Source organism: Vulpes lagopus, chromosome 13 (genome assembly GCF_018345385.1).
Source record: "Vulpes lagopus strain Blue_001 chromosome 13, ASM1834538v1, whole genome shotgun sequence".
In the NCBI taxonomy this organism is placed as follows: Eukaryota; Metazoa; Chordata; class Mammalia; order Carnivora; family Canidae; genus Vulpes; species Vulpes lagopus.
Genome location: NC_054836.1, coordinates 43,250,306 through 43,384,426, shown reverse-complemented (window position 1 = coordinate 43,384,426; position 134,121 = coordinate 43,250,306). Strand labels below are relative to the sequence as shown.

At 51.3% G+C, this 134,121-nt stretch overlaps 1 protein-coding gene across 5 annotated transcripts; it reads right to left on the bottom strand.

The window, feature by feature from the left end:
* Nucleotides 1–15,082: 15,082 nt before the first annotated feature.
* Nucleotides 15,083–120,392, bottom strand: MINDY4 (MINDY lysine 48 deubiquitinase 4). Of its 5 annotated transcripts, none has more exons than XR_005983578.1 (19): nucleotides 119,722–119,979; nucleotides 112,959–113,078; nucleotides 109,031–109,266; nucleotides 105,678–105,924; nucleotides 101,586–102,004; nucleotides 75,285–75,343; nucleotides 69,783–69,889; nucleotides 67,228–67,344; nucleotides 65,915–66,003; nucleotides 56,344–56,445; nucleotides 54,670–54,733; nucleotides 53,487–53,552; nucleotides 48,176–48,243; nucleotides 35,144–35,207; nucleotides 31,803–31,964; nucleotides 25,406–25,586; nucleotides 24,806–24,878; nucleotides 24,010–24,139; nucleotides 15,083–15,513 (listed from the first exon to the last, which is right to left on the bottom strand). XR_005983578.1 is itself a non-coding variant. In XM_041728088.1 (19 exons), exons 3-19 carry the CDS (start codon nucleotides 113,052–113,054, stop codon nucleotides 15,465–15,467), a joined length of 2,199 nt encoding a protein of 732 aa, XP_041584022.1. In that variant the 5' UTR covers nucleotides 113,055–113,078; nucleotides 114,188–114,310; nucleotides 119,722–119,854; the 3' UTR covers nucleotides 15,083–15,464. The 5 variants fall into 5 exon arrangements, 2 of the variants coding, with proteins under 2 accessions (XP_041584022.1, XP_041584021.1); XM_041728088.1 differs by lacking the exon at nucleotides 24,010–24,139 and adding an exon at nucleotides 114,188–114,310 and having other exon boundaries at nucleotides 119,722–119,854; XM_041728087.1 differs by lacking the exon at nucleotides 24,010–24,139 and having other exon boundaries at nucleotides 119,722–119,945.
* Nucleotides 120,393–134,121: the final 13,729 nt, after the last annotated feature.

Below are 134,121 nucleotides of genomic sequence, written 5' to 3'. Positions count from 1 at the left end.
AAGCTTGGGCTCTGAGGCAGGGTGCGACCTCCTCCCAGCTCCTCCTCCGCTGTGGCCGGACTCTGGTGAGCTCCGTGTCCCTCCCACGGGCAGCGGCCTGGGCCCAGCCACCAGATCCGCGGGCCTGAGCCAGGCTAAATAAGAGGGGCCCGCCCCCACCCACCCCCCAGCTCCGAGCCCGGGGCGGGGCCCGAAGCCGCTGGGGCCGGGCACTGTCTGGCCCTCCTGGAGCAGCCGTCTCGGAAAGCGTTTTTCCAGATGTGCCTTATTCCCGACGTGCCCGGCGAGACCCACTTTCCAGTCGGAGCTGGTTGTTCCCAGGACAGTCTGGGCTCTAGCCCCGCCAGGATCCAGTGGGAGAACCTCAGGCTTCGTCCAGAGATGGGTGCACAGATCCTCAGACGCACGCTAAGGAGTGGGACCTCGGGCTGTGTGGGGAGAAGGCACCCACGGGCGTGGCCGCGGCCGCCAGTCTCTTCGCCAGAAACTTCTGTGGGGCACAGGACAGAGGGCCGAGGGGAATGGACCCTCCCTACGGGGCAGGGCAGGGATTTCCCACCCCCAGGCCAGGTCGTGGGAAACAATGACTCCATCCCCTCCGGGAGGCCCACCAGGAAGATGGAGTTCGAGGCGGAAGGGCCTTCTGATAGCAGTCTGGCCAAGACCTTGCAGTCTCCACCAGCTCACCAGCGGGCTGCATGAATCTTCCAGAATCGCTCAGGCTTTCCTGAACGGAGGCAGAGCGCGCTAACGGAGGGTGGGAAGACAGGACAAGGTCCTGGGGAGGGGGTGAGAAATAGCAGAATGCCTTATCCCAGCAATGCCCCTCAACTGGGTGCTCAGTGCATCCCTCCCCTGCCCTTGATCTAGGACCTTCCAGCCCTGGCTCTTGGCTGCACAGATGGGGCCTGCTCCCCCGCCCCCGCCACCACCACCACTGCCAGGGAGCCACGGGCCAGGGAGGCATGGGCCAGGGCCAGGACTTGGTACTAGTGTGGAGCCACCCTTCCCCGGGGCCTCGGCCAGCCCCCCACCCCTGAGCCCAGGGCAGCAAAGGAAGGATCCAGGTCCAGAGCTCAGAGACCAAAAAGAGGACAGCATGTTCCCCACCCTCCTCAGCCCAGTCCCAAAGGCTCTGCGCTCACCACCACCCCTTCCCAACTCCAGACGAAGGCCCTGGTCCCTGTGCCGCCAGGCTTGCTGTTCCTGGATATTCGCCTGTACACGCTTCCTCCTGCCGGGCACCTTCCCTCCTGCCCCTTCCCAGCTGCCCGGCCTCCCCCGACCTCCTCCACGGTAACTGTGGAGGTTAAGGCCATGCACCCTAGCCTCCGCCCCACTTCTCGTCCCCACCTGTCCCCTGATGGCCCCAAGTGGGTGAGGCCAGGCTGGAGCACAGGGCTGGGGTCATCCCTCTCCCTGCCCACCGAGGCCTGAGCAGAGCCAAGCTCTGGGCCCAGTGTGCTGGGGGATGATCCAGAGGGCATCCGGTTCCCCCGAGAGACCAGCACCCACCTCTCAAAGCCCGTGAATTCCTCCCTGTCTGACAGAGGATTCCTGCCCATTTAGGTGTCACACGATCCCCCTTAAATCAAAACCGGATTTAGCAGGGCCACCAGAACCCACCAGGCAAAACAATTTAGGAGCTTTCTAAGCTACTTCTTTCGCCGCCTTCCCTGAGCTGCACTGTGGTTCGTTGTGCGTGTGTGTTGGGGCAGGGGGAGCAGCGATGTCAAGCCTATTTCTGGAAAGTGGAATTTCCTATGTTTTACCAATTCTCCAGCAACAGCCCCTGCTTGATGCTGCAGAGGAGGAGCCAGAGAGACAAGATGGGGACTGTTGCCCTCAGCCCTGCGAGGGTCAATGAGCATTTGACACACCACGTCCAGAGATGGGAGCAGGGATCTGAGAATGGGCTGGGCTCTCAGGCCTGAATGAGGGTGCCTTGAGGACACAGGGCTGCCCCCTGTCCCACCCCCAACTCTGCTTGGACTGGAGGAGAGAAGAGAGAATGAAGTCATGGTTTCCCTAGCCCTGCCCTGCGGGCGAAGAGGCCCTGCTGGGCCAGGAGGGCGGCATCCCTCGTTTCCAGAAAATGCTGGTGGTGGTGTTTTTGCCAGGCTGGACAAAGGCTCTGCCTAGAGCCATCCCTGGCAGTGTGGGTCCCCGGAAGGGAAGTCCTCATCATGTGTAGAAGTGACTTCAGAGCATTTCCTGTCCCTGGGCACACACGCACCCTCTCCCCTGGCCTGGCTCCCACTGCAGCTGCCACCCCACTCTTCCAGGCCCCTACCTTCTTGCCTGCATCCTCAAAAATCTCCTGTCTGCGCCTTCTTAGATTATAAAGCATCGAGATTGGGAAAAGAGGCTCTGATTATCATTGGCTCTGATGCTTTCATTTTACACACGGGAAACTGAGGCTCAGAGAGGCGAGATGACATGCCCAGGGTCGTTCTGTGGGTGGCGGAGCCAGGACTGGAGTCGAGGTCTCCTAACTGCTGCCTAGGCCGGGTCTGCTAGCCACACCCAGCCTCTTCCTCCTCTCTTCTCTGCTTGGTGAGAGGCCATGTCCTCCCTGGACTCCAGCAAGGACTCAGAAAAGTGCCTTCCTGGAGCAAGAAGCCAGAGACCCCCCGGCAGCCAGAAAGGATCCATGAGGGGGCCGACCTTCTAAGCCCCCACCCCCCGGACCTGACGTTTCTGTCTCCCAGCAGGGCCCAAGCCAGTGTAAAGGCATGTCAACCCCCCACCAATGCTGTGGTCCCCAAAGTGTCTACCCCCGCGGCTCTTTGAGGTCTGCTCAACTTTTGAGATTTCCCATGCTACCCTGCCCCTGTCCCACCCCACCCCTCACCTATAGCTGGTGTCCGTAGAGGGAGTGTCCAGGTGCTCCCAGCAGGTGCAGCAGGGACTACGCTCTGTCTCCTGCTCCGGCCCCTCTCCTGGGTGCCTCCATGCCGTCTGGCCCCCCGGCCTCACTGCCCTCCTGTGGGTCCTGCAGCCACCACCACCGCTCTCTACTGCGTCTTCCTCAGCTGGGTCTCTTTCCCGAAAACCGCCACGGCTGCTGGATCCTGCCCCAGCTGCCCCTTGGTCCCATCGTTCGTGTTGGGTTGCCCTCACCTCCTCTGGGTCCTGCTGCTGGGACAAGCTGGGTGCTTCACTGGGCCCAAGCCTCACTGGTTTCTTTGGCTTTTCTCAAAGCCCATCTGGGTTCCTCGAGTGGGAACAGGTGCCGGCCCAGATGCAGCCTCATGCTCCATGCTGGGCCCTACAGCAGGACTGCTTCAATGCCAGCGGGTACCACAACTTTAGAGAAATTGTTCCTCTGCGCTAGTAGCTCTGCTCACAGCTCACCACCAGGATTAATATGTTCATCTTTATATCAACACAGTCGTAAAATTCAGCTCTTCATATTTTTTATGGAGGGAGAGGCCCATGAAATTAAAAGAGCTCAGGGTCCATAAAAGTCATAATGTGGCCCTGACGACCGACATAGCCACTCCCCACCACCACCACTGTGGCTAGACAGCAGGGCACAGGGCAGGGACAGAGATGAGCATGCCCCAGCTAAGCTCAGACTGACCTCTCCAGGAAGTAAAGCATATTCCTGGGCTGAGCTGTGTCCCCAGCCCTCTCCTCCATGATGAATCTTCCATCTCACTTGCCTTCCCCTGCCAAGTCACACCCAGCCAGGGTGCCACCACATAGACTCAGCTGTCCCCTGACAGTGAATGGGCTTTCATGCTCACCTGTATGCACACACATACACAGCGTGTGCTTGAACACACGTGTACATACCCCCAGGCAGTGCACATATGCACCCCAGCATATGCATCTGTTACCTAACACATGCTATGCACACACATGTAGACACGTGCAAACATGTGTGCATACTCAGACATATGCAAGTGCACGCATATCCTCACATGCATCTAAATAGAGACTCACGCGGTGGCCAAGCAGCCCTGCACCTCCTCTGCTGTATACACTGTGGCTTCTGTTGCCTATACCCTGAACTCCAGGGACTCTGCACAGTCTCTTTGGCCCCTTTGAGTGCTCATGGCTATTGCGACCTGTGCTGCTCATAATCCTGGGCCTCCCTCATCTCATCTCCTTTCTCCTTTTCGGGGAGCTGACTTTAAATGGTGGAGAGGAGGAGGCATTGGGCAAGAGGAATGCAGTGCTGGGCGCTTCTGTAACTGCATGGCTCCAAGGTTCCTCTCTTGGGAATATGCTAAATGTGTCCTAGTCTCTTCATTCCCAGCCAGGAGCCCCCACCCTGGGTGGGGACAGGGACTGGATCTGACCCAGCTCTCTGCTCAGAGCCAGGTGGTGGACAGGCTCAGTGTGCAGAGCAGCTCAGCAAAGTTTTCAAAGGTGAACAGAGCAAGCTGCCTGCCAGCCCACCAGACAGGGTCAGGAGGGGTGTTCCGGGCCCCCCTGGAGTGGGGATGGGCTGGTTCACCTCTGGGACCACCCTCTTTCACTCTGGACTTCCTAGGATGCCATGATGCTGTGGGCTGGGGCTGGCAGGGGTGAGTCTAGGAAGGTGGGAGGTACCCACCCTTATCCCCATCCACTGGAGACCCCTCCCTCTGTGGTCCGCTCTGGGGATTCTATTCATGTGAAGCCAACATTCCTGGAGCCCACAGGGCCAGCAAGATCATCTCACACAGGCAGATCGCTGTCTTGCCTAATGAGAAAATGATGACATGGCCCCCTGCTCCGGGCCCCTGCACCCAGCCAGGCTCTGGCTCCCCAGCCCCCAGCACCACCAGTTTCACCCCAATGCACACACACCTCCTGCTTTGTGCTGTTTTCTGTAGGTGTGTCCACTGGTCAACTCACAGGGCTGTGCCACCCCGCTAGGGCCCTCTTGTCACAAAGGGTTGGGTACCTCTGAACACTCAGAGTGTTAGACCATTAGGATAGGAGGTCCTTTGGGTCATTAAGACAAAAGTAAACTGAGGCCATGGGCTGAAGTGGTTTCCCCCATGTTGGGCACAGTGACCGTCCTGCCCCATCAGCAGAGCAGCAGCCAGTAGGGCAAAAACGGTGGACCAGAAAGGGCTTGCAGCATGAGGGAGGCAGACTGCCTGCCACACACACCCTGCTTCATCCCTGCACACCTCCTCCTCCAGGCCAACCTCACTGGGGACTCTGAAGAGCCAGGGTCTGAGAATTTGGGGATACAGTGTCTAGAATTCAGGAAGCCCAGGTCCTGTTATGGTGATCCTGTCCCTGCCCAGGCCAGGCTCAGGCCTAAAAGAGGATAAATATACAGTGTTGGCAGCAGCCAAGGGGTGAGTAGGAAGCCTCCCCCCAAGCACTCCATGTTCAGGATTCAGAAGCCAGCTGGGAAAGAGATCTGGGTTAGCTGCCTGCCTGCATCTTCCACTCATCCCTACCTTGCCAGTCTAAGAGCAAGTGGACAGAGGAGGAGACCCAGGCCATGGGTTCCCTAGTGGTTGGGGGGCCAGATTCACAAATATAAGGCAGAGAGAAAAGCCGAGGTAGTTATGAGCTGGAGGTAGGGGAATGATAGGTGAGGGTGGGAGAAATCACTAGAAGCCTCTCTAAAGGAAGCAGGACTTTGAATCATGGCATTTCAGGATCTGAAGGGATCTCAAAGGCTGCCTAAAATGGCACATCATCAGACCCAGGATGCTCCTTGATATCATTCCTTCCAGAGGGCTATGATCCTCTACATGGGTACTTACCCCACGAGGACAGCTCATGGGAATGGTTAGAGAGTTGCTTATGCACGGACACAAGGCCCCATTTTCTGGGGGTTGCCACTTCTCAGGAAGGCCAACCCCAGGACTCTCAGGCCCTCTGCGCTCTTCATCCTGGCAGTGGGAGGCGGGTTGGGGGGAAAGGGGTCAGGGCTGGGCACAATCATACCAACAGAATCCCATTACCCCAGGAGTGGCCAAGAGCCCAACTTTAAGATGATCACCTTGGTCCACAAGGGAGCAGATACCTGGCTCGTGAAGGGTCCCCTCTCCTGGGCACTTGCCTCATCCCTATATAGACAACAACCTAAGAGGGCTCCCATCCCACACCCCTCAGTGACCTACCCTGCCAGAGAGCAGAACTGAGGGTCAAAATCAAAGCCAGGGATGGTTTGATGGAGTGAGGTCAGGCTTGGGCAGGGCTGCTGCTGAGGTCAATGTCTTTGGTGGAGAAGTCAGTGTAGGAAAGGGGAGAATCATTCTTGGTCTTACTGCACATACCTTTTATAGCTGTTCTAAAAGCATTTGAGGATTCCATCAGCGCTTCTCCCACTGTAATGTGAACACGAATCCCCTGGAGGTCTTATTAAAATGCAGCTTCTGATTCAGTAAGGTCTGGGTAGCGCCCAAGATTTTGCATATCTAACAAGCTCCCAGTTGCTACCAAGGCTCACTGGTCTTAGGACTTTGAGCAGCAAAGGTCGGAATTATGAAACAAAACGCTAGTCTAGTTAAAACAAAAAACACCGGGAAGGGGGAAGCTTCTTACGAGACCAGAAAGAGATTGCAACTGAGCATCACGTTCCACCTGAGCTTCCTGGAAGCCATGGCAAGAAAGGAAGACATGTTTGCCAACGGTTACTCTGTGGTAACAGAGGCAGCTGCCTCTGGTCGGGAGGACGTCTTTCCCCTGATTCTGGCTGCCCAGGGAACTGATGGAGCAGCCCCTATTAGGAGGAGCAGGCCTAATGTTTCAGGGGGGTATTTGGGTCTCCCTGTGAGAAGGGCTGAGCCATGGCACCCACCGCAGTGGGGAGCATCCCTGATGGAGAGCGTCACAGTGTGGATCACACAACGCCCCGGGTGCCTCGCCTGGGGCAGTGCCATGGTCAATGCCCGTAGGAGACCGTCCTTCCACACTCGCTGCCTCAGACCCGAGCTGGGGTCTGAGAGTGGTTCCTGACAACACAGAGGGCTTGCAGGCGGCCCGTGGGTGTTCAGGGGAGGGCCGCCGAGACCTAGGCCTGAGCCTCAGGAAGGGGTGAGGTGGATTTGTGGGCAGCGGAAGAGCCCCACCTCTTTCCAGTAATCAGGAAAGTCTTCCTAGAGGAGGGGACATGGCAGACAGATTTGTTTATGTAAAGGAAGGGAGGTGCTTTGGGAAGAGGAAAGACCAGGGAGAAGGAGGGATGGATGGGTGGGCTTCCAGCCACGGCGGGGGCGGGGGGGAGGGCCCCTCACTGCCCCGCTCTCTGGGGCTGACTCCGACCCCCACGGGGGGTGCTGGGACAGGGATGTGGTGCGCTCCTTGAGCCTGGCCAGGCCTCTGAGCCTGAATCTCAGCTTTCCCTCCAGGCTGGTGCAGAGGAGGCACCTGGGCCCTGCCTGCCTCCGCCCTCAGGGCGCTCCTCGCCCAGACCCGTGCTGGTGGGAGCTGGGGCCGAACGAGGAGCTGGCATGACTAGGCCACCGCACACGACTGTGGGCACAGCCATGGATGGGACACAGGAGAGGACAGACTTGCTCAGCCTTGTGCCACATGGCTGTAAGCGGTGTGTCCCCAGGAAAGGATAACCCCAAGTCATCTCGGCCTACAAGGGTGTCCAGGGAGAGTGCAGCTGGGTCACACGGGGCTAGGTTCTCGGCTTCCCCAGCTCACCCCTTCCCAGGGTGACCGAGGACACACCCCTCTCCTCCCAGCCTCCTTTGTGATGAAAGGGACGACGTGCACAACCCCAATGACTTTCCAGAAAAGGAAATGGAAAGTCTTTAGACAAATAAACCCAAGGTGTGTCTGTGTTAGTGGGAAAGAAGGAAAAGAGCGCTTGGCATTTTCTGTGGTTGCTAAAGCCATAGGGGCTGGGGGATGACAGGAGATGGGGTTTGGGGAGACCCTGAGGCTGGCTGCCCACTCCCACCTTGGCTGGCCAGCCTTCCGCTGGGAAGGGCTAGACAAGGGGTCTGACTCATCCTTCTCTCTGGGATGCTCACAGGGAGGCGTCTGAATCGAAGGGAAGACCAGGCTCCCATAATAGGTTGTAGGTATGGAAACCCGGGTACTCACAGGCATTCCTGAAGGCCCTGAAGTCTCAGGCCTGGGCTGGTGACTGGATAAGCAATCAGGGAAGACAGAGGACAAGGAGCTCCAGGAAGTCTCTCACTCCTCCGCCCTGTGTTGGGGCCTCCCAGGAGGCAGGGGAGCAAGTGAGAACCTGACACCTGCCATCCGTTAGCCTGGAGGCCCTGGGCAAGTGCCTTGGCTCCCAGAGACTCAGTTTCCCCATCTGGGAGGGGGAGGTTGGAGGGAGGAGCCTGTCAGGTGCCGCACACAGTGTCTGACACTGGTGCCCTCGTCTGGGTCTTGGGTGTGGTCGCCGCTATGTAGAGCCACCTCATCCAGTCACTTCATTTTACAAAAAAGTGGGACTGAAGCCCAGAGTAGAAAGGGAGGGCCCCACGGGGTGACCGGAGAGGAAAGCACATATCCAGTTAGCCCAGGAGCTGCTGAGGGCCCAGCAAGGGGAAAGGAGAGGAGGCACTACCATCTGGGGTGGGGGGGAGGGTTTGTGGTCAGGGAAGAGGTACCGACCCCTGGGGGTGCAGCTGGCCTCACTCACGGTGTTCCATGTGGTCACACTTCTTGCGTCTCAGTGAGTTAGACCCACCGCAGGTCCTGCGTCTTCCCATCCATCTCCCAGGAGAAGAGCCAACATCTGCTGGGCACACACTGGGTACCAAGCTCTGTTGCAAGCACTGTGCATGGACCCCCCCACACCAACCTTAAAAGGTACGGGCTATGATTATTCTTTTTATAGGGAGGAAAGCTGAGGCTCGGAGAGGTTTTGTTTTATTGTTTGGTCACTTAACTCAGGTGACACAACCCAGAAGCTGAAGCTAAGATCTAAACCTGGACTGTCAAAGCCCCGGTTGGAATTCATAAGCACTCTGGCAGGCTGCATGGTCCCCCGTCTTACGGTGCACACCGCCTGGCAGGTGCAGCAAGGATCCCCCAAACCCAGGGATAGCACAGGTTCAGGAGAGCCAGGGCCCCCACAACAGCACATGTGGAAGAAGCATGAGTCTTGGACCAGGGTCCCGGGAGCTCTCTGTGAGAGATTCCTGGTCTTCGGGAGACGAGCAGTTCCCATAATGCCCACTAACATCCCAAAAGGCCAAGCTAGGGGGCTCAGGCTCTGTGAATGGAGGTGGGACCCTCCCCACAGCCACCGAGAACCCAGGAGCCATCCTGTCATCCTGCCAGCCTGGCCGTCGTCCATAGGCACTTGGAGGTGGCCAGGCCCAAGGGAGGCTGCTGGGCCCGTCCAGCTGGCCCAAGGTCACCAATGGCTGCGAAAACAATGGGCAGTGGGTCCAGCCGAAGCCGGGTCCAGAACAAAGGCCCGGGTACTTCCTCGCATTGAGGCCCCCTCCTTCATGGTTTGCCAAGACGGGAGACGGAGGAAGCCTTCATCAGGAGGTTGGGATGTTTTGCAAAGACTGTTCCCGGGAGAACTGCAGCTGCCACTGCCCTCAGGGGAGCACGCACTGGGAACGGCTGCTCCCGGCCAGGCCTGCCTGCCGGGAAGCAGGGGAGAGAGGCGCCCTCCAAGCCCGCGGGTGCCCCCACCTTGCTCCCTAGACTGAATCACTGAAGTGCAAGGTGTCTCCGGCCGCAGCTCCTCCCCGGGGCCCTGGCTTGGAGGGAGGTCAGCATCTGCCTTCTGAGCTGCCCTGCACGCTGCTGAAGCAAAGTCCTCTAAAGCAGCGTGGGGCCACCTCTGCCCTGCTCTAGGAACCCCCACAGCTGCCCAGCACGCAGAGGGCGGCCTGAGCTCCTCAGCCTGACATGCAAGCCCTTCAGCTCTAATCTTCCTTAACGTCCTCCCACCTGGAAGGGCCCAGCCCCTTCCTCCTGGCAGCTGTGCACCTGCCCATCCGGCCTGGGGTACTTCTGCCCCTCCTCCTCTCCAACCCTCCCTCAGGGTCCAGCTTCAATCCTCTCCCTCTAGGAAGCCTCCCTGAGTGCTCTAGCCCCTACAAATTCCCCTCGTCTGAGCCCTGTGCCCTCAATAAAATCCAAGAAGGATCTGAGCCCAGGAGTTTGGAGAGCACCAAGGCAGAGATCAACTGAGAGTAGAACAATCCTTCCTTAGAGTAAAGTTCCCATACACACCGCGGTTTGTTTATATAATTGTCCTGACATAATTACTAATAGCACCCTCCCAGGTTCGGGCCCCGTGCTGGAGCAAGGGAGGGGTGAGGCAGAGGGGGCAGGGCCCAGGGTTGGCACTGACAGCCCGGGGCTCCAGTGCCCTGGGAGTACTCACAGTGGACACCACTGGACACAGTGGACACAGCAGGACACAAGGAAGTGGGTGCTTATCATGGAGATGGGCTCCATTCCACAGGGAGGCAGGACTTTGCTGAACCTCACAGATGTCAGGGGGCCTTAAAACAGAAAATGCCAGATAAGCACCCAGAATTGCCCTTATCAAGGGACACAGGAAAGGCGCCAGGTTTAATCTCAAAACCACACCTGGAATCAACGGTTTAGAGACTTCGAGCAGTGCCTTCCCACCCCAGCACCCTGTGACTGGGGCTTTATGCCTAAGGGTGGGGTGGGGGAGGGGTTTCTTCAAAGATGGAGAATGAACTTTGGGCCCTCAATCAGCCCCTCTGTCACAGCCCAGATCCCAGTTGGTGGTTGGCACCCAGCTACAGGTTTCTCCCATTACCCTACATGTGCACGCGTATGAGTGCCCGTGCATCCCCCCCATCCCCACCACCTCACCTCTATAGTGCCCAGTTTCCTTGTCTCTGGGTCTGGGGCTCATTGTCTTCCCTCCTTTCCTCCCTTCCCTCCTGTACCTGTCCCATCCTGAGGGCACTCAGACGACAGGGCCTGCACTTTCAGCTAGGTAATCCCTGAGGGCTTATAGAGGAGGGCCCTTGGTCTAGGGTAGATCTGGCAGATGGTCATGGGGAACCAGAGGGCAGGGACCCAGGGGCAGCAAAGAACACGAGCAAAGTCTTCAGGCAGTGAGGGAAGCAGTGCTATGGTTTGGGGTGGGTGGAGTAAGCAGCTGGAGGAGGGAGCGAGGTGGGGAAGCAGAATGGCAGACAGGTTGGCATCACCCCCACCCCCTTAGACCTCCCATCAGATGTATTCCCTTCAGCCCAAAAGCCATCCAGTGGTCTGGTCTCTGGGAGACCCTTCCATGAATGACAAACATCCTATCTGGGCCTCAGTTTACAGAGGGCCTTCAATGATTTCCTAGGGAACAGGACATAGGATAGACCTCCCTGGGGAATGCCGACAGGGCAGTGGGATGAAGCACTATGGTCCCGAGATGGCAGGAAGGGCCAACAGTGAGCTGCTGTGACCATCGAGCCCCTGGCCAGTGTGGGGCTCTGATTCTTCTCTTGTGAGAGCAGGTCTGCTGGAGCGACATCCCTGAGCAGCGTGCAGGCGCTGGCAACGTGCCCCCCTGACCCATGGGCAGCCTGCCTGCCCCCTCTCCCGCCCACCTGCCAACCCGCCCCTCGTCCTGCATTAAGCAATCTCTATTATCGCAAATGCCTGACATTTTTCCCTGGTAATTACAGCTCCCGCAGCCCCATGAGGATTAGGGCATGATTAGGGAGTAGGGAGGACTCTGGCAGATGGAGAGAAATACCTGCAAATAGACTTGGCACCCTGACTGCCTCCTGCAAGTTCAGGCTCCCGGAAGAGCTCGGTGGCCGGTGAGGATCGTCCACGGGGCCTTGGAAAGCAAAGGCATCTGCATCTGTCACTTCCATCATCTCCTGGACTCCTCCCTCATACTGTCTTTCCTGGGAGCAGCACAGCAGCCCCTCGATGTGCCCCTCATCTCTGCCCCCCGCCCTCCCTGGCCAGGGAGAGAGATCTGAAGTAGAGCTCTGAGTAGACCTTGTCTCTTGGGAACACATCCCAGCCCCGGGCCTGCCATATGAGACTTCCCACTCTCTGCCTCCCCCCCTAACCCTCTGGGACTCCTGCTTTTGGATCACTCCTGATGAGACCCACAGACCCCGCAGACTTTCATGGTCTCTTGGCTCTCATCATCTCACCATGTCACCTGGAATAATCTTTCATTCAATTCTCCACTTGTCCAAACCGTACCCATTCATCAAGGCCTAGGTAAGATGCTACCACCACTGAAGAGCCTCGCCAACCCCACCAGAAATATTGAGATCAAACACCTGGCAAGTCCATACACCTCACTGTGCATTGACTCACATTGTCCTCAATACAGCCCTGTGGGATTGGTGATTTTACAGAGGAGGAAACTGAGGCCTGGAGAGCTTAGGTCAGGTGCTCATAGTCACACAGGCAGGCAGCAGTGGAGGCAAGACTGAACTCAGGCCTCTGGTCCTGATGCTGCTTCTTCCCCAGACATTGCTTCGTTATGGGGACCATCTGCGTTTTCACACTGTCACCCCCACAAAATCACAAGCTCTAGAATAGAACTTTCTCAAACTTTAACCTGATTCACCTGATGGTTTTGTTCAAATGTAGGTTCAGATTCAGGGGGGATGGGTGGAACCTGAGATACTGCATTTCTAAGAGGTTCTCAGGTGCTGCTGATGCTCCTGGTCCAAGGACCACACATGGAGTCGCAAGGCTAGAGTCTACAGTACAGCAGACAAATCCTCCTCCTGCCATTGTTGGCTGAGCAGAGCCAACGGCCTGTGGCAGCCTAAGACTGGTCCTTCACATCCCGGGCCTCCCAGGAGGCTGGGCCCACTGCTCCCCCTCTGCCACTACTGGTGCTCAGGATGGGCTAGGCCCCTGGCCCTAACTTCCCTTCTGCTCAGAAATAAGCAGTGGGATGGGGTCTGGATGCACCCTTGCCTTAGGATATCCTCCAAGACCACCCCCAAGCCTTGGCCAGGCTCTGACCGCCTGCCCCCTCCCCGCCCCCACCACTACCCAGGGAATCCTTACAGTTCTTCTGGAAACTGCTCTTCTTACCTGTGCTGCTGTCACGAAGAACCTACAGAGTCAGTAGTACAGATGGCTCGGCTGACATTAGCCCAGCACGTCATCTGGCCATGGAAGAAGGTGAAGAAAGCCCTGGGCTGGCCGTGGAAGAGGCCAGTAACTAGTAAGGAATTCTGGAGAGAGGTGTCAGTGTGCTGGGATCCCTTTCCCTGGCCATGGTGTGCAGAGGTCTGCATCTCCTCTCCTAAGTCCAAGTGGGGGAGCCCTCAAGGAAGCTGCTTAAGAGCTTGCCACGTGTGCCAACAGCAGTGTGGGATGTCCCTGATTCCCACCTGAGGACAGCAGACGCTGCTGTCCCCGACAGGGGGTGGAGCAGACAGGCAGGCTGAGGTGGGAAAGGTCTGACCTCCAGAACCGGGGAGGCAAGGATGTGCGGGTGCTTGGCCTGGTTCAACGGTGCAGAAGACTCAGATCTTCTTAAAAGGGGAAGGAGGAGGCTTCCCCAGAGGCCGGGTGGGAGCAGGTAATGGGAGCTGCCAGGGCGGCAGCCGCAGCATGAATCATCTGCCTCGGGAGAGGTCCCTAGCGGCTGGGGCTGCTCCCCAGAGACCGCTCTCACTGCTCGCACAGCCGGAAGGGCAGTGGGATCCACCGGCTTGTTCCTCCCGGGACCAAGAATTCACACCTCCCTGAGGTCTGCTTGTCCACTAACCTGGCAGGTGAGTGAGCACGGATGGGGTGGCCGCACCCAGGACGGTCCCTGGGAAGCCACTCAACTCTAGGACTCTTAATTTTTTCTGAGGAATTCAGGAGGGCGTTAGGCCGAGTCAGTAGACCTAGACCCTCTCCCCGGAACATCACACATACATACACGAACGCAAAGATTTTAGTATAATTTGGGAGGGAGGCTATGGACTCACTGAAGCCCACCCACACTCTCCCCAGAAAACCACGCACCTCAGGAGGAGAACACCCACATGCAAGGAGGCACGGGCCTCTATTGAATTCTTGCAGACCTGGTGGCAGTCCTGTGGGTCTACTCTAGCTCCCGGATCTGGGAGAAGGTGGTGCTGGGGCTTTGCTCATCCTTCATTCCAGGAAACCCCAGGCACAGGGTGTCAAACCGTGCATGTACCTGCGTCTTGGCTTCTAGAAAGATGTTTTCATAGTTTGTCGGAACTGGGTTTTTCAAGCAACGCTGGGAATATTTTGATTTCTCCAGCCCTGCCAACGGGACCCTGGTCAGGAGGTTAAGTGAGTTTCATTGAAAAAGACACACTTTTCCTTCCCAGGCTGATAAACAAGCCTGCTGCAGGGAAACTGACTTCCTCCACCGGTGCTCAGCTGGAGCAGCCTGTCTCTGGCCAAGGAAAACAAATGCATAAACATTTTGGGGACATATAGGAAGCATTTCTGCTGGACGCCTGCTGTGAATAGCCACTGGAGTTTACACAGCAAACCCCAGTGGGGCCTCTGCACAGCATGGACAAAGAACGCCCTGCCCTCTCACTTCCCTCCCGGCTCCTCCCTGCTTCTCCCAAAAGACCCACAATGAGATACTACAACAACCCGGCCACTACTCGTGCCCAGTCCGTGAGAGTGCAAAACAGGCCTGGAGTTGTCACCACCAACGTCCTGGCACTGTAGAGGGAACACAGTCCCTCAGCTGCTTGCATCCTGAGCATGGGGAGAGCACACAGAGGCTGGGGACCAGCTGCCATCCAGCGTCTACCACTCTCCCGGGCCTCTCCCTGGGCCAGGACAGACATGGGAGGAGCTCACACCCTGGTCCTTCCATGCAAACACCCACTGCTGCAGGGCCCACCCAGAGCTACGGCCTAGGTGCTGGCCAGGTCCAACAGGCGCAAGCACTGACGCTGCTGAGTTACTCCTGGTCAGCATGGCTTACAGAGCCTGGTGCCTTAGACCTGGGGCTGATCAAGAAAAGACAGGCTAGACCAGAAGCCCAGCCAGGGAAACTACTGGACCAGAGGGCATCTCCTGCCTGCAGAGCCCCTCTTTAGGTGATGTCTTAGCCCACAGGTCTCCGGGGCTCTGGGGCTCCTCCATCAACACTGTTCCTACCCCAGCCGCAAAACACAAAGACCTCATGCATCCTTTGCCACAACAGAATGAATGAGTCTCTCTGTACTCGGCATGGTTTTGACTCTTGCTTTATAGAAAGACAATTGCCAGAAATAACGAGCCCAGGGTGCCCGGGCTGATCATATCACAGGCTTGACGAGGGGACAGGTGGCCCAGCAGGGAACAAGGGAGGGATGCAGACAAAATGCACAGAGGCGGTCAATCCTTGGCAGTCATGGCTCAGCTGGGAGGGAGCCGTGTAGCAGCACTGTGGGCCCTCATCACAGTCCTGGGGGCCCTTCATGGAAGGGGCAGGGAGGTGCTGGATGCTTCTGCAGCACCGCTGGCCCAGACGGGGGTGACACTCTTCTGAGAGACTTGTCCCTGAGGCTTGGGGCTCAGCTGTCACCCCCAGTGATGAGTGGCAGAGCCATAGGCTTACCCAACGGGAAGGGTCACAGGATGGGCTCTGAGCCGTTCCAGTTCACCGACGCCCCCTTCCACCTAGAAGCAGAGTAGCAGATAAAGGGTTAGAGCTGCAGAAACCCACAGAGGAGCCATCTCTTGCCCTCACTCTCCTGAAGTTCCTGTCGTAAGGGCTGTGAGGATTTCTGGGTCCAACCCCCCTACCTTGCCTCTCCACACTCACGCACAAGCTTACACACCAGGCCCTTGAGAAACAAATACACCTAGAACTCCAGAGAGCCACGGAGTAGACAAGAGTGGCAGGTCATTCATTCATTCATGCCCCAAGTGTTTATCGAGCACCTCCTCTGTGCCTTGCACCGCAGGGCCCTCAGCTCATGGGAGTGATCCACAAGCATGTGGATCCAGCCGCCCTCCAGGGGTGCCTAATGGTAGTACTTTAAAGCATGTGGGAAAGACCTAAATAGGGAGAATCCTGGAGTGTTCCAGGTGCTGGAGCCTAGAAAAGGAGGGAGAGAGGTGCAGCACATTAAGACCTGAGAGCCCCCTAAGGATTCTGGGCTTTGCTCTAAGAGTTAAGGGAAGCCAGCAAAGGGCTGGGAGCAGCTCAGTAAAACACAGATTTGCATTTTTGCAAATTATGAAGTCTTACGAGACAGAGAGTATCATTTAACTGTAGTCCAGGGCTAGATACAATTTAACATTAGTTCAATTCCAAAATAAAAGTTATTGGAAGTGAGACCATGAAATGACCCAACACTTATTTTTTTTTAAATTTTTATTCATTCATTTATTTTTTGAGTGGTGAGGAGGAGCAGAGGGAGAGAGGGAGAGAGAGAGAGAGAGAGAACGAGAATCCTAAGGCAGGCTCCATGCCCAGGGCTCAATCTCACAACTTCCAAATCATGATCTGAGCCTAAATCAAGAGTCAGACACCTAATGGCCTAACGGACCGAGCCACCCAGGCACCCCCCACCCCTGCCCCGCCAACACCTAATTTTCATACATGGCACACTAGTTTTCTAAAGCAACTCAGAGGAATCACATTTCTAGTGGGTGGAATATTCCTGCAAGAGCTGGCACTGGGTATCTAATACATATACATACATCCTGAGATTATAGGGACTAGGAAGCAGATGTTGCATACCTCAACAGCAGGGCGAGGGTGCAGAGTCTGAAACTGGGCTCTAGAAATGCTTTGCACAGAGTGGGGCTTGGGGAAGGAGCAGACTTTTTCAAAACCTGAAGCTTCTCTTCCGACGGAAGTAAAAAATCTTAACAGCCAACAAAGGAAGGAAAAAAATGGAAGCTTTCCTCGTTTTCGCCGTGCATCTGCACTGGAAAGTCCAGTCTGCCTGAGATGGGAACCACGACAGGTGAGCGAGCAGGGTCTCCCTGAGGAAGACTGCTGCACTTTCCCAACTGAATGCTCGGAAGCACTGCGAGGTTTCAGCGCTGGTTGGTTGTAAACCCAACCTTCTCCACCTCCACCAATAGCCCAGACTCCCTCGGAACTTCTTTGTCCTTCCTCAGGCTCCTGCTCTTTGGTCTTACTTCGTGTCCTTGCCTCCGTTGCTGCATCACCGTCTCCAGCTTTTAGGTTGAGAGGGACAGCCTTCCAGAGGCAACGGGACTCACACTTACTCTGCTCTTACCAAAGTACTTTCCTCTTGATTGCAGGCAACTCCTTGGTGTCTGTAAAGACTGTATTTTCCTCTGTTGAATATTTTGCACACCTTATACCTACCAGCCCATTCCTTTTCAGTTGAGCAAAAGGATTTCTTGTCATTCGGAGAAAAATAATCTTCGTGGTAATTGTGTGTCCTGCTCCCCCTGGAAAGGTTTGGTTGTGGGAGATATTTGCATGTCGTCTGTTTTGGAACAATATTACTATTCCCTGGTTCTCCTAGCTCCACCCAGCTAGGGTGTGAGGATCGACGGGATGTAAGAATGTGGTGTCTAGACACAAGATGCAGCCCTGTCCCGTGCTGTACACACCAGTCGACGTCCCAAGACATTTTTATCCAGTCTATATATTAACACTGAATTGCATCTTTTCATTAAAAAGCTCAGCATAAAAAATAAAATAAAATAAAAAAATAAAAAGCTCAGCATAAAAGGCTGAAATGGGTGGATGATGGAAGAAAATCTGCCAAGCCATGACTGTTACACTGTTTTAGGAAACTAGTCCTTCAAAACTAGCTCTGCGTGCTCTTCAGTGTCATTAATAAAGTCCTGTGATGCCAAGAGAGTCCACTTGGACTTTTTCAAGGCGTTGTATGGCTTTTTGACAGCCAACCCTTTTTTTCCTGTGTGAAAGGCTGGGAGATACCTTTCACACCTGAATCATTTGACCCCTGGGATCCTTCTGGTCACAGATGCTTAGAAGCAGGTCTGGATATGCAAAAAAGCTTGCATACATTCCTCAGTCTTTTCTCCAGATTAACTGGTGGAAGAACTATCTTAGCAAGACACATTCCAAACGTAACCTGTGACGAGACACATAACCCTCTGCTCATCCACTGACCCTGCCTCTCCTTCATTTTCAACCATGTCATGTGAATCAAAATGGTTAGCACCACTTGTTTCCCTGGCTGGGCGGGGCGAGGAGGGTGATTAGGTGATTCTGTGGTGTATGGGAGCTTTCGACTATTTCCTGAGCTGCTATGTGTCAGCGCTGGGGCAGATCCAGAGGGATCCATTAGGTGCTCTGGGGCTGAGCCACTTTGATAGACTCCATCAGCGTCAAAGCATCTGTCACTGCTTGAAGAAGAGGCACTGGCACTGTATCTGGAGACTACTTGACATGGCTGGGGGAAGTCAGACCACTCCTCAGTGGTCAAGTGCCTGCTGCCTGCGCTGTTTGGTGCTGGGCCTGATGATGTCGTCGGGTAGCCCCTATGGGTCCAGTCAGTAGGGAAGATGGATGCAGCTCTTACTTGCATACTGAGTAGGGTCTGTGGGGTGAGACAGGCTGGGAGGGCACTGTGCTGATCACAGGTTCCGAGGGACCAGGGTGACCTATTGCACCAAGTGGGTTAATAGGAGTTTAGCAGTACACAGCAATGTGACCCGGGGCTTAACTGATACTACCATATAACTTGAGATTTTCAACTTTGCTTCTCTGTTCATCATCTTTGCAATTTTGATGCATATCACTAAAAAGCTTTAATTGTCTATTAAGATTTATAGGTAAGCATCAGCCTCTGTAAGTTTCTTACCAAAGTCTTAGACACTAGGGATATATCCTGAATCCAGACCTCCCAGAAAGCAATAGAAAGGAGGCATGGAGGGGAGCAACATTCTGCCCATAGCATAGCTCCAGGCAGGAATCGGGGGCCCAGATTGTGAAGGGAAGAACACTATTGCCCAGACACAAGTGGTTTCTTGCCCCAGTTGTGGCAAGAATGGGCATGGGGGGGAGGGGCAGTGGAGTCGGAAGTACACCAGACCTCTTGTATCACTGTAAGATCTACACTTAGCCTGGTCCCCCAAACCCTTCCCTCATTCCTCTCCATCCCTCCCAGACTTCACCCTCCCCACTCTGATAGGCACCAAGACGTTCCTTCTAGGAGCTCCCAATCTTCAAACATCTCAGATCCTGGCAACACAGGGTTTGGCTTCCGTGCAGGGGTGAGTCATATTTGTCTCCTACTAGACATCTATGCCATACCAACCGTCACTGAGTCTTACGAAGCTAAGCATAACCCCCTGCCAACTGTGGGAGGGTTATGCTTAGTTTTGAGGCTTTTTATGGGTAACTAAAGCACCTCATCCCAGCCAACAGGTGCAAGGTGAAGAGAATATTAGAAGCACCAGAGAGAAGCAGTTTACAATTGATAGAAGACCAAAGCAGAGATGTTTTTAAAATGGCAAGGGCTGAGACTCAAGGCTGCTGTGTTTGTGTGGGGATGGATGGTTCCCCGGTGGGAAAGCCCACGGTCAATTACAAGGACAGTAAACAGAGCTCTGGGTATGCAATTAGGGGCTGGCAGAGGGAGGGGAGGGATGAAAGGAGACCCGCAGACAGTGCAGCAGCAGAATTAAAGCTCACTCATCCAGGAAGCTGAGCGTGAGAGTTTCCAGCAGGCTTTCTCAACCCCGGACGACTACACTGTGGGCTAGGTTGGGGGCTGTCTTGTGCACCGTGGGATATTTGGCACCCTCCTCCTCAGCCGCGATACCCCCAAAGGTCTCCCAACATTGCCAAGTATTCCCCAGGGCACAAAATCACCTGGTTGAACACCACTGGCTTAGAGGTCGAGCTCAGGGAAGATGCTTTGGTGGCTGGAGCTCAGGGAGGCTGGGCACCACAGAGAGGGCCCACCTCAGGGCCACGAAGGAGGCCCTTCCCTCCCCAGCACCGCAAACTGCAGCCGAGCAGCAGTAACCTGCCTCCGCAGACTTTCAGCACTGATGAACCTAGCCTACCTAGTGGGGGGAGAAAATGCCTAGTGGAGCCCGTATCAGCAAGGAGAAGAGCACAGGCCTGGTTTTAAGGCCCCCAGAGCCAACAAGTAGGAATACACCACACAACTCCTCTTATCCACTATGAATTTCCAGACAAGTATCCAGTGCACTAGCTTCCCTTCCTCAGCTCCAGCCCCTGGGAGCCAGAACACTCTGGAGTGAGCCCCATAGGCTGTCCCTCCCCTGCGGGCCTTGGCCTGTGCTGTGCCCTCCACTGGGAACAACAGAACAACCCTCCCTCATCCCGACCCCCAGTTTTTCTGGATCAGATCCAGAGTGTGCTCTGACCTCCAAGCAGCCTGGGGATCCTTTCTCAGCACCGTTATCACCGTGGGGGTCTCCCTCTTCCACTAGACTGTGAGCCCCTCAAGGACAGAGCTGGTGTCACTCGCCTCTGTCCCCTCCGAAGACCTCTGAGAACCAAAACATGGGCTCCCTGGGGTGCTGCTAGATAAGCACACTGCTCCACAGCAGCTGCTCCTCCTGGAGCCCCAGTGGCCTGGAGGGGAAGCCCATCTTCGTTCACATGGCACTCCCTTGCCTTTGACCCACGCAGTCACAAAGCCCTGCCCTCGGCCCTTGCCCTCTCCTGTCCCTTGCTCTCTGCCTCCTCCTGATTGTTCCTCCCCACCCCCAGCCCCACGTGAGCCCCTGTGGTCTTCACAGGAAAGGGAATGCTCCTGCCTCTCTTTTTTCAACCTCCCACCAGCTCAGAGAAGGGATCTTTCTACCTAATCAACAGATGAGGAAACTGAGGTTTGCAGCAGGACCAAGGCTTCTGGAGGTCATACAACGTGACAGCAGCAGAGCCAGGACTCCACAGAGATTTCCAGATTCCTGATCTGTATACTTCCCTCGCATCATGGTGTTGAGTGTTCTGGGAACCCAATGGGCAAGTGTGTGCAGGGGTTGCAAGGCAGGGTATCAGGAGAGGGCAGCTTGGGCCATGGGAGGACCAAGGGAACCCTCCTTTGGTGGGTGAGAGGCACTGTGAAGAGATACCTGGGCAAGAAGGGTGTCAGCACAGGCCCCCCCACGGGCGGACATACAGCCTAGTGACCTGCGCACTCAGCTCCAGCCCCTGGAAGGCACCGTTCCCAGCTGAAATTATATTTTCAATTTCTTCTCTGAGTCTCCAAACAGAAACATCTGTGGCCTAGCCCCAGGCCCTGGTTATGAGTTCTTTCCTCTTTCCTCTGGACCACTGACAACTGTTTCATTTTCTCCCACTCTGGCTAGGCTGGAAGCTCGAGAGGTCACTGTGTGTCTTGTTTGGAAATGACCATAAATGAGTCTGTTTTTGCTGAGATGGTTAGAGAGCAGCGGGAACTGGGAGGTGGGGTGGGGGACAGACCCCACATTCCTGACACAAGTGTAGGTAATGGGAGACTTGCTGAGGCCCAGACGTGAGTCACACTTGAGAGCAGAGGCGGCACGGGACCTGGGATCATTTGACTTAGGATGCTCTTGCCCAAAGGCAAAACCAACAATCTGGTCTTGTGTAATGTCACTGTGACAACAAAGCCAGGTGGCGGGAAATCACACAGCCCGCTGGGTGACCTTCCACTGGGCTGGGACAGCGCAGGTCTATGCTCCAGGACCTGTGCTGCGTGTGGCTCAAGGTATGGCCTGGGGCACAGAGTGACCTCTATCTGTGAAAGGAAGGGTCCTATCAGGCAGCGTCTAAGGGCCTTCCCGTGGATCTCAGCAGGCTGCCAGACAGCCAGGTGTGTGGTGTGCTCCATACTGGGTCAGGGTGAGCATCAGAGGTCCTTAGGAGGTAACAGAGCTAGGTTTAAGGGTAGGCAGCACATCTCTCCCTGGATTAGGACAGACTTGATCATGAACTTGACTTCTATTCAATTGTGAACTCTCTTGAGAGCAAGAACTCAGTCTTATCTGGCTGTTTCTTCCAGCCCAGGGGTTCTATGAGGTTGAAGTGATGGGCCCACCGGTCTGGTCCAGCCCGTGGTTATGACCTGAGATGTGGCCTGAGTTCAGGTCATGGCACTACATGCACCCCTCATTCATGTCAGGGTGGGGACCTCCTACGGGCAGTGGGGCTCATCCCCAAGACGTACGGCCTTTTCTCCCCAGGGTCTTCACTGACCTTGAAGGCTACTTTCCCAAGTTTCTCCCTTTGAGCTGTTCGAGAATCTGGGATGAAAACAAAACGCAAAGCCTTTGTAATCCAACCCCTCAGAATAGGATTCCAGGAGACTGGGCCTGCTGTTTCCCATTACAGTGGTATGTTATCTGATGGGTACTGGCGGGAGAGGGGGGAAGCAGCATTCCCAATAGTCAGTCACCCACTCAGCTTTTCTGAGAATAATTCTGGGAAAAATCTCACCGCATTCACTGCCCAGGTGGACCCACCATGGTGGGGCAGGTGGCAGAGGCAATAGAAGAGGCAGGCAGCTGGTTTCAGGAAACTCCTAGCAGAGGATGGATACCATACCTGGGGGATGGAGGGAAATGGGGTGGGGCAGCCCACAGACCCAAGAAGGAAAGGCCCCTGGCCCAGTGTACTATAGCAGGCCAGAGGCTAGAGGCTCAGCACTTCACCTGACATCTGACTCACAAGGCAGCCAGAGCGGGCCGGAGGGGTAGCCATGGCCCTCACCAGGCACCACAAGTTCAGAGCATGGTGCTGGGAACTCCCCAGATATGCGAATTTTCAGGCCCCACCTAGATCTCCTGAACCAGAACCCCTGGGGGTAGGATCCATCTGTGTGTGTTTTACCACAGCCTCCAGGGATGCTTGCTAAAGCTTGAGGACCTCACTCTACCCAAGGGCTACAGATGGATGGATACCACAGAGGGATACACGTGTCAGAGTATCGATCCCCACACCCAGCAGGAGGCTGGTGGAGTCTGGGCCAACAGAGGCCCCAGGCCAGTCGTCCCTCACCCTGTGTGCTGCACAAATGTGATTTTCTATCTGTAACACGGGGCTGGGAAGCATGGCTAGAGCCTTGCCTGACCCCCACGGTGAGCAGGAACAGAGAAGGGCAGGGCAGGGACTCAGCGTGGACCACACGGCCCAGGCCGTCAGCTCGCTCCTGGCTGTAGGCAGTGACCCCAGTTTCCCCCATCACGTCACAACACACAGCCACAGCTGGGAAGGGCGGGGCCCTGAGAGAAGGGGACAGAAGAGGAAGAGGCGCTTGGGGCCCAAGCTCACACTCAGATGACTCCGGACTGAGCTCCCTGACAGACCAGAGCCCTGAGTCATTGTCAAGCATTGGACAGTTAGGGCTGAGCCCAGAAAGTCCAACTCACTGGCTGAGTCCTGCAGTGGAACCGTCCTTGGGCAAAGAGGAATTATTCCAGATGGGGCCGTTGGAGAAGCGCTGGGTGGCGGTCTCCTCAGATGGAGGCCTCCAGGGTCGGGGAGGTGGGCGGAGCCTGTGCCCAGGGTGTGGTCCACAGCCCCGCTTGGGAGGCCCACCTGCAGGAAGGATGCCCTGTGGCCTCCCACCCTGGCCTGCGAAGGGTGCCAAGGCCAGTGTCACCTCTTTTTTCCAATGCTGCCCTTCTCTCATCACCTGGAATGAGTGGCCCTTTGTACATGAAAGGAAAGCGACCTGCATGGGCCTTTAATCCTCCCGACGAAAGAAAAGCCAGCACATGACCCCACAAGAATGCTTTGTCCCTGGCTTGGTGGGCGGGTAGGCGGACAGACGAACAGATGGACGATGGGGCATAATGAGGATGTCCCAACGTCTCCTGCATCCCTACCTGGTGTCGCCACTGTGACCGTGGCTCCAGTCAAGGGCTCACTAGCCTACGGGTGGGCAGCACCCCGAGGCTGCAGGCGAACCTCCGATGGTCAGAGCCCCAGGGCCCAGCATCGTCCCTGTCCTCCACCCCAAGCCGATCTCTTCAGAGTCGGGGACACAAGGTTCTGCCTAAGGCCACGAGGCCTGGGCGGTTCACACAGGACCAATGAGAGCTGTTTACAAAGCACCAGCAGTATACCCAGCGCTCTTCAGAACCCTGGGCTTGGCTCTCCCAGCTGACAGTGTGACAGACAGATAGGTGAAGTCTAACAGCTCATGGCCAGAAAGCAGAAAGGACCGGAAGTCTAGAAGCCTTACTTACCACATGGGAGTCATAGTGCTTCCCCAGGAGGAGGCACTGGGATGCACACCTGCTCCTGCCACTGTGGCTCCTGGAGGCTCCTGAGTCCTCCAGTCATAACCCAATGGCTCTGTGAAGGGCCTGCCTGAGGCTGGTGGGGAAAGGAGCCAGAGCTACAACCCCAGAGCCCTCCAGAGTACTGTTCCCCGCCCTGGGACCTGGTCAGTGGGCTCCTGAGTGAGGTGACCCCAACTCACCCCAAGCCTGAGCTGGATTAGAGGAGTCAAGGGCCCCCATCCCTGTGTCTGCTCGGGGTTCAGAGGGCCCAACCCACACCACAGGATGACTGGGGCCTCTCCCCCCTGATGCAGAGGGCACGCCATCTCAGAGCTACGCCCTGGGGGCCATAGGCCCTCTCATCTCCCTGTCCTGTTCAGACACTGCCCCCTGCCCCTCCCCCACCTGTACCCCTACCTGTCCTTCCTGACTGGGCCTCACTGCCATGAGCAAGGAGGGACCCCAAGAGGCACCTACTCACACCACCATGCGTATCATAGGGCAATCTCAGGAGCTGTCTGAAGACACGTCGCCTCACAGATCACATGCCTCTCCACTTAGGCCACAGAGACCACAGAATGCTACATACAAACAGGCCCCGAGCCCCGCGTCTTTCCCTTCTGCGGAGGTCCTGCCTCACTACGGACTGGTAGTTGGGGCAATCCAGAAACACGTCCTCCTCCCCGCAGGTCTGACGACTTCCAACCACCACACCTCCCAGCCACTCAGGTGAGCTTCCCGAGCCAGAGACCTGACTCACCTGGTTCTGATGCAGAGCTCAAGGGGCGGGATGAGGTCATTGTCTTTGTCCTCAGGGACGGTCTGGGTGGTGTCTGTGGGCCAGGAGAGAGAGGCATCAGCCCGGGGCCTGAGCTTCCTTTAAGGTCGGCACCCATGACCCAGCTCCCAGCACCTGCCCCACTTCTCATCATGGCTGGACCCATCCTTGCTCCTGCCCATTGGTTCTCTCCTGGACCACAGCACTCCTCATGGCCTCCCGCCTCCACTCCACTCGCCTGCTCCCCGTCAGCCACTAGAAGAGTTCTTTCTAAAAACACATCTGATCCCACCACTTTCTTGCTCCAAAACCTTCCATGGCTCCTCAGTGCCTGCCCAAGAAAACCCAAACTTGTCAGCACGGTATTCCATACTCTGCTACCACAGAGTAGGTCTCAACTTCTCCTTACACCTGTAAGGCCATCAGTTTCTCAAGGCCCCGCTCTGGCTCCTCCTGTAGGAGGAGCACAACACACAGTCTCTGATCCCCCCAGTCCAGACACAGGTCTGCGGGTCTGCGCTCTTCTGTGACTGCCCAGAGGATGCGTGAGAGCCAAGAACACAGGCCAGGGGGGCGGCGCACCAACGGTCAGCCGGATCTGCTCCTGCTGGTTGGCCAGACCATCGTAGTAGTACAGGTCGAAGAGCCTCTCGGCCCTCCAGTCTCGCAGGAGCTCGAGCTGCAGGCTGAAGAGGACGCTGAAGTGGCTCTCACTGCACACCACCCAGATGGGGAACCTCGGCGTCTTCAGGAAGCAGCCCACCTGGGAGAGGGAAAGGGAGAGGGAGCAGATACAGAGGCCTGTGTTAGCCTCAGGGAAAGGGCCCGAGCATCCTCCATCTAACCCAGGGTTGGGCTGGGGTCTCTCTGGGTCTCTCCGAGAGACCTGCTGGGGATCACGGCTCTTGAGCCATGCTGAGAGCCCCTTGCACTGCTTGCAGACACGGACTCATCTCCCAGAGCCATCCCCACCACTCTCAAGGCATTTCCCTCACACACGGTAATTGCCTTAAGGTGCCCCAGCCTGAAAGCCGGGCATCCCCACTGCTTCTTCTCCCACACCTAGCTGGCTCACAGTGCTGCCCATCTTGCCTCCAGAAGCTCCCCTGCAGCCAGCCGCTCCTCCCCAAACAATGACCTCCTGATTGTTCCACACCCCCACCCCGCAGCTGCACCAGCCTCTTACCAGCCCTCAAGCATGCCAGCATGGCAGGCCCCTGTGCCTGTGCATCCACTGTCCACCACCTAGAGCACTGCGTGGAGGAGACACCTCTCCTCCCCTTCGGTCCTGCATCACCCAAATGACCCAAACAGGGAGCACAAATCACCTCCCTCTGGCTCTCGGGTGGGGGGTTACTAGGAAGTAGGTACTAGGAAGCAGGTACTAGGTACCAGGTACCAACCTGCAGTGCATTACTGCCTCACCCGGCTGCGCCAGCCTGCCCCCTGCACACTGGACTATGCCCTTAGCACCGAACGCTGGGGTTATAAGTCAACATAAGCAAATGTTTGACAAATGCAGGTCCTCATGCATGACGTGGAACTCGAACTAGATAGGACTTTACCTTGAAGAGAGGTGGGTTTGGAGCCATGGGGAAAAGGGAGAGAGGGCCTCTGGGTGAGCAGTCTTTGGTGGGGGGGTTTCCAGGAAAGAATGTCCAGAGACATCCAGGGACTAGCAGGGTATTAGGGAAAGAGCACAGGGGATGGAGAGGATAAGAAGCTGGGACTTTCTGATGACTCTCTGAGAAAGCTCCTCAAGGAGGACTTCTTCCATGGCAGAGGAGTGTTTGTGGAAGGCAGATGGCATGGAGCATGCCCTAGGACCCTCAGTGCTGCTGCTGTTCAGGGTAGAGGAGTGACAGGAACCCTCTGCGAAGTCCAGCTCAGGGGCCTGGCACGCTCTACCCCTTGGGCCAGCCATCCCTCTATGTGCTCTCTCCCTGTCACCTGTGCCTCCCTGGGGCGGCACCTCTCCCAACCCTAGGCCCTGGTTTAGTCAGCTCTGTGCATGCCATGGGCCAGGCTGATTCTGGCCTAATCCCCACCAGCCCCAGGGAGATGTTTGCATGCTCAGGTATTTACAGCCACAGCCTGCGGATTAAGGAAAGAATGGGAATTATTTTTCCAGTGGGGAGAAGGGCATACTTTCTCTGGCCTGTCACAGAAGAGTGGCCGAGCAGTCTTCCTGGGGCCCCTCGGAGCCCTCCTGGGAGCAGACTCTGTGCTGGGGTGTCTCAGACAGGGGGGCTGTGCTCAGAAGGCCCTGAACCAGGTCCCTGGTAAAAGACTTGCCCATAAACAGCTGCCTCCTCCAGAGGGCCAAGCATCCTGCCCCGCCCCCACCTGGCCAGTAGGGCCCTCACCCCAGCCCCTTGTGACATTAAAACGTGACTACAGAGCTCTCTTGGTGGATGTGGGGGAATTAGATGCCTTAGAGACGGGGCTGGACGTGCCTAAACCCTACTGCAAACTTGGCTCCTGTTCCAGGCTCAAAAGAGGCTTTTCTGGCGAGGGCCTCACCTCGAACAGTGAGCCTTCTTGGGGACCCAGGGCTCGTTTGCTGCAAGGAAAAGAGCTGTGCAACCTGCCAGGGGGCAGGCGTCTACATAATCAGCCACCCTGAATTTTCCAACAGAGGGACAAAAGGGCAGCTTGCCATTTATTTATTCAATGGTCAAAAGATTACAGGCAAAAAAAAGCTGCCCAGAGACTTTATAAATGAGTTTTCTCATTCAGGAGCCCCCTCCAAGTGGATGACATTTTCCAAAGATGAAATTCGCTTCCTCTGGGTTTGGAGGTAGCTGGCTGAAGGCCCTGGGGTGAGGAGGGAAGGTGGGGGGCACACTTCCTTCGGTACAGTCTCAGGCTTGCTCCTGGCAGAGGTGCATACGGCACCATTAGGAATCACATGTAAAGGGGGATTCTTTTTTTTTTTTCTTTTAAAGATTTTACTTATTCATTCATGAAAGACACACACACATAGAGAGGCAGAGACATAGGCAGAGGGAGAAGCAAGCTCCATGCAGGGTGCCTGACATGGGACTCGATCCCCAGACTTCAGGATCACACCCTGAGCCAAAGGCTCAACCGCGGAGCCACCCAGGCATCCCAAAGGGGGATTCTTAAATCCCTTTGCAGAGGTGAGGTGAGTGACGGCCCCACACCCAGCTGTGGACCGCCAACTTAGAGGCCCTAATTTGAAAAAATCAATGTTTGGTTGCTGGCAGTCACAGTCACCACCTGTCATCTCCAAGGGTAACTGTCATTCACTGTCATGACTTACGCTTCGGTCCCAGGCACTGTGCTCGACCATGGGGGTACAGCAAAGGAGGAAACAAGGCCAGTCTTGTCCTCAGGGGGGCTCACCAGATTCATGGGAATGACAGAGAGTAAACAAATAGTCATACAGAGACGTTTGCACTGCACTGCCCTGAATCTACGGTGCAAGCAGAGTCACCTTAATTGTTTGTTTCACTAAGAAAGAAAGCTGGCCATCAAAGTCTGACACGCCCTCGACTGCAAGAGTGCCTCCAAATCTCAGAAACACTCAAAAGTGTGCAAAGTTTGCATCTCAAAAGCAATGAAACGGGACACTTGGAATGAGGAGGCGGCCTAGGAAGGAAAGCATGATGGTTCCATGATGGAGAAGGACAAAGTGGCAGGGGACCATGAGAGTGGACCCCTCTTTAGATGGCTGATTAGGTCAGGAGAGGCTTCCCTTGAGAAGTGACAGTTAAGTCAAAAGATGAAGGGATGAAACAACAGGGACAGCGCTCGTGGGGCCTTGCAGATTGTGCTAAGTTCAGGGTTTCGGTCTCTGCATTAGTTAGCTGGGGCCGCCATGACAAAGTCCCACAGACCCGGTGGCTCAAACAACAGAAATTTGTTTCCTCGCAGTCCTGGAGGCTGGAAGTTCCAGATCCAGGGGTGGGCAGGACTGGTTTCTCCTGAGGCCTCTCTGCTTGGCTTGCAGATGACCGTCTCCACTGTGTGTGTCTGTGTCCTAATCCCCTCCTCTTGTAAGGACGCTAGTCAACTGGATTCAGGGTCACGCAGATGACCTCATTTTAACATAATAACTTCTTCAAGGCCCTGCGTCCAAATACAGTCACATTCTGAGGTACTGGGTGTTGGTGCTTCAATATGTGAATCTGTGAGGGGATACCATTCAGACCCCAATGGCCTCAGAGGTTGGCAAAACCACCGACAGGAGGGAAGCAAACAATGATGTGATTCAGTCTACTCTTTTAAAGACCACACTGGCTTCAGTGAAGGACCAGAAGGGGGTGGAGACAGAGGCCAGAGGCGTCACAGGTGTCCAGACCAGCACCTGGTGGCTTGGACCGTGGCAGAAATGGACAAACTGGAGAAAGGACTCCGGGTAAGAGTCACGTGACCTCCTGGTGGTTCAGGCATGCTCCTGGGTTTGAAAAAGTTGGTGCTATTTGCAGAGCGGGTGGGAAACGGGAGGAGGACGCTGCTGGCAGAGCTCTTCCTGCCAGGTTTAGTCTCTGCTCAGGTCCCTTCACGGGGACAGCAAGGAATGTGCCCTGCAGGGCATGGGAGAAAGGCTGCAGTTAAACACCTGGTCCCACGCTGTCCTTTCCTGGACTGCCAGTCCCCGCCTCACCCCCCACCACAATCACCTTGAGTCAGCGGGGGTTGGCCTTCCAATTGCAACCCCCTATGTGAGCTCTGTGGTGGCAACAGTGAGGTGCAATTCAGGTGGGCAAGACCGGCCCCCAGGGGTCATGGAGAGCCAGTGGAGGTCCAGGACGGACAGCCAGGCTGGGGCGGGAGGCTGGCTAGTTCAGCAGGAGTGCGTTTCTCGGCCCAGAGGCTCCTCTGCTTCCCCAGCAGGCACATCCGGAGTGCGGGTCATCTCATACGCTCACTGATGGGCAGGCCCTCCCTTACCCCCAGCGCACACACACTCAGTGAGGGCCCCAGAATCAGGCTCCCAGCTAGAGCCTGTAGTGAGAAGCCCCGGACAGGCTGAACAGCAGGCAGGCCCACTTCTGCCTTCTGTGAGAGAGAGTCTAAGCCTTACAAGAATAGCCCCACTGTGGATGCCAATCCCCCGAGCTGTCCCAAGTACCAGATCTTCCCCACGGCCACACTGGTGCTGCCCAGCAGAGGGGGACCAGGTCTGAGCGTGGATGCCAAACCTCCTGGATTCCTCCCACACCCAACACGGCCAACCATGTAGAACCAGAGGAATTCAGTGACAGAAGGGATGGCAGGTGGTGTCAACGGAGAGGACAGGCTTTGTCTATGCTGCCAGACCTCTACCTTCTCCTTCAGAGGCCCAGTCCTCAGTGAGCTCTGGGGAAGAGGGTCGGCCTGAGGGTCCTTCCTTAGAGAGCTTGCAGCCCCAAGGCAGAGGAGCAAACATCCTCTTGCTGCAGAAAGATACAAGCCGCAGTCTTCGGTCAAGCATATAACAGCAAAGGGGGATCTGTGTGGAGTCAAGAATTTGGAAACTTGCAGGGCCTGAACTTCTTCAATCAGCATTTTATTCCAAGGGAAGGACGACCCCCAACTGATGTTCCCATCAATTACCCTCCACAGACCGAAGGAAAATAGTTTACTTTTTGACCAACGCCCTCAACACAGAATGAAACCAGGGCTCCTGGTAAGCCTGGGGATTCCACGAGCCTGGCCAAGGTTACCTCTCTCAGCCCATGGAATTTTGGGCTGAATGTTTTCAGAGCCCACCCAGGGCTGGATGCTCAGGGGCCCCGGTGCTTCTCCTGGGCCACGTGGCCACATTCCTGGGCTCCCTCCTGACACCAGTAAATCAGGGAGGGAACCACTATCCTTCTTTTCTCCCTAAGGCTGTGGAGACCATGAGTTGGCTTTCTGTCCTTGGGGGTAGGATCTGGGGACGCCGGCGCACCACATGTTCCATTAGCAACAGGACAGCACACCTGAACTTGTGACATGAGAGAAGGGCACCATGAAACCAACCAGAAAACAATGTCTTCTCTGAAGATACAAAAACCGAGACTCACAGAAGGTCTAGCAGCAAGCTAGGACAGGGGCCAGTGCCAACCTCGTAGAGACATGCAGCCACCCTACCCTGCCCAGCTTCACAGAGGCCTAGCCCTTTCCAAGACCCTGGCTGCAGGGACAGAGGAGAGAAAGGGACCCGTACACCAGCAAACAGTGTACGGGCCTGTTAGGGGTTGAACTGGGCCCTCAAAAAGATATGTGGAGATCCTAGCCCCCAGAATGTGACCTTACTTGGAATTAGAGTTGTTGTAGGTGTAACTAGTTAAGAGGAGGTTAGTGGAGGAGAGCAAGCCCTTAGCTCCACGTGACCAATGTCCTTATAAGGAAAGGAGAAGGCACATGGGGAGAAGATGGCTGTGGGATGACAGATGGGAGAGATTGGACTGGTGGACCCACCAGCCAAAGAATGATGCCAAGGATCGCCAGAGAACAGCAGCAGTTGGAAGGGATGAGAGTGGATTCTCCCAATGGGTTTCAGTGGGGACACAGACTTGCTGACATCTTGATTTTAGACTTCAGCTGTGCGAACTTCTGCTCCAGGACAAATCTCTATTGTTTTAAGCACCCAGTTTGTGGTGCTTTATTGTGGCGGACCTAGGAAGCTCTGACAAGGCCTGAAACTTTCGATCCCATCCTTAGAGAAGACCCCATTCCCCTGCCTCCAGCCAGCACACACATACACCCTGCCTCTGCTCGGACCCCCAGTCACACTGTAAATCCCTAGGAGTCCCTTTGAAACCACCTTTCCCAGAACACGGTTTGGGCTGGCTTTGGGCACGAATTACATGCCAGTACTCAATGGCAGTGAGGTTAGACTTCTTCCCAAACCTTCTGTGATTGAGAATGGACCAAATTCTGCCCAGCTCTGGGAACCTGAGTTGAACTTCCTTTCCCCCGCCTTCCTTCTCACTGTCCCAGGGAGCGGCGCCCCTCCATCTCCGGAGACTTGAGCTCCCAGTACCTGGCACACATTGTAGTGCTCAAAGAGAGATAAGAATCCAATGTCGCTGCGTGCAGCAATGCCTTTGAGTAGCGTGATGTTCCCGTTCCCAGAATCCAGCTCAACCACGTCGTTGAAAACATTGGACACAGCTTTCCCGGTCAGGAGCAGATTGACAAGTTCCTGTAGATGAAAGAAAGGGGAAAGGCTTGTTCAGGGTTGATCGGGAACAAGAAAAAAAAAAAAAAGGTGAAAAAGGAAGGAAAGCAAGGAGGGAGAGAGACCAAAATCACAGGGGGCTGGGCCTTCGGGTTCCCACCAGCCCGCAGGGAAAGCTGCCAGCGGTTCCCAGCCAAGCGACCCTCGGAACTCATCGTGATCTTTACTTCATGGGCGTTCACTGGATGACAGGTGTGCACAGGCCCCTATCCCGAGCCCTGGGTGGCAGCAGGAAAGTGGGGGTGTCCTGCTGGAGGGAAAGAATGGCTCCCAATCTCGGGCATCCGGGTCTAGGGCAGGGATCAGGTGCATCCCTGTGCGGCTGAAACACAATGTAGGATGTGACTGGGACTATAAAAAATGTGTGCTCGGAGCACTCCGGGGCCAGGCGGGCACGGGACCACATGGCTGAGTCAGAGCCACTTTGTAGAGAAGCCACATTTGGGTGGGTCTTGAAGGATGGCATTTTTTTTTTCATAAACTTTTGTATTTTGAAATAATTTTAGACTCAGAAGAATTTGTAAAAATAGTACCGAGTTCCTGTGCACCCTTCACCCAGCTTCCCCCAACGATAACATCTTACACAACCAGCACTGGTTATCAACACCAGGAAGCAGACAATGGGGCAAACACCAAGAATGCAACTCTAGGCCTTATTTGGATTTCATAGGCGATGCGGGGTCTTTGAGCAGGAAGGGAGAGTGGAAGCCTGCAGAGGCAGACAGGTGGAGGTGGCGGGGAGCCCTGGTCTGGGTTCTAGATCTGCCCCTGCCCTCGTTGGCCGAGCGCCATCACGCACTCGTTGGCCATGTGACTTGTGCTGCACAGCCAAGAGGCCAACAAGCCCGCTGACCCCGGAACCAGGAGACCAGTGACCTGTGGAGCCCTGTTCCTCTGGTGGTCTCCTTCAGCCAGAGCCTTCTGCATCAAGGTGGCAGGAGAGGATTTACCAAGCTACACAGCTAGTTAGTAACAGAGCTGGACTTCCACCCACATTTTCAGGCTCCCTGCCTGGTGTCCTTCCCTCACCCCTCATGTGTTACCCTCAGGGTAGCCCCTGGCCAAGGAAGGTCCCAGATGAATGGTGGCCACTATGAGCCTGCCGCACAGCTGAGGAAGGATCTGAGTGAGCCCAGCCTTGGCACTTGGGCGGGTGGGACCCTCTGTCAGGCCCATCCTGTCAGGACTGGTGTGCGTGGAAGGCCAGCAGGCAGCAGTCGCCCCCACGTTATGTGGGAATAGCCGTGATAGCCCTTTCCCAGCATAAACTCTGGAGGGAAGAGTTCACAGAAGTGTTTTCCCCTGAATTGTAACAGCCATGCCCCAGTTAATAAATCCCTCCGTCAACACCAAGACCCCTGCCCCGGTGACAGTAAAAGAGGCCCCCTCTGATGGCCACGGAGGGAACCCCATTGGAGGGAGATAGCGAAAGGGCCCCATTGTGTCCTTACAGAGGAAATGAGAAAGAATTTGGAGGAAATGTCTGCTCTGAGATACTGCACCTCAGGGGCAGTGGCCCCGCTAAGAAAGGCGCGGCGTTTTTCAGATGGGTTCGAGTTTTCCCATGTGGTTCTCAGGGGAAGAAAAAGGTTCTTGCTCCCCATCTGTCTCAAACCCTCCTCAGCACAAGGAAGCCCACTTGAAATGGGGAAGGCAGGGGAAATAGGCTGCTCCCTGCCCCAAGACTCAAAATCACGCCGTGGCAGAGCATACTGGTCATGGAGACCCTTGCTATCCAAAGTGTGGTCCATGGACCAGCAGCATCCCCTCTGGGAAGCCTGGGAGAAATTCAGAACTTCAGGCTCCAGGCCAGACCCACTGAATCTGAGCCTGCTCTTCCACAGGACTCCCAGGGGATTCATGTGCATGCACGTCAAAGTTCAAGAAGCAATGCTTTATGGGCACCTGGGTGGCTCAGCGGTTGAGCATATGCCTTCAGCTCAGGGTGTGATCCAGGTCCTGGGATGGAGTCCTGCGTTAGGCTCCCTGTGAGGAGCCTGCATCTCCCTCTGCCTGTGTCTCTACCTCTCTCTGTGTGTCTCTCATGAATAAATAAATAAAATCTTAAAAAAAAAAAAAAGCAGCAGCAGCAATGGTTTAGTCCATGCTCTTTGGTCTACAAAAGAAGGAACTGGGGCTTAGGGAGAGGAAGAAGATCAGCCCAGCTCATTCATGTGTGAAACAGTGAACATGGCTCAGAACCAGCCCAAGATTCCGGTCCAGCATCTTTTACACACCCCCTTGGCTGTCCACGCCTGCTTATACGTCTCTTTTTGCCTGCTGAGGGAGAAGCTCCCACCAAGAAGACAGGCCCCCCAGAGAGGGCATGAGGCCATCCCAGGTAGATAGGAAGGCAGCTGCTCACCCTGAGGACTTCCTCTAGGAAGGTGGGCATCAGCCAACTCAGCAGCCCCCTCAGCTTCCCGGCATAAACCTCAGACCCCGAGCTGGCCCCTGCCTGGTACCTGGCTATGTTGGCAGAGCAGACACAAGTAAGCCAGGACCCTCAGGACAACTGGGTCCTCGGTTGCGCCCAACAGACTCCACAACTCTGCCTAGCCTGTCTGTGCTATACGTGCTGCTCCGTGTGCATCAAGGGTCAGACATAACTATGGCCTGGTGGCCGTTCTGGTGGCCTGGCCATGCAGAGAAAGGCACAGATGGAAGCCAGGTGCAGCATCTGGTGCCTCATCCTAATGCTCCCTGATAGGATCAGGAGCAGATCTCCTCCCTGGTATCATTGGCTGTCTGGTGGGAGGATCGATGACGTGTGTAAGCGTTCCCCCTGCCCCATGAGACCCCTCAAGGTCTCTCGTGAGGCTGCAAAGGTGAGGGTCATTGCCAATATGGTGCCCTGTGCAAACATAAAAGGTGCCACGGGGCTCTGACTGGGGCTCTGGGCTGTGAGGCGCCTGGCTCTGTCCTTTGCATACCCTGCAGTGCCAAGCACACAGATGAGGCACAGCAAGTTCTCCAGAAGTGGAAGCTGAACTGAGTGGCCTTTCAGGGTCTCCTTGACAGTGAAGTCCAGCAGAGGCTGGCACGTGAAAGCTGCTTGGAGAAGGATGGCAGGGGCCAAGCAAGAAGGCAGGAGGAAGGAAAAGAAGTGCCCTGCTGCCCAGCGCCCCACTGCACTCCCTGACCTGGGTGCAGTATCCATGTGCTCCAATCAGGTGGCTGGTGGGGACATCAAAGTCTTGGCGGACACTAGAAAACACAGAAGAGGTGGTATTAGCATACCTCTGCCTGACTCAGGCCTCCTGGGCAAACCTCACTGGGGGACCAGGGGCTCCCTCGGGTTCCAGGCTGAGGCCCAGAATTCTGGATCTGGGGGCAACTCAGGGCTCTGCAGCGCATGCTCACTCTGCTCTGGGCAATGGACTCCATCTGGCTTCACCGGGGCCACCACCAACATGCAGAAGAGTGATGCAAGCATGACACAGCAGAGAGGCCCCTGAATTTGGGATCCAGCATCCCAAACTGCCATTTACCAAAGTGGGAACTGGAACTGGGACAGCCCCTTCCATCTCCCGGCCTCAGTCTGTGAGCCCGCTCAGTGGGATTGATGGTCTCTAACACCTGCTAGAATCCTAATACAACAGCTGCCACCACCTGGGCATGGGCCTCATACCAGGCCCTCTACATGCATAATTCCCCAAATGCCAAGAGGAAACCAAAGCTCAGAGAAGTACTGACTTGCCCAGGGCACTGGGTGTATGGGCTATGGAGCTGGTGGGGGACCCAGCAGCCAGCCTTAAGGCCTGTGCTCTCCTGACCCCAGGTCACTACAATGGCTCTACCATCAGAAGGGGGCCCCCCAAAAGACATGTGGTGAAAAGCCCCTTTGCCAAAACACATCCCTCACACCAGAAAAAAAACGATTTCTTAGGGCAGTATGGAGCTGGGGACCACATGTCATTGTCGGCAGGGCTCTGTCATATGTGAGGCCAGCACCAGGAGGCAGCCCCACCCATCTCAAAGCTCTCCCACCATCTAGAAAGCCCAGGCCTAGGACACAATTGCTTTTACCTACCCCCACGTAAATCCTTCGGGAGACCAAGTGTTAATTGTTGACCAGAACCGTGGACAGTTGGACAGGAAAGAGCCACCATCTATGGAACGTGCCTGGAGGATGCCAATTACAGCCCTGCCCCCAGCGAAGTAGGATCACTATATTTTATAGACATGGAGAGACGCAGAAGGGCATCGCTGGAGGTGACGGCACGCTGCCAGCCCAGCGCTGTGCCCGTGGCCCGGCCTGCCCCCTCCAGCCCCACCCCAAAGAGACCACAGACAGACAGCCCAGAGGAAAGGGCTCAGCAATCACAATGTTTGTTTTCTCTTTTAGTGGAAGAGAAGAGAAGCCTGGTCTCAATTTTATGCTTTAAATCTAAGATCTGCCATAAGTCCACAAACCTAAAACACCCTGGTCCTGTATCCTTCCCAAACGAGTTTAGAAACTCAAGCTCCATGACCTTTGCTGGAGAAATGCTTTCTTGTGGTTTTTAATAACCGTGGCCAAATGGGGATGGTTTGCGGTCCACACGGCAAGATGGGCCGGGTTGGCACTGCAGGGACCCGGCGGAGAAGTACAGAGGCCTGAGGGTCCTGGGAAGGGCCTGGGAGGCTCACCCATCAGAGAAGCCCAGCAGGCCGGGGAAGGAGCCGGCTGGGGCGCCAAATGGCCAAAGGCAGCGCTCGACTGGCGCTCGTTCAGGCAGAAGAATTGATGGAAACGTTCTGCGCAGCATATATGGGCATCTTCTAAAGGGAAGAAAATAACCTCAAAGGAGCCCTGGGTGGACTGATAATCATCACTGGCTCCGAGCCAGCCCAAAGCTTTCAGAAGCGGTCCGATCTTCATCATCTCACAGCCTCGTGCTCACCCAGCGGGTTTGAGAGCCTGCGTCAGCTGAGAGCGGAGAGACAGGCAGAAAGGACAATGGGAGGAAATGGTAATTGCATCCTTAGGTGCAAACACGATGGGAAATTCAGGAGTGAGCGCTGAGCTTGAAAGGGAGGAACGTCTGCATTTCACATTAGGGCACTCGCAAGACGCCAGGGAGCAGCTTACGGCTTAAGAGATTTACAACTTTGGCAAATCTAGATGCCCAACCTCCCTCTAGGGGAATTCCCTGGAGAGCTGAGTGTGAGGAGTCCTTGAGCAAAGGAAAAACTGGGCTCTGCTCTGCCCAGAGAGAGGGCAGTTCAAAGGGCAGGGCCGTCACCAAGCTGGTGTTCCAGCCCCAGCCAGCCGTGTGGCAGCCAATCTCTCCTCTCCAGGCCTCAGTCTCTCCTCTTGTGACATAAGGCCCTTGCACAAGATGAGTGGTGTTGGGCACCTGGGTGGCTCAATGGTTGAGTATGTGCCTTTGGCTCACGGCAGCATCCCGGGGTCCTGGAATCAAGTTCCACAGGCTCCCTGCTTATCCCTCTGCCTAGGTCTTTGCCTCTTTCTCTGTCTCACATGAATAAATAAATAAAATCTTAAAAAAAAAAAAAAAGATGAATGGTGTTATGGGCTGAGCTGTGTTCCCCCAAATTCCTATGTTGAAGCACCGACCCCAGTACCTCAGGATGTGGCTGTATTCAGAGACAGGGCCTTTAAAGGAGTGATTTAAGATCCCCGAGCCCATCAGGGTGGGCCGGAGTCCAATATGCCTGGGTCCCTGCAAGAACAGGATACCAGAGATACGAGCTCACAGGAGGAAGACCATGTGAGGACACAGAAGCAGGCAGCCACCTCCCAGGCCCAGGAGAGAGGCTGCAGAGGAAACCAACCCTGCTGATGCCTCGATCTTGGACTGCCGGCCCCCAGAATTGTGAGTTTCTGTTGTTTCAGCCACCGAGGCTGTGGTGCTTTGTTATGGCAACCCTAGCAAATTAACACGAGCAGCGTCTGATGTCTGTTTAGACTTAGAGCTCTTTCTTCGAATGTCATCTCCTAGGCAGACACCAAACATATAAGACATAAAGGCAGAGCTGCTCTGGCTGAGGGGTCCCCTCCTTCTCCCTCCTCCAACACCTGTAGCCTCTTGGGGGATCCCCCAGGTCTCCAAGGTCATGCAGCCTCCTGGGAGCAAGTGCTGAATCAGAGGAGGGGTTGCCTGGGCTCTGAGGTCCCCATACTTGCTGGGCTTCTGAGCCACAAGCTGTGATGAACCCTTCCCTGGGATCAATGCCATTCCATCCAATGAGCAGGCTCTGCCTTCCACAGTCCACTTGGGGGACCGGACAACGCTGGGCTCTAAAAAATTCTGCACAGCCCAGGGCCAGCTACTGGGCTAGGTGACAGGAGCCAGGAGGAGCCACAGCCTGATGACACCAGTACCCCACCGAGGCTCTTGGCACTGGAGACCCCTCAGGGAGCAGGAGCTGACCTGGATTTTCATTCCAAGAAGCATAGGGTAGGAGGAGCCTGAATGGATCCACCCAGGGCAGGGACCCTTATGAGGAGGGGCTTGGCCCTGGCTGCCCTGCTACTAACCTCCTCAGCATCCTGAGAGCAAATGGCCAGAACCTGGACCCACGGTTGGAGTGACAGTTCGCCACAGAAGTATCCAGAGGAAGAGGAACAGAGAGCTCTGCCCAGGATGCCAGCAAGGGCTGCTTCTCCCAGCTGTGCCCCCAGCGAGAGCTCCCAGAGACCAGGCACTGTACCAAGACACAGAACAAAGAGGACACTGGGGCTGGCACAGCCCTCAGGGCTCAGCAGTTTGCAGATGGAAAGATGGGTGCCTCGTGAAGGAACACAAGCGGCCCAGGGCTAGTGACAGGTGCCAGCCCGGACTCAGCTACCCAAAGCGGGGCTAGAGCTCCACGGACTCCCTCCAGTCACTCCTCACACGTCTTAGAGGGGCAGCTTTTGAGCTGAGCCACTGAGCAGCTTACAATGCTTGCGCCTTAGAATCTGCAGAACCTACGAGCTCGCTTTCAAACACATCCTCTCCTAAAGCCCCATGAGGCCCGAAGAACAAGAACCACCTAGGGGGATAGTGAGGCCTGGCCAGGAGAAGGGACCTGTGGTCTTGTGATCACACAGCCAGCCAGCAGGCAGGACTGTGTCCCCACACAGAGTCCACTGTGGCCTGAACCATGTCGTGCTCAGCCTGGCTGGCCAACTCCAGGCAGCTCCGAGAGCCTCGAAGCCCCACTCCTGGTCCCACCCGCGCTGGCGGGGGCACGGCTTGTCCCTTCACACTAAAGCCTCCCCAACATGCATCTGAACATGTGAATCTGGGCATCTTGTGCAGAAGTTTCTCAATAAGAAGGAAGTATATGTCTCCATGTCCCAGAGACACGGTTCCTGCCTACAGTCAAAGCCACTCACCTAAAATCAATGTCCGCGAGGTGGAGTCAGTGGCCAGCTCGGCCTCAGACTGGCCGTGTAACCTCAGGCAAGTCCCTGCCTCTCTCTCAGACTGTGTCTTCACTTATAAAAGCAGAGGACTAGAGCGAGGGGTCTCGGGGGACCTTCTGGGATGTGAACAAGTGTGCCTGGTTCGTGACTCTGATGTTGAAAATATCATGCCTAAAATAGGTGGTAATTAACCCAGGAGAATCCGGCCAGCCACCTCCCTTCCACCTGACCCCAGAGCACCGGGCCTCAGGAGCACCACCACACCCTGCTCTGGCTGGTCCTCCCTACCGCCCCCTCCCCTGAGAATCCTATTGATTTGTGAGGACAAACCAATAGTGAGAAGGGCAGCTTGGAACAACTACGAGAACCTGGGCTCCGAAGTCAGGGGGCCCTGGATTCGAATCCAGCCACTTACCAGCTCTCCCCCTTCTGAGCCTGCCTCCCCCTGCAGCAGGGGTGGGATGATGCCTCCCTTTACTATAGACTGCTGTGAGAGTGAGGTGAACTATATAAAGCATCTGGCATTTGGTAAATGTCACTTCCTTTTTCCTACGATAACAACAATAACAACAACTAAAAACACAATGACGGAGAGGTCACGATTCCCGCAACCTCAAACTACTCGTGTGGCAGCCAAGAACCCAGAATAAATGGAGGTCTGCGAGCAGTTGAAAGTAACTATGAATATCTAAAAAGGATTTGGGTAGAGCGGATATTGACTGTTTTCCCAGGAAGGCCTGCAGGGAGTGGACGATGAGTCAGGACACCTGGGTGGCAGGCCCCCACTGCCACCTGCACTTTGGGACCTTCTGCAAACAAACTGCTTTCCATCTCTGGGCCTTTGGCGGGTCACTCCCTGATGGGGATAATGATATGCACCTCAAAGATCTGTTGCAGTAAGGGCCCTGGCCACTCAAGGACCTCACAAACAGCACAGGGCTCCACAGGTTGGAGGGGCTGGCTGTTACTTCTGCTCCCCAGGCAGGGGCCAGGACAGGAAGGGGCTGGGTGTGGACCTGAGGGATGGGGCACAGTGCATGGATGGAGAGAAACGAGTGGGCCTGGAAGAAGGAAGGGAAAGTAGAAGTGTCCAAGGCCTTCCCGAGCTGTCCCCCTCCTCACCACCCACAAGACCCCGCCACCCTGAGTGCTGGCACCTTCCTTCTCAACCAGACCTTGTGCAATGGTTCCCTGCAAACCCCCATCACAGGCCTTTGCCTGCTTTGTTCTTGCGGCCTGCCAAAACCCTTCCCACATATCCCCTCAGAGCCCAGCCGAAAGTCGCCTCTTCCATAAAGCTACTCCCTCACCGCAGGACAGATGTGCCCCACTCTCTCCTGAGCCAGCCCTCTTCCTTAGAGCACCTGCCAATGCTTTTCCTGTGCCTGCCTCATCCCTCTAGGCAGCAAGGACTTTGAGGGCCAGGGTTATGTTGGGTTCATCTGGCCCCCTGGCACCCAGAATTGGACTCTAACTCGGCAGATGCACAGCAAAGGGGCCCTAAATCATGTAAGCCTGGCCCACACCCATCCGAGGAGAAGCTATAAGGAAGGCCCTCATGGAGCAGCCTCCAGAAGCTGAATCCCAGGAGGTGTGCGGAGGCAGGCGGAAGGAAGCATCCCACCCAAGCAACTGAGGTCGGCCTGGAACAGAAGATCCTTCCAAAATAATTCATTGCCTCTCCCTCCTCCCAAGGCCCATCCTCTGTATCTGGACACCCAAGCCCTCCGAGGAACACGGAGGAATGGCTCATGGGTAGGAACGCTAGATGCACTGAGAGTCAGGAGCCTCTCCTAGCTCTGCCGCTCACCCCAGGGTGCTCTGGGCTTAGTCGCCCTCATCTGCCACAGGGGCTCAATGTTCCCGGGCAGACCTACTGCCCTCAACCACACCCCGCTGCCACTCACCAGCCGGGACTTGCCACCTCAGCAGCCTGGGGCCGGGCCTGCTTTGGCCCAGGCCATGCCGGCAGAAATTAAATGGAGAAGGAAGCTGGTGGACAGGCATCTGGTTTGGGATGGGCCTACTTAGGGGTCTTGTTTCCCACCTCTCCTTCTAAGTTGGCAGACACAGCAGGGCAGTGCCTGTCATTCCTCCCCTAGCCCAGGAAGGGCAGGCAGGCATTGAGTCTTAGACTGGAGGCCAGGACACTCAGGCATGGTGTCAACTTGCCACCAACCTGCCCTAATTTCTTAGAGCCTTGGTCCCTTCATCTGTAAAATGGAATAATGGCCCCGGGTCTTTGAGCTGCTCCTTGGGTTGCTACATGCCTTCAAACCCCAGAGTGGCACTGAGGACCCTCCCTGTCTCCTCCACCTGCGGTGAGGCTGGGTCTCCAGCCCCTGCCTCCCAAGGGGTAGGAGGCCCCCACAGGGTCCCCAGAGGGAGCCGCTGAGAGATCTCCAGGACACAGCTCTGGCCCACTGTGGAGGGGACACGGGAGCAGGTGGCCAGAGAGAGGGTCTCCTGTTTCCAGTGACAGAGGTACCTGCAAGCCCTTTGGTACCCGTCACCTTGGTCTCCTCAGACACATTTGCTGAAAGCGCTCACAGGCATGGCCGCCGCCCCAATCTGAATCAAGGTTACAGAGGACTTGGAGGTCACTGAGGAAGTTCCTCTCCTCCTGTTTCCCAGCTATACTCAAAAGATGTTGGCAGGTTAGGCAGGAAAGGCCTGTAGGCCCCCTGTCCTGTCTCTCCTGTTGCATGTGGGAGGCCCAGGTGAGAGAGGCCAAAGGCTTTGTTCAAGGAGCACAAAGCGGCTACTGTGTGGGGCCGGGGTGCCTGGGCTGGGTGCTTCTGTGTGCACCGTGTTATTCTGGGCTGGAGGAGTCCAGGCAGGCGTGCAGGAGGATGGAGGAGGAAGCTGGGGGGTATCCCACCTCCCCCACCCCTGTCACAACAGCATAGCTGGGACCACCAAGAACAGCCTCCTGCTCAAATCCTTATGCCACAAGCCCCTGGCCCAGCCCACGACTGAAGGATCTGGAAGCTTTGTCATTGCTTTTCTTCGTTTCCAACGGGAGCCTGTGGGGGCCTCGATTAAGGTCCAGATCTGACCCACCCCCAAAGTCACATCTACTCTCCTGTTCCTGGACGCCTCCCAAACTCCCAGTTCCTGATGAGACAGCCGTCCCTTTCCCAGGCAGCGTGTGCCCCTCTGTGGGTCCTGCCTGCCTTCTGGGCCCTCCGTGTCCACACGCCCCATGATGGATACAGCCCAGACCTGTGCACCATGAGGTGTCAGGAATGTGTCGTGGCTGCCAGCAGGCCGAGGAGCGCTGGGGAAAGGGTTTCCACGGGGCACCTGGGTGGCTCATCTGGTTAAGCGTCGCCTGTCTCAGCTTGGGTCTTGATCTCAGGGTCCTGGGATGGAGCCCCGTGTCAGGCTCCGTGCTCAGCGGGGAGTGTGCTTCTCCCTCCCCTTCTCCCTCTGCCTCTCCCCCTGCTTAGGCTCTCTCTCTTTCTGAATAAATAAATACAATCTTTAAAAAGGTGGGGGGCTTCCTCTCCACGGGGCTCACTGGAGCCTACCACGCAGCAGGGCCCCCCTGGGAACACAGCTGAGACAGAGGAAAGAAGCATGACGGGACAGAAGGAGGGACACCATGTCCCAAGGACGCTGTCTGATTCCTGGATCCAGCCACTCCTAAAGCTGTGGGCTTTTGATATGAATCAATTAATAGTGCTGTTTTCTGCTTACGTTGGCTAAGAATCAAGTTTCTGCCACTTGCCTTTGCGTTACCAACACTCATGGTTGGCTTTCATTTCAGGGCTATTTCCACAAAGAAATAAACTGTGCTGTTGTTCTTCCTCTCCTGGAGAAAGTTAGAGAGAGCCACAAAGCCACCATGGTGTGGGTACTGCCCTTCACCCTCAGTGCCTGGCTTGGTCTGTTCAAAAATGACCAGCAGATGACAAACTACTACCCATTTTGGACTTTCAAGATTGCCTCTGAATGGCCCCAAGTTGCCCCTGCAATGAATGCCACGGGTCTGAGGCATGAAAAGGGTCTCTTCCCAAACTGTCCCCCCTCTACCACCACCTAGGCCTAAGCCACCCCATGGGCATCTCCGGAGCCCTCCCTTGTGCCAGGACCTGGCTCACTGCTCACTCCCTGGGGCCGGAGCACCCTTGCACTGCATTGTGCAGGTCTGGCTCTGAGCTGGCCTGACCCCAGGGCCCCGAGCATCTTTGGGACTTGTGACAACATGCTGGGGAAAGTTCTAGGCCACACAGTTCAAAAGGCAGTGGTGCTAGGTAAGCATCAAAGCCTGTATGAGATTTACTGTAAGCAACTCAAGATCTTAGGAAGGAAAATAGATGGCTGGAAATCAAGCGGATAAAAATAAAACCTTCACAAGGCTTTGCAGTCGGCCCCAGTAAACAAAACTCAAAGGCCAGCTTCAGTACGGTTATTTCGGCCTCTGAGGGTAAAGTGGCCAGGCTGTGCCAGGCTGCATCCGCATCTGCCCTTGGTGCCCTCACCCTGGCTCCCCCCAGAGCTGGGAACAACCACTGGACAGAAGGCACTGACTTGGGTGCAAGGCCTGCCCCTGGGCCTCGGGGCCCCTGCTAGAGAGGGAGGGACGGCCATGCCCTCAGTCACACACACAATCACACAATCAAGTCACCTTCACACTATCTCGAACATAACCACCAACACCCACATCAACTCACACCCAGCCCCACAACCTCACGGGAGCCCTCATGCACGCTCACGCCGCCACAAGTGCACACGTACTCGCTGTACTTGTAGAGCACTGGAGGCTTGTTCCCAGCCCCCCACTCTGTTTCTCCCGGGCTGCACAGCACATGATCTGGGCGACCGCTCTCCTTGGGCTACCAGGTCATGTTTTCAACTGCCCAAAGTAGTAACAGATCACCCTGAGACGGCATCAAAGGGTTTGGCGACACTGAATCCGAACCTCAGAGCAGGAAGGCCCTCAGGGATCGTCTGGCCCTGCTCCTGTTAAGCTTCTCCAAACAGGGGTCTCCTGGGGCCAGTCTGGGAGACAGGGAGGGGCAGGAAGGGGTCTCCACCTCTCCCCCATTACCACCCCCCCCCCCACTCTAGGCCTGCTGCATCTGCTTTTTATTGAGCTTTGGGATATAGTTTATTTGGGAAAATGTTAGATTTCAGGTTCGCAACTCAAAGAGTTTCAGAAGCACCAGTTTGCCTCCCTCCTGTTAGAGATAAAGGGCCTAAGGCGCAGGCTGGGTCAGCCACAAGCGTGTAGGCAGCCAAGCAGATTGGGGACTCGGGTGTTCGGAAGCTACATCCTAGCCAATGAGGGGGATGCTTTCATGTGAATTGTCACCCACTGGGCTGCCCCGGACAAGCCAATCAGCTCAGCCGGACAAATGGAGACTGTGCTGGATGACATCTGCCCCCATATGCCCCAATGTCCATAAAGAAAAGACTTTGCAAGCTGCTAGGCCCTGCGGCAGGCCAGGATGGGGTGGGCTTTCACAGTCCCAGACTGTTGTCACTACCAGGGGAATCACAGCAAACCTTCAGCCAGACCTGGTGCCCCTCTTGAGATCAGAGATCAGAGGCTCTAGGGAGCCGAGGGAAGCACCGCTGGAGTGCGTGACTGGCATAGAGGAGGCGTGGGCCACTCCAGGAGCTCCCCTTCTAAGGCCAGAGAACAGCTTCTTCAGAGGAGCCCTGCGATGCCAGGAATGCTAACGTGTTCTTTTAAATCATTTCAGCGTGAATCTCTCACAGGATCTGGGCACCGTTTCGACAGACTGCTCTCCTCACCATTGGTCCCATCTTTCCACCTCACGCTGCCACCCCTTTCAGGGAGCCCCCCAGACCACAGGGAGGAGTGTCTGGCTCTACTCTATGTCGCCAGCAGCCCTGTGCCCAAAGCCTGCCCCATTTCCCACCCAAAGTCCTGTCCTCAGTCTCTCAGTCTGTCTAAAAGTGGTTTTGAACTTTGACCAAACAAGACACTTGTGCCGAGTGTCTTCTCAGGCACATCTTTGGGTGGTGCCTTCCCATGGCAGGGATGGGTTTTCCAAACTCCCCTTCTCTTGCCTGCTCTGAGCACCAGCACACAGCACCCGGGAGCCTGCGGGCATGCCTCCCATCACCACTTACAGTGACATCCCTGTGGCCATGTCTCCACCACCAGGCACCAAGCCAGGACTGAGGGCAAGACACAACAGGATGGGACATAGGACACCTCTGAGCACAGCTGTGACAGGGTCAGACCAGCAGTGGCCATCATCTAAGGCTTGCTACCCACCAGGAGCCGACTCAAGCACTGGACATATAAATCTTTGTTCAATCCTGTAAAGCAGGAACTATCGTCCCCCTTTCAGAGTAAGAAATTCAGGCTCAAAGGAGTAGAGAGATTCAGGCCTGCAACCAAGCAGCAAACCCAAAGAGCCCCATCCAGGGCCCTACTGTCTGGGCTGAGCTGTGGGAGCCAGGGCAAGCCTTGTTTCTTCATCTGAAAGACAGGGAGGCTAATCACTAGTGCCCGCTAACAGGGTTGGGGGTGGGATGAAGCTAGTTTCCTGTGTAAAATGTTGCAGCATCGGGTCAGGCACATAGGAAGCTTATGAGATGCCCGTTACTATCGTTCCTATTGCTAATGAGTGTATCTTCTGTGTTGCCTTCTTAGAAGGGAAGGGGAGGCCCAGGAGTAAGACGAGCCCAACCAGTGTGGTGCCGGGTCCGGTGCTAAAGCAGGTCTCTGCGCCCGCCCTCCTGGAAGGCAGGGGACAGACAGCCAAAGCTGCCCCTGGGGGCTTTGATACCATCAGCCTCCAGGACCCAGGGAAGGTCCTCAGGAGCCCTGAGTGGGAGGCAGATTATCTGTACATACTTCCACTCCTCTGTCCTGAGGACAAGGGGAAGGAGGTGACTGCAGCCAGATCTTGTGGGTCTGAGTGCCTGTGTCTGTGTCTGTGCCTCTCCTTATGTATATCCGTGTGTGTATGTGGCTGCGTGCGTTTATATGTGTGTATGTCTGTCTTCGTGTGCATGTGTCTGTGTGTCTGTGCTTATCTGTGTGTGTATCTATATATCTGTATGTGTCTGTGTGTGTGTGTATTTGTGTGTCGTGCATGTATGTCTGTGTAGGTCTATGCTGCAAACTCTGCATCTGTGCATGTGTGTGCCTGTGTATGTGTGTGTCTGTGTATATATCTGCATATCTGTGTGTGTACCCGTGTATCTATCTGTGTCTGTGTGTATCTCTGTGTGTGTAGTGTAGCGCAGGGGAGGAGCATGGCAGGGCTGAGACCTCAGGCCTACTAGCACGCCAGGCTTGGTTAGACGGGACAGGGAGGGTGCAGAAGCAGCCCAAGCCCTCCAGTTCCAGACGACATGAACAGTAGCCTGGATATGGGGCTCCTGGGGGGCTCTGAAGGCCCCTGCAGAGGGAGAGCCCCACCAGAGCTGCTCCCTACAGGGGCATGCATATGAAACAGCTCCCAGGCTGGCGAGCAGGACTTGCAGCTGCTGCCCAGTGACCACCAGAACAGAGACACTCGGACCAGAGGCCTAGACCTCCAGAGCCAGGGGACCCCCCTGTACAGATGGGGAAACTGTGGCCCAGGAGATCACAAAGCCAGATGTCACCATTCCTGGTCCTTCTGAAAGCCCAGCTTCCCCTCAGTGAGCTCAGGGGTCTCACCCACACACCCAGAAAGCCCCACCCATCCTGATCAGCCAGGGATTAGCAAACCCAGGCCTGGGGAGAAGGCGGTGAGGCTTATGGTCTCCATGCATGTGAGCCCGGGCCAGGAATGAATCATATCATTATGGCAGGATTAGAAGAAAAATGCCATTAGAAAAATCTGTGCGTGCACGTTTAATAAGGTCAGTAGCAGCAAGCAGCAGGCAGGCTGGCGGCATGAGGCCACAGAGCCCCTGCATCCTCCTCCCACCCAAACCAGAGCCTGCAGGGAATGGGACAGGCCCATTGAGCAAGTGTCTCCTCCTACTGGGGCCTCCCCAGCCTGGGCACCACATAGCTACTCTTTCTGCCTCCCCACTCCTCTGGGCCCACCTGCTTGGGGTTGTTCCCAAATCATCTCCCACAGCAAGCATCCTCTCAAGGTGAAAATTCATTCCCCAGGTCCCCACACCCTCTGGAGTCTGCTCTCTACTTGGACAAGGAAGGAGTAATCAATTGTACTTTACAAAACTGCTAATGTGCTGTTAATCTGCCACCCTCCCTGGGGACAACATGCCCAGGTGACAAATACGGATAAGAAGCCTAGAAAGCTCGTGGAGGATGACAGTGATGGAGTAAGTCCAGCTCTCAGGCAGTCTGGGAGGCCACAATTGACAAACATGCATGGAATTGAAGTCCTCTTGCTTCCAGGGCCCCTGGGCACCCGTGTCTTCAGGGCTCAAGATTCACAAACCTTGCAGCTTTCCAAACTGCCATGGCCAACAGTGAACCCCCACTTCCTGAGATGGTGGGGACCCCCAGTCATTTCCCAGGCCTCAGCCTCAATTGCCCACCCCTGCACATGTCCCAGGGGCGTCCACACCTATGCTTAAGTATGTGCACACCACAGTCCCATTGGGGCCCTAGTGGGACCGGAAGCTCTGTGGGCAGGGGTGTCTCTCTGGTCAGCCCCAGCACATGTGGGGAGACTGACAAGGGTGCTCTGAACACACATGCAACTGTTCTCACCCCACTGCTGATGGTCCCCACTGCTGTGGTCCTTCCTTCATCCTCTCAACCACATTTGCTACACTCCCACTACGCACCAAGCAGAGCACCAACCAGATAGACAAGCCCGGCCCCGGGGCGGGGAGCGAGGTGAGGGAGGAAGACACTCACAGCTCCGTGGACCTGGACAGGATGGCAGACAGGGTGAGCAGGATGCATCCGTAGGGACCTGCTTCGAACTGGGAAAGAGAAGAAAGGAATGAGCACCCACCATTCCCCTCAGTCTGCACTTCCTTCCCCTCACCTCCTTGCGGGGCCACATCCAGGGAGCAGCCTGACCCTGAGACAGCTGCCACCCTCCTGGTCCCAGAGGTTGCCAGGTGGCTCCACCACAGGGCCCCTGAATGATGGGAAGCACAGCAGCCTGAGAGACAACAGGAGCAGGCGCACTGCCCACCAAGGAGCCCCTGTGATGTCCGAGTCCTGGAAGCTTGCCAGATAGCACCTGGGCAGCCTCCCTTACCATGCAGGTGTCTTACGTGCATCATCACACTTAAAACTGTTACAGGCCTATGTGACAGTAGTGTTAATACTGCCCTCTGCCACATAGGGAAATGGGCTCAGGTACTGAGCAACCGGCCCAAGGTCACACAGCTGGGAAGCAGCCTGTTGGGATTCCAGCAGTCTCTGTCTAATTCCAAATCCCTTCTGCCAAAGACCTGCACTGTGTTAAGAGCAGCAGCGAGCAGCTTGGGGACAGAGTCAGGGTCAAGAAGGGTGAGTGAGGTGAGCCGTGCAAAGACAGATCCCATCGTTTAAATTTTTGGTATTTTGTTCATTGTGGATTTTTTTTTTTTTTTGAAGATTTATTTATTCATGAGAAATCCAGAGAGAGAGAGAGAGAGGCAGAGACACAGGCCGAGGGAGAAGCAGGCTCCATGCAGGGAGCCCGATGTGGGACTTGGTCCCAGGACTCCAGGATCATGTCCTGGGCTGAAGGCAGCGCTAAACCACTGAGCCACCCAGGCATCCCGTGAATTTTTTTGGATTAATTTTGATATTACTACTTTTAAATTTTTACACTTTTGGGGATGACTGAGGACTTTGGTACCTCCTTGCATTCTTCACCCAAGGTAAGCACCTTCTTCATCTCCCCCTAGTCCCAACCCTGGGTTAGAGCCCAGCTGCTGGGGTTTGAATCCTGGCTGTGCCACTCCTAGCTAGGTGAGTACAGTGACCTTTCCTAATCTCCCTGCCCCCCAGTCTTTTCATCTGTAAAACAAGGAGGATTATATTTTGGACCCACCCTCATCAGGTTGTTGTGAAGAGTCAGTGAGATCATCCTTGTACAGCACATAGAACAGGGCGTGACACCTGTGTGAGCCCTGAGCATACGCCAGCTCTGTGCGGCCCTTCTGTCCAGGGGGCCCAGGAGGCCGTGGCCTCCCAGGATAGGCTAAGTCACTTGGGCTCCCTAGAGAAACGCCAGCCCCCAGCTGCAATTTTGTCTGAAGACCTTACTCATCCCACTTTGGGGATGACACTCATCCTCATCTGTGAGCTGTGATGGCAGATGCTGCCTTACAAGGGTCAGTGTTCCTTATGTGTGATCAGTTTCTTAATGGACTTGAAACCAGATCCAAAAGTGCTTGTTTTCCTGAAACAATAAATATAATATAATTGATCATATTTCCATTTTGCCTAGGTTGCCAGGAAGCTCAGAGCCAAATACGGTCCTCAACTGCGGCAATTATTTCGGCTCAGGCTTCTGATAAACTTATCTTTTCTTTCCTTCAAAACATAGACTTTGTTTTCATACAGTAATTTGATTAATCCTTTAAAAAAATTACTGTGTGAACTTTCATGCCGAGAGGCTGCTCTCTGCTAAGGCTATGCTTGTGAACAAGGTGGATATGGATCTGCCTTCATGAGAAGTAATGCTAGGAAGAAAGAACAAGAAACACCTGGAAAAGAGTGGAGCAGGGACTCTGCTCTGACAGGAAGTACCAGGTGCTCTGAAAACACACAGAAAGGGCCTCTAAGCAGACTCGGAGTGCAGGGAAGGAAGGAATGTAAAGGAAGGCTTTCTGGAGGAAGTGGGATCTAAACCGAAAGGATTGGGAAAGAAGGGAATGCTGTTCCAGGGAAGACGAAAAGCAAGTGCAAAGGCCCAGTGGCAAGAGAGGGCAGGTTTGCTAAGGCTGAAGCCCAGAAGAGCCCTGAGGACAGCAATCTTATATTATTAACTTATTCTTATAAATGTGTAAATAAGAGAACCTTTGTGAGGGGGTATAGAAATGGAATAAATGCGTCAACAACAATCTTAAATCAAGCTCATCCTAATCCTCTGACCTCAGGCCAGGCACTTTGCTCCTGTTGCCCTCAGTTTCCCCATTTGCTGAATGAGGATAACAAATCCCTCCCTTGTGTATTTCCTTGGGTTCGCACAGACCGAGGCTGTGCAAGTGTTCTGACACCTGAGTCATACTGAAATCCTTGCACAGGGGGCACGGGCCTGGGAGGACCCGTAGCCTGTCGCAGCTCCCCTGCAGACTTCCCTGTCGCCTCGGGGAGTGACAGAGCTGTCTCCGTTTCCCCTTCCGAAATGCCAATTGCCTGCTACCACGGACTTGCACGCTGTCTTGGGGGAGCAATGACACTTTCTCGGGCTGTTGCCTCTGGGGTGCCCGCGGCCGCAGGGCTGCAACAAGGCAGGGGACACGGAAGCCCACCGAGGCCCTAGGCCTGTGTAAACGTGGAGGACTACTGGTACTACGTGGGCCAGCGTCTTCCACAGTCCTCGGGCTCCTTCCAGGACAGCTTCCCGGGAGCTGGGGACGTGCCCCTGGGTGTGGACTGTTAGTGCAACTACAGAGGGTGGAGAGAGGACGCTGCCTGGGGCTTCTGACCCCTGCCAAACACGACTGAATGGCACCAATATGCCATTTTGTTTTTTTAAAAAAACATTTATTAAAATTATCTCATCAAATTCAAGCTGCTGAGACACGGGAGGCCACAGGGAAGGGTGCCTGCATTGAAAGGAGAGCTCCCCAGCCCAAAAGTCGGGCCGGAAACTGCCATTACGGTCCGGAAAAATGTGTGGTACTGGTAGGCCAGAAGGGGCCATCCTCCAGCACTGCTCTGGCCCCGGAGAGACCGAAGCCCACCGAGGAACCCCAATGGGAGGCTGCGGGGGGCACCGGGGACCTCGCCCAGCTCACAGGGGGGCAGCCAGACAGCTCACTCTGAGGGTGAGCAGTCATGAAAACACAGCAAGGAGCCTATTTATTTTGGGCAGAGATGGTTCAGTGTTCGTTTCCAGGCCTGGCACGAGGAACCCCTCTTAGGCCCAGGCCATGAAAAATGAATTTGGTGAGGGTAGTGCTGAGGCAGCTCAACGGCTTCCAGCAAAAACATAATTAAGCTGCGGGGGAAAACATCACCTTCCCGAGTGAGGAGGGCCAAAGAGGGACTGCCGGCACCCAGCGAGCAAAGCCGAGTGACGAGGGGGAGTCGCTGTGGGTCCGGAGGAAGGACAGGAGGCCGGCAGCCCCTCCCCTGGCACAGGCCCCGCTCTCTGAACCACTTCCACAGTCAACGTCTGGCTTGGGCTTCACCGAAACCCTGGGGTACTGATGGAGGGAGGAGGGAGGCCTCCTCTCACAGATAAGGATGCAGAAAGCCGGGGTGCGGGGTGCGGAGGCGTCAGCCCCGGGGCCATCAGTGGGTGGTGACAGGCCTTTGGAGCCTGTGAGCAATTGCCCCAGAGCCGTCCTTTGCGCCCTAGAAGCCTCCAGGGCACCTCCCTCTCCTGGCCCCCGGGCTCCATGCTCTGCTTCACCTGACAGTGTGAACACAGGTGCAGGGGGAGGGGAGGTCTGCCCCCCACTCCTGTGTCAAATCACATGCACCGAGACAGTCAGGCTTTGCTCGGCTCTCGGATGCACGGCTGCATTCTCAGAATGCTCTGAGTGCAGTTAGGAGTATGATCCTTCCTGCTTATTTAGATCGCGCCTGGTGCTTAATTTAGAAGACATTCTTCTCCATGCATTTAAGTTTCTTCTTAAAAAACCGCTGTTGAGCAGTAAAGAGCTGCAAGTATCTGCTAACTGCTCCATCTTCCATTTTCTAGACAAGGCAACTGAGGCCCAGCGATGATCCTAGGGCCACAGGTGGCCGAGGTATAAGCTAGAGGAGGTCACTAGGCCCCTGCTCCAGGCCCCCTACAGCTGCTCTGGGCCAGCCGGGGAGCACACCACATCGGCAGACAGCCCACTGGGTTATGCCCATGAGGAGCCAGAGGGAGCCAGGGACAGGGAGCGAGTGACGGCCAGCCTTGGCCAGGCCCCCTCCCACGTCAGAGCCCCTCCCTCGAACCTCCCAGAAAGGCCAGACAACACAGTCAGTGCAGAAAGGCAGCGTCCTAAGCTGGGGACACGGGCCAGGCTCCTCGGGCTGTTGCTCGCTAGGCAACAGCTCTGGGGCAGAAAATTTGGGGTGAATCAGTGCCTCAATGAGTGTACCCCTGCCTCCCAAGAGTCTCTGAGCAGGCCCCATTTTCCTACCCAAGAAGCATCTGTGATGTCAGGGCTGGCACTCTTCCTAGGCTATGCCCAGACCCTCAGCACTTTCAGGGAACGGGAGGAAGGTATTTTGACAGCAGGAGTGTCCACCCTGGCCCCACATCTGGCAAGTTCTCCACCTTCCAGGCTCACCAGCAAATCCTCTGTCACCTTCTCTGGAGCCTAAAAGAGCTGGTCCCACAGGCCAGAAGGCTGAAGGAAAGGCGCAGAGGAGGCAGGGAGCATTTGCTTGCACACCAGGACGGAAGGGCTCAGTGCTCTTTCCTTCCATCCTGACACAGACATCAGAAAATGAGACTTTGCAGTTGGGGATCTCAGGAAATGACCTCTGCCAAGGTCATCTGCACCCTGCCCCTGTAATGCGTCCCCCTCATTTCCACATGTCCACAGCTAACCAATCTCAAGGGGACCTTAAATAATCATGATGATAGTGATCATAACATCAACAACAAAAGCTAAAATCACTGACAACATCAAGCCGGGCGTGCTAGTTCTAAGTACTGTTATTATCAGCTGCACTTTACAGATGAGCAAACTGAGGCAGAGAGGGGCTAAAGAAGTTGCCCAAGGTCACAGAGCTACTAAGGGGTGAAACCTAGATTCAAACACAGGCTGAAGGCTCCAGAGATCATGTTCTTTGCCATGGAGACTTCAAGTCCCTCGCTCACAAAGCCAGAGAGGCTACAGCCCTTCTCTGAATCCCCGTGGCACCCTGCACTGTTCAGACCTTGGACACCCCATCTCACAGCAAGGAGTGGGTACACAGATCTCCAGCAGATAGGGTGCTGGAGGACCCAGCCAACCAGCCAGGACATCAGGCAAGACCCTATATCTAGCAGGGTCTCCAAAGAAAGCAGCTTAAAAACACACATCCCCCCAAAATAAACCATTGTCCATACCTGATGGATACTTTGTTGAAGAAAAGTCACCAGCTCCTCATAGCAGGTCAAACTGTGCAGTGTGAGCTGAGGAGACACAAACCCATAACGTGAGCTATCTGAGCTCCACAGACAGTTCCATGTCCTGCCCTGGCTTCAGTAGCTACGCCCCCACTTGGGAATGTCCCTGAGGTCACAGTGGCAACCCTGAGAGCCAGGGCAGCAAGGCACCCCCATGCCTGTTTGTGACAGGACCCAGCTGGGGTCTCCGGGGTCAAGTCGGCCCTGCCAGCCAGACAGGGCCTACAGAGCCCAGGAATGGAGACCCCGTGGAACTAAAGCAAAGGAGCCAGTGGCATGCATGCCTCGCCCCACCAACCAGCGGGGCTGCACCCCTGCAGGCCAGTCACAGGTATCTGAGATATCTGTGACTGTAGGCACCTGGGGCCTGGCAGGGGGGTAGGGGTGTGTGGAGAGAGGCAGGAGTCCCAACCAATGGGCTACCACCAGTACGGCTCTGAGCTCAGCAGGCTCTGAGCCCAGGTCAGTGGAAAGCTGTGGGTCTGAGTTTCCTTTGCTTTCTCACACAGCTCAGGAGAAAACCACTTGTAGAGACAACACCCAACTAGGTGAGACCCCTAATTAGGATCCTAGGGCCACATGTGCCCAAACTTAGGTCAAAGGAAACAAACTATGTCAAACAAAAGGCCTCAGTGAAGAGGAGGCTCGTCTGTGGGAAATGTGGCTGTGTCCATATTCTCATGTCTCCCATTTCTTTCCCTTACTTGGTCACACGAGGTCTGGCTTCATGGCTGGTGCTCTGCAAAGCTCTTCCCCATTCTCTACCCCACCCCTCTGTCTCCATGCCACCCCACTGCCCTCTTACAACAACCCCAGAGGGGATGCTGAGGAGACAGGGAGGGCTGTGGCTTGGCCAGAAGGCATCACGCATGGACTGCTCTTCTCTGTGCAGCCTCCACGTGACAGGGTGTCCATCAGCCTTTTAGCCATAAGGGCAGTTCTGGCCAAACCCCCCCAGATCCCCCCGCCTCTGCCCGCACCCCATCCCAGGTGGAGGATCTGCTAGCCTGGGCTGCAGGGAGGGCTGGCCCATCCCCAGCTGAGGGAGGATTTACTTATATGAAAGGAGACCGTCCCCAAACAAAGCCAAAGGTTGCGTGATAATTTTTCCAGAAAGCCGTACTGTTTCTAAGACTCCATCTGCTTTGTATTTCCCTGTTGGACTGAAGTGCTGTGTTCCTGAAGCCCTAAAAAGGAAAGAGAGATGCATGAGTCCTCCGCATGGAGAGAAGACATGCCCTTGAGCCAGGGTGAAACCACATGTGCCACTGACTGAGGACAAATAAAAAGGTGGCTCTGCAGGAAAGAATGGGACCGAGGGTTTCTCCTTTCTCCCCCGATTTGAACTCACCCAATAGGCTGGGCCCAGGGGACCTGATGAGTGGGGGAAGGGAAAGGAATGGAAAAAAGACCTCAGGAGGAGAGCTCAGGGTAACCAAACCCAAGTCCTGGCAGTAGAGAGTCTGCCTCTCACCCACGACTGACAAATAGATTTCCAGACCAGGAATGCTGACTTGCCCTTCACTTTCAGGGCCGTGAGGAATTCCAGCCTCTGGCCTGAGGCTCCCCACGCCAACCCCATCGCCATCTGTCTATACAACACCCTGTATGTGCAGCCCAGGAGATACACACTAGAAGTGGGGTCTGGGTGTGCGGCCCACAATACCATTAGCCTGCTGTGTAGGCTGGGACAGCCGCTGCCCCTCCATCTGTAAAACGGGGAGAAATTGAATTTTTGCCCCATCTGTTTTCAGGGCTGCCATGCAGATCCTAAGGGCCAGGGTTAATGTGTAATAATGTATTATCTGGAACATGAGTACCAAGGACAAGCACTCCATAGGAACAATAACAGTGATACCTAACTGTTACGGTATTTAGTATGGGCCAGACATTGTCCTAAGCACTTCACATTTATTATTATTTACCGTTTACTTACATGGATAAATAATTTAAACTCATAGATAGTATTATCATTTGCCATATATGATTTATTTATATGGACTCACTGAATTCTCACAATCACTCTACCAGATAATCATTACTATCATCCACATTTTCCAGACGAGTACACAGATGAAGCACAAAGAGCACAAATGCCCAAGGTCATACAGCCAAGAAACAACAGCATTGGGAGTTAGCCTCTGGAGCCCCTTCTCCTAAGCAGTATGCTCTAGTAATCATTCTACCCCACCAGAGTGTCACCTTTGGTCCCCAAAGGTACCCCTTTTACCCAAGCTTAGCCACAGGCCTGGGATGAAGTGATGCTCCCACTACGAAGGGCCAGATTGAAAATCAGGCCGACCATCCATGTGGATTACAGGGATGGTGTCCTCCACCTGCAGTAGGATAGAGGCGGCAGGGGAGGTCTCTTTTTCGGTGGCGCAGGGGGCCAGGTGACAAAACGAATGGAAGCATGTCTTGGGGACTAGGAGAGAAGTATGAATCAGAGGTGTAACTGGTTCCTGAGAGGTCCAGATCAGAGAAATAGGGGAGCAGGCTGCCTAGGCCAGAAGTTTTCTCAGATGGGATGTGGGGAGCTTCCAAAGCTCCCCAGGGAGGAAGACCAGGCAGATGTGACCCCCAGCAGAGATGAGACTGGAGCTGGGTGGAGGCCCCTCCAGGCCTCTCCCCACGTGGGGCTGCCTCACTGGACTTGTACCGGAATGGGGCATGGGGCCGACATCCAGGAGGATACACAGACAAGCAACGTCCCTAAGGACAGGAAAGCACATGGCCAGCTTGTCCGCAGCTGTGCCAGCGCATGAGTGGTAGCAGCATGGCTCTGGGGAGCACTTACAGTGTGATCACAGCTCTCTCTCGGCCCCCCGCCCGCCACACCATGTCTGCGATGGCCAGGGCGAGGCAGTGGGTCCTGCGGGCGCTGGAAGGCTGCAGCTGCCTGAGAAGGAAAAAGAGTGTGTTTATGTTTGTAGGGACATAAGCCAGGGACTGTGCCACCCTATAGCAGATGCCCTATTCTTTCCTCTCCCACACAGAGAGAACCCCGCAGCCCACAGACTCCAGCAGGGCCTCCTCGGACCCAGGCCAAAGGAAGACCCCTGAGGGAGAGGCCCTGGGTGGGACTAGAGGAGGAGCAGGTTCAGGAAGCTGCCCAGGGGAGCAGAGGGGATCCTGGAGGCTTGACAGGGCTGTGGGTTCTGATGGAGCCCAGGAGGCTGAGCTAAATGTGCTCGGGAACTCATGCCACCCCGAGGAAAGGTGGCCACCCCAGGAAAATGCCTGGTACTGTCCTGACCCAGTCTTGGCCACTCCCAGCATCCAGGCCCCTGGAGACAGCAGCTTGTGCAAGCAGGTGCCCTTCACACCCACCAGCCACAGGAAATGAGATCATGGGTGCAGACGGGAAGGCAGCCTGTCTTGCTGTTACTTATATATAGGGTGTGGAATGGGAGAGAGGAAGGATTAGGGGTAATCTCTGGGGGTTTAGTGGGTGCAGTGAGGCTGCCAAATGGAATGGGGAATGCAGGGCAGAGAGGAGGATTGGGGGAGCAGCTGGATGCGCATGCGGGACCCTTCGGTGAAGCTATCTGACACATGGAAAGCCCAGGAGGGCATCGGGGCTGAGGGTAGGTTTATGAGCCACCAGCATGTGAGAAATCCTTGGCACTTTGAGGGGCTAAGATTTCCCAGAGAGAGGACAGGGAAGGGCAGAGGCAGCAGCCAAGGATGGAACCCATAGAACTCTGGGTTATCAGAGACACAGACGAAAGCAGGAAAGGGTGCAGCAGTAGGGGCATGGCTGGGAGACAGTGCTGTTACCCAGTCCTGGGAACAAATGGGCTTTGAACAAAACAGGTAGTCAACAATGCCAAAAATGGCAGAGAGACACCTGATGATAAAAATGGTAACAAAGAAGCCCTGGTGCATGAAATGAGCAACAGGGAAGAACAGGCAATAGCCTGACAGAGACACTTCTTTCAGTTTCGTCTTTCCAGGGCTCCTTAGAGCTGTACTTCCTGCCCACTGCTGGAATCTATGAATTTTTTTCTAAATTCTTAGAAAAATTAAATTCTTACAAAAGCAGTCTGAGTGTTAGGCTCTTCCTAACAGACAAAGGTGCCTTGATGAAGACCTGCTGGGGCTCAAAGGAATACACGGTGGGGGGTGGGGGGATTCTATGTTTTCAGTGCCCAGCTAATATTTGAGCTCCATGCTGAGCTGTGGGGCGGGGGGGCTGGAGAAATGTGAACCAGGAGACCAGGACACAGGTCAATATGATGGGCATCATGTGGCCACTCCCCAGTGCCTGAGACGCAGAGCAAGTGGTCTGCATCCAGGCTGTCCAATGACTTTAAAATGGGAGGTGAATGACACAGCCGTCCCTCAGTTCCCCTTCCATAAACTAGAGATGACAACAGTACCTCCTCTGTAGCACTGGGAGCTTTAAAACAAGGTGATAATGTGTAAGGTCCATAGACCAGTGCCTGGCATGGGATGAATGTTCAATAATGGACACCTATCACTATTGTCTTTATGGAAACATCAAGTCCCCACTTTGGCTGTGGTGACAGGAAGGTGAACTCCTAACATCTGGCGTGAAAGAACAAGCCCCTGACACCAGGCAATCCTTCAAACCTAATGAGACAAACAACAAGTCCTCAACCACTTGAAAGATGAAATGGCAGACTGCCTGCAACTTCTGCAGCCTTTGGAAGCCCGCCACGCTTCTCGAGGAAATGGTTACCACGCCATCACTAAACCAGGGAGCCTGAGCTGTGCGGGGAGCACTGGCCCAGGTCACCATCAACTATGAAAACAAAGGTAAGGAAATGTTGTTCTGGGTTTCCGGAGAGGTGATGCCAAGGACAGAGGAGGGCCTGGAAAGCAGGGCTTGTCAGACAAAGGAGAAAGGATTGGCCATTTATCTCTTTGGGTTCAGAACCTACGAAAGTAGGCTTCATCATCCCCATAGCTCCTGTTTCCTGCTGTGTGCCCTCCTGTGTGGACCCCACTCAGGTGGGGGCACACATCCCCTCAAATACCCCTCCTGAGAACCCCTGCCAATGCCCATCCTGCCCCTACCCAGGACTGGGGTGCCCTGCTTCCCCAGATGAGTTGTTACAGTCAGGGCCTGACCAGTGTTTCTGCTCCGTCTTGTCCCTGTGGGCTCTTCCTGCAACATAGGGGTGACCAGGGTACTCCCCCGGTTAGAACCCTTATCATGGCTAGAATTGTGCAAAATTGTGTCTGGACTGTAAACTCTGCCTAGGACAGCTATGCTGGAAAACCTGCAGACTGGACCTAAGAAGTCCCCTTTCACACAGTCACTGTGCTCTACACGAACTTGCTGACGCGAGTCATGTGCTTCACTGAAAGCTTCTCGGTGTAGCCACAAATAAGATTTATAAAGCCGACACACAGGGGCACCTGGGTGGTTCAGTGGTTGAGCGTCTGCCTTTGGCTCAAGTCACAATCCTGGGGTCCTGGGATCGAGTTTCCTTGGGATCTCGCTCCCCACAGGGAGCCTGCTTCTCCCTCTGTGTCTCTCATGAATAAGTAAAATCTTTATAAAAAAAAAAAAAAAGCTGACATATATTGAGCACTTACCATGTGCCAAGCACTGTTAGAAACACTTCACATGTATTGTTTCATCAGCCATCAAAGCTCCCTTATAAAGGTGGCAGTATTCTTGCCCCCCTTTTTTTTTTTTTAATTTTTATTTATTTATGATAGTCATAGAGAGAGAGAGAGGCAGAGACACAGGCGGAGGGAGAAGCAGGCTCCATGCACCGGGAGCCTGATGTGGGATTCGATCCTGGGTCTCCAGGATCGCGCCCTGGGCCAAAGGCAGGCGCCAAACCGCTGCGCCACCCAGGGATCCCTCTTGCCCCTTTTAAGAGAGGGAAACTGAGGTACAGAGACTGAGACACTCAAGTTCACACAGTAAAGTTGGAAAAATTAAAACAGCATTGAGGGAGGAAGGAGAACTCGGGGAAGTGGAACCAACTGTCTGGAGCTCTTGGCTTTAAGAACCAGCATCCCTCTGTCTTCAAGCCCGTCTGTTCGGCACCGTGCAACACCACCAAGAGATCCAACTCATGTCTTTCTGATCTCACAAACTTGTCATAGACCCTCTGAACCTCTGTGTTTCTACACCAAAATCCTCATTCCTCTCACTGGTTCCCATTTAAAAACTCTTCCCATCTCTCCATTCTCTCCTGGGCCCCAGTTTGCTCTTTAGAGACACATCTTTCCAGAAGACACAGTGGGAAAGTGCAGTGGCCGGGCCTGGGTTAGGCTCCTGGCTCCCAGGCCTTAGGGAACTCCCTGGCCCTTGCTGGCCTTCACCATCCCACACAGATGTAGACACCGGGCCACGTGCCCCCAAGCATCATTCTGCCATTTGACTGGCCACAGGGTGGACAGGGCTATCCATGCAGATGACGACGAGAGGAAGGGAACAGTGGGGTGAGTCACCCAGACTCCAGCTTCACCAGGTAACTCCCTGCTTTAACCTGCAAAACCTCAATGACCAGGGTGGTCCTGTGTTGCCTTCATCGGTCAGATACACACTCATCAAACTCCTCCCACAAATCTAGCACCCAGCCTGGCTCTCCAACCAAGAGAAGTTTCTTTAAGCATCTACTTCCTCATGGGAGAAGTGCAGGATGAAGACATTTGTCTATGGGTGGTGGTGGGTGGTGGTGGGCGTAGGGGAGCAGTACAGCCTGCATGCTTGCCCAAACTACTCAAGTCCTTCAGATTAAAGAGATGTTCTGATGCTGATGATCCCCAACTAGCCTCACCCATCCACTCTGCTGTGCCCAGCAGTCCGCATCTACAAACCACCCAGAGGAAGGCTGGGGAATGAACGCAGCCTTTCTGTTCCCTCTCAGGCTCACCAGCTGCTGCCGGGGGTGGGAAGAAGCATGGTCTGGGGACCGCTGGACCTGGGGTCCAACTCCAGCTCTGCTACTGGTGTCCAGACAGGCCTCAGAAAACTGTCCCTCCTTCTCTGAGCCTTGAATGTGGCAATTTCAAAGGGCAGAGGAGGTGAGGAGCCAACGTCCTTGTCTGTGGCTCTCTCTAGGCCTGCAGGGGAGTGAGGCTCATCATCGCTTCCCACAGCCAGCCACTGGCACGACCCCTCCCTCAAGGGGTAAAACACGGAGCCCTGCCGCCTGGCTCTGTCCTCGACTGAGGAGAGGCCAGCTGCCGGCCTGACAGAGTGGGCCCTAATGAAGCCAGACAGCCCTGAGGAAAAAACACCACCCCTGCCAAGAGGCCTTTATTTCAGCATGACTTCCCTGGAGGGCGCAGTCAATCCCCCACGCAGCTTCCACAGAATCGGTTCCCGTCCGTGGTGGGTGGAGGACGTGAGGAGGGGCCCCACCGCCAGGCCTGCAGCCCCAGCGTGGTAAGCCCCCACCTCCACCCCCAGGGCCCAGAGTTGGGCAGCTGCCTAGACGGGGCGGGCCAGGCCACCGTGGTGTTCCTAAAGAGAACAGAGGAGTCACCTGCATTTTTTTTTTTTAAGTTGGGTCATTTCTGAAATCCTGGAATTTCAGCATCAAAAGGAAGTACTGAAGCCTCCAACTCCACTCAGCACACACCAGCCAGGCAGAAACATCAACAACCCAACCCATCAATATTAAAATTGTATGAATAAATCAAGGAAACCAGGGGTGCTGGGCACAGAGAGAGGCTCCTACAGAGAGGTCACCCGTGGTTCACACGAGGCAGGGGGTCCCCAGGATTTTGCTGTATTACTCTTTGTACCCTTCTGTACTGAGTTCTTTCAATCAGCAGTAAGGGGGAGGGTCTTCCCAGAAGCCCTCTGTGAAACACAGAGCTGCACCTTGGTCATGAGAGTCCATATAGGGTCCAGCACCCAAGTGTTCTAAACTCAGGCCATCAGCCTCCTGGCACTAGCCCCTCCTGACCCCTCTGGCTCTCCCATTGCTCAGAGTTTCTTCTGGGGCACAGCAGAGTCAGATGGCAGACAGGCTCAGCCGCAGATGCCAGGAGGGACCCCGGGCGAGCATCTTCCCTTTCTGAGCTTCCTATGGTCCTGCCTGTTTGCACAGCCCTTGATGATTTGCATTTCCTCGTCGAGTCAAACTTAGAAGCAAGACAGAGATTCACCACTGGAAAAAGTGAGGCCTTGCAGCCCAGGTCTCTGGATCCAGCCCAGTATGTCCCACCCTGGGATGGGCTAAGGAGAGCAGGATACTCCTTCTAGCCTCAGCATGGGCACCTACAGGCTGCGTGGAAACTCACGTGGCAGGGACAACCCTCTGTGGCTTCTGACCTGCAGGGCCTCACTGCCACAAAGACTCTGCTCTCACTTCCCTCCTCTGCTGCCAGCCCTTGCTCCTCTGGGCACCAGGCCCTTGCTCCCCTGACCTTGGTTTGCTGCAAGTCCTAGCTTGAACCCAGAAGACTCTCCCCTCCTACCCCTAATCCCCCTCGAGCCCCACCACAGCCCCACAGCAAGAGAAGTAGGAGAAGGAAATACAGGACTCGTGTGTGTGTGTGTGTGTGTGTGTGTGTGTGTGTGTGTGTGTGTAGGCATCTGGCACTGCCCCTTGTCTATAGCCTACCACCACTGGGACCTCCCTCAGCTCGTCCCCCTCTGAGGTACCTCTTCCTGAGCCCCTGATAGAACTCCGGTGGATGGAAGCAGAAAGCCAGCCCATGGCACTCCACTTGCATGGAGGTCAGCCCTGGTTGCAGCACCTGGGGCAGCAGGGGCTAGGGGTGCAGAAGGGAAGGTGTTTCTGGTAAGGAACAGTTGTGGGACTAGTTGTGGGGCTCTCCCCCACAAGGAATAGTTGTGGGGCTCCCAAGAAAACTGAGGTCACTCTTCCGCAGCATGGATGCTCCCATGCTTCCTGGAGGAGGGGGCCCTGGCCTGCAGGCCAATCTCCCTGGATACTGCACGCAGACCTCTTCTGGTTGAGCCAGGCAGCCAGACTGGGGCTCCTTCCCACCTGGCACATAAGTCCCCCAGCAGCTCCTTCTTCCCCCTTCTCCCTCTGCCTACCCACCACTGCCCCTAGGACCCAGCTCAGACCCACCAGCCTGGCCACCGTGGGCCTTCAATCTAGGCTGACCCCAACTCCCCTCTCAGAGTCCCAGCCAATGGGGAGCCTGTGGGAGCCAGGAATGCACTCCCTCCTCCCTCCTTCCCAGCAAAGACTTGACGGAACTCTCCTCTGGTCAGTGCTTAGACACCGGCCAGTGTAAACTGGGGCCTGAGTCCACGCATGGCCAGCGGCTGGCTTGCAGATGGTGGGAGGTGTTAGAGAATCTCACATCCCATAGCTGACCCAGTTTGCTTTCTACCCAGAGCCCGACTTGCACCCACAACCAGGACGTCTTTTTGCCTTCCAGGCCCTGGCTCCCCTCTCTGGTGTGGGGACCAGACTGCTCCCTGGAGAATGTGCCTATGGGTATAGAGGCTAGAACATCCTCTCAGTGGTGGTGGGGAGGGACACATCCTCTCAGGGTGTGTGCCCTGGGCAGAAACAGCTCTTCTTGGAACCAACTTAAACACCCCATCCCAACCTTTGGGAAACAATCCACAACTTCCCCCAAGTACAAAGTCCAAGTTCAAAAGCAGCTCTGAAGGAGAAGGGGGCCGAAATAATTTATGAGACATCTCTCATGAGGGCCAAGGCCACGGCCTGACCCAAGCAGCTGGTAAGACCCCAAGGCCCTTGTGGCAGCCTGGCCCTGACCCATCTGCCAGCCTCAGATCTCATCCTGCCCCTCCAAACTCTGCCCCAGGCACCCTCAGGCAACTCTCAGCTCCTCTCTCTGCCCTGCTCTCACTGCCCTCGGGCCTCTGACATATTGTTCTCCTTACTGGAACACCATTCCCTCCCCTCCCTCTTAGTCTGGATAACTCATGCATTTGTCCATGCGTTCATTCAACAAAAATTCTGAGGGCCTCTTCTGTGGAGTAGGCCCTGGGCTGGATGCCAGGGACAGGCTGCGAACCAGGCAGCCCAGGGAGGCCCCTGTTCCCATGGGGCTGGTGTTCTCAGCGGAGGAGGAAGGACAGAAGACTGTGGACAGGTAACGACGTCAATGAACAAGGGCACCAAGTGGTGGGGAGGCCTTGGAGAGGGCCCAGGTTTGTCTCAACCAGGGAAGGCCTCCCTGATATCAAGGCCTTTGTGCTGTGAGGAGCCCAGAAGAAGTCTGAGGGATTGGCTGGGAAGGGGGACACTGAGGGAGGAACAAGCATGTGCAAGGATGTGTGTGAGGCCAACTGGGAGTCCTGATTATCTCCAGACCTCAGTGAGAGTTAAATGTCACTCCTCCAACAGGCCTGCCCCACCCTGCCTAGGTCTGGGTGAACCCTGAGCATCTGGCACATCCCCGCGAGCCTCCTGCTTGTCTGGCTCTCATGCTTGATCATAGGTGCCATGAAAGCAAGGCCGTGGCTGTCCTGCTGAGCCCTGTGTTCCCTCCAAGCACCTGCCAAGCCCTCCCTGCATGCTTCTTTTCAGTGCAAGGAAGGAAGGTGGGCAGGCAGGGGCATGTGTACTCAGGGACAGTCCCTGCACCCTTTGAGGGCAGCAAGAGGTCCCTCACTTAGCAAGCAGGGAGGATTCCAGAATATCATGCACTGTGCTGCCTCTCCAGGAGAGTCGACAGCAGGGTAACCGTTGGCCGTGATCACTGTGGGCAGCAGTCTGCTGGCTGGCCTTGCAGAGAGGCCTTGCACAGACAGGAGCGGCTATGTTCGGCCTGGTGGGGATGGGCACGGAGAACAGCAAGGACAAGGTGGGATCCTGCTGTGGAAATGCGATGTCCCTCTGCTCTGGCTATAGTTATGCTACACTGGTAATTAGCATCTTTTAGCTTGAGATACAACACCTTGATGATTACTTGGTAATTAGACAAATTATATTATTAGACAAATTCTAAAATGCCAAGCAGGAAGAACTACCTTCACTTAGGCCCTGTCTGAGGCAAACTCCTCTAAGCCAGTAAAAGATGTTTCATTTGTCCTGAGCTTGGCAGGATATCAGGGGAGCCAGCATCTCTCCCAGGAATCTAAACATGGATGAACGGGGAATGGGCCTTTGTTGTCTTTATAACACCTCAGGTTTGCTTTTTGGTTGGTTTGGTTTGGTTTTGGTTTTTGGTTTTGTTTTCAAGGCACTGGAATGCCCAGAGCAAAGAGCAAGTCCCTTTAATTAAAATTCAGAAACTAGGGACACCTGGGTGGCTTAGTGGTTGAGCACCTGCCTTCAGCCCAGGGCGTGATCCTGGAGACCGGGGATCGAGTCCCACGTCCGGCTCCCTGCATGAAGCCTGCTTCTCCCTCTGCCCGTGCCTCTGCCTCTCTCTCTCTGTGTCTCTCATGAATAAATAAATAAAATCTTAAAAAAAAAATTCAGAAACTGGCAAAACTCAGCTGTGATTTTAGAATCTGTTTAATCACAACTTTGTGGAGGGGAATGGCAGTATCTACTAGGCAGGAGGACTCTTCTGGGGTGCCGGAGATATTTTTCTTTCTTGATCTGGCTGATAGGTTCACGGGTGTGGGACTTTGCAATAATGCACTGAGCAGAGCATATAGGAGTTGTGCACTTTTTTGAGATGTGTACTTTTCTGTATGCATGTTCTATTTCAATTAAGAAGAGAGAGAGAAAAGAACACATGCCAGTTCTAGAGTTCTGGGGGGTAACCGAGCCCAAGCTAGTAACTGGGCACACGGGGTGATTAAAGTAAGAAGCTGATCTCAAACTGGCCATCCAGCCCCGGCCTTGGCCAGCACCTTGCCAATCCTATCTTAGCACCCACCACAGTAAACAACTGTGGTTTTCTATCCACCCCTCAACCTCACAGAGCACTCTGCCTGCACAGAGATGTTCCAGAAAAGTCGATGGAGTGAGTGAGGAGAAGGAGGTGCCCATGTGTAAACACTTAATGTGTGAGGTGGAAAACAAATGGCTGAAGGGAGTGGAAGCAATGCACTGTGGGGCCGGCTGGAATGCGTGGTAATGGCTGTTGGCAGAGGTGAGGTAACATGGGGAGGGAGGGGAGACCTGGGCTCAGTCGAAGGGTCAGCAGGTTGATGTGGGTGTGGATGGGATTTGGGCAGCTGCTGCGCTCGACTGCTGAGGAGGGGGCGGCCGGAGTTTGGGTGCCATTCCAGCAGCTGCTTGCCACGTGGAGCAGGACTTAGCAACCCTCCCTTCTTTTAGAGGCAAACGCATGCAGGTCATTTAAACTGGTCAGGGCTGGCCCCATGAGCCAGTCACCATTTCCCTTTCCAGAAGACAGGAAATATCAGGGAACACACACGCTTCCTTGCTTGTTTTTTCTGGACACTGAGGAAGAGACTTGGGAAAAAAAAGATATTGCTAGAATGAGCACTGACTTACCGAACGCCGTCAGCTTTGCTATCTCCTTCAAATAGGAGTTTTTGTAGGACACAGCCTTGGACAGCTGCCAGAACCCCACAGGGACCCCCCTGCAAAGAAGGACATACATTAGTGCCAGTGAGGACTGGCCCAAGGCAGAGCTGTCTGTTCCTCCAGAACCAGCCTCTACCCACAGGTTATAGACACGGGGCCACAAAGCCCCCGCGTCTCACACATGGGCCTTTGATACGCTGAGTACTTCTACAAGGCACTGAGCCTGATCACAGAGAATGGGGGGACAGAGGCCCCAGGGCCCAGCACCAGAGAAGCAACGGGTCTGCAATGTCTCCTGCGAGGAAAGCCCGCCCTCACAGCCAGTCAGGTATACAACCAGGTATGTCCCAGTCATCCAGGGCCATGCTTCCACAGGCTGAGGATGTCAATGGTTTGCTCAGCCTTCAAGGCCCATCCTAAAGGCGTCCTCTATCAGGAAGCCCTCCCTGATGACCTCAGCAGCCCCTTCAGCAGCCTCTGCTTATGTGAGCACCTTCTACCCAGCTGTGGCCTGCCTGAGCACCCGTTAGGTGTGTCTTGGCCCCCTCACCCATGTTAGAGGAAGAAAGCTCCTTTAAAGTTCATCCCTGTAGGCATCCACAAGTACAAGGATTATCAGAGTAGCAGGTGTGAGTACCCTTGAACTGTGGGTGCAGGAAGAGGTGCTGAGCTTGGCCACACTACGGACAGAGGCTAATAGTCCTGGGGTTCTTCCACAGGCAGTGAGAGGCAGAGGAGACTCTAGGGGCTTGAGAAACAGAACCCCATTAGGCTGCTGGATTTCGAGTATCTTCTGGCCCTTAAAGTGTGTAACCCGGGAAATGTGTACACACCGTGTCTGAATCCTGCCCCAGCCTACCTACATTCCCTGTCTTACAAGGCACCTCCCCTTCATGCACTTCTTCTCAAAGCCTCCCCTTTATTCATGCTGCCTCCTGCTTCAAGTATCCTCCTCTTTCCAGCCCCACCTGCAACACCATTTACCAAGACTCTGCCTGAGGACCCTCTTTGATGCACCCAGCCAAAATAGGGCCTCCTTCCGCCCCTCTCAGAGAGGCTTCTGGCCCTTGAGGAGAAGCCTTGGTAGGGTGAGGGTCACATTCCCCAGCTCTTGCTCTGCCAGCCCCCCATGCAGTCCCAGCACTGGGTGATGAACCTGGGGCTAGCCAGCACTGGATAGCTCAGGAAATGTGCGTGGGACTTAGCAAACTGGAGGACACCCTGCTACTATGTGTGCCAGGCCCGCAGAAACATCCCTGGGAGACATAAAGGCAACCTGCCTTGTTCTGCACGATGCCATATTTTAATGACGCTTTGTCACTGAAGGAAAAACTCTGAAGTTTCCATTCTTCATTGAAACAGCAAAAGCTGGAACCGAACAGAAGAGTCTTTATGTCCTGTCAAAAGAAGAGAGGGTTTCGTTAGTTGTCTTAAGGGCAAACAATACTATGATGCTCAGTGTTTGAAGTCCCTCAGGAGCTGGTCTTGCATTCTAGCAGCGCAGTCTGTTTTCCAGCAAGGTCATCGACTTTCATTCTTTCACAAACTCATTCTTCTCACATTTGAGAGAAGAGAAAATGTGACCCTGAGGGTCTTGGCTCTGGAACATCCGCAGGCCAAACCAGCCTATGCTGACCCAGGCCCAAGTCTTTTTAGGTTCCTTAGAGGAAAACTGAAACACAAAATTTTAGTTCTAGAAGAGACCTTGGAGGTTCTCGACTGCACGCTATAATCACCTGTGGAGCGCTTAACAATCCTGGTGCTCAGGCCACATACCAGCCCAGCTAAATCGGAACCCCAGGGTGTTAGACTCCTGTGTCTGTAATTTTAAAAGCTCTCCAGGCAATTCCAAAGTGCAGCTATGTTGGAGAACTGGTGCCGTAAGACAGGCTTGGCAAACTATGACTCACAGGCCAAATTTGGCCCCACACATGTTTTGTAAATAAAGTTTTACTGAAACATGGGATCACCCATTTACTTATAGATTTTTGATGCTGGCTTCTACGTAACAATGGCAGAGTCGAGCGGCTGCAACAGAGAGTCCAAAATACACGATCTGTCCCTTTACAGAAAAAGTTTGCCAGCCCCTGCGCTAGTACCACCCCCTACTACATGTAAGAATCTCCTCTATGCCATCACCTACAAGTGGTCCCCCGTGAACTCAACTTGAACCCCAACAACCCAGTGAAGGGGTTCCCACCACCCCCCAAGGCAGTACCTCCATTTTTTCACAGCTCTGTATTCTCTAAATTTCTAGCTGATATTGATATCACTGTGCATCTCCCATAAACCCAAGCCCTACTCTGCAGAGCCCTGGAAAGTGCCCTGAGCAGCCCTGGAAGGCAGAGCCTCTCCTAGAATGCCCCTTCCTAATGCTGCTACCTCCTCTCTGTCCACCATGATTTTATAAAGTCTCTGAAGGATCAACACATGGGTTGTATGGACACCTCTCCAGGTCAGATCTTTCCTGCAGATTCAGATTATTTCCTTTCAGAATTTTTTTTTCCATTACACGTGAGGAAGTCTAATTGATCAAAGCATTTGTCTACACGACATCAAATGTGGGCTGGCGGCACACAGGAGAGAAGGCTGGGTGAATTCAACTGCCAGGACTTGGTTTCCCGTCTTACACAACAACAATCAAACAAAAACAAATTTGAAATGAGTTTTTTGAGAGCTTAGAAACTACAGGGACTGGAGTTTTCTGGCTGAAGCCCATGTCTGTTCTTTTAATCACAGAACGACAGCCCGCTAGGCACAGTGTGGTCACCAGGCCACAGAGTTGCAAGCCTGGAAGCCTGTGTGCTATGGATGCCTGTGCCCTGGGCCCTCCTTTTCCCTGGGTGGGCCTCAGGTTTTCCAGCTTTCGGAAATGCTACTGCTGGATGGTCTGATTTTAGGAGTCTCAAAGGGCCCCTCTCAAAATAGGAGTGTGCACTGCAATGAATCACAGCCCTGTGGCTACAGACAGCCAGAGCACTTACTCCCAGGCTTGAGGCCATGTAGAGTGTCTGACCCTACCCCTGGCCTCCTCTGCCCTATGGTCTGAAAAGAAGGAAAGAAAAGAGAGGGGACGAATGGAAAGGGATAACACTCCTAGAAAAATCTTTGACTTTTTTATCTGTGAGCTGAGTAAATACTTATAGGTAGGAAGTAAAGGAGGTCAACTGCATCCCCAGGCATTTTAGCTTTTCCTCCTGGATCCTGGTTGAAGAGCCAGTGGCAGACAGCAGGAGCAGCATTCCATCCCCCAGAAACTGCCGGCCAAGGGGAGAGGTGAGGCCATCTGGCAGCTGAGATGGTGAGGAATCCAGGGCATCCCTGCAGAGGAGGCTGACAAGGCCAGGAACCTGCTCCCTAAGTCTTATGACCTCAAGTGCCCCCAGGAGGCCAATGCCGATGTGAACCCGATGCTAAGGAATGATTAACACCCGGATATCCTTCCCTCACTTCGATGCAGCCTGAGCCCAGCTTGGGAGATGAGCGCCAAAGAGCCAGTCTAATGAGGACAGTCCTCCTACTGCCATCACAACTCTGGAGTTGCCTGTTGCACATGTGGGGTAGCAGCGCTAGGCCGAAAGGAGAATGAGACCCTGGAATGTCTGAATGGGAGGAGGTTGTACGCTCACCTCCTCTTGGAGAGGACAAGGCCCTCATTTTCCTGACTGGAATTTCCATTTTAACAATGACTGAGACATAAGCTGAATGGGGCCAGAGGGATCAAAGTCACCTCACCCACACCAAATCACACCAAGACAGCCTTGATTCACACTGCACCGATTCATACCAATTCAAATCAAAATGTATCCATCCACACTTTTAACTCCACACCAACCTTGGCCACTGAAAGGTCCATCGGCTTTGACACTATTTGCAGCTTGAGCATCGTTGGGACTGGAGAGAGGATCACTTCTTCCCTTGTCAGTTCATCCTCCACATCCTCTGAAAGAATACCAGGACATGTGAGCTTCTCGTTATGATGCATAGAGAACAGAGTAAGAAATCACTTGGGGTGTCTGGGTGGCTCAGTCGGTGAGGTGTCCAATTCCTAGTTTCAGCTCAGGTCGTGATCTCAGGGTCATGGATTGAGCCTCATACCGGGCTCCACACTCAGCAGGGAGTCTACTTCAGATTCTCTCCTTCCCCTCTTCCTCTGTCCCTCCCCCAGCTCACCCTCTTCAAATAAATAAATAAATAAATAAATAAATAAATAAATAAATAAATAAATAAATAAATAAAGATAAAATCTTTTAAAAAAGAAATCTTTTAACACGAAAGACATGGATGAGTTTGAATGAAAGGAGGGCTTTCCCAGCTTCAACCTGCCTCTCCTCTTTGGAGTTCCCAGCCCTTCACCAGAAGGAAAAAAGGCAGAGCGAGGGCCCTTGCTCCTTGTCGCAGCTCCATGCTGGTCCATGGCACAAGGATGCTGTGATTTGGCTACTGGTCCACTAGAAAGTTCTGCCTACAGACATGCAGTGAAACAAGAGCCTAGGTCTGAAGCCATGGCATGGAGTCAGGCCCAGAAAAGCCTCCCTCAGACATGTGTCTTAAAAAAGGTGGGCACGACATGCAAACCTATCACCGAGGACAAACATGAAGAGGGCAGAATTAGGAAAGAAAATGCCGCCATTCCTGATGAAATAATAATAATAATAGATTATCACCATCATGGCTTTCACTTACCAACCACTTGTGTTTTAGCACCTAAGTCCTGTAACAGTCCCAAGATGGGGCAATTATCACCACACCCACTTACAGGTGAGAAACTGAGCCTACAGAAGTGAAATGACCGGCCTGATAGCCTGCAGAAGGAAAAGTGGCAGAGACAGGATAAAACCCAGGCCAACTCCTAATTGTTCTGCCATCCTGCCAGCCAGACTTCCAGACCTCCCTGGACCTCCAGCCGGAAGGGACACTAAGTCACATATCCCATTCGGTCTTCCTACAGCTGGAGCAACAGAGGCCCGGAGAGGGTCCCAGCGTGGTCTTGGCAGCACCAGCCTGTGCCTTCCTAGCTGGCTGAACCTCCCTCCTACCACTTTACCCACGGCTGCAGCATTTACCAGAACACTCAGAGGAAGGACCCAAGTGAAAACAATCCAGGATAATTATGCTGGCAAAGCTGAGTGGACCAGTCTCCAGAGAACCTACTGAACCTGTTTTTTCCTCATTTTCCCAAGATTAAATGATTATTTTAAAAGTACACTCCACTACATAGAAATCAACATTATTGCTCATAATTCTGTACATCTGGGACTACAGAATTGTCATTATCCCTGCCCCACATCTTCTGGAGATGCTATCCAAAGGCCAACATCCCCAGGACACACGTCTTATATCCTATTCTACAGTCTCCTTTTCTCCCCTGGAGGAGGACCAGGCACAGGACGAGGCCAACTCCACTGAGAAGGAAACCCTTCCACCTTTAAGCTGAAAAAAATTAAAAGTAAGTCTGGAATTTAAATGAGAACTCTTCATAGTTAGGGCCTCTGAAAAAGTCGCCCTGTGACCATAGCCCTATAAAAGTACCCAGAATTATGACCAAATGTTCACTCAGCAACATACATACGTCTTAAAAACATGGTGCTCAGTAGAGAAAGCAAGAATGCGGATGGGATGTATAAGGCGGATGCGATTTACAACCGTCACAAACACATGCACACAAAAAACACTACACATTTTGCAAGAACATACACAAGTAAACAGATATTGTTAAGTACTGGAGAATGGTGGCTCGAGGAGAGGAGGGTCATGGGAGCGTGGGGGTGGGGCTAAAGAGAAGTGAAGGAAAGCAAGAGGAAGGGAGGAGGAGAGACAGAGAAGGAGAGGGAGAGAGAGGGGGGAGGAAGGGAGGTACAGGGAGGGAAGGCCAATGGGCAGGCTTGCAAAGATCAATACTGAGAATGTTCCCTGGGGGAACAGAGATGTGTGATTAATTCAACCCTGGGCAGCTGAGGCCCAGAACAGATGGGAAGATAACCTGAGTGACTCTACCAGGCCCCAAAGGGCTCCTTGCAACGCCTCAGCCCAGACTGTTTCCTGGAGGCGAACAAGGAGCAGTATTTAAGCCTATTTGGAGGCTTCTGTTTAGTCTGAGTTTGTCCGGGAGGGAGTTGGGGCCGAAACGAGCTCTGCTCGGGGCTCCATGAAGTGAATCTGAGACTGAAAGCTGGGGGCCCAGGGGACACAGGCCGGGTGGAGCCCCCGAGAGCAAGCAGCCATCCTCAGCTATGCCAGGAGGAAGTTGGCCCCTGCGCAGGGATTTGGTTCAGGACCACAGAGCAGGCCTCGGGCCCAGATGTGGTGGGACCGCCATGCGAAGGAAAAACAAAGCACTCCAGAATGACATGTTGGCCAAGCAGACAAAACCATCTGCAAATGCCGGTGGTTTCAGGATGCTATTTTTAAGGCCCTGGAATAAGGGTCTGGTTGAAAAGAAGCAAGGGAGTTTGTTTCCCATACCATTGTATTTACCCTTTAGAGGAAAACATATATACACACACGCACACACAGTAATCTATACTAGAGGTCCATATACGTCTATTTCCAGGTGTCTGATGGGTATTTCCCACTGACTGCAGATATCTTGCCCTGGAAGTGCCACAACACCCAGACCCGGAATCTCAGCACAGCACCCCTCCAAGGCTGCATTCGGATAACAGAACCCATCTCCCCAGCCTGAGACCTCAGCTCTCTCTCACACACCATGAGGATCCAGCCTCCAGATCATTCTGCCTCCAGGATGTCTCATACCTCACCCCTACCCCCCCTCCCTCCACTGTTTCAGGAATATGTCATTCTTTTTTTTATCCATCCATCAAGCACTTCATTAAGCATCTGTGGTGTACCAGGGATTGATTATGCGGGACAGTGGAGGTCCAGAGAGGAGTAAAGCACCACCCCTGCCTTCAAGAAGCTCTCTGCCTAGAGGGAGACACAGAGCCCCAAACAAATAATGTAACATGAGACAGTGCAAGGGTTTTAAGAGCAGAGGAGAAGGGGCAAATAGTTCTGCCTTAGAGGGCGACAGAAGCTTTCCATAAGAGCTAACTATTCGAGCAGGGTCTCGAAGTACCCAGAGGATTTCACCAGACAGAAGAGAGGACCAATCACATCTTTCTGAGACTATTCCAAGAGTCCCCCCCCCCCCCACTGTTCTTCCAACCTCCAGGCCCTTATCTCTAAAATCCATCCTCCACAGGTATCCAGAGATAGCCCAGAACCCACAGCACTGCACACATTACTCACCTGCACAGAATCTTCAAGTGCTCATTACTGGCTAATGATTTACAGTCAAACTCGTTAGCACAGCACTCAAGGTCATCCTGGCCCTGGCACACCTTCGTTCCAGCCCCATCTCCTCCTGACCCCATGACTTCCCCTATGGGCCAGCGGCCTCAAGCCAATCACTCTTTCTCATACTCCGTGCCTTGCCTACAGGCTTGTTGCACATCTCTACTTGGCAAGACCTTGCTCAGCCTTCAGAGCCCCATCTAAATACTACTTCACTATGGAGACTTCTGGAACCCACCACAGAGCTTGGCTTATACATCTCTTGAAGCACTGATGAACTGCTAATCATCTGCTTTATGTGTTGCTATCAGAGGACACCTCTCTTCCTTTGCCCCACCCAACCCACCCCTCCAAGAAAGTAGGTCACTTTTTATTCCCCTTGATGTACTTTCAACAGCCTCATCGATGCCCTGGCACGTAATCACCAACAGAAGTTTGCTGAACTGGACCAAAGGAAAATGAATTGGGAATCAGGGTAGGGAAGAAGATTCTATTCCTCTAACCAAATTTTATTCCTTGTCTCTGCCTCACCCCAAAACTTCTCTTGCCCTTCCTCTTGAGGGCTGGGCTCCATGATCTCTTACCTGTTACGTCCTTCCCCTTTTCTAAATCATTAGCTGAGCCACCAGCAAAGTGGGGTCTGCCTCCCTCTGGAAAACACACACACTTCAAACAACTAGGTTCTGAGAGAATTGCTAAAAGCCTTCCTTCCAATAGAAGCCCTCTGGGTTCTGAAGGCCAGGAAGTGCTTCATTTTATGTCCAAACAGGAGTGGCTTTCACTGGAAAATCTTAAAGTGCAGTGCTTTACAGAAACACTTCGGATGCCAGCACTTGCTGGCTCCGTACCTCATTCCGCACTGCCACGTGCAGGACTCTGCCCCTTCCCGGGCTGGCCAAATGACACCCACCAGGCACTTCTGATGATTAAAACTCTAAGGCAACTGTTACCTCTGAAGTGAGCTGAGCAGAATAAACAAACCCCTGCCTCGTCATTCAGAGAGAGGCCCCCTGCCTTTCAACTTCATCAAAGCAAATTGTCAGACTGCATGTCTCACACAAGAAACTTCTAAAGAGTGCATTGCTTTTTTCCTTTGGTTTAAAGGGAGCACTTAAAAGGAGAGGGAAAGTATGTGAAGAGCTCCTGTCTGCCAAAATGGCCCAACAGGTAAATTGCTGGCTTCCGGAAGAAGACCAAATATCAACGGCACTCAAGGCTCATCCTTTCAAGTCTGGTCGCTGGTTTGGCATTATGCATTCCACTGCTGCTTTACCAAGCCCCGCAAACACATCAGTCCTTGAGGAGTAGAGAATTGTAGAAAGAGGAAACAAAAGATCGCTTCAAAACTAGAACGGATGGACATGTTCTCTATCTGGATCCTGGAGAGTAGTTATAGGGATGTACATATATGTGAAAATGCGTGGAGCTAAACACTTAACGTGTGCACTTGGGGATCCCTGGGTGGCTCAGGGGTTTAGCGCCTGCCTTTGGCCCAGGGCGTGATCTTGGAGTCCCGGGATCGAGTCCCACATCGGGCTCCCAGCATAGAGCCTGCTTCTCCCTCTGTCTCTGCCCCCCGCCCCTCTATGTGTATCATGAATAAATAAATAAAATCTTAAAAAAAGAAAAAAAACAGGTGTGCACTTAAGTACTTCACACGTATGCCTAAATAATAAATCGATAAAGTTTTTAAAGGATGGTCCCTGCCAGGCAGAGCTGTCTTCTGGAGACCTTGGTAGGTTCTCAATAGCCCTAAAAGAGCCTCCAAAGGCAAAAGAGGCCCCTCTGTACCCCGCCCACTGCCCCCCACCCCAAGGTGGGTCCAAAATGTCCAGATTTTTTATAAGGATTTCTCCAGGACTGAAAGAAGACAAAAGAAGACAGCAACCAAAAAGAGAGAAGCCTGCTCTACTCACTGGGCCAGCCTCTCCTTCCTAAGGTCAGGTGGGAGGTAAGGAGCACCCACCCACTAACTCCCAGATGGAGCAAATAAAGCCCCCTGAGCCCCACGGGCACAGCATAGAGGCACAGCTGCACCTACCAAGTTGCAGGACACCCAGCTCACCATCAGCTTTGTTGGGCACTGGCAACTTGTTTTTCCTAGAAAAAAAGAAAATGTCAATGTACCAGAGGAAAATGATACCGAAACACAAACAGCAGAGAAGAACATGAGGAGCACTGGATGGGGGTTCAGGGGCTGGTTCTCTCTGGCCCTGGCCCTGCCATTCATGTGTGCCTCCCACCAGCCACTCCCCCTCTCTGAGTCGCAGGTTCCCTCACTGAATGGGACTAAACACCCTCCCAGGTGCCTCTCAAATATGTGTTCTCACAGACACACACACATACACACAGCAGCCAATACAGGACAACATACCTTGTAGTCTGACACTTGCCAAGAACCAAATGCAAGTGTATCTTGCTGATGTCACTGTGACAGTGCTAGAAAACACACACACGCACACACGCACACACACACACACACACACACACACAAATCAAGTGCTTGTAATTAATCATTGCACAGATATTTATGCATCACATCTCTATTTTTATTTTTTTTTCCTCCTAGCTTTCTTGTAAAGCCATCAGCAGCCATTTATGAGAAACCTCTAAAATGCACCAAAAACCTGTCCTGGGATTCTGATCTGTAAGTTCATGTATGTACATGTGGAGCTTTCTTAAAATGGCCCACCTGTATTTTAGCTCTCTTTAGATTTTTTTTCCTTCTAGCATGCATTATTCTGGATTAAAGCAAATCTTTTTTTTTTTAAGAATGTATTAAGAATAACAATATTACATCACTCTCTGAAAATCCATTTACTATGTTAAAAAATGACAGCCCTTTTGAACATGGCATTGAAATATATTTTCCTCCAACATCCTTGCAGGGTAAGATATGATTGAAGTAACAATCGTAACCTTGCCACGGTACGTTCTATTGAATTGGCTTCCTCCTGAAGATGTATGAAGGGGCGTGAGTAGAAGACCACGGAGGATGCATGGCACCAAATCCATGAGCACACACTGCTCTGAACTCTTGAGTTTCTTTCTCTGGCCTGGGGCTCTGGAACACAGAGCTCCTTTCCCCCACCCTCCCAGGCAGCCCTGATCCTCCCCCACTGGGTCAAGCCCATTTTTCCCCAATTCAAAACCACAAAATTCCTATGTCTCTACGCTACCAGGATTCAGCAAGCGTTCTCTTGGGGACTGGTAAAAGAACAAGCTGGAAAGAGAATCTGAGGCTTGGAGGGGCAGGAGGAGGAGGTGGAGGGGGAAGCAACACAGATGCTGTGTCACAGCCTCCCTTCCCAGCCTCCAGCAATGAGAAACTGCACTTCACCAGAGGCTTCTGTAAGCATCTCTCTCCCACCGCCACTGGCTCTGCCACTAGAGGCTGAGGACCCGAGTTCCACCTCTTTCTGCCCCTTCTGTCACTATTCCAACCTGAGACTAAGGCAAGATGCCTCCCCTTCGCATCTCAGTAGCCCTTCCTGAAAAGTGAGGATCGAGGCACGGTGCTAGATGACCTCTAAAGTCTGCCCCGAAGCATCCAAGCAGGGAACAGCAGGAGCAAAGACATCTCCAGAAGGCCCCAAAGAAAATGACATCTCTCTTGTACCTGGCTCTGCTCTCTCTGTCTCTCACCCAGATCACTGGTTCCCTGAACCCCCAGTGTGATGCCCCACCTCACACCGACTCTCCACATCTCTCTCACACGGGTGTCAAGGGAATCTTTCTAAAAAACAAATCTGAATACGCCACAGCATGGTTGAAATTCTTCAAAGGTTCCCCATCATCATCACCACCACCAACAATAATATTTATAAAAATGACAGCAATAATAACAGCAAGTACTCTCTGACTCGTTTGGCTGTTCCAGGCACTGTGCTGATGCTCTGCAAGCAACAAAAGCCATCTGCTTCTCGGGACAGCCTTATGAAGAAGCTGTTGTGCTGAACCTCACAGACGTCCAGTAATTTTCCCAGTACAAGTAAGTGGCGGCACAGGAATTTGAACCCAGGCAATGATGCCAAAGACAAAGGCAGCAACCACCACATATACTGCTTCCTTGAAAAATAAAATCCAGGATGGGGTGCCTGGCTGGCTCAATCAGTGGCACCATGACTGTTGATCTCAGGGTTGTGAGTTCGAGGCCCATGTTGGGTATAGAGGTCAAGTTACAATAAAACATTAAAAAATAAAATAAAATAAATCCAGGCCCCTTAGGGTGCCCTATGGGCTATCTATTACTTGGCCACCTACCACCCCAGCCCCCTCTCCCTCTGCACTCTCACACTCCATGTTCATCCCCTACATGCTGAGCTTCTCAGCCTCTGCCTCTGTACCTTTTCATAAGCACTTCAATCGGGCTAGAACATCCTTTGGCAAACCCATGCTGACCCTCTACAGCCCAAGGGTATGCCACTTCCTTCTCAACTCCAAACACACATCCATTCATTTCCTCACTCTCTCATTCAGCAATCACATGGCAGTTATCTGGCAGGCCTGTCCCTGCCCAAGGGAGACCCAGGCATGGAAACTGAACAGACACAAACTGCAATTTGACTTGGGCATAGTAGGTTGAATAGTGGTCCCCAAAGATATTTGTGAATGGTACCTTAGATGGCAGAAAGGACTTTGCAGATGGGACTAGGTTAAGGACCTTAGGATAAAAGAGGGTATCCTGGATTATCCAAGTGGGATCCATGAAATTACAAGCATGGTTATAATAGGGAAGCAGAAGGAGAGTTGACACAGAAGAGGAGAGGTGTGTGATGCCCGAAGCAGAGGTTGGAGGGGTACACTCCGATGATGTGGGAAGGGCCACAAGTCCAGGATGTGGGTGGCCATGAGAAGCTCCAAAGAAGCAATGAAACAGATTCTCCCCTGGTGCCTCCAGAAAGAACGAGCCTTGCCAACATCTTGACTTTAACCCAACAGAACAGATTTCAGACTCTGATCCTTAGAACAGTGAGATAATATATTTATGTTGTTTTAAGTCACTAAGCCTGTGGTAATCTGCGACGGCAGCCATGGGATACTAATACATACGGTAAGAGTAATCACAAGGAGGGACGAAGGACCGCGGAGTCACCTTCATGGTGACCCCTGTACCCTGCATGCCCAGCACCAGGGCAATGTTCCACAAATAGGTGCCGAGTCCCAGAGTGACCTTCACTGAAGCCAGCTGACTCACACAAGGTCACACGGCTTAGAAGTGCCAGAGCCAGAACTCAAACCTAGGCCGCTGGCTCCAGGCAAAGCTTCAGAGCACGTGGGTGGCCGAGAGCCACGGTGAGAGGGTGGAGATGATGTTCCCATTGCGTGGGGTACAGCTGGGCCTCTCCCCGGTCATGGGACTTCCACCCGGAGCGCCATCCATCAGCTACAGAAACCCAGGTCAGATGCTTTGTGTCCGTTTCCCATAGACCTCATCACCAGAGGAGACTTCAGTTCTGCTCCCACTGAGGGGATATGCTCATTGTTCCTTTCATGTGTCCCTTTGTGGTGTAAGCATTACAAAGTTTAAAAGGTCAGTTTAAAAGCATATTCTTGCCTTTGAGTGAAAACTATTATGGAAAACAATGACAAAAAGATAAATCAAGGGTTCAAAACACTTTTTCAAAATGTGATGGTGCAGATAAGCCAGAGACATGTCAAAGTGTGCATCCAGTAAACCCACGGGAGCCAGGCTGTAGACACCCTGCTTGTCTGCCATGTCTAAGGTCACCACTTTCCCCCTAGGCTCCCTTTTGTGTCCCCAAAGGAGAAGCCGGGACTCGATCCTGGATAACTGAACCCTGGTCAGTGGGAAGAGCTACTTAGAAACCTGAGTTCTTGACTCTGTTCCATCAATCCCCACGTGCCCTTGGGCAAGTCATCTCTCCTCTGGGGGCCTCAGGTGCCTCATCTCTACCTTGGGGGAAGCCCAAGCATGCTCGTCACCACAGGACAGGACCAGGTGCAGGGTCTCTGAGAGGCCTGAAGTGTCTGGGCCATGCTAGCTTTGAGGATGCTCTCCTGCTTATGCAGCCTCACACTCAGACTATTTCACTGACTCTTAACATAAAAAGAGATGGGAAGATGCTCCTTCTTCAATGTTTGACGCTAGATACTTGGCTACATTCGTTATAGAGTACAAAAGAAAGGTGTCCCACGAGAAGACATTGACCACTCACTATATATTCCATTTCATGGCAACTCAGAACCCAGTGTGAATGGAGTCCAAACTGACCCTACTCATGTGGCACAAAAATCCAGATTATAACATAAAATTTTCCCAAGATGGTGATATCCTAGCATACCTAACTAAAGCAATGTAAACTTATCTGGAGGGGCACTTCTCCAAAGCAGGTCACACAAGAGTCCCCAGGAGAGAGATTTTTTTTTTTTAAGTACCACTGAAAATATGCTCAAAACAAAAAAACTAGTAAATATATGAGAAAATCATGCACCAACAGTGAAAACCAGGTGACACAGAAAAAAGGACTCCCATGGACTTGAGATAATAGAACAATCTAAAATACACTGTAATGGGGTACCTGCGTGGTTCAGTGGGTTCTGCGTCTGCCATCGGCTCAGGTCCTGATCCCAGGGTCCTACTCAGCAGGGAGTCGGCTTCTCCCTCGCCTTCTGCGCCTCCCCCTGCTTATGTTCTCTGTCTCTGTCTCTCTCGCATAAATAAATAAAATCTTTTTAAAAACGTATGTGTTACAAATATACATACTATATGTGGAGAGGGGAGAAGAGAAGAAAAGAGAGAGAAAAAAAACAAGTATGACAAAGTCCTAGGCTCACTGAGTGTAGGTGAGGATGGTATAGGTGTTCACTCTTCTATTCTTCCAACTTTTCTATAAATTATATCTTCTTTAACATTAGGGGAACTTGGGGTGAGCTTCAACAGGAAATGGGATATAATGAAGAGAAAATAAATTACTAGGAGCTATCAGATGACATGACCAGAATGCAGCCCAATATGAAGAGAGAAAATATGTGCAAGAGCAAAGAAGACATGTGGAGGTGAAAACATCAATTCCAATACCCATCTAAAAGGAGTTCCAGAAAAATCTTCTTTTTAATTTTCTTTATTCCAGAAAAATAAAGAGAGTGTGAGAAAGGAGATTATTGGAAAGATAATGGCTAACAACCTAGCAGACACGAATCCTCACAGAAACCTAAGAAGCCTCAAATGGCACATGTGGAAAGCAAAGCACACCTAGATATGTCATATTGAAACGACCAGAATTTTAATGACAATGACAATCTCAGCGGAAAGGCAGATTATTTATAAACAAAAATTACTTTAACAAAAGATATCTTTGATACTCAAAATATTAAAGGTAAGGTCAAAACGAAGACATTTTCAGACAAAGGCTGAAAAAGTTTACCATCACAAACCTTCACTGCACAAACCACTCACGGACTTACTCTAGCTAGAAGGAAAGTGAACCCAGGAGAAAAGAGCAGGATGAAGGCAGGAGCAAGAAAAGAAATCTGCAGACATGCAGATAAACCAAAATGAGAGCTGATGATACAAAAAATAACAACAGTAACAACTAATTATGGGGTAGTTAAAAACACAGGGATAATACTAGATGATGATACATAGGAAATGGGACAGGAAATGAGCAGCTGAAGCTTTCTAAAATCCTTGTATTCTTTGACAGGGTAGAGAGACTGATCAAACCCAAACTTTAAGTCAATTATGATTTAAAAAAAAAAAAAGAATTTTAAGAGCAACTGCTAAAACAGTAAAGACATAATCTATAACGTCCAAATCAGAAAGCCCAAGAAGAAAAAATAAACACCACTTGATTCACAAGTGCCGCTGTGGATAATTATTTGGCAGTTCCTCAAAAAAGATGAATATAGAATCACCATATGAGGGGCGCCTGGGTGGCTCAGTGGTTGAGCATCTGCCTTTGGCTCAGGTCGTGATCGTCCTGGGACTGTCCTGGGACGGTCCTGGGATCAAGTCCCACATCTGACTCCCCGTAGGGAACCTTCTTCTCCCTCTGCCTATGTCTTGGCCTTTCTCTCTGTGTCTTTCATGAATAAATAAATAAAATCTTAAAAAAAAAAAAAAGGAATCACCATATGACCCTGCAATTCCAACTCCTGGGTATATACCTCAAAGAAGTAAACACAGGGACGTGTGTTCACAGCAGCAATATTCTCTATAGCCAAAAGGTTAAAACAACTCACATGTCCACCAATGGGTGAGTGGATAAATAAAATGTGGCATATTCATGCAACGGAATATTATTCTACTATCAAAAGGAATGACATGCTATGACGTGGATGAACTGCAAAAACATGATGCTGAATGAAAGAAGCCAGAGACGAAATGTCACATATTATATGATTCCGTTTATGTGAAATACCATAGATTGGGAGTTGCTGGGGATCAGGGGGTGGGAGGAATGGGGAGAAACTGCTTGACAGGAACAGATTTTGCTCTGAAAAGAAGAAAATGCTTTGGAAGTAGACAGAGGTGACAGTTATATAACACTATGAATATGCTAAATGCCACTGAATCGCTCACTTGAAAATGGTTAAGAAAAAAAAAAAAAGGGACGCCTTTGGTGGCTTAGTGGCTGAGCATCTGCCTTCAGCCCAGGGTGTGCTCCTGGAGTCCCACGTGGGGCTCCCTGCGGGGAGCCTCCTCCTCCCTCTGCCTGTGTCTCTGCCTCTCTCTCTCTCTCTCTCTCTCTCTCTCTCTCTGAGTCTCTCATGAATAAATTTTTAAAAAAAAAAAGGAAAAGAAGAGGAGGAAACAAGAAATAAAGAAAAAGCATATGGCGAAACAAAAGTACAGAATACAAACAAAAATTCAAGTGTATCAATAATTACAATAACAGCAAACCAACTCCTTGCCAGCCAAAAGACAGAAACACTCAGGATTGACCTTTTTTTAATCATTAATATGCTGCTTCACAAGGTACATGACACAAAAGGTGAACCATACAACATGGGAGAAAAGAGAAAACCATTTAAAAGCTAACGCAGGGCACCTAGGTGGCTCAGATGGTTCAGCGTCTACCTTCGGCTCAGGTCATGATCTCAGGATCCTGGGATCGAGCCCCGCATCAAGCTCCCTGCTCAGTGGGGGGTCTCCTTCTCCCTCCAGCCCGCTCATATTCTCTCTCTCTCTCTCAAATGAATAAATAAAATATTTTTAAATAAATAAAAGCTAATGTAGTTAATCCTGTATCATCGGATTAAAAGTAGACGTTGGAATAAAAAGCATTATTAGTGATAAACTTACTTGTTACAGAACAACAAAAGGAACAATGCAACAGGAGAATTCAGCCGTGTTGAACCTCTATAAAATGAGGTTCAAAAAAAATGAGGTTCATCACAGTCCCACCTCAAAGACCTGTGGTGAGCATTACACACATCAATCCATCAAGCGCTGAGAATAGCGTCTGATGCAGAATTGCTCCACGTTCCCTGACATGAGGATGATGCTGGTTATGAGACTAGTAGCACCTTGACTCCAAACACCTCAGCTTACGAATACAAGTGCAAAAATATGAAGTAAGATAACAAACAACCGCACTGGCCATGACTTTGAAGACAATCTTGGCCAAGTAGGGAAGCAAGAATATTTTAACATTAGAAAATCTAGTCATGGAATTCATACCAACAGAGGAGACAATAATCTCAGTAGACCAAGAAGAAACATTTGGTAAAAAAATAAATACTCATATGTACTTTCAAACTAAAAACTTTAGCAAGCTCAAGGAATAAGAAGGGCTTTGCTTTACTTGGTACAGACGTATCTCAACCCGACAGGACATCCCAACACTGAAGCCCTGCTTGCATCCCTACGGAAGGCAGTGGCCTCATGAGGCTGTCCTATCCCACAAGATTCAAGCTGTCCTGGAAACACACCAATGGCAGGCAGTGCAACCAGACAAGTGAACCTGACGACCGGGGGCCAGGTTTCCTGGTGCAGGTCCAGCACTCTTGCCACCACCCGGCTTCCAATAGAACCTCCTTTCACAATGCACAACAGGGCTAGATGATAATGGAGCAGAGAGCTGTTCCCATTGTCAGGGGACACACAGGAACTGGACAGACGAGCCACAGGGCTAGCTCGCACCAGAGAAGACTGGCATCACTTCGAGCTGTGACTGCCTTGAGTCTCAGCTTCCCTTTCTCCAGAATCGTCTTTGGGGAAGCTCTAAGGGCCATAACATGCAGTGATTCTAGGCTTCAGAACTGGGACCCAGCCCTTCCCCACCTGCAGGCACTTCCTGGACACGTGCAGGTTGGGGTGGGGGGTTAGCAAGTCCTCAGGGGGCACCCTCGGAGGAGCAGCTGTGTCACGTTTTTTTCCTCACAGTGACGTTCCATAGCCCTGTGCCTAAAGGCTCTCATTAAGGACCAAACTTCAGGAGGAATAAGCCTTAATGAGGCAGATCCCTGACAGGCAAGCTGACCTAAAAAGAACTTTTTTAAAAAGTCAAAGTGCTCCACAGAAGAAAGATTCCTTTCACTTTCCTGCTGGTTCTCTTCGGCTTCCTACAGAGGCTCAGCAAGCTCCCCGAGATGAAGGTATAGAATTGTGGTGACTTAGGCTGGGAAGAAGCTTGGGAGTCCCCTGGCATAACCCTGGTTTGAGAGATGAGGAAACTGAGCTCTGGGGAGACGAAGGGAGCTCCTCCAGCATCCTCGCCACCCAGATGCTCGGCCCTGTGGGATCCATGTCCCAACCTCAGGAAGCACTCTATCTCCCTGGGCAGCCCAATCGACAGGCAATTTTCAAATGAAGCCCTAAAGAGCACAAGGCTATTGGGAAGTCGTCTTGTGCACTAACACAGTGTTTAACCCATCTCGGTTTCACACCCAGCAGCTGCCAGTGCTCAAACTGTTGACCTTCCACATATAAATAGGAATATTTTTTCCCCCTCTCTCTTTTCTTTTTTCTTAAGGATGTGGAAAACTTGACTAGAATTGCCTGGTCTGACATTTCCTGTAAGAAAGCATTCTGCTTGGAATACTGTGAAAGCAATCTGCCTTAACAATTCAATCCAAATAAATTATCTTCCTGAAACTAGTGAAAAAAAACTTAATTGGAAATTGGGCTACATACCCACGTCTCTCTCATCCGGGTCCATGATGACGAAGGTTAGAGAAAGATAGGGATCACCCGGTGAGGACAGATTTGGGGGAAGGGGAGGAGCATGGATGGCCCTGCATCCTCCTGGAAAAGTCATCGGCTCAGCCCATCTAGCTGGAGAGAACACGTACTTTGGCCTCCCCGACCATTGTTCTTTCGGGATGATGATTTCTCAGCTTAACTATCTTTCCGTATGCGCCCTTCCCCACAGGCTTTGGCACACACCCTTGATAAGAAGTGTGCAGAGCCAGAGCAAGATCTGAAACCAGGTCCAACATTTCTCTTTCCTTGAGTCAGGCCGGATTCTGACACATTCCAGAAACAGAGAAGAAATTTACCCAGTTACCAAGACATCAGACTGGGAGGGTTCCTTCAAGGGCACACAATTCATAAAACAAAACTGTACTAGGTGTGACCTTCCCTCATATTATTCTCCCATTCCCCTAATTGGCACAATGTCTTAGTATACAACTGGTATTTAATGGATGCCCGCTCTGAAAGCTGGGAAGTTCTCAGAGTTCACCTAGATCCAGCTCATCCATCTGGAAGGACTAGAAAGGCCCATCCAGACCATCTAGTCTAATCCTGCAGCCCTGTCGGGCGTAGGGATGAGGTGGGTGTGGAGCTTTTGCCAAGGCCCCCTGGGTAGCGGGCAAAGCCAGAAATAGAAATGTTAGGCTCCAGACTCTCGGCTCAGTTCATTTTAAATGCTGAAGCACTGATTGCACTTCCTTATGACCCAGAAGCATTAGGACAGGTTGGCTGCTCTTCCCTTACAGCCGCTAACAGGGCTTTGTGGCTCTCCCAATTCCTATCTCCCTGCCCTTTTCACAAGCTACAGTTTCCTGGGTGTGGCTGAGCTCAGCTCCATGAGGAGACTGGTGCAGAGAGGCAGACATTGCTCAACAGGCAGTGAAAAGGTGGGTAGAGCTGATGTTTCACCAGGGAAAGAAAAAAATCCTGGTGAAGGAAAGTGGTCTCTATGGAGTGGATCTCTGGAGCACGGCCAAATCCACTGAACCATTCATTCACCTGAGCTGTGCAGTTCACCAAGCAGAATGTTACTAGCCCGTGATCTCCCATGGTCTTGCCCCCTCGCCTCTGCCCTCCAGCATGTGGCTGCACCGCTCAGCCAAACCCAACCACCGTGAGACTCTGGATGAGCCCAATGACAAGGGCCAGAGCTGGAGATGTGATGTGGCACCTGGCCTGTGCCACAGAGGTCCCCCAGTTTGGGCCTCAGACTGCACATCCAGCAAGTGGGATCCCAAGCCCGCCTCTGATTAGGGCTCCTGGCATCAAGGTGAGGAACACAATCGCATGGCTCTACCAGAGACAAAGATTAGCCCTGGCCCTGCCCTCCTTGAGGCTGGTAGGAGAGCCAGGATGGAAAGGATTGCCTCTACAACCTTGGCACTGTGCCAGGGAGTCAAAAGTCACACTTGGGAGTTATAAAAGGGAAGGCACTGACATGCTGCCTGAAAGACATTACATAAGAGTTGCCACTGGTTTCTACGGTGGATTAGAAAGCTGTGTGGAGATGTTTACTTAGCTGCTAGGGGAAGCTGCTTTGGGGCACTGTCCCTGCCCTGTTACTGTCCTACTAAAAGCCAACACATCCAGGGAGGGAGCTGTCCCAATAAGAGAGGTCAACTTTCTCTGAGTCCCATTAAACAGTGAGTCCACTTCAGTTCTGTTTGGTTAAATATGCCAACGAGTGGCTTAAAACAACTTCCGAGATGAAATATTTCCATCTTGCACACATAAAACTCTACTCTGCCCCGCATAAGCCGTAGTAAAAGAGCCACGAGCCACCAGGCTGAAACAACACTGTCTGGGTACATTAACTTATCAATTTTAAAACAGAGAAATCTGGGTTCATTTGCTTTTAGGAAAGTCGAGGCGGTTACACTTAAATAACAATTGTTTTTGAAGCTCATGTCTTTCCCCCAAGTGGTCCTAGGTGGATATTCACCTTCTCTGGACTTCATTTCCCTTCCTGTAACAGTCTAAGTGTTCTAAATATTCTATGGTTTTGTCCTTACAGTAATAATTATTTACCTGGGTATCTATATCTACTTCACCAAGCACTTGCAAGCCATCAATTTTAACTTAATTCTCACTAAAGGCCTATGTGGGAAGCAGCATTTTCACAAATGAGGACAGTGAGGCTCAGAGGCGGGGAAGCTGTCCAACACAAACCAGCCCATGACACACAGGTCCACAGTGAAGTGAGGAAAATAAGCACCAATACAGTGCATCTTTCACATGGACTCACTCATGTGTTCATCTTAAACACTGGAATTTTGTTTCAAGATTATAGTTAAATTTTATGAAATTGGGACACCTGGGTGGCTCAGCAGTTGGGCGCCTGCCTTTGGCTCAGGTCGTGAACCTGGGATCTGAGATCGAGTCCCACATCGGGCTCCCTGCATGGAGCCTGCTTCTCCCTCTGCCTGTATCTCTGCCTCTCTCTCTCAGTCTGTGTCTCTCATGAATAAATAAATAAATGGTAAAAAAATAAAAATAATAAATTTTATGATATTGGTTTTTAATGTTCTTATTAGCCAGAAAATCAGTAACAACAGCTAATAGCATCTGATCAATGGTGAAGTCAACAGGGCTGAAGCTTCAGGGGCCCTCACTTGTACAGGCCCCTTCCAAGAGGCTCAAGCAATGTGTTGGCATGGTCTTCTATTTTTGCAAAATCTGCAAAAATGAGATACTTTTATACTCCTTATCTGAAAGAGGCCACTAAAACTGTGTTTGTCTCAGGCCATCCACCTCTGGATCTGAACCAAGTAGGTCCCCCAGGATTTTGTTGTTTGTTATTGCATTTGTTTATATGTTGCTGACCTATGAACTCTCGGTATTCACTGTACCAGCTGTCTGACACAGAGTCTCTTTCGACCCAAAGACCCTGCCATTGTCTTACCCTAGTTCACATAGACAAAGGCCCAGCCACGGCTGGCTCAGCTCTCGGAACATCTTTCTTCCACCCCACATTGCCCCATCACGAAAAAGGAATCTTCAGGAAATTTTGACCTACTCCAAAAGCACAGAGGACAAGTTGGTTTCTGGAAAGTTCTTAGAAAAAAAGAGAAAGAAACATGTTGCTTTAAAATCAAGTTAGCTTTGCTAACTTTGAGCATTACACCACTCACACACATAAAACCAGAGAGCTATGGAATTTCCATGGGTGGGCCAGCCCCAACTCAGGACAAGCACACCCTGAGCTAAAATTAGATGTGTCCCTGAGCCAGTTAGGCAGCCTCCCTATGCAGGGAGCCTCTTCTGACAGCTGTTTTCACTTGAAATGGGGTGTGAGGGTCCCTGAGGACCCACTAGCGTGTAGGTCCCTCACTGCCCCCCCCCCCAAGTTACCCCTCTGCTTATCTGCCTTGAGCGCAGGTGGCCCCTGGGCAGGAAGCCCAGCAGGTATTTAGTGGGGAGCTAGGACACTGCTCAAAGGTGGGGAGGAAATCCACGCAGGAACATTCTACGAGCCCGGAGGCAGAGGAGCTGAGGGCCCACACAGATGTCAGGAAACTGGGGACTTAGAATTTTAGCACAAGGCAAATATTCCTTCCCAAGTCCTTAAGAGGTAACCAATTAATGTGAGTTTAAAAGCACTCTCTCTTCTACTTAATAGAGAAACTTCTGCAGAAGCGGAAAAGAGCCCTTTGGCAAGGCTCTGGCTTCCCTGGTTTCTAAGGATCTGAATCTAAATAACACAAGAATGAGATGGAAAGCACAGACTCTCCAAAACACTCCAGAGCCCTTGCTGCTCCAGGCTGCACCCCTCTGCCACCATTACCTGTCCCCAGTGGGGCAGGCGTGCAGGGGCCTACAGACGGCAGCCCCTTCTGGATTGTGTGGGTGAGAAATGGCCCTGGCAACGCGGCCAACAGGAAGAGCTTTGACCAAAGGTAGCTGGAGTTTTTTCCAGAACAAATATAAAAACCATGTGAAGCAGCTGGACCCACGTCAGGCAGTCTCCTGTTGGAAATGTCACGTTGAACCTCACGATGTGGGTGTAATCAAAGGACTGGAGATTTTGAGAAAACATCCAGAGGATCGGCAGAGGGAAGACACAGCCAGCTTGCACTGCCAGGCTGTGGGTGTATGGACTCCAGTCCTAGAAGCATGGGGAGGGGAGGATGGTTCGGGGGAGACAGGGCAGGAATCACCACCGGGACAACACTGAAAGAGTCTGCTCTCTGTGCACCTGGACCGTCTGTAAGAACTACTGCTTCTCTAATAGGCAAGGGACGGTTCCAAAGGGCTTGAGGATGCCCATATGTAATAGGGACCGGCCTGCCACACGACTCACTGGGCACACTGGGCTGTTCCCTAGGTGCTTCCTGGGCTAGCCTTATGTTTCACATTGTCACCCCACCTAGACCCCAACCCTCACTGACACACTGTGACTTTGTTACACTTCTCTAGGATCTTCACTGAGAGAGAAAAGATAGATTCTATTGATTATTTGTTTTTCCTATTTTTCCTATGTTATTTTCCCATTTTTATTTTGGAAAAATATTGAACCTGCAGGAAAATTGAAAGAATAACACAATGAACAGCAGTACACCATTCACTTAGAGAAACAGATGAACATTTTACCATATTTGCTTTTCCTCTCTCCTCCCACTTTCTCCTCCCTCCAAACACACACATACACATAGAAACACAAGTTTTTTGTTTTTAGTTTTTCTGAACCATCTGAAAGTGAGTTGGAGATACTATAACGTCATCCCTAAAGAGTCCAGCCTGTATCTCCTAAGAACAAGGACAGTCTCCTACATAACCCATGTGGGGTTTATTTGCATGGCAATAGTTTTTAAAACAAAAATCCTTGTTTTAGCTCTCCCACATCCCGGCATCTGGTAAGTGTACCTTTTAGAGTTACTTTCTTTAAAGAGATAGGTAAATCAGTCATAACATCTTTATTAAATGGGCCAGCTCCACTTTTGGTTTTTATCTAAAATGGATACTTTCAACTTCTTTCTTTTGCTTTTAAAATACTCCTAGGAGTGTATTAGGTTTTAAGGATGCCTGTCCATCCATCCACATCTAGGCTAGAAAGGGACCTGAAATTTGTCAGGAAGCTGGGACGGGGCCAGGGGTGTGGGAGAGACACTGGGATGTAGAACCCAGATGGATTTCCTTGACTTCTGCAGCATTGTTTCCTAGATACTTGTCAAAATGCCCTTATAAGTTCATCTGCCCTCTAGAGAGTAAGTTCTGGAATGTGGATGCTCAGTATGCCATTGCTCATGAGGAGATGAACATGAAATTACGAAAGTGATTATAAACCCTGCAAAAGAGGCTCCAGTCTCAGATGATGGTGGAAAGTTTGGTCATTCAGAGACTTTTCTGGTTGATTGATTTCTTTTTCTCAAAGGAAATCTTATCTGAAGGCAAAAAAGCTGAACAAAGTGACCCTGGGACCAAAGGAAGCAACACTGTCAATCACAGGAACACCATCCTTCTCTCATGGACTTCCCATGTCTCTTTATTCTTTCATGGAATCTCATGAAGCCCTCATGAAGTGCAGAAGCCTTGAGCTGGACGACCATAGCCACAGGGGCCCAGGCAAGGGTAGTTTACCCTGCCAGCCCACTGTCCACACGTGGCCTAGAAAGAACTTCTAGAAAAGAGAAAGGCAGGAGTGCACATCTATGTCAACCTCTAGAGCTTTAATGGAGGCCCAGCCTCAATGCCTAATGGAAGGCAAATTTAATCCACAAATCCTCCCTGAAGACCTACTATGTTTCTAGACCCATAACCTGATTCTAATCTTACTTCCCACACCTTTCTTACAAAATTTCCATTTATTCAGGAATATATCCATCCACTTAAGAAACAGGGTGTTTTGGATAACGAAACAGTAGGAAAGAAAGCTAGTATTTTTTAACTATTATGGGCCAAATATTTTACATACATTATTTCTTTTAATCTTCATAATAATCTTCGTAAAGACAGGTCATATCATCCCATTCTTAGATGAAGAAACTAAGCCACAAAGAGATGTACAAAAACATTGTGTCCAAGGTCATCCTGTTAGTAAATGGCAAATCTGTCCAATTCTAAATCTCGGATTCTTTCAACCTCACCACACTGAGAATCGTTAAATCTGTTAAAGATGGAGAGCCATGTTTCAAAGTTTCAGAATTCAATAAAATGCCATGTTTTCTAAACAGCAGTCCTCAATAACTTAAGAAAGCTTTGCTTAATTGGAATAAATTTCAAATAACTCAAAACTCTACTGAGAACTGTTGGCTCTTTCACTGGGGATTTCAAAGCTACTTTGAGAACTGGCAATGCCCCAGGCCCATCATCACAACATCTATTACCATTATGGAGCACGGCCGAAAATGAATCTAGATACTGTCAGTGCAGCCCTTCCAAGACCCCACCCAAGCACACACTTCCTGCCTCTCGAAGTCTCCATGAATGGCCAGTTTCTCCTTTGCTGCTGCCGCCCAGCCCTGGGCTTACAAACATGCTCACATCTCTCCCATCCTGGAAAAAAGACTTTGTTCCCTAACCCTCCCCCTTCTTGAGCTGCCATCCTGTCCCTATGCTTCCCTTCACCTCTAAACTTTTAAAAAGCTCTGTGTTCTCTGCATATGACTTTACCCCCATTATTCCTCACCCCACTGCAGTTGACCTTCTGCCCCCAGTCCCCTGCTAAAAGCTCTCTCCAAAGCTACTTCCATCATCATACCTGGTGACCTGCCCAACCTCCCCAAGGGTCCAAAGCTATCAATTTCCTGCTCCCTAGAGACCCCCTCTTCCCTCATGTCCCTGGTCCTCCTCCTGCTCTGACCACTGCTTTTCCTTACCACACCAAACACATGGCTCTCCCACTGCAAGATTTGGTGTCCATCACTCCAGGGACTTCAACTTTTGGCCCCATGCCAGGACCTCCCAGCTACCTCTCAATCAACATTTCCCAGGATCTGCATTTCTGCCCCACACCGGACTGTGGAAACAAAAGCTCAGCTGGACATGCCCAGCATCCAACCTCTCATTGCCTTGTGACCCAGGCAATGCCTCCCCTTTGGATCTCCACCTCTGCCACCTGCATGCCCAGCCTCCTGGCCCTCCTCATCCCACAGCTAGGTCCTATAGGTTCTTGTCCCAGGTGCCCTGCACCTTGACCCTCTGGTACAGTCAGGTCAGAACCCACCATGCCTTCTAGGTCTAGCTCCTGCAACCAGTCATCCTGCTGTCCTGTAGTGCCTCTGGACTAATCTTCCTGAAGTACAGCTCTAACTGATTTTTAAAAAATACAACACCCATGGAATGCCTGGGTGATTTAGTCAGTTAAGCATCTGCCTTCAACTCAGGTCATGACCTTAGGGTCCTGGGATCAAGCCCTGTGTTGGGCTCCCTGCTCAGTAGGGAGCCCGCTTCTCCCTCTCCTTCCACTTTTCCCCCTGCTCATGCTTTCTCTGTCAAATAAATAAATAAAATCCTTAAAAATAACCCCATATAACTTATCCCTCTATTGGTCTTTGGGCCAGCTCTCAAGGCACAGTCCGGTCCTCCAGTCTCCTCTCTTCCTGGCCCCTGCTACCCCATCTTGCCCACTTCCTTGCCTTTGTTCACACTGCCCCTCAGCTTGGGATGGGTCTGCTCCCTGAATTGCCAGACCAACTCTCTAAGTCCTCACCAGTGTCAGCTCCCTAGCACCTCTCCTTCCCAAGATAGGGGCCTAAGGACAGTGGTTAAGACTGAGGCCCCTAGAGCCAGACTGTCTGTCTGTGTGAACTCAGACTGCTCAGTCACTCTGTGCCTTGTTTTCCCCACTTGTAAAATGAAGCCAATAACTCTCCCAGTGTGGCTGTCAGGATTAAATAAGGTAATACACCCAAAGCTCTGGCCAAGGGACTTGCCAAATGTGAGCACTCAATAAATAGCAAGAGCTTCATTATCCCTGAGACAACCCCGATCCTACCTCCATGGCTCTCTGCCCTTGTCCCCTTGTCACTTGCCTTTTTTTATTCCTGTAGGACAGTCATTTGCATGGACGTCTCAGCCTCTGTGGGAAAGGAACCTATCCATCACCTCTCTCTCCAACACCATTCAAACAAGCAAGACACACTCCATAAATGCTTTGTTGAACTGAATAAAATTAAATAATATATATTTAGATTGAGATCAAAAACTGTTTACTCTATTGGGAAAAGGTTCCACTTCTGAGGGGCCCATGGTTACAAAAGTGGCCTCAACAGGAAATGGAAGGAATCCCATGGCTTTACTAACTTCTCATGGAATGAGCAGAGAAAACAAAGTAGAATTTTCTGGAATGAGGCACACACATGGAATCCAGCTATACAGGAAACTGCTCTGGCAGGTCATCTTTGTGATTTGAAGAACTCTGACCAAAATGCCCCTGACAGAACTCAGGATCAAAGACCATCTTTCTACGGTGGAGGCACCAGCCTGAGTGAGTCACAGCAGTACTCCTGCCCACAGCCGCTTGGGAAAAGTGGCTGGGGAGTCATGAGGGAAGGTCCACTCTGTCAGAACAGAAAGGGATTTGGCAGGGGAGAGGCATCAGCTCTCTCTGCCCCAGTCCCCACAGCAGTCAGCCTAGCCTGTCAGAGTTATACTTGGGGTGCTAACAAGGAGGCCCATCTCTTCTCTAAATCAAAGGGCCTTCCCAATCCTGAAGGAAAGCTATGAGCTTAGGGTCTTTTCTCCATAAGCCCCCATACATGCATATCATCCAAAAATGTATATGAATACAACAGAACCCAATGCAGGCCCCAGAAAAGAAGGGTGAGGAAAAATAAGAGAGCTGCTTTCGCTTTTTAGGAATGAGACTCCCAGGGACAACAGCAAGCTGTTTCTCAAGAAATCTCAAGCTTGGAGGAAAGTAGAGAAGAGCAATGAGTATGTCCAGGCACAGCAGTGAGCCCCTTGGCTATTCTCCAGCTGGGCTATTCCAACTCTGTTCATCCTTTAAGCCCAGCCCAGGAGCACCCCCTCCTCTAAGATCCTGCAGCACCTGAATGGGCACCACCCATCTGGTCTGGGACAGACACTGCCTGCTACTTTTAGGTGACTTTTTCTGTCTGCAAGATCACTAATCCCACTCTCCCGCGTGTTCCTTGAGTGAAGGGAAGACCTCACACTTCACTTCCCCTTCCTCAAGGCAAAGCCAATAATTCAGGCCCATCCATTAATATGGAACAATTCTGAGCAAAGTTGAGGGACGAAGGGTCACAGACAACTAATCCCCATGCTCAGGCAGCTGACAGTCCAGCAGGAGAAACAAGGAAGCCTGTCAGCTCTCTTCAGTGTGCCATGTGGTATGAGAAATATGAGAAGGGGGTAATGTCCAGGTGTTAGAACAGGAAAGAGATCTGGAAAAGCTTCCTAAAGAAGTCAACATGCGGGGATCCCTGGGTGGCTCAGTGGTTTAGCACCTACCTTTGGCCCAGGACATGATCCTGGGGACCCGGGATTGAGTCCCACATCAGGATCCCTGAATGGGGCCTGCTTCTCCCTGTGCCTGTGTCTCTGTCCCTGTCTGTCTGTCTGTCTCTCTCTGTGTGTCTCTCATAAATAAATAAATAAATAAATAAATAAATAAAATCTTTAAAAAAAGTCAACACGCAAAATAACCTAAATATAGGACATCATAGTTGTGGTGGCATGGGTTGGTGGGTTGGTGGGTGGGCTGGTTGGTTAAACGGATGGTCGGTTGGTTGGATGAATGGTTGGTTAAATGAATGTATGCATAAAAAAATGAATACCCACAAGTGAACTTGAGGATAAAGTTTTAATTGTTCCAATTCTACTGAAAATTATCAGTTTAAGTTTTATGACACTTTCCCAAGCAGATCAGCATAATTTTCCCTTCCTTTCTCTTTGCTATATGCAGTCTTTCATTCACTCAATATTCATTGCCAGGTCCAGGGATACAGCTGGAAAAAAAGAAAGGAATGAAGGGAAGAAGGAAAGAAGAGAGGGAGGAAGGAAGGGAAGAAGGAAGCCCACTCAAGTCCTCAAAGACTTCATGGAAGTAAAGGTGATTTATCAAGTCACTATGCTACATTGAGGGTTATCTGTGATACTGAGGAGAAGAGAAGCATATAGACCCTGTGAACCAGGCAAGGGTTAGGGTGAGACATGTGAGGAACCTAGCATGCAAAATTTAAGGAAGCACTTACTTCCAGGTTCATGCAGGCGTCTGCGCTACAGATGAGCTACCCTGAGAATGTATGCTCCTTAAATTCAATACCCTAAATGCCTCGCTAGCTCACTCTCATCCTGGCCCCGTTGCTGACTTCAAGATGGGCCACTCTTTGCAGTTCTGGTAGGCAGGGTCTAGTGAGCTAACTGGCAGACCAGCAAATAAGCACCGTGGAGTGAGGGAGGGAGGGACTCAGGAAAGAAGTATCTTCATATACTTCCCCTGCTGATAATCATCTCCCCAAAGTTATCCCTGAGCCTTAACAGCCTCCTTCCACCCAGCAGCAATGGCTTCCGCTGCATGGAACAGCTTTCCAGCCTGTATGCTATGGATTCAGGCCTTGGGCAGAGCAGCGGCAAGGCCCAGATGTGGTCAGAGGAGGATCTCGGAGCTGCCACTCTGATGTCCAGAGATGGACAAAATGAGACCACTCACCCTTCCACGGAGAGGTGTGGATACACTCTCACCTCTTTAGTGCCACGCTTTGAGAGTCTCAGAGGGCATCTGGGTCATGAGAAGTCTCTCTGCCCTGGGAGATGCACTGGATAGAAGAGCTCCAGGTGCTCCAGAGCTGAAGGTACCTAGCAGCTAGAATTACCACATAGGGTAGCGGCAGATACCCCCATCTTACTCCAAGTGGCCTGTAACATGCACTGAAGCAGTTTCTCATACTTATGCTCCACACACGCTAGGCAGAGGCCTGCATGCAGGAGACAGAACTGGTATTCCACCGTGGATGGGGGGCACAAGTAGGGTAAACGTGGGTAAGAGGTAAGAGGGAGAACCAGCTGAGCACAGGGCGGCCGTACCCACCACAGAGGAGAGGTCCCTGGAGGCAGTCATGAAGGTGAAGCTGGATGAACCCAGGAGCTCCAGGCCGCCCACCTGTTCACCCGGGGCTACTGGCACACAGGGAAGCAACTACCTGTTGTGCATGTTTCAAGAGTCAGCTAATTTCAAACCTTTATAGTCTGACATAAATCCAAATAATGTGCAGAGATAAATTAAAATGGAAATTCCACCCGTTACTCATCCCATGCGGTGCAGATGTTGTCAGACTCGGGATGCTTGAGTATGGGGAATAGTCAATAAACCACAAACACCACATCCTCAGAGGAGCCTCTGCCAAGCCCCAGATGGCATTATTCATTCCCTATCAGGACGCAGCCAGGCATCTGTGTGCCTGCTGGCCCACTCAGGACCAGGAGCCCAGGAGGGGCTGGGCACCCAGGAGGGACCAGGATTCACTCATCTCTCCTCCCAGTGCACAGCCCTCGAAAGGGGTCTGGTGAGTGGCTGCTGAAGGAAATCACTAGCAAGGGTCTCTAGAGCCCTGAGGATTGATGAAGATCTGCCGCCACCTACTGTCCATTCTGCTAAACCCCAAAAAATCAGCCAGGGCAGCCCTAATGGTAGGCACTAAATCTCGGGAGGCAGGGGCACTATACTCCTGGAGCCATGGTGGTCACAGAACAAGGCAGTTATATTGCATTCCTCACCTGATGTTACCACGTCACCATGAAGTCCTTGCAGGGACACATGGCCTCTCCAAGCCCAAGGGCCCATTCCCTGTCAACGGCACTCCCTAACCACTCAGGTCTTCCACTCCTCTGACAGCACTGCAATCTAGCACCTGAGTATGGAGAGTTGCACCCGAGCATGGGCTTCTGAGGCAGGGAGCCATCTCCCCCTTCTGCATCCCTAGTGATGAGTTGGGCCCCAAAGGGCACTCAAGAGGCACCTCCTGTCTGGCCAACACAGCAGGACATTACCAGCCCCAAAGCCCAGGATGGTGTGAATGGCACTCTTCCTTGGCGGGGGGGCTGTGGCATCGGGATGGGAGGGGCTGCCTGCAGGCCTGAATCGGGCTTCGTGCCAGTCTCCCCTCTAGGGTCTGTCTGCCTGGCCTGCCTCACCAGGGCATCCCAGAGGTGATGGCCGTGATCAGGCTCTGCCACTAGTCTATCAAAACTCTGGGGTCTGGGCAAGTATACAAGGAGCCACAAGAATGACAGAGAAGACCCTGGTGCCCTACCCAGGTCCCCTGGCCTCAGCATGCCCATCTCAGCTGCTGTCCATGTTGGTTACTAACGGCTCACAGCTGTGTCCCTCTCTACGGAATCCCCTCCGCCAGATGCACCCAGGAGGTGGCACACTGCCCACCCCATCCCAGGATGGGCAACCCTGAGTCAATGACTGACAAGGGGTAAAAAGCTCTCTCCTAGCTTAATGGTGGGGACAGCCGTGGGTCAAGTCACACTCTCATCTCCCTGTGGGATCAGACTGAGGCCCCACATCCTGGCTGAGACCTTCCCCTGCCCTGTCCTGCTTCCCCCACTGCCTTTCTCCTAAGAGCACCCCCAGTAATTACATGCAACTGAGCCTCCATCCTAGGCTTGAATTCTAGGGCAACGTCAGCCTGGAGCACACTACCTCCCCCTGCCTCTGCCCCTGGCTGTGACTTCCAGGGCCACCTCTGAGCCCGATGTTGCAAGGCCCAGAAAAGGCTCCAAGTAGCCACCTTCCCTCACCCCTGTTAGGTCTGAGTGCTGGGACAGTTCTACACATAAAAGCCAGCTCTGCTATTGCCTCACTGTCCTTTGTCACACTTTAAAATGACTACACATGCACACGTCTCTCCACCTTGAAGAGCTCACAGGATCTGATACATACTAGGACTCACATCCACCTTTACAGAATTGAATGACATAAATGGGGAGGGGGATGCGGGTGAGCAGGACTGATGGTGGGGAGGTTGGGAAGGGCAGGGAGATTACTCTGGCCCTGGTTTTAAATCAAAGGTGCTGCATACAGTTATGTAGTATGTGCACTGCACAAAGATGCCTAGCTGAGGGGACAAGAGACGGCTGAAAGCCAACCCATATTCCATCCACCAAACTATGAGCCCTGGGACCTACTTCCACCCAGAACCTTGACAGGTTCCTTAAATTCTCTGGCCTTAGTTTTCTCATCTGTAACATAGGGATAATAAGTGCTGGCAAGATCCTCATTCTCAGCTCCCAGCGTCTTCTGGGAGTTTGGAGGGAGCTCTACTAGTCTACCCGCCTGTAGACCTTTACTCTCCTCCCCTCTATGCACTGCATCCTGAGGGAGGAAGCGTGACTTATCTGACTGAAAGAAAGAGAGGGCATGAAGCTCAGTTGTACCCTTTCACTCCTGAGAGGGAGCTGCTTTCCTGGGGTGGCCCTTCCCACCATATGCCATGTGAGCTGACCTGCACTGGGCCTGACACGAGGTGAGGAAGTAGGTCTAGTGCCCGGGGCCCATCAGGCCTCATGATTATGATTTGCTGTGTCTTCTACCTTCCCCTTGTCAATCACAGAAACAGTATGAGGTCTACCTACAATATCCAGCTCTACCTGGATACCCTTTGTTTGATTTGCCAATTTGTTCAGAACTCAGGAGAAGAATACTTTTTAACAAGAACACAAAAGGAAAAAAAATAATAATATTCATCTCAGTGGATTATTAGAAAGAGCAAATGGGCCAATATATAGAAGTACCTAGCAGAGTGACCAGCAAATAGACGGTAAGTGGTAGGCAAACAACAAAGCCCCCAAAATGTTTGCTGACAGATCAGTGTAAGGGTCAACACTACTAAACATGGGTTAAATACCCCTAATTATATACTTCGCTTGGTATTGGGGGGAGGGGCTGTGAATACACTTTTACCTGCTTCCTGTAAGACAAAGTTCATACCATCTTTCAAGGGTTTGATAACTAGTCCAAGGCCACAGGCGTTCTCAGGGACAGAACTGATTTGCCAGTCCAGCCTGGAATCCAGCCTGGAATCCATGCAATTCCAGAGCCCATGTGCCATACCTCCTAAGTGCACTGTAACCAGTAGGTCCTCAATAAATATCTGACAATTGAAGCAGAAGGCCCAGAATAACTCCGGAAGAATCATAGGCCAGCAAAATGCACAAGCCAGCGGAAAACCCGGAAACCATTTACCCAGGGGCCACGTTTTACAGTCAGAGACAATGAAGTCAGAAACAAATGACTGGCCCAGGTCAGCCAGGCCAAGGGAGGGCTAGAACCCAGGGCTCCTGATACACCAGCCACTCCTATTTCTCCCCCTGAGAGTGCTTCCACTCCGTTAGGTTTGAGGCACTGTTCTCAGCGCACACAGGCATGGCACTGGAGGGCAAAACAAGGTCTGCTGAGTCAAACGACAGCAGGCAGATTTTAACTCCATGTGAGGAAGACTCTTCTAGCAGTCAGAATCATGCAGAAGCACTGCAGGGAGTTCCCCATCACTGGGGGTGTGCAAACGGACACCAGTCACCACCTAAAGGCCATGGAAAGGACTTCTATTCAGGAAGAGAGGCGAAACCATTCATTCATGTATTCACCAGACTCTGGAGCTCGCTGCCTGGGTTCATATCCCTGTTCTGCCTCTTACTAGGTATATAAACGTGGACAAGTAAAAGACCTCTGAGTGAGTTTCCTCATCTGTAAAATGGGAAGTATAATAGTATATCCCTCATAGAACTTTATGAGAAGTAAAAGAGTGAATTTACCTAAAAAAAACACTTAGAACAGTATCTTTCACAAAGTAGGTCAATATCAGAAGTTTATTGATCTTGTTATTGCTGTGGGTGGTAGTAGTAATAGTATTAAATATTCATTGAGTGCCTTCTGTGTACCAAATAACTAGTATAGGAGCAGGGAATATAAAGGTCCCTGTTCTCTCTTTTTTTTTTTTTTTTAAGATTTTATTTATTTATTCATGAGAGACACAGAGAGAGGGGGAGAAGCAGAGACACAGGCAGAGGGAGAGGCAGGCTCCATGCAGGGAGCCTGATGTGGGACTTGAACCCGGGACCCCAGGATCATGCCCTGAGCTAAAGGCAGCGCTAAACCGCTGAGCCACCCAGACGTCCCTAAAGTCCCTGTTCTCATGAAATTTATTTTCTATTGTGAGGGAGACAAACAATGGATAAGTAAAATGATTTCAGGTAATGATAGGTGCTGTGAGGACAACAAAACAGACTGGAGATGTGGGGGCGGAGGTGAAGTTGGTCAGAGAAAATCACTCTGAGTCCAGAACATCTGAGAGACAAGAAAGAGACAGTCACAAGATGATTTGGAAGCCGGGCCTTTACATCAAGGGAACAAGCCAGTTATCCCTCTTGTGGGAATAAGCTACAAATGTTGGGTAATAGGAAAAAGGGCCTGTAGAAAGAGTGAAGATCCATAAGTAACTACATTAATGCTAAAACAAAGGAAAAGAAGGGGGACTGGCCCTACCAAGATACTAAGCTATAACTACAAAACCATAGTAACAAAAGCTGTGATTATGTGGTTTCAGTTTTTTAAAAGGACAAAAGACAATCAACACAATAGAGAGCTCAAAGACAGACCCATGTCGAAATGGGAACCTAGGAAAGAATAAAGGTGGCTTCAAAAACCACTGGGTTGAAGAACAGATTGTGGATGGTGCTGGGAAAACTGTCTCACTCTATGGAGAAAAACAGAGGTGGATCTTTTCATCCTGACAAACACAAAAAGAAAATGTAAATGCAATAATTATTCCAACTAAAATAAAAATTATCTGATAGGAAATATATAGCGGACTGTAAAGAAATATCAACAAATGTCAAAAGATTGAAATCATACAGAATGTTTATGGATGAAGGGAAAATAAGCCAGGAATCAAAAGCAGAAGCCAGAAAAGCACCCCAGATGTTTGCTCTGGTCAATAACATGTCTTAATAACCCATGGGGCAAAAGAAGAAATCACAATGAGAATTAGAAAATATTTAAACTAAATCATATGAATACATAACATACAGATTCATGGGATACAAAGCATTGCTCAGAGGGAAATCTGTAGCTGTAAAAGGTATTATACAAGACGACTGAGGGAGAAATGGATGAGATGGGATTTTGTATACATGTATATATGGATTTTTTCAGCTTAAATAAATTATAAATTTTTAAAAAGAAAGAAGGATCCTGGCAAACCCCGCAGGCTTTTGGCTGGAACCCCTAAGTAGAAGGCTATGGAATGGATGAGAGTAAAAAGATGAAAACAGATAACCCCCAGATACACTAGAATCGAAGGAAGGCTGAGGTCACTCTAGCTAAACAGACATGAAGGCAGTAAGCAGTACTAGAGATGAAGACAGATTTCACAACGATAGAAAAAATCTATCCATCCCGAAGACAGAAAAATTCTACGTGTATATGCATCAGATAACCTAGCCACAAAATGTGCTGAGCAGAGTAGGCCCAGCTTCCCTAGGGTCACGAACGGAGTTCACAGACTGTATCTACTTAGCTTGCCATGTACCACCCGCACCTAAGTACCTCACTAGTCAAGATAAGAGAAAGGAGGACTACCCCTGCTAGCATATCCTAGATACCAGAATCTCATGGGGCTGTTGCAAGAAATTTGCCAGCCGATCACCTTCACGAATTTAGAGACAATTCCAAATTGTATTTACGTACAAACCCTTACGTAAAAATATTAACTGAATCAAACAATATATAAAAAGATAGTATATCATACCCAAGTAAGATTGATTCCAGGAATGTAAGGTTGGTTTAACATTCAAAAATCAGTCAATGTAATATTGATCAAGGTCAACTGTAAAGGAATAAGGGGAATAAAGAGGGATGCAGTAAAAAAAAGAGATGCCCCCAGAAGGGGCCTGTGGGCGCTGCTGCATTGCCACATCTGGGGCCTCCCCAGGAAACACTTCTTGCATGCCATGGCCTGGCCACGTTGCTATGGGTCAGCCTGGAAACTATGGGAACCATCTGCTAAAGCTTTCTTGACTTTGAGGAGAAAAAAGGACCGAGGAAACCTACCCCGAAGCTTCCCGTGTGGGTGCACTCTGGGCTGCTTGCTCCCTGGTGGAGAGGCCATACCCACCTTGTCCACTTCAGAGGCTGACTCTGAGAGCCCAAGGAGCCAACGGAGGACTGGGCGGATCTTTAAGAAAGCCATGGCCTCAGCACAGCATGCTCACCTGAGGGGCAGGGGCTGGCTCTCCTGTCTTGTGAATGTTCTTTCCAGCCTCTCCTGGGTCATCCTGGCACTCCCACCTGGCAAGGAGAATTTCAACGGCGTCCTGTTGGCCTCTGGGCCGCTGTCCACAGCTGGGCCATCTTCCTCGAGCTCTTGCCATCTGCCGCTCCCCCTCCGCAGCAGCCCTTTGCAGGACAAGTGGCGGGGGCTGCCGGGTGTGGTTCTCTGCTTTTCTGCAGTCAGCTCACCGAGAGGGCTCCTGGAAGGGGAGCCAGGGCTGGAAGCCAGGCTGTCCTGGGTGGTGGGACAGGCTGGAGCATGGGCAGAGAGCTCGGGTACTTTCCGGCTCTCGGAGTCGGGGGCCTGGGTCCTGCTGCTCAAGGCCGGGGACCGCTTCAGGGAGCGTCTGCGGATGGAATCCTGAAAGGACCAAGCAAAAGCTCAGTAAGGATCCCCTTCAAGGGAGGTGGGAAAAAACTCTATCCCCCCACAGGCATGTGCCCATAATGTCCACTCCCCCAGGAACATCTTCCCCCATCCATCCCCCAGCTCTTCTGAACATCCTACCTATTGTCTGAGGAGGTCCTCCTGGGCCACCAGATCTGAGCTGCTTTCACTGTACTCCACCTGCATAAGCCCCAGACGCCGGCCTCAGCCCTTCTCCCGCAGCCCTTACAGACAGCGTGCTCTGCTCCAGGAGCAGTGGACCTGTAGCTCCAGGGCCAGGCCTCCATCCAAATTCCTATATCACCACCTACCAGCCATATCCCCTGGGCCAAGTTATTAGTTTCTCTGCTTCAGTTGCCCTCCTCTGTAATATAGGCAGCCCATAATCTACTATCTGCCATTTCTAAAACCTCTTAAAACAAGTTCCCTTTTTTTCATATATATATATTTTATTGGAGTTCAATTTGCCAACATATAGTATAACACCCAGTGCTCATCCCGCCAAGTGCCCCGCTCAGTGCCCGTCACCCAGTCACCCCAACCCCCCACCCACCTACCTTTCCACTACCCCTTGTTCGTTTCCCAGAGTTAGGTGTCTCTCATGTTAAAACAAGTTTCTTTTGGAGTTCTGTGGCAAATTCTTTTTAACTGCTATGAGGTTGCTTACACTCCTTTTATAAGTGTGAATATTCCTATCTTTAGTTGTAGAAATGTTAATGCTTTTGCTTATGGGATGCTACCCCAAACCCTGCTGCAGGTGGTAGGTGGTATATGGCTTGTGCATGGTGTTTCTTTCCTGAAAATAAAATTCTGAATTCCAAAACACATTTGGCCCAAAGGTCAGGTGAAGGGTTGGGGACCTATAGCACCTATCTTGTACAGGATCGAGGTATTAAAGGGGATCCCCATGGAAGACACTGGCACAGAGCCAGACCAATCAGGGCAGTCAACAAATATCAGCCACTGCTCTACAGCTTCTCTCCAGTCCCCACTCACACAGGGCCTCAATCCTCCGTGAAACAGACCAAGAATGGCAGAAGCCATTCTTCATTCATCTCTGGTGTCCACCAAGCTCCCAGCTCAGTAACTTCTTCCTAGTAAGCACTCAAGGCTTGCTTAATGCTTGAAATGAAGGAATTCCAAAAAAAGTCAATTGAAATGTCCTCTCTTGCTATCAATGATTAACTGATAAAATGGGAAGTCAAACTGTTTACCAACCTAGCAACAGGGAGTGGAGGTAAAGAAGACAAGAATAGACCTGCTAGGCTTTTCCAGGGTTTAAAATTTGGGATTTCTTAGCATTTCCAGAAATAATCCAGAACCAAATGGGAAAGCCTGAACTGGAATAGAAACAGCTAATTCTGTAGTATTCTTGCCTAGTGGAAATTACGAGGCACTACAAACCTCCAAAAGCCACCAGGGCCTCCCTTGCCACACAGTGAAGAAAATATTAGTCACCATTCCCAAGTAGACCCAAACTTCTGGCCCAAGGCAGGGAACCCAGCCTCTTACTCATCCTTTGTAAGGGCAGAGCTGATCTAGTAGGGGAAAAAAAAAAAAACTAGCAAAGCTTGCTTTTATTCTCTTGAGCAACCAAGTATGGCCAAGGTACTCAAAGGCCCACAAAACACTTTCCAGAAAACCTGGGGAAATTCTACAACAACCTATCCTATCTTTCAATGCCCTTCACAGGATTCGGATATCCTCAAGGGAAAAACACACCTCCCAAAGCAATTATTCCTCCTTTTAGAAGTTTGGGACAATCTCCTAGATAATATTGCTCCAAATCTTCACACCTTAATTGTGAAGAGGGTCTCAACTACACGGATTGGATGTCACTGTAGGACAGGACCCTAGCATTCATCTGATCCACCAGTTCTCAAAGTGTGATCCCCCGGCCTTAGAGGTCCCCAAATCCTTTTAGGGAGCTCAAATCTATTTTCATAATAATAATATGACACGATTTGCCTTTTTCATCGTGTTGACGTTTGCAGTAATGATGCACATGAACTGGTGGGAAAAACTGCTGGCCCATAGCACAAATCAAGTGCTGGAGGTATCTGCCACCACTTGCAACAAAAATAAATAAGTAAAATGCTAATTTCATCTAAGAATGTCCATGCTGGGGCAGCCTGGGTGGCTCAGTCAGCTAAGCACCCGACTCTTGATTTCAGCCCAGGTCATAATCTCTGGGTTGTGAGGCCGGCTCCACACAGGTTAGAGATTCCTTCTCTCTGCCCTTCCCCCTGCTAAGGCTCTCCCTCTCTCTCAAATAAATAAATAAATAAAATCTTTTTAAAAAATGTCCATGCTGAAACATATAAAGTATTAATTCAACCCTATGGTACCCATCTCTTTAATATTCCACATGACAAAATAGGAGGTATATATAAACACTGCCAGATGCAGAGGATGACAGTTGTCTCAAGGAAAAGCACTTGCACAACCATCTGATTTGTGAATTGAACTTGCTAGTTTCTTCCGTGGAACAACTGACAAATTAATTGTGGTTATTCAGACTTGGGTATTCAGCAGGCATTTCCTTGATAATAAGAGGAGCCTGTCACTTCAAGGGAAATGACTGATGTGTTCTTTCCATGATAAAATACAAGTTGTGAGGTAAAAATTAATATCTGGGGAAACTTGCATCAGCCGCTGTGATTGGATGCCTTCTCAGCACTTAAAATCTTTTCTGATTAGTTGGGTGGTGACATCAAAACATGGGATTTTTTTTTTTTTTTGATGTGGGTTAATTTTTCGTAATGAAATGTCAACATTCAGAAGATCTCAGTAATTCAGATAACTTAACCAGTATTTTCCAAACTACCAAAACCCCCATGATATACAGGTAGAGGCAGGGAGACAGTCAGCTTCTTTCTGTCCTGATTCCAGGTGAATTGGGAGAAGAACACCAGCCTCTCGAGCCACAGCCCACATCTAGCCATACAGCATGGGAGAGGAGGTGACCAGCCATAGTAGACACACGAGATCTGTGCGGGTTTGCTCAGGCTCCCTCATGGGACTAATACTGCCCTATGAGTTTGGTGTTTGATTTTCCTTTGTTTTCCTATTTCTTTGTTGTTTTACAAACTCCTATTACATTCTTTCTCTCATTTGGTTGAGTCTCCCCACCTAATGGGACACTCCCACCAGAGTCCCTCCTTAAGGAAAGATACAAAACAATGATATGAAAGTATCAGAATTTCTTTTTAAAGCAAAGCAAACGAAACCATAAGGATTGGGATTTCCTCTTCCCTTTTAATATTATGTTCTAAAAAATAAAAAAAAAAAAGATTTAAAAAATAATAAAAAAGATGTTCTCTAGACTTGGATGGCTTGCCCCTGACTTCTGAATGGCAGAGGTAAAACTGGTAGATGTGTTCTCACTCAGCTGAGGAAGATAAAGCCATGACATCCATCTTGTTGACCCGAGGGGTAAACTGAGGTCAGGGAAGGTGATAAGGCCTGCCCATGATCCCACAAGGAGTTAACAGTACCACCAGAGGAAAAACAGGCAGGTGTCCCTCCCAACCCAACACACAGATCTATCTTGTGGGGTGCCCTCAAATAAACCCAGGCAACCCCTTAAGCCCTGCCTGGTTCTCACTTTCCACTCTCATCATAGCATTGAGAGCAGCAACTCTACCTGCGGGGAACTGGCGATAGGACCGGCCATCATGCCTCGGACAATCAGGCCAGACTTTGACCTGATCTTCTCGCCCACCCTCTTGGTGTCCAAGGAAGACTCTGACGACGGAAGCTTGTCCATCTTCTCCCACGCAGGGGCCACGGCAGGGCTTTCACCTGGGATAACTTGCATAGGCTTACTTTTGTGTGGGGGCCTTTTCGAGGATACAAAATTACCAAGCATATCCCCATCAAGATTGTCGTGCCTGCAAAAAAGGGGTTTCTCCATTAAACAGATTCCCCAATAGCTAACAACAATAATAAGTCCCACATTCAACTCAGAGCAAGCCCCTTCATACATCTGTGATGATTCTAACCCGCTAGTGCTTTATCATTAAAGGTAAAGAATAGAAAATACTTTCACACCAGGGCAAGTCTGACCTACAAAATGAGACCAGGAAACAAACAAAATCAGAATTGATGACCTATGATAGGATTTCTCAAATATCCTTGAACGTTTTGTGTCCTCAAATATAAAGGGCATCCTTGTTCCAGACCTGAGTGATTACAGAAAATCACAGCCCTCCAAGAGAGTCATGAGCTACGTGAAGCCCAGCCTTACTGCACATCAGTGAGATCAACAGATGGAGACATGTGGCAAACTTTGTGTTCTCCAACTATTCAGTTCAGGTTCAGTTCAGTTGGGCATGCCAACGGCTTCTCTTATTGGGCTTCTTGGCACTGAAACAGAGTGAGAGAGAGAGATTGTGTGTGTGTGTGTGTGTGTGTGTGTGTGTGTGTGTGTATACAGGGGAAAGAGAGAGATAGAACAAAAGAAGATGAGATGCTGAGGCAAACAAGGAAGAAAGAGAAAGAGACAGTGCAAGAGGCCCAGCTCAAGAGTACTCTTACCTATCATCTGTGATGGATCAGCCACAGCCCAGCACTCCTGTGACACAGGCTGGCATGTTTTCTACCATTGGACTCTGGCCTAAAGGGGCATTGACTGCTGCTCTATCCCAAGCTGCTGACTACCAAGCATTGGGTCACGCATGAGAGAAGCAGTCATGTGTGTGCTATGACAGGGGCATATCCAGCAAAGGAAGGTTCCAGAACCAGCTTGGGTCAACCAAAGACTTACAGAGAAGCCAGCCCTGAGTGTGAAGGAATGAGCACGCAGGAGATAACCAGAATGCCCCAGGCATTAGCACAAAGGCCTATCTATAAGAGCAGGCCAGGCCAAGGTGAGCCATACAGGCTGATCACGGAAAAAGTTTTTGCAAGTTACCCTTAGGAGTTTGGTTTTCATCCTGGAAGTCATGGGAAGCATCTGAAGGCCGTTCCACAGGGGAGCAGCATGACCAGGCTTGTTCGTGGGAAGCTCACACTATCTTAGGTGGAAGGGGGATTTGAGCAGATCACCAGAGGCCTGGAAACCAAGGAAGAGTCTATAGGAGTTAGCCCAGGCAAGAGAGGAGGTGTGAACTGAGGCACTGCTGTCAGGGCAGAGAAAGCAGGCAAGAGTCTAATATCATTAAGGGCTCACAGAGACAAAAATGATAGAGTAGAATAATACCCAAGTCTGTAGCTTGGATAACTGGGTGGAACTCGGAAGCCCCCACTTCTGCTAGTTCTTTATCACCTCAGAAATATTTATTTTCCCAGCCAGGCAGTAAGCACCTCTGAAGGAAGAACCATCTTCTTCCAAACTACTCTAACTCACTTTCACGTCTTAAGCCTTGAGTTAATGTTTTCAGTGGTCCTCGTCCTTTGGCCAGACCCTACCCCTCAGCTATCCTTGGGAAAGAAAATGCTTCTCAGCGGAGCCAGAAGGAAGCATCCAGCCCCAGGGAGTTAGACTCGCTAGTGACTACAGACAGCATATTAAGGTTGTAATTTAATATCAGTGCTTTCCAATACTGGAGGTTCAATCAAGAATGGCAATTAATTTCCTTCCTAAGAGTTCTAAAAGGCCTTATTTTTTCAGATGTTTTCATCTCTACAGCATTAAGTTGCTTTTAGAAGTCTATACCCCTATTTCTTTAAGAAAATGCAAACCCAGCAAGCCCCTGAAGCTGACAAACATTAAACATTTGAATCATAAGCATCCTCCTCGGCATCCCCCTCCATCCTCAAGGCCTCCAAGGAAAGTAACAGTGCTCCACAACAGGGAATCTGAAGGCACACAATGCGGAGGCTGAATAATGGACCCTGCAGATGGCCTGATCCCAGAACCTGTGAATGCTACCTTCTGTGGAAAAAGGACTTTGCACATGTGTTAAGGTTTTGAGATGGGAAGATTATCCTCAATTGTCTGGGAGAGCCCATTAGAGTCACAAGGTTGCTTGTTTAGAGAGAGGCAGGAGGTCAGAGTCAGGCGTAGGAGATGCCATGGCAGAAACAGAGGCTGGAGTGATGTGCTCTGAAGACAGAGGAAGCAGCCACAAGCCAAGGAATGTAGGTGGCCACTAGAAGCCAAAAAGGGAAAGGAAACCAATTCTCCCCCACAAAAGTCTCTAGAAAGAACAAGCCCTACTGACACTTTGCCATTAACCCGGTGAGACCAATTTTGAACCTCTGACCTCAGAACTGGAGAATAATAAATTTGTGTTGCTTTAAGACACGGTGATGGTGACATTTTACATGTCAACTTTGCTAGGCTATTTGCCTTGTTGTTCGGTCAAACACTAGCCTAGATGCTTCCCTGAGGGTATTTTTTTATGACTAACATTTACAGTCAGTTGACTTTAAGCAAAGAGGATCACCCTAGATAACACAGGTGGCCCTCATCCAATCAGTTAAAGGTCTTAAGAGCAAACTGAGGTTTCCCAGAGAATTCTGCTTCAAGGCTGTAACACAGAATACTTCCTGAGCTTCCAGCATGCCAGTCTGCCCTACAGATTTCAGACTTTCCAGCTCCCACAATCATGTGAGCCAATTCCTTAAGATAAATTTCTTTATAATTGGGGCCCCTGGGTGGCTCAGTTCGTTAAGCATCGACTCTTGATTTTAGCTCAGGTCCTGATCTCAGGGTTGTGAGTTCAAGTCCCACACTGGGGTCCATCCTGGGCATAAAGCCTTCTTAGGAAAAAAGAAAAAAGGGTAAAAAAAAAAATTTAAGAAGTAAAAAAAAAAAAAAAGTAAAATTATAAAACAAATCTCCTTATATGGGATATATAAAACCAATATAATATGTGTGTGTATATATATATATACACTATTTGTATATATACTTACATGTATTCACATACCCACACACACACATATCCTACTGGTTCTGCTTTTCTGGAAAACCCTGTTATAGCCACTGGGTTCATAGTCATGTGTCACAGCAGCGATAAGAGACTAATCCATGGTGTAAATAAGAGATACCTGGCTTTGCTTGTTTCTGACAATGATGTTCTCCATCCTGAATCTTCATCTGCAAGGTCATATATATTTACCAGCATGGTCTCTGAGCACCTTGATGTTAATTTGTTATTTTTCTTTGGAATTGAGAGTGCAGGGATTGGTGTTTCTTGAGTTAAATTGTTGGGAGGATTTCCAAAGTGATCCAGAAAGTATCTGGTGATGAGTTCAAGGCTTGTTTTTAGAGGATTTTCCTTTGCCTATCATTGGAAGAAAACAAAAATCATTAGTCATATGTACAGCTTCAGGGGAAGGGCAGAAACGATGCTCTTCCAATTCCTTAACAGTTTATCAGCTTCTCCTACATTCATACCCTCTCTCAGCAAATGTCCACTGACTGCCTCTCAGACGTGAGGCACTGTGTTACAACACGGAGATGAAGACAAAAATCTCTACCCTAAAAGAATGGACATCCAATGCATTGGTCAGGCGATTCAACCAACAGCTGTAATAAAATACAAGATAAACAGAAAAAACACCCAAGCAAATTTCCTCTTAGTTTTCCTCATAGGAATAACTTTAGAAAATAGCCTTTCATTTAAAAAAAAAAAAAAAACTTAAATCTTCAGGGATCATTAACTCTACAAACTTATAAACATTTGGGACCTGAGTATTCTCATAGGTTGTATACTCTGCATTTAACACTGGGTGCTGGGGCTTGCAGGGATGGTACCACAGCAGGTTATTGCAAAGAACACAGAGAGGCCGTCAGGACTGTCTCAATCTATACCTGAATCTTAAAAACATTAAAACTCTTCAATAATTGGTTTTAGAAATAAATGACATCAGGGGCACCGGAGTGGCTCAGTCAGTTAAGCATCCACCTCTGGATTTCAGCTCAGGTCATGATCTCAGGGTCGTGAAGTCAAGCCCCAAGTCAGACTCCGTGCTGAGTGCAAAGCCTGCTTAGGATTCTCTCTCCCTCTCCCTCTGCCCCTCCCCACCTCCACTTGCACTTACTCTCTCTCTCTTTCTCTCTCTGGAAGGAAGGAAGGAAGGAAGGAAGGAAGGAAGGAAGGAAGGAAAAGAGAGAAAGAAAAAAAGAGAGAGAAAAAGAAAAGGAGAGAAAAAAGGAAATGAAATGACATCAGTATTTCCCAACCCTAATCATGCCAAATGTCATCTCTGGAGGTTTTTAGAGATATATATTCCCAGGCCCTATTGTGTCTTAAATTGCAAAGATTAGAGTCCTGATTTCTCTTAAAATTCCTCTAAGTCACTTGGACAAACACAGTCATCCAAGCAGCAATCCACAGTCTGACCTCAGGCCACATAACTGTGTCAGTCCCCACCCCACTTGTCCAGGAACCCCAAGCTGTTGGCAAGTGTGGCCAGACATGGGGCATTTGGAGGGCTGGCATTTGATGAGACTGCAGTGAGAGCAGTAGAGCACCTGACAAAGCACCTGGCAGAGAGCCCCTCAGGCACATGCAGCCCTCCCTCCTTCCTAGTGCCTGGGTCTATGCAGCAGGACTCTGGGACCAGCACCCACAGCCAGATGGGTTATGACCAATAACAACAGATTTATCAGGCAGTTAGAATCAGGGGACAGCTTTATTTTCTTAGGGTGGAACCCAAAAAAAACAATTTTGTCTAAGTCTAAATGAAACTCATGAGGAAGAGAGTCAGGGGAAAGATGTTATATGATTTATTTTGACCTTCTAGCTTTTTCTTTCAATATAAGAGATTTATAGCCCTAGATAACCTGAATTACACTTTATGGCTTTTCATAACACTCTGCTCAGAACAGACACAGCCTTTATGTGAATCTGGACACCATTTTTCAAAACCTCAATTTTGCATAGGCATTTTTGTATATCGTACTATGAGTAGGGAAAAACAAGTTACTGGAATTAACATTAAATTGCGGGGCTTTCCTACAATCAGGCTAGCTGCGTGCAAATGTCAAAATTACTATGCAACAGATAGATTAAGAAATATATTGTTCTGTAAAATATAAGCTCAATTCACTATATAATAACTATTATATCAATCAAATAATCAGGGCACTTATCAAAACCTAATGGAAATATCTTAAGTATCTTCAGATAATTATTACCCTAGGGAAACTATTACAGTGGAGAAGTAAAAGCAACTTGAATGGCAAAGATGATTCCAGGAAATTAGGTAAAGTTGCATTTACATAAAATTCCCACTGCACCAGCATGGTTAATTGATTTTCCTATTACCTGTCTCACTTTCTGTGGAAAAAAAAATCTTTCTAACATGTACAGTCCACATTCTTGCCTTACAAACATAGCAAAAGGAGGTGGGCTGGATATCTGCTGCCTGGGTCTACGGGCCTCCAGCTGAACACAGGGAGGAGGTGGTGGGGCCCTGCTGTCACCCCCAAGACCAAAGATGAGAAGGGCATCGAGCTAATGTCTTCACTGAGCCAACAACAGGACTGCACCTGGCTGCCACCGCCCTTTTCTCATCAAAGTGGGGCACAGAAACTTCTGGCAACCCGAATGTTCCTGTAGGTTGATGCCATCCTTCACTTTACTCAGGGAAACTTAGCCTGAGCTTCCCAATGGGTGATGATGGGCAGGAAGGTAGTTTACAAGCTCTTCTGAGGTTCCTCTGGGCATCTCAGAAACAGCCCTCCAAAGGGCTGGCATTTCAGCCCCATCTGCTAAGATTTCGTTTGAGTAGAGGGTTACAATCACAGGAGGCCTGACCACCATTATTACTATGGCAGGACTGAGAATCAGAAGATCCGGTTCTAGCCTCACTCCTGCCCCATACCTCACTGTGTCACCTGGATAGGCTACTTTTCTGTGGCTCGCAGCTCCCCTAAGTGAGGCCCCCAATCTCCCAGCAGTTGAAAAGCTGCTTAGCCCAGTCCTGAGGGGCTGCCCAAGAAGGCCAAGAAGGCAAGTCCTCTTCATCCCCAATTCAACCATGGGGCTTCCTTCTTAGTTTCATACGTGTGGACATCCGCAGGATATGTCATTGTATTGCCTTTTTAAAAAATGACGATAAATGCTAAACTACCTGACCATTAGGTTCTTTCCCACTCTACCACAATGCCCTACCACAAGACCACATCTGTTGGAGAGCCCATTCCTCGATCAGATTAGAAGATTCTGTCTTTGTGGCAGAAAGAAACAATTAAGCCAGAACGGTAGCTTCATTCAGACAGTCGGCCAATGATATAACCCACAAACACATATAGAGACTATTCTCTATGTCCTTGGGCAACAGGCTAAGTACACGGACACAACAGTGAACAAAAGAGACGCCAGTCTCGGGCCTCCTGCTGCATCCAAAGTGGTGGGGAGGCAGACGGTAATTAAACAACCACACATACATACTCTATTATAAGTGTGCTGAGCACGACAAGGGACAACTACAGGGTTGGGGGGAGGTGGTGGGGCTGAGGGATCAGGGAAGCCCCCCACCCTCCCCAATTCCAAGGCACCAGGGTTAGCTGAGCCCAAGCCCCGTTTCTGCCTAAATTAAATGTCACAGTAGACTTAAAAATAAGCTATTACTCAGATTTGAAGAAGGAAAATCTTACATGGGCAGGGAATGGAAAATTTTAGTATAACCGAATATGATATTCCTAAGTACGGTCTGGCTAAAAACAGCCTCCTAGGGGAGGAGGGAGCACAGGGAGTAACTGTCAAGAGCCCGGGTTCAAGGTGAGCTTCCCGCCACACATGCGCAACAGGCCCCCGGGGGGGCAGCCTAGGGCCTCCATGAGGCTGGAAACCGAACTCACACTCGGGATTTGTCAGCACTTGGCCGGGTCTGCTGCTCCCCTGGCCGCAGGCACGGCAAGCCTCCTGCCACCACCGTCTCCGACAGCTTGGCAGGGCCCCGCCAGTGCTCTGACATTGCCAAGCTCAGTTCCAGAACATTACACCACACCTTAAAAAGCACGTACCTTGTTCTCCTTGTAGAGAAATTCAAGATGCAAAACCTTGCGGAGATCATTTCTGCTGTTTATGCTGAGGTCAGAGCGTGGGCGTTCCTGGTCCATGGTCACACATGTCTTCTTTAAGCCCTGCGGGAAGAAATCTGAATCATTATCTTCATTTTAAATCAAAACCTTCCGTTCTCTGATGTAGGTTATAAATAAAAGACTGTTGATGCTCATTATGATCATTCCTATCCTGCCTATCCTGCCTTCCTTGCAAGGAAATTACAAGGACCAAAAACTGACTTAAGAATTTATTTTTAGGCGCCTGGATGGCTCAGTCGGTTAAGGGGCCACCTTTGGCTAAGGTCATGATCCCCAGGTCCTGGGATCGAATCTCACATCAGGCTCCCTGCTCAGCGGGGAGTCTGCTTCTCCCTTTCCTCCCCTTGCTTGTGCTCTGTCAAATAAATAAATAAAATCATTTAAAAAACAAGTGAAGGGTGCCTGGGTGGCTCAGAGGGTTGATCTCAGGGTCCTGGGATCGAGCACCGCCTCGGGCTTCCTGCTAAGTGGGGAGCTTGCTTCTTCTTCTCCCTCTGTGATCTCTCTGGCCCTCACTCTCTCTCTAAAATAAATACATAAAATATTTTTTTTAAAAAAAGGAGTTTATTTTTATATAAGCTTTACACTTGACATCTTCACTATTATTATTATTCTGAATCTTAAAATAACTCCATGGCCCGAGTTAAGGTTGGAGCTGTTGGCCCATTTTATAGAAAAGGAAAGTGAGGTTCAGGTAACTTAACTGATTCACCTAAGGCTGGAGCCCTGGGTTTGCACTAGATTTGGAGCCACAGAATATGAAGCTTTAAAAATAAATAAAAGGAAAAAAATAAGCAAAAGGTCAATAACAATTCCTTTCTTTCCTCGGGTAAGAGCAAGGACTGATCTGCCCAGGTAACATAGGAGAATCACAGAACAGGGGGCTCTGACCATCCCAGCCTGTGAGTCAGCAATGCCAGGACTGAAGCCCCTGGAAACACATGGTAAATGTTTGCTGAGGTCCTAGTGAAGCCACTTGCCATCATCCAGTCCTCACCTCCCAAAAGGCCCCATGAAGACACTCCAGCAATGGCAAGTGCTATTCCCTACTATAAGCCTGGCTTCTTCATCCAAAAATTAACCACAGAAGCTGGGGCCTGCCCACCCCACTGGACCATGGTGATCACCCAACACAGAGGAGGAAGAGATACCTCACAAACAGCTCAGCCTGGTGCTAAGGGAGCCTTTTGCTCTTCGTGGATCCAGCCCCTCGTGCTAGTCAGGCCTCAACATCTCACGCAGGTTTTGTGTTCACAATCTTACAGAGACTCCCACTGATGGGAAAACAAGACAAAACCTGCTTCCTGTCATTAACTGAGGGAAGCAGAATTTGTGAAAAAAAAAAAAAGAGAGATGAACACAACCTTGAAACAAAGAGAATAAAAGGGAAGTCTTAGGGAGGAGGAACAGAAAGAAATGGGTGTGCATGTTGGGGGAAAGGCAGAGGCATACCTGGGTGCCCTAAGGAGAATGAACTGGGAGTTAGAGGGAGAAGGTCACAGCAAGTACCTACATTGCATCTGGGTTTCCCCATGGCTTTCCAGCCAATGAGAGCGAGGCAGAAACCATGAGAGTCCCCCTCTGCTGGATAACTCTTTATGTCTGTCAGGAGTTCAGATCAGCAAGTCTTGGCACACTTAACAAACTCCCCAGGATGGTGGTACATGATGACATTTGGAAGCCACTGCAGGAGTGGACAAGGATCCCTCAGGAATCAGCCAGTCCTCAGTCCCATCCAGGTCCGCTTAACCTTTATCACTCAACAAACATTTCCCATGTACCTACGATGCAGCAGGCTGTTCTAGATGCAGGAGATACCAATGGAATAAGACAAACCTCACCCCTTCACAGAACTGACATTCTGTTGGGGAAGTGGACCACAAACAGGGGTAAATGTACAGCAGGCAGCTGCTAACGTCCACTACTATGCAGACAAATAAAATGAGAGCAGAGACACAGAGAAGGACACTGTTAGATAGTCAGCTACTTATTGAGCATCATCTGCAGGCTCACTCCTGTCTTCCGGTTTTCCCATCTGTCAAATGAAGGGAATGAACCACTAGTCTACTAGTTTAGCTGCTGGAGGCAGAGGAGTAAACAGATCAAAGTCCTAGCCCTCATGGAGCTTACATTCTATGGGGAAAAGCCAACAACTCTAATATGCTGTGGGGAAAAGAAGTGTAGCAGAGCAGGAAACAGAAAGGACCAGGAGGGGGTGCAAGGAGGTTTGATACTTTACAAAAATCAGGAAAGATTTCGTGATTAGGTGACATTAGAGCAGGGATGTGAGGGAAGTAGGGGAACAGGCCATGCAGACAGTTCAGGGAAGTGTGTTCATGGCAAGAAAAAGCAAGTACAAAGGCCCTAAGGCCAGTGCAGCTAGAGCCACGTGGCCAGGGGGAAATGGCAGGAAACGAGGTCAGAGAGGTTGCCTAGAGCCTGAAAAGGAAAGGCTTGTTGACTTCAGTGAAATCTTGGGGGGGGGGGGGGGGGGCAGGTAGGGGCAGGGTGAAACAGGAGCTTGTATTTGTAAAGGATCACTGGCTACTAGGTTGGGAACCGATTTTTGGAGGCAAGGATTTAAGCAGAAACTAGTTAGGATGCTGTGGGACAGCTCACATGAAAGACAGAGGTGGCTTGGACTAGGGCAGTTGCAGCACAAGTAGAAAGAGGTGGCTGCATGCTGTATATGCTCTGGTGGTAAAGCCAACAGATGTACTAATGGACTGGATGTGGGGTATACAAGAGGGAGAAAAGCCAGGAACGACTGCAAAGCTTTAGGCCCAAGTGACCAGAAAGATGGTGACACTGCCTATCAAAATGGGAAAAGCTGCAAGCCTCAGAGGGGATCAAGAATTGGGTTTTGGACATGTTAAGATATTCGTTGTATATCCAACGGGAAATGTCAAACTGGCAGTTGGTAAGAATGTAAGAGTTCGGGGAGAGATCTTGGCCAGACAGGCATTTGGGAATTATCATCATGTTGATGGCCCTGGAATCCAGGAGGCTGGAGGAGGCACCTGGAAAATGAGCGAAGAAGAGAAGAAAACACTGAGTCTTTGAGTCCCCAGGCACAGCTCCAGGAAATGAGAGGGACCAGCAAACACCCCGAGAGGTTAGAGGACACAACACAGAAGGTGGCCTCCAGAAGCCAAGCGGAATGAGTTTCCAGAAAGAAGGGCACAAAACACTGTGCCAAACACAGTGTTAGATCAAGAAGTGTGGGAACTGTAAGTTAAAGGTCATTGATAAACTTGACAAGAGTTGCTTCCATGGATCAGTAGGGACAGAAGCCTGATTAGAGCAGGCTTGAGCAAGCAGGAAGGATGAGGATCAGAGCACACATAGTTCTTTCATGGGGTTTGGCTGTAAGAGGGAGAAGAAAAATGACCCAATAGCTGGAGGGACCTGGGAATCAAGAGGGGGTTCTGTAGGAACGACAGTAGAGAAGACAAAATATATATGCAACAGAGAGAGAGAACTGCTGCTGTGCCCTCACGCAGGCAAGAGGGGATGACACGCAGGGAGGGGCTGGCCTTTCCCAGGAGCATGGAGAATAACCTGGTAAGAGCAGCAGGGAGGCAGAGGGAAGGTCCAGGCCCAGGAAGGTTCATAACTGGAGTGGTACAGCCTGCGTGTGTGTGCTGGGGGAGGTTCTCAAAACTGCTTGTTTTCTTGGTGCGATGAGAACAGGGAAGTTGTTGTGTGAGCTTAGATGAGAGGGCAGGTGTGAAACAGCCATCCCAGAGCGGAGAGAGGGGGCAGGCTGGGGAGCTCTAACCAGGAGGGCAGCCATGCCTGAGGCCTCAGGGGACTGGGGGGCCTGAAACCATCCACATGTTGCTGTGTTTCTCTCCAGCCCCGTTCGGCACTGCAGGGGCAGGCATGGAGGAGGCCAAAGGGAATCTGAAAACTCGGAGGGCTGGGGGATTGGCGGAGGGAACATGATGAAAGAAGTGAAGGGCAAGGGAGGTGAGCATGTTGTTGAAGGTGTGATTATAACAACGGGAGGGTAAGAAGTGGGGAGAGGTCACAACAGGACTGGAGGGCCCCGGGAAAAGTTGGCAGGAACTATGGAATGCAGATGTGAGTGAGACTGAAGAACAGTTTATGACGGGCAGGCTGCTAAGGAGGCGAGCTGCAAGTGAGGATGACAGACTGCTTGCACAGATTACAGGAAGGGTACTGGTGACCACAGGCCCAGGACATGCCCGCTTGGAAAGGTGGCATAAGTAGGATGGGAACAAGTGACTGCAGGAGAGGGAGGCTGGGGCACAAGAAGAGTCACCCTGGAGCACCCTGACATTGCAGGAGATGCTCATGACTCTCCGAGGGCAGCCCACACTTAGAAGGGGGCCAGCGTAGCTGGGTACGATGTAGGGTAGAGGGCAGAGGAGGCAGTCGCAGCAGGTGAGGTCGGAGGCACCCCCTGCACAGGGTCAGAGAGAGCCTCATAGCCCAGGTGAGGCAGTGAGGTCTTCCCTTGGATTTTATGCTGCTTGTAGCAGGAAGCTCATAGAGGGTTTTGAGTTGAGGCCTGACAAGATCTAACTTGCTCACTGTGGGCAAGTTTCTTTGCCCCCTAGTCTCATGATCGTCTTACATGAAACGGAGTAAGTGTTCCTGTCTTTCAGGCCTGTTACGAGGATCTGAGAAAACAAACAGGCAACCAGAAGGCACCTCACACCATGATGGGAACTCTCTAGGTTATACCGGCCTCATGGCAAGCCCTGAGGGGAGTACGCGGTCTCTGCACCAGAGCAGAAAGAAGCTGATGAGGAAAGCACAGCTGGTCTACACGGCAGTCCCACCTCTCCACAACTTTCTGAGTGACTGTGGGCAACTCCTTGGTCAGGTCAGGGCTTTAGTGTGCCCAGATGAAAAATGGGAGGGAGAAGGGCCGGGTGAACCAGACACGGCCAAGGCTCCACCCAGATCAGGTGTCAGCTCTGCGGACTGGTCTCGTGGGCGAGACAGGCAGACATATAAATTATAATGTGAGCACCAGTGAGCAAGCCACAGACAAGGTAAGTCAGTTATTCCAATGGAAGTTATCCAAGAAGACTTCCTGAAGGAAACAGACCTGGGGTGGGCCGTGGGTAGAACAGGCAAAAGCATGTGGGAGAAGCTGGAACCCACACTGGGGTGGTACACTGGGGTGGAGCTATAGAGGAGCCTTAGGTATCTGGGGAGGACTTTGGGTTTCATTTGTACTCTTAAGAAAGGAAAGGTAAGAGGAAAACTGAGAGTTTTGCTTGGTGACCCAGGCTTCAAAGAAATGATAGTGGGCAGCCTCCCAGGGCGTGTCATTGACATCAGATGTGCAGCCAAGACTTGGTGATGGAAGGTCAATTAGCCTGAAACACAGAGCAGATACAATGAAGCCACATTGCATTTAATTTTTTTTTTTTTTAATAGAGGCACTGGGGATCCCTGGGTGGCTCAGTGGTTTGGCGCCTGCCTTCAGCCCAGGGCATGATCCTGGAGTCCCGGGATCGAGTCCCATGTTGGGCTCCCTGCATGGAGCCTGCTTCTCCCTCTGCCTGTGTCTCTGCCTCTCTCTCTCTGTCTCTCATGAATAAGTGATTAAAATCTTTGTTAAAATGATAATAATAACTTTTAAATTAAAAAGAAACATTATTAAGAAGCAAAGAAAGACACTTTCAAAACAGATGCACGAGAGGGGCGAGAGGTGAAGACAACGCTGACTACAGGTACCTACTAGGTGCCATATACAATGCTTGGGGACTGCCCATATATTATTATTAATCCTCATCATAAATCTGCAAACGGTGGGTCTTATCAATCCTGTTTTACAAATAAGGAAACTGAGGCAGTGTGACGCACCCAGGCTCACACTCTGATAACCGGTTGCCAGTATTTGAACCGCTCCACCCGATTCCAAGGCCCTTCCCCTTTTCCGCACAGCCCCACCCCCCCCCCCGTCAAAAAAAAAAAAATGATTTTGCTCGTGTGTATGTTTAATCCAGACACGGGCCCAGGGCCCCTGCTCAAGTGAGCAGGGGGGCCCAGCGCGGAGGCTCAATCCCAGCTCCCTGGGGTCACGACCCCAGCTGAAGGCAGATGCTTAACCAACTGAGCCACCCAGTGCCGAGCCCTAGAGAAGGGGTCAGAAGGCGGCAGAGGCTTCCGCAGTCACCTGCAGCGACCTCTGGTCTCCCACGGAGTCCCCACCTCCGCTGCAGCTGCTGATGCTTAAGGGCCTCCCGGAAAACTCTCCCGGTGCGACCCGGGGCAAGCTGCAAGCCGCCACGGCCTGCAGCCTCTGAGCTCCCGCCGCCGCCGGGGACCTCGCACGACCCCAGGGCTCGACGACCCGGGAGGCGGGAGGCCGGTCCCGGCCGCGACGAGGCGGCGGCTGTGCCCCCGGGGGAGGCCCGGGGGAGGCCCGGGGGAGGGAGGCCCGCGCCGCCGCCCCCGCGCAGAGGCGGGATGGGGGGGCCAGCGCGGGGCGGCGGGGCGGGCGGCGGGGCCGGCGGGCGCTGCGGGGGCCCGCGATGCCTCCTGGGAAATGTAGTTTCGGCCGGCCCCGGGCTAGCGGCGCTCCCGTCGGGCATCCCGGGCCGGGCCGGGCGGCGGCGGCGGCTCCCCCCGCGCGGAGGTGCGGGTCCGGCGCCCCCTCCCTGGGGCAGCGGCCGCGAGCGGCGCCGGCGGCGCGACCTACCTTCCTGCTGAGGAACTCCCGGACCAGGGAGGCGGCCACCTCCTCCACGAAGAGGCTGTCCATGCCGCGGCTCTGCCGACGAGGCCGGACGCCGCAGCCCGGGCCCCGGTCCGTTGGGGCCGGTGGGGCCGCGTTGCCGTGGCGACCGTGTCCCCGGAGCCGGGAGCGCTCCTCCCCTTCCCCGGAGCCCGCGGGCTGGGAGGGCGGGCGCAAGGGGAGGAGCGTCCTGCGCGGCTCAGCTCCGGCCCCGCGCCGGCCTCCGCTCGGCGCCCCTGGTGGCCCGCGGCGGGGAGCGGGGACGAGGCCGCCTCCCGCCGCTGAGGACCCCCGCAGCTGGCTCCTGGGCCCACTGAGGCCCGGGGACCTGGGCGCCGGGACTGGGCGGGGCAGGGAGGCCCGGGTCCCTGCGAGCTCCGTGCAGAAATTAAAGGACAAGTCCCTCACCCGCTTAGTGCCTGCGGTCCCATAATGACACTGCCGGTATTGAGCACCAAGCGTCTTATACAGGGGTCCTGGAAATAAGGACCCAATCATTATAAGTATCGATAAGCATCCCCAAAGGAAAACAGGCTTCGGGGATAGCGCCGCCTGCAGCCCGGAGCGCGATCCTGGAGACCCGGGATCGAGTCCCACGTCGGGCTCCCTGCATGGGGCCTGCTTCTCCCTCTGCCTGTGTCTCTGCCTCTCTCTCTGTGCCTCTATGAATGAATAAATAAAATCTAAAAAAAAGAAAGAAAAATAGGCTTTTCCGAGTGCCGTAAAATGGAGCTGCTGAGTAAATCAAAGCTATAGAGTGTGACCCCAGTACCCAGCAAATAGAATTTCTCCATGCCACAGACTAGCACGAAACTGGCATTAGCCACCAAGAGCATCGGCCTCACGGTGATCAGCTGTAATCTCTTCCCCTAACAACTCGCTGAGCTTTCAGCAATGGAACTGTGAGTGGGAAAAGTTAATTCCCAAAAGACTACATGCAGCATATCTTCGCGTAAACGTAAAACAACTTCAACCAGAAAATCAGAACTTGTAGGGATATAAGATATAATACTTTCCGGTAAAGCTTTTTTAAAAAAAAAAAAGAAGTGCAAGGGGGCAGCCGGGGTGGCTCAGTGGTTTAGCGCTGCCTTCAGCCCAGGGCATGATCCTGGAGACCCGGAATCGAGTCCCATGTCAGGCTCCCTGCATGGAGCCTGCTTCTCCCTCTGCCTGTGTCTCTGCCTCTCTGTGTGTGTGTGTGTGTGTGTGTGTGTGTGTGTGTGTGTCTCCCATGAATAAATAAATAAAATCTTTAAAAAAAAGAAAAAGAGCAAGGGAGCAAAGACCACATGATTCAGAAGGGGGAGGATGGAGCACAGGGTAGGGGAGAACCACATGAGTAAATATAAGTAATTTCAATGTTCTAGATGTCATGAGGGCATTTGTTTCTTAGGCATTTGTTACAGCGTCTGTGACGTGTGTGCATACACACAAGTGCATGTGTAAAATCATACGCATCTCTGTTCAGCAGTGGCTCTAGGTATCCGAGTTTGTGTCATTTGTGTGAGTCTGACCACAGGAGTTTATGAGGTCCTTGGCTTCTTCCTGGTGCCCCAGGGGGCTCTGGGGCAGGGTCCAGCTGGCATGGTATGGGCCTTAGAACAGGCCTGCTGCATTATGTTGTGAGAGTTGTGGTTCATGTGCTGCCTCCTCCAAGATGCTCCAGGTTGGGACTGACTGAATGGATCCTCTTCCAACCTCGGCTCCTTGAGAGCAGGACCAGACTGGGCATTTACCTGGGTCAGCGGGCTCCAGAGAACAGAGGTGGGAGCATGGATCTGACCAGGTGTAACATCTCTAGACCAGCTGGGTTGGAAGGACATTGTGAGAGTCCTTCTAATGACGTGACCCTCAGTCCTTCCCAGCCATCTGGCCACCACTCCCAGAGGTCAGGACGGGGAGTCCATTCCAGGTTATTGTCCTTGGCAACATGAAGGAGCAGTTCCTCTTCTAACTCTCTACACAGCCCCACCTCATTGGCCACCTCCCAAACTCTACTTCATATGGCCACTAATGTGAGATTGGAGATGGAAGAAAGACCCAGCCTCAGCCAGGCCCCAGCAAGATGAAGCGCGACAGCCACAACCATGGTGAGATTTGGCCTTTCATTCAGCCCAAAGCACATGAGACTTCCTGAGTCCCAGGGTGATGGGTCTTGCCATCTGTGCAGGTCTGTGCAATAGGGCCATCCAGGCAGAGGGAGGAAGGAAGGAAGGAAGTTCCTCCTCATATTTGAATGTCAACTAATAAACATAGAAAGAATGTTGGAATTGGCAAATAGAAAGATGGAATTGGCAAATAACCATTTGACAACTAGCATAATAATCATTCATTCACGCAGGAATCATCAATGGATGCTTAAACTAGTGGGTCAAAGTTTGATGAGAACAGGACATTTATATAATCTCAAAGCACCTCTATGAATGGGGAAAAAATTGTCACTTTAGAATACAGAAAGTTGGCCCCTATGACATTCACCCAAGTGATCAGAGTCACCATCACCAACAATGGGACAGATCAACATCATGTCCCTCCTTATGCACTGAAAGAGACAATACCACAGAAATGGTATTCCTGCCAAAATAATAAGAAGAACAACAACATCAGTGACTTTAACAAAATCCAATTTCGTTTGTCTCTTATAGAAATCCAGGACTCACACAGTGCCACACAATATTGGGTTCCCCCATGTCTTTCTCTCTTATTTCTCCATCATTGTATGGCCTTGCCCACGATGGAAGCATCCATGTTCCAGGTAGCAAGATAAAGGATGAAGAATAAAAAGCAAAGAGTCCATATGTACCACATCTTGAAGAAGGTTTCCAGAAGCTGGCACAGAACACTCCACTTAACATCCCTATGATCAGAACTCCCTTGCTTGGTCACACAGCTGCAAAGGAGGCTGGGAAATGTAGTTTTGATTTGGCAGCCATGTGCCCAGCTAAAAAATTCTATTACTATGAAAGGAAGGATGGCTACAATGGACCCGGGAGGACAACGAACAATCTTTGGCACACTGATGTTTCCTTTCAAAATGGCATATTTCTACACCCTGGGTCCTTTCTATTGGGATCTCAAATCATGGCACCCTCTCCACCTCAAGCACTTACTGTACACACAACACACCCAATGGTGTGCCTGGACATGCACGCTGCTCAGAGGCCCATACCCTGCAGACCTCGATCCCCAAACATACCTGGGCCAATCTCGCTTCCATGCCTGTGCACAACTTAAAATCTCAATGCCATTTCCTATTAGGGATGACAATAGCCTACAGAAACTCTCCTGTGGCCTCTATGCTGACATTTAAGCTGATTTAAGCTGAGATAACCAGAATGTCCAAACTTTGTTCCTTCCTTCCTAGATAAGCAAATTTAAATGTCTGTGGTAAATAACTGTTTCTCTTGACCTTGGGCTTTTTCAGAGCTCTGGAGGGAAAAGAGATTTGGAGGTTTTGAAATTAGCATGGAGTAGCAAGATGGCTGGACTTGTCAGTTCTCCGATAGAGACTGGGGATCTCCATCTGCCCGGAAGGCACTAGGGCAAGATGGGTCTGCATTTAAGGGCACAAATGACAACAGCCACAGATCTCATCACTGTGTCTTTTCTACCTTGTCTCCCACTCCATCCACCACCTCCACCTCCACTAGGATGTGGGGTGTTACAATCTTGGGGTGGGAGGATATTGGGGAAGTTGATATGCTTTAGGAAGCTATAGAGTCTTTGTGGAAGCTTCTCTCCAAGTCTGGCTTGACCTAGGATGGTACTTGATTCCCATAATATGATCAGGTGGAGGCGTGGAGAGTGGGAAATCTCCTGAGAATCTATAGCCAGCAGCCTGCATCTTGTCTTATCTGATCCACTACAGGACCACAGGGGCCGTGCCTGCGAGGTGGGCATGGGTCCTTGTATTATTAGTCACATCACACAAGTTTCTCCCTCTGCCAGAAATGGCTAGGCCTTCTCCTCTCCATTAAACGTTAGTGAACAACTCACTCTTAAAACCCAGCTCAATGGTCACTTCCAGGAAGCCTTCCAGGAATTCCCCCAGGCCCAGCTCCACGCTCTCCTGGCACTCTACGAGGTGATGGTGTGAGCTGCAGGGGAGACTCTCAGGCTTTTGAGCTACACTGCCTGGATGCAGAAGCCTGGCTCAGCTTATTTTGTAGCTGTGTGATTTGAGCAAATCTTTTAACTTCTCTCAGTTTCCCCACCTGTAAAATGAGGATTAAAAGCAATACGTTCCACATGGGGCTATTGTGAGAATTAAATGAGTTTTACATGTTTTTTTTTTTTTTTTTAAGTGGTTGGCCTCATAGCAATGTTATTCACAATAGCCAAAAGGTGGAAATGATGTAAGTGCCCACCGGTGAATGCATGGATAAACATAGTGTGGTGGATATTCCATACAATGGAATATTATCCAGCCTTAAAAAGGAAGGAAATTCTTAGATATGCTATAGCTTGGATGAAATTTGAAAACATCATGCTTGGAGATCCCTGAGTAGCTCAGCGGTTGAATGCCTGCCTTTGGCCCAGGGTGTGATCCTGGAGTCCCACATCAGGCTCCCTGCATGGAGCCTGCTTCTCCCTCTGCCTGTGTCTCTGTGTCTCTCAGGAATAAATAAATCTTTAAAAAAAAAAAAGAAAGAAAGAAAACATCATGCTTGGTGAAATAAACCAGCCACAAAAAGAAAATACCGCATGATTCTACTTATGTATGGTACCTAGAGTAGTCACATTTATACAGGTAGAAGGGAGAATGGTAGTTGCCAGCAGCAAGGCAGAGAGTTGTTTTTTGGTTCGGGGTGGTTTTTAAAAAGATTTTGTTTATTTATTCATGAGAGACACAGAAAGAGGCAGAAACATGGGCAGAGGGAGAAGCAGGCTCCCTGCAGGGAGTCCGATGTGGGACTCGATCCCGGAATTCCAGGATCACGCCATGAGCCGAAGGCAGATGCTCAACTGCTGAGCCACCCAGGCGTCCAGAGAGTTGTTTTTGAATGGGGACAGAGTTTCAGCTTAGAAAGATGAATGTGTTCTGGAGATGGGTGGTGGAGCAGTTTGCACAACAACATGAATGTACTTACTTAATACCACTGAACTATACACTTAGAATGATTAAGATGGTAAATTTTATATGTATTTTACCATAATTTTTAAAATAAATAATTTTTAAAAGGGGCTGGCACTTAATAAGTGCTATGAGGGTGCTAGCTGTTAAAATTAACCCATGATCTATGTGTTTGTTGTCTATCCCTGTCCTCTAGGGTGGGCACTGAAGTTCAATACTGTTATAATGAATGCTCTAGAAATGGCAGGAGAGGGACGTCTGGGTGGCTCAGTGGTTGAGCATCTGCCTTTGGCTCAGATCATGATTCTGAGGTCCTGGGATTGAGTCCCACATCAGGTTCCCCACAGGGAGCCTGCTTCTCCCTCTGCCTATGTCTCTGCCTCTTTGTGTCTTTCATGAATAAATAAATAAAATCTTTAAAAAAAAAAAAAAAGACGAAATGGCAGGAGAAGGGCTGCATCTGCAAAACTCATGCAAAACATCTCATAGGAATAGAAAGAATTGTTAGGGGGGAAGAAGGGTATAGAACAAGGCAGGGAAGGTCCCAAACAGAGACTGCTGCCAAAGAGCGGTGGCAGGGAAGAAAACTGGCCTGAGGTGAGCCTGGTGAGCCCGACATGAGACAGAGTTTACGGCACTTGGAGGGCCCGAGAGCTGGGAGCCCTTCCTCCTCGGGCCTCGGATGGGGTGCCTGCAACCATCATGCTGTACACGTGCTCTCCCAGTCTTCCCACAAGGATGTCAGAAGCAGCTGTCGCGTGGAGGCCAGTGCATGCTGGAAATGGAAACTGAGGCACTGACCTCTAAGGACAGGCTGTCACACAGCTCCCCGCAGATCCCACATAGGAGCGTGTGAAAGAGGTCTGAGACATGAGGGTGGGTGCAGGGTGACTTCTCTCGTGTCCAGCTAAGTCCCAGCAGGACACACTCAGTTGGCCATGCATGTCCTGTGTCTGAGGGTACCGCCTCCCACCCAAGGGTCTCATACTGAGGGCACCCCACCACCTTTTGCCTGTTGATCACTCCGCCACAAGCATTTCTAAAACCTCCCCATATGTCATGCCTCTCCAGAGAAGTCTAGAGAGGGGTCTACTCAGATAGATACACATTGTGGGAGGGGCTGGAGCTGCTGTTGCTGACCAAACCAGTGCTGGAGAGACCCAAACGGAGGGAGGGGCTTCTGCTCCTTTCCAAGCTTGTGGGGACACCTAGTGGAAGGTAGGGACACCAGCATTGTCACTCCCATCTCTCACCAGCTTGCTGTGTGTCTCTGGGCAAGTCACATACCCACTCTGGACCTCAGTTTCTTGAACTTTAGAACAAAGAGATTGGACGCCGTCATTTCAAGGGGCTGTTCCAGATCCCTAGAGGGAAACGATGTCAACAGTCATTTGAGCAAAATCTTTTACTTGTCATAGCACTTTGACATCAATGATTTCCTGCTCCTAGAATTTTCTTGTAGATTATTAGGCAGGATCCCATTACCCCTACTTCACAGAAAGGAAATATGAGGCCTAAGAAAGAAAAAGACTCACCCAAGGTCATCCAGCCAATTAGTAGCAGGGCTGAGACAAGAATCCAGGTCTCCTGACTCTTACCGAGGATGCTGGGTCCAGCTGTGCAGAGTATACCCCACACAAAGGTGCACGGCCTAGGAGAAAGGAGAATGAAAAGTTCTTAGGGGACCAAATGAGCTGTAAGGATAGGGCACCTTTCTCTCATTGGTCTGCTCTAAAGGGGTACCTTGTTCTCATAGTCCTTCCAGAGGGAGAAGGGAATACATTCCCCAACTGATCAGCCCAGAGGGCATCTTTCTAAAATCTCTAAAATCTCTAACCATTTCTAGGAGCACCTTTTCCTAATTCACTAATTCATGCAAAGGCCCCTTCTATGCTCTCAACAGCCCTGACTCCCAGCCTGTGCTCTTCCCCTTGAGGGCCAAACAACCAGATCTGAAACAGAGTTGCCAGATGAAATACAGAACACCCACCCAGTTAAATCAGAATCTCAGACAAACAATAAATCATTTTGTAGGGTAAGTATGTCCCACGCAAGTTGGGGACATACTTTGACAGTTTAGATGTACATAAATGGGTGATAACAATTATTTTTGAAAAGCAAGAGAATGATAAATATAAAATTCACATTAGCGATCTCAGGTGGGGGCGGCAGAGGGCAAGGAATAGGGGAAAAGCACACGTAAGTATAATATCGGAGTACTCAGGTTGGGTGGGGAGTTCATAGCCCTACATGTAATATCATCACAACAAATGTAGTTAATAAAGGGAAGAAGAAAAGATGGATGGACAGACAGGCAGATGGATGGATAGATGGATAGATGGATGGATGGATGGATGGATATGTAATTTAGTCACAACGGGAAAAGACAAATGAAGGGAAAAAGGAAAAATATATGAGAGAGGAAGGAAGGAAGGAAGGAATGAAGGAAGGAAGGAAGGAAGGAAGGAAGGAAGGAAGGAAGGAAGGAGGAAAGGGAGGAAAGATCTTTCCATCTAGTCTTCAGTGATCGTGGTTCCTGTCTACATCACATCTTAGTGCAGTCCTATGATAAGAAACTTGTCCCCTTAAAGTGCTATCATCCTGCAATTAGGGGGCCCATCTGCTGTCCCACCCAAAGGGGCCTACTGTCTTGAAAATGTCAGGGACAGGGCACCTGAGTGGCTAAGTGGTTGAGCATCTGCCTGTGGCTCAGGTCATGATCCTGGAGTCCCGGGATCAAGTCCCACATGAGACTCCCTACATGGAGCCTGCTTCTCCTTCTGCCTATGTCTCTGCCTCTCTCTGTGTGTCTTTAAATAAATAAATAAATATCAGGGACAACAGAGAGGGCAGAGAGGCCTCTGAGAAGGGATATTGAAGCTCAGCCCCCCAGGGACCCCCCTCCCCAAGTCCTGTGTCCTGCGTGCTCCCTTCCAGCTCTCGGGTCCATCTACCAGACAGTGAACCAGGAAGGAATGATGTTCCTGAAGGTATACTCAGGCACTTGGCCGATGGATGGCCCTGACTGAGGTCGATGAGCACATCCCCTGTGAGAGGAGAGAGGTGACTGAGAAGGGTAAAGGGCAGGTGAAAGAAATAAGACCTAAGACAGACAGACACCCTGGTCCTGCGATGGGGGAAGCAGCACTAACCATGACCACTGCCATGGATTGACGCTTCCTGGATGCCAAGCACCATGCTAAATACTGTGTGTGTTTAGGACAACCCTGTGCGGTGACTACTACTTCTACTTCCATTCCAAAGACTAGAAAACTGAGTTTAACAAACAATTAGCCTGATATCTTTCTGCCAAGAGTGTAACCACTACCTTTCTAGGCAGAGAACAGGAGCCCCAGGCCCTGCTCTGAAGCAGATTCTGGTTAGAGGGTCCAGAGAAGCCATTCTAGGGGCAGGGCCCTTAGGTTTAAGGCTGACTGGGAGCCTCCCCTGGATGTCCAGCTCCACCTGGATGGCCATCTGGTGGGGAGGGGTGAGTAAGAACAAGAAGCCAGAGCAGAGAAGGAGATGACCAAGAACCATGGCCCTGGGGTTAGTTGAGGGTCAACTGGAAGCTGAAATGAAGTGTGACTTCCAACATTGTGCCCAGAGCCTGGGCTTGGGCTGCCGTTGAAGCTGTAGAAGGAAGTGTCTCTGGTACCCATCATTCCCCCCACCCTCTTCCTCCAGGTGTGCCCCCTCCAGCCTGCCTGAGTCTTATGAGGACTCAAGGTACTCCAGACTCCACCCCTAGAATTCCGTACCTGTCCCCCGGATCCTCACATGCCAGCCTCTTTGTGATCTGCCCCTTCTGGGGCGATGCAGAGGGGGATGTGGGGACCTTCAACCCACCCCAGGACCCTGACATAACTTAAAAGAAGTTCATGTAAACTTAGAGCCATGAGAGCTGTGGCTGCAGGACCCTGCTTCCTCTACAGATGGACCTAGGTCCATCAGGGATGACGAGTGGTGCTCAGTCCTGCCTCCTCCTCTCTGCCAGCCACATGCTGCCATGCGACTCTGGGCAGCTACTAGACTTCAATATCCCCATCTGCATGCCTGCTTCACTGGCTGTAAGAACCAGTTATTTCCCTGGGCCACAGATGGCATGAGCCTGATGGCACAGTGAGGCCCCCATTGGTCCCCTCATGGACAGTGGGGCCCAGTGTCTCTCCCCGGGCAGCAGGATAGTCTCTGCAATCACCCCAGCCCTTCTGGAGGTCATCGTACAGACCCTGGGGTACAGAACAGGATGGCTGACTCTGCCTTACTGGGCAGGCCACTGCGATATCAGAAAACAGCCACCATCCTCCATGAATGGAACAAGGGAGCCCTGTCAGAAAGCAGAAGCTGTCAGAGAAGTCCTGGCTTCTTGGTGGCTGACTTGCCATGAGACCCCAGGTAAGCCAATCCTCAGGCCTCTGTGTTCTTCCCCCTTAAAGTGGGCATGGGTCGTGAAACCTTCCACAGACAGAGAGAAGCGTGGCCTCCTTTCCTGGTACCAGGGAGTGACTCTGACTTGGCTACAAACCAGATAGAAATGAATCTGCTGCACTGGAAATGTAGGCCTCCTGCCCTGGAAGTTGGCAGGACAAGAATATCTTGTTCTGGGGCGTCTGGGTGGCTCAGTCGGTTAAGTGTCCGACTCTTGATTTTGGCTCAGGTCATGATCTCAGGGTCGTGAGATCGAGCCCTATGTTGGACTCCAAACTGCCTAAAATTCTCTCACTCCCTCTCCCTCTGCCCCTCCTCCCCACACCCCACCCCTCCGCCTTGCTCACACGCTCTCTCTCAAAAAAAAGAATGTCTTGTTCTCACTTTAAATAAACAAACAATTCTAACCCCATAGGGCCCAACAGACTGAGTCCTCTACAGAAGCAAGAAAACCGAACAGTCATTTGGGGCCTGGTTTGCAAGGATTGGGTACCCGGGCAGTTTCCAGGGAGGCCTGGAACCATGGTGCAAGCCCACAGAAGATATTCAGAGCAGGCAGGAGGCTGGAGCTTTCATGTTGTATAATTTGAGGAGCATTTAATAAACGAATGGAATTAGCAAAGGTGTGGGTAGGGTTGAGGGAAGCCACAAGGTACCTATGTCAGGGTATTCCAGAAAAAACAGAAGCAACACTATGTGTATATGTATTTATATGTATGTATATATATATATATTTATATGTATGTATATATTAAATGTTACATATAGGGCAGCCCAGGTGGCTCAGCGATTTAGCACTGCCTTCGGCCCAGGGCGTGACCCTGGGGCCCAGGGATCGAGTCCCATATCGGGCTCCCTGCATGGAGCCCGCTTCTCCTTCTTCCTGTGTCTCTGCCTCTCTCGCTCTCTCTGTGTCTCTCAGGAATAAATAAATAAAATCTTTAAAAAATAAAAATTAAAAAAATGTTACATATAAATATATATTTTATATATTATATATAAATGATATATAATTATTATTATACTATATTATAATTATATATATATATATGCAAGCAAGCCCACAATCTGCAAGGTAGACCAATAGACTGAGACCAGGAAGAGCAAATGCTGCAGTTCACATCTGAAGGCTATCAGGCTGGAAAACCAGAAAGAGCCAATTCAACAACAGTGCAACTCCAAAGACCATCTGCTGGCAGAAATCCCTCTTGCTTAGGGGAGGGCAGTCATTTGTTTTATTCAATATTTCAACTGATTGGATGAGGCCCACCCACATTATGGACGGCAATATGTTTACTGAAAGTCCACCAATTTAAATGCCAATCTTATCCAAAAACACACTCACAGAATCATCCAGGATAATGTCTCATCACATATCTGGGCACCATGGCCCAGTTAAATGGACACACAGAATTATCCTTCAGGAGACTCCAGGATGAAGAGCTGATTGGTGGCATCATCTGCCCTAGACGTGAGACAGCCATATGGAGAGGGCCTCCTGCAGCAGCCAACACAAAGGAGCTGAAGAAAAAAATACCCCAATCTTGCTCTCCTCCTTGCCTCCTATATCCTACCAACCTCAGCTGAAATCCGGAGGGCAGGGGAGCTGCTAACAGAGTCCACACAGGTCAGCCTCCTAGGGCTCACAAGACGATACAGAAGGATGGAGAGCAGTATTGAGGGGCACATGGAAGATGCCCGACATGGCATCGCATTAACAATTATGGGATTGAACCGTGGACATCAATGTACTATCCAGGCGATACCCAGGGCCCACATGGTAGGATGTGGACATCTGGGGGTAAAGGAGATCACCCCTTCCCAGAACGACTTACCCTGCTACAGCTGGATGCACAGAGGAGGCCCACCCCAACTCAGGGTTTCCAGTGCATCCTGCTGCCCAGAGAAATGAATCTGAACGCCCCTGACCTCCCAGAGCCTCGGCCCTCAAGCCCCAACAACATCCCTACCAGTTTTGCCCTCTCCATCCCAACAAACATCCTGACCTGGCTGGGGGTCTCCCTAGGGTAATCAGCTAAAAGTCAAGGTTTTTTTTTAAGATTTTATTTATTTATTCATGATACACACATACAGAGAGAGAGGCAGAGACACAGGCAGAGGGAGAAGCACTCTCCATGCTGGGAGCCCGATGCGGGACTCGATACCAGGGCTCCAGGACCACGCCCTGGACCAAAGGCAGGCGCTGAACCGCTGAGCCACCCAGGGATCCCCATCAAGCCAAGTATTTTATAAATATATTTTGAGGAAGGGTTTTTCAATGTCAGCACCACTGACATTTCAGACCAAACATTCTTTACCGGAGTGGGGGCTGAACTGTGCATTGGAGGATATGTAGTAGCATCCCTGGCCTCTACCCACAAGATGCCAGTAGCACCCAATCCCCAGTTGTGACAACCAAAAATGACTCCAGACAAACCAGATGTCCCCTGGGAGGCAAAGTTACCTGAGTTGAGAACCACTGCCCTAGACGTTGCCTTTTTTTTTTTTTTTTTTTTTTTTTTTTTTTTTTTGACAACACTTCATTCATGCCAGGGCGGTTTCAATCCCCTTTAAAAACATCTGCATCACCTTGAGCATCTTTCTGCATCATGACTTTTGGATAACTCAAGGGAAGTTCCATTCAAGGGGACATCTGCCTTAATTTCAAGAAAATGAGCAACTTTCAAGCTGCCTATCAAGAAAATGAAACCACTTGAAAGTTAATCAGATGAGGAAAGGATCAATCTCCTTCTTAAGATTAGGAAAACTGCCATCGGCGTTCCACGCTCTCTGACACCCCCATAATTGTTTTTCCCCTGCCTGACCTCCTGGAGGGAAGAAGAAGGTCCGGAGAGGAATTTACAAGTATAAACAAGACTTTACTCTGGTGAGTTTGTAAGGAGCCACATAGAGCCTCTCATGTCACCCCAAACACCAAAAAATAAAGGCTAAATGTCTTTTTAAACATCATAAATAAATAAATAAATAAATAAATAAATAAATAAATAAACAAACCCCAATCACAGAAGCTATAGCAGCAATTGCACAGCTACCAAATCTCTGGATCAGGAAGGGTTTTCAGAGCTTAGGTACAAGGGATGCCTGGGTGACTTAGCAGTTGAGCACAGGTCGTGATCCCGGGGTCCTGGGATCAAGTCCCACATTGGGCTCCCCCATAGGGAGCCTGCTTCTCTGCCTATGTCTCAGCCTCTCTCTGTGTGTCTCTCATGAATAAATTTAAATACACAAACAAACAAAGCTTAGGTACAAGAAAATCAGAAAGAAAAAACAACTTGTTTCGTTAGACAAAAATGAAACAAATATTTGTCCTAAAGGAATTAAGAGGAAACAAAAAGAAAAAGTTTTCCTTTTGGAAAGATAATCTGGCAATAATTTACCTAAATTATTTTTTGCCACATTGGTAGATTAACATATCCATACTAAAAGTTTTAGAACCTTGACTTTGTAATCCCACATCTAAAAATCCAGCCTAAAGCCAGAATCCAAAATTCAAGAAAAGTCTAATGTGTAAGGAAATGGATTTCAATGTGATTTACCATCACGGCAAGTCTCTTAGCTGTCAGCCACCAGGGGAGCAGTTAAGCCAACCTACGGGAGCCTCCTCGTAGTCTACTGATTAGGCAGCCCTAAAAGCCGACATTTCCAGAGCCTTTACAGTGACACGGAGAGGTGATGCTGACCCAGCACTAGAGAACAAGCAGGCACAGAAGAGCACACTCAGCAAGACTATAGTTCTGCGAAGACATTCCAGATGCAAGTGTCCCGGGGATAAGACACCCTGAGACGAAGAGAACATGCTCAGTATCACCCATCATTTTAATCCACTTAGAATTTATGCTAATTGCATTTTAATATGAGATACACTTTTAACAAATTGCATAGAAGTCTAACGTTAATTTCTTCCAACCAGATGGGCAGGTGCCTTACCACCATTTGTCATTTAATCAACCTCTTCTCTCAGCGACTGGAAATACCACACAGAACAGGTTCCATTCATCTCAGGGGAGGGGGAAATTTGCATTTAACACAACACACCTGAAGTTGATATTCTGCTGAATTTCAAAATCCTGAAAAATAAAAGCTGACTTTCTTTGGTTCTGACCAGTAGGACTAAAGGGCTTTACTACTCAGAGTGTGGCAGCCTCTGAACCAGATTCTGCGTCTTCACAAGGTCCCTGGGCAGGGGGGTGATTCCCAGGCACAGGAGTTTGAGCAACAGTGCTAAGAGACACAGACTCTTAGACTGCGTTGGGGGGCGGCATCGTGTGATGGGTACAGGGGTAGCTTTGGAGTCGGTCTTTATTTTGTCTTTGGACCCAGGCCTTGAATTTAAACCCAGACCCCATCACTTGCTGCCAAGGCCACTTCGGGAAAACACGCGTCACCTTCAGCTTCCTCAACTGTGGTGGGGTGGGGGTGCCAGTATCCACTTCATAGACGGCAGAAGCCAAGGGACACCTGGCACACAGTAGGTACCCCATGGGATCATCCTCCCACCGAGTGTTCTCCTTGGTCCTTCTCTTTCGACATCTGTGGGAGGGGCGGCTCATTCCAGGCCAAGGCCCCAGACTTGGCCATTTGCAAAACACATGAAGGTTTACTGCTTGAAATCTCTGCTCTTCAGTGGATTTTTGAAAGACACTTGGCAACACTTTTTTTATATAAAACTTTTTATTTTGAAATTAGATCCCCATGCAGTTGTAGGAAACAGAGAGATCCATGTACCCTTTACCTAATTTGCCCCAGTAGTAACATCTTTCAAAATAATAGTACAGGGCAGCCCGGGTGGCTCAGCGGTTTAGCGCCACCTGCAGCCCAGGGCGTGATCCTGGAGACCT

Excerpts from the sequence above, each read along its gene's own strand:
- MINDY4 (XM_041728087.1), bottom strand. The coding sequence starts at position 119,784 with ATGGACAGCCTCTTCGTGGAGGAGGTGGCCGCCTCCCTGGTCCGGGAG. Across the intron at positions 56,446-65,914 it reads AGCAAAGCTGACGGCGTTCG|GCAGCTGCAGCCTTCCAGCG; the intron begins GTAAGTCAGTGC and ends TTTCCTTCTCAG. Across the intron at positions 24,879-25,405 it reads GCAGATCCGGCTGACCGTTG|ACACCACCCAGACCGTCCCT; the intron begins GTGCGCCGCCCC and ends CCTGGCCCACAG.